General features: G+C 39.8%; 5 protein-coding genes and 1 long non-coding RNA gene across 11 annotated transcripts in view; 2 read left to right on the forward strand and 4 right to left on the reverse strand.

Annotated features, from left to right (window-relative positions):
• The first annotated feature begins 7512 nt into the window (after positions 1-7512).
• Positions 7513-86608, forward strand: tpk1 (thiamin pyrophosphokinase 1). Of its 5 annotated transcripts, none has more exons than XM_086065939.1 (10): positions 7513-7577; positions 11442-11525; positions 14994-15068; positions 34523-34589; positions 46794-46866; positions 49194-49289; positions 58614-58760; positions 62589-62697; positions 70102-70298; positions 86339-86608. In XM_086065939.1, exons 2-10 carry the CDS (start codon positions 11483-11485, stop codon positions 86366-86368), a joined length of 837 nt encoding a protein of 278 aa, XP_085922065.1. In that variant the 5' UTR covers positions 7513-7577; positions 11442-11482; the 3' UTR covers positions 86369-86608. The 5 variants fall into 5 exon arrangements, with proteins under 5 accessions (XP_085922065.1, XP_085922067.1, XP_085922066.1 ...); XM_086065941.1 differs by lacking the exon at positions 70102-70298 and adding an exon at positions 63423-63556 and having other exon boundaries at positions 86339-86487; XM_086065940.1 differs by lacking the exon at positions 70102-70298.
• A 2434-nt stretch (positions 86609-89042) lies between these two features.
• sec61g (SEC61 translocon subunit gamma) lies at positions 89043-92395 on the reverse strand. 2 transcript variants are annotated; one of them, XM_086065944.1, is made up of 4 exons: positions 92228-92394; positions 91804-91902; positions 91617-91719; positions 89043-89317 (listed from the first exon to the last, which is right to left on the reverse strand). In XM_086065944.1, exons 2-4 carry the CDS (start codon positions 91895-91897, stop codon positions 89308-89310), a joined length of 207 nt encoding a protein of 68 aa, XP_085922070.1. In that variant the 5' UTR covers positions 91898-91902; positions 92228-92394; the 3' UTR covers positions 89043-89307. The 2 variants fall into 2 exon arrangements, with proteins under 2 accessions (XP_085922070.1, XP_085922071.1); XM_086065945.1 differs by lacking the exon at positions 89043-89317 and having other exon boundaries at positions 91613-91719; positions 92228-92395.
• Positions 92396-93718: 1323 nt separating this feature from the next.
• Positions 93719-101144, reverse strand: LOC147155583 (retinol dehydrogenase 12-like). The gene is made up of 7 exons (XM_086065785.1): positions 100931-101144; positions 100476-100591; positions 97113-97268; positions 96588-96692; positions 95047-95256; positions 94669-94861; positions 93719-94583 (listed from the first exon to the last, which is right to left on the reverse strand). The coding sequence occupies exons 1-7, from the start codon at positions 101089-101091 to the stop codon at positions 94481-94483; spliced, it is 1044 nt and encodes a 347-aa protein (XP_085921911.1). The 5' UTR covers positions 101092-101144; the 3' UTR covers positions 93719-94480.
• Positions 101145-103701: 2557 nt separating this feature from the next.
• On the reverse strand, positions 103702-106975 carry LOC147155584 (retinol dehydrogenase 12-like). Its single transcript, XM_086065786.1, has 7 exons — positions 106880-106975; positions 106385-106500; positions 106112-106267; positions 105939-106043; positions 104671-104880; positions 104011-104203; positions 103702-103935 (listed from the first exon to the last, which is right to left on the reverse strand). The coding sequence occupies exons 1-7, from the start codon at positions 106891-106893 to the stop codon at positions 103833-103835; spliced, it is 897 nt and encodes a 298-aa protein (XP_085921912.1). The 5' UTR covers positions 106894-106975; the 3' UTR covers positions 103702-103832.
• Positions 106976-109602: 2627 nt separating this feature from the next.
• The window catches only part of tnfrsf11a (tumor necrosis factor receptor superfamily, member 11a, NFKB activator), a 25516-nt gene continuing 16125 nt past the window's right edge, over positions 109603-118993 (reverse strand). Inside the window, exons 6-10 of the mRNA XM_086065784.1 lie at positions 115154-115230; positions 114961-115068; positions 114829-114878; positions 113871-114753; positions 109603-110467 (exon numbers count right to left, since the gene is read on the reverse strand). Of these exons, the coding sequence (XP_085921910.1) occupies positions 110202-110467; positions 113871-114753; positions 114829-114878; positions 114961-115068; positions 115154-115230 (1384 nt within the window). The 3' untranslated portion in view covers positions 109603-110201. The remainder of the gene's footprint in view (positions 110468-113870; positions 114754-114828; positions 114879-114960; positions 115069-115153; positions 115231-118993) is intronic.
• Positions 118511-118993, forward strand: part of LOC147155586 (uncharacterized) — an 8574-nt gene continuing 8091 nt past the window's right edge. Inside the window, exon 1 of the long non-coding RNA XR_015092146.1 lies at positions 118511-118840. This is a non-coding gene — a long non-coding RNA (uncharacterized LOC147155586). The remainder of the gene's footprint in view (positions 118841-118993) is intronic.

Raw genomic sequence — 118993 nt, forward strand, 5'->3', positions numbered from 1 at the left:
TTGAATCCTTTCATACTAACTATGTCGAGCAAAAAAAGAAAGTGGTCGGCCGAATATGTGCATGAATATGAATTCATATTTGTAACAGAACGTATGGTGTTCCACAGGGAATAATTCTGGGGCCTCGGCTGTTTTCATTGTATCTGCTGCCCTCGGGTTCCATCTTAAGAAAACAGTAAGCGGTTGTTTTAAAAGTGCTTTATTCATATAATTGAATTGAATTGAATTGAATGGAATGTAATTGAATTGAATTGAATTGAATTGGAGTTAATAGCAGTTAATAGCAGTCAGTGTCCGACTCGTTTTTTATTTTATTTGTATTTATTTTTCTTTGAGAGAGCTCAGTATTGTTCATTCGGTAATTTTACCGATTCGACATGTCATCATAATTATTCTCTATTTTTTATTTTTTTTATTTTGTATGTGCGTACACATGTGCGTGTGTATTTGTGTGTGCATGTGTGCGTGTGTGTGAGTGTGTACTCATTAGTTCACCTAAAACCTATTAAAAATCCCATACCGTTCACCTAAACCGAATACTTCAGAATCCAGCTAGAGTCGTGAGGTTGTCAGGAGACCTGACGAAGGAACAAAGAAAAGACAGGAAAGTGAAATCCAGCACCGACCAGACATCACCTACTACCTACCGGGTTACCAACCAGAGTCTTTCACCAACCCCAGAAACATCAAAATTCCAACAAATTAGGGAGACTGAAATGAATGAATGAATGAGGAAAGGAAGGAAGGATAGATGAAGCAGAGTGAGATCCACAGACATCAGCTTCCACCGATTCAACGACCAGAGGAAGAAGCAGATTGTGTTTAAATTTCAATAGATGCTTGTGTGGTGGATCTGGCATGCATGAAAACCTCTATCAAAGAGGGGAGCCGTCGACCCCAGCCAGGACAGAGCTAGCACAACCCATCAGGCCTCCCCAGGCCACTTGTGTGGGGACAACCCCCGGGCCACCGGCCGGAGAGCAAACACAGGAGCCAGGAGTGCCCCCCAACCCAGCACGGCCCGCGCCCCCAACCCAACGCAGCAAAACGGGGCTAGGCAAAACTAAAGGAACATTTCATAAAGCTGCATGGAGAATACAAGAACATAACACTTTCTAAATTCAAGGTGAAGATAGCCAGATTTGATGAAAAGGCTTTGTTCACCAGTAAATCCTATACCTATGCCTCGAATTTGAAAAAACTATTTTTATTTATTTATTTATTGTATTTTATTTATCTGATAATAGTGGTATGGGAGGCTCTCAAAATGTTCTGAAGACCTGTTTTGAAGCCAGTGGTTTATTGAACAAAATAACAATGCCTGGAGGAGTTGTACCATTGTGGGCGTCTTTGTGGGTGTCGCTCAACTTCCCATAGCAGCCATCATATTATTCGTCTTTAGACTGTAAACACAAACAGCGACTGCTCCTTTGCTGATTGCAATCATGTAGTAGACTCCAGCTTGCCTCAATCGCTTCAAGACATGATCAATTAACAATCAATTCCACACAACTAACGAGATTCTTCTAAATCAATGTATCCATTAATATGCTAATCTAGAATTTTTCTAAATTTCATTTTCTGCTGCTTTCTGAAATGCAACAGACACCTTCTCTCCTGTGATCTGGCCCACTTTATCTCACCCCCAAGAAACTTCCCAGCGGCCTCTTGGAAGTCAGCCGTCTCCAGATCAGTCCAGATCTCCAAGATAGTACTGACCTTCACTGATACTTCCCCTCAGGTTGTAATGCAAAGTGCCATTCATTTTCTGCATTACCTTCTCTTGCCTCACCCCATTCATGCACCTTGGCCTATATTACATCATTTTCTAATATGCATCTCAGTTAGTGCTAGACCCTTGTTACGGAACCAGAAGCCTTGGTGATTAATAAATATATATACCCTGAGATTACAGTCCAGCAGTCAGATGGCAGGCTCACTCTATTGGGACACTGTTGGCCTCATCAAGGTCACACTGCACCCCTGCTGCTGGACAAATGAGGGACACCAGCCAGGTAATTTTTTTGTGAACCTGTAGAAATCACCTGGATGTACGACAGGAATCCTAGTGGGGAGTTACATGGAATACTGTATGTATATTATCACCCCCTTGCCCTTGTCGTGGAGTTAAAAGGCCTGCCACATCCACAACATCCCGTATACAATCACATGTAATGTGCTCTCATTGTTCTTGCGTCTACTTTCAAAGTCCTCAGGTATACCCAGAGTAATTTTGCTTCTGTCTTTTCTCACTGTGGACTATTTGTTGGATTTGAGACAGAAATTGCCTTCCAAACGGCACACTGTGCACAGGGGGCTGAAAACAACTCCTCCGTTCAGCCTCTGTCTTGTTCAAGCCAAACTCAAATGGGTCATCACTACTGGAAAATGGAAAAGAAAAATGGCCTACTTATTCCCCCAAGTTCAACTGCACATGCCCTCTTAAAACCCAGTAATGGGTAAAGGAGCTTACACCAAACAGTGTAGAGACACGGGGATGCTTTGACAAGATGATCTTTTTAAGCTGAAGTCCAGTTTTTGTTAGAGGAAATAAATGTGGTAGAAAAAGTGAAATTGCAGCAATAAAAACCCCAAAGCAAGCATATGAGATTAAAACATCCAAAATATTTAAGAACAGTTGAATGAAACAATTAAATGGATTGGTTGGAAAAATCTATATCTTCGTTTCCACTGAAGAGGGATTTTGCAGTGTAAAAAATTGCTAACAAGATTTTAATGTAGATTCTCTTCACTTACCCCCAAAGTCTGTGACCATAGCCACGCCCCTCACTAATGACCACAAGTATGATTCTCAAACACATCCATTCATAACGGTATGCATTTACGAGTGTGTAGTCGTGAATATAAGTGGCTAGGCATATGCAGCTACAGAGCTAGCAATACAGTAGCCTACAGAGCTAGCAATATAAACAAGCCAAAATTAGCCATGGCTGCTGCGTTGGTAGCCTAGCTTATTCGAGTGTTACTTTAAGACTGCAGGCTCTATTTTTGGAGATGGTGCAATTGTCTACCTATCCTCTTTTTTGTGCAATTGGCTCCCTGTGCGTGTTCATCAAGCTGGGCATCCTGGTACAAGTGAAAGTGTATTCTTGAAGATGCTCAGTTTGGTGGCAGAAAGTCAATCTGAAGTTACATTTGTTCAGACTATGTCTGAATACTGGCACAGCTGGTCTAATGTGACGTGAGGGGCACAGGCAGACAGATTCGGAGCTCTGCAGATATGTGTGGTAGATTTCAGACGTAATTTATGTGAACAACTGGTGTGAAACCCTCTGAATCATTGTATAAATTACTTAACCCAATATTATTGTTATTACGTGCCATTTATTTATTATAATTATTGCCAAACCATGTCAAGAGCAGTGGCAAGCAAGTGATAGGGTCAGCTCCAGTCACACACAGATTGATACCCTCTTCTGCGCAGGTAACGAGGCCATGTCTGCGTCGAGACTGTCATTTCCACCACATTTAAAGGGAATGAGAGGAGTCGTTTCAATTTAATGGCAGCGACTCGTGTTCACAACCACAGTGGCACAGACCTACATGTACGTTGGCTTGCCCTTGCCCTCGTCTGCAAAATTGACAGCACCCTAGTCTTATGCGCTCGCTACTTTGGTTTGCTAGTCTTATTGCATTTGTTAGCAAATGAGAGATGGTGACTTTTTAAAATTTTCCAGATGTGGCTATTCGGCCACAATTTTAGCAAAGCTCCTGAAATCCAAGGTAACAGTTTGAGACAAGCCCGCATGGGTGTGCTCACTTTGAGTGTTTCCGTAAGTGAATGGCAAATGATTGACACCTCATCAATCACAATTTATGTCTCTAATTTGTTGTTTTTTCTCAAGCATGATGGTTTCGTGTATACCAAATTACAAGGACAAGATGGGGCCAGAGAGAGTTTTTTTCTTTTCGTTTTCACAGATGAATTGACTCATGTTGCTTCTGCTGTCAAGTCATACTGAAATTTGAAAAGTCCCCCTCACAATAACAGATACTTTGCTCAGTCTAGCGGGTTAATAGTGTATCCCTTTTACTCACTGATCGAGGACATTAAAATGAAACACTCCACTGCGACCATCATGCGGGGGGAAAAAAAGAGTTTATAACACGACGTGGCAGTTTTAGGACTCAGACGCAGAGATAGGGGTTTGAGGCCAAGGCAAATATTTATTAAACAAAAAAAACTCCTCGTTTAGAGGGAAAAAAACAAAGGCTATTAAAAGTTAACTAAAGGCGCTCAAAAAAGGGAGGATGTCTAAACTACAAACAAAACAATATAATTCCTAAACAAAACCATACTGTGGCTATACAAATATACAAACCAAAGTTATGACAAGATACAGGACAACAAGGCTGAGGACTATGACTGGCTCTGACGAAAACACTTAGGCACAAGACAGGGGAGACGCAGACCATTTAACACATGAGGGTAATGGGAAACAGGTGGACACAATCAGGAATCAGGGTTGACACTGACACCACACGAGGAAGGGCAAGTGACCTGAAACGAAAGGAGTCAGAATTTTCAAAATAAAACAGGAAATGACAAGACAACCTCACCACGGTGTGACAGTTTAGAAGTATTTAAGGGGGATTTATTAGGAAAAGATGACTACTTGGATCTATATTTGGTGTGCTTGAGCTTTACAGTGTTTTATTTTGCCTGCCTTGGTTCGTTGAATTGCCACAGTACCTTTTGAGATACCAGCTGTTGAGTGTCTTTTTTTGTTACAAGCAATTGTGACTATAGCAAAGCATGCTGGCAAACCCCTCTTTGGCTGATTTCATTTAAGGCTGATGTCGTGAGGGAAGACATGTTAGAAGGGAGAATGCAGAAAATACAGCTGCTTGAAAAATTCACAGTTTGCCATCCTACAACAACAAATGTCAATGTTTTTTTTCCTTTCTAGATTTTATATTGTCTACCAACACAACGTAGCAACAACTGTGTGGCAGACCCATCAATAGAGCCCAGGCTTAAGGGGGGCATATGAAATGTGTGTGTGGGGGGGCAATTATTATGAATATCCTACAGACAGCATTAACTTGCCCCATATATTTAGATAAATTCCTCGTTCACTTTCTCCTTGGAGATGTATCATCAAACCACAACTCATTGGATTAATAAGGAACCATTACCTTTGATTGTATTATCCCATTCTAACTCAATCTTACTAATTATTTGCCGATTTAAGGCCGAATACAATTGCCACGTCCAATATGGCTGATGCGCTGACATATTGCTTCGAACGGGCCACCCGTTTGAACGGTGTCACTCTGCAGCAGAATTTAAAACAAAAAAGTTTCTTCATATTTTTTTCAAGTCTTAGTGAAAAACAACATGAGTATTTTAAAACACAAACTTAGCTACCATGAAAAATATGATAATATTTATATATATATATATATATATATATATATATATATATAAAATAATTTATATATTTTTAGGGATCCATGCCTCCAATGGGGAGGGGCACAGTCATCTTGGTGGGCGGGCACGGAGCCCTATGGCCCGCCCATGGTAACGGGTGTGCTGTGTGTGTGCATAAAAAAGGAGAAAATTCTTTGATATACCTAGTGTTATATAAATATTTAAATATGTATCATATAGACTACATGGAGATTTGTATTGAATGTGAACATTTTAAGAATGTTATGAGTAACACTATCATTACTGGTAAGTGATGGGCATAAAATGTCAGGGAGGAGCAGGAGTTCTGATCTAATATCCACAGAGGGTAAACTTGGATAAAAATAAACATTCCTCCCAATGACTAATCCAGTCAGATGGGAATTTATTCATAGATGTATCTATAATGCATGGCTAAAGGATGAATAACTTCTTGTGCATCTGTGAGTGTGTGTGACGTGTGTGTACGTGTGATCCCTCACTCCCCCTATGTGCAGTGTGTCAGGAAGCCCGGAGAACCGCTGATTGATGAGATAGAGTTTGTTTTAACGAGCCCCCATAGTGGATTCACCTTGAGAGGGATTTGGTTCCACACTTTGCGTGTCTTCTACCGCTGTCCCAACTTATTTAAGGTGTGCACCATCACTACTGTGTACTGTAGGTGTATGCGTGTGCCCCTGCTGTTTGTTTACACGTGTGAGTATAATTTTGCTCAGTAGGGAAGTTCTTGGATACTGCAAGGGAGTGTGTGAGTACCCATGTCTGAGGTGTCTGGATTTTATGTGTATTTTTTAAAATGCATTATTGGCATTAATGTTTCATTTCTGCATTCAATGTCTAAAACTATGCATTCATCTGAATGATTAATTATTACTTTTCAATTACAACATTTCCCATTTGTGAAACATGTATGGATTGCCTCTCAAGGTAAAATAGTCATTATTGCTTTGGAAAGCCGATTTTATTAATTTAAAAAAAGTATTTAAAAAAAGAGAGTAAGAGAGAGACTGGGTTTTTAATTTGTATCTCATTTCAGTTATGTTAAAAATATTTCCACTGTTATCACACAATCATTCCACTTATGGGAGACCGTGTCATGATGCCACCCAGGAAGTTTTGTTACGATCAAATGTTACATTTCAAAATGAAAGTCCTTTGATAACTGTATGCATTTTGGCAGAATTGTCACTTCTCAAAAATCACAACTTTTTAGCAACACACACGCACACAAAAATAATGTTTGTTTAGTCATTCATATAAATCCTCTGTGGACTGTTTTTAGCATTTTAACATGCCATTACAGCAGCCCCATTTACGTTGAGCGAAGAATGTTGGATCAGTTCAATTGTCTGCTCTCAATGGGATGGCTGCGAGAAGATGCTATCAACGAGGATATTTGTTTTGCCCTCCAACATGGAGCTGAATGTGTCCCTGAGGAGATGTTGTATGGAGAGGGACAGGAGAATTGATCTTTCTGTATGTGTTACTCACGTTGACTGTCAGAGAACTACAGTTTCTTGTTTACTTTCAAACTCTGCTTGCAGCAAAAGTCTTGAGTGCATGAGTAATGTCATGCATACTGTGAGCATGACATCCTACTAACAGCTTCAAACAACATGTGCAACGAGATGGAAAGAAATCTGCACCTCCAGTATGCAAAATGCCAATGTGAGCGATGGTGTATGGGATTATTATTATTATTATTATTATTGTTATTATTGTGTACTGCACTTTGTTACATCTGCAGCTGTTGTAAAAGTTAAAAAGTAATAAGAAAAATTTAGTGGTTGAGAGAAGATTTGGAGAAGCAACAGAGTCTTTTTACCTTCATCTAAGTGTAGGAGAGTTTAATTTGTATTTTAATTGTTACCAGTCTTTATTTTAATTACCCCCCCCCCCCCCCCCACACACACACACACACACCCTTCCCCCTACATGATCATTTAAAAGTTTAGCAGTTTAAAAGACCCTAGGTGGCAATGATTGAATTATGGTACGTTGCAGGAGCAGGTAAAAGTACTTCCATATTTGGCCTCTAGATGTCCCTAAACCACAATTCCACCACTTTTCTTTCAGCTGAGAAGCTTCCTTGCTTGTCCTTGTTGACTGTTTACGTCGGCAATGGCGGAAGGAGTGCTCTCCTGTAAGTTTCTTTCTTGCCAAATAATAATACTATTCACATTTAAACTCTGTTCTCAGTTTGTTTCAAGGGATATGTCATATGTGGGTTTAATTTGGGTGAATTACCGGTTGTTTTGTTTTTAATTAAAAAGATTACATGTCGGCATACACGTGTGTCTTGTAGTAAACACAGCAGTGCACTCCACTAGGTTTGGGCAAAGTCCACATTACTGGCCATATGCTGCCTGGTTAAATTGTGAATCTTGCCTGGTTAAGCAGTCTCTTAACAAAGCATGTTTTACTGCCTGGTTAAACAATTACTATTCACGTATGGGTGAAGTATGAGCAACAAAACAACACAGTGCTACCGTTCACAAAATCATGATTGGGTTGAAACTTGAATGATTCTTGGAGTGAAATTTAAGAAACACTAGTGCAGTAATAAGTAACAAAAATGGTTAATGATTAATTATGGTCAAGTCCGTGGCATGTCTAAAGTGTGGTTGATGAAGGAAGGACGAATTCAGAAATATATTGAGAACACTCACCACACTACCTTTTCTCTGCAAGCTGGAGAAAATTGGAAATAAATTACTTTATGTGAGTATTTTTTTGTTGTATTTTTTTTTTTTTACAGCAACATTGGGTTAACGAGAAATACAGAACCAGGCATTTGAAAACTCAGCAAACACATCTTTATATTAAATTTAACTTCATTTAAGATGACTTCCCTAATCTTTCCACACCTCTCATCATCCCTCAGACTCTCTGCCTTCCTTGAATTTCTTGTGCCACTCAAAAAACGATGATTGACCCATGTAAGATGGTCCACAAGCAGTCTGAAGGACTGACTTTTCAAAAAATATCAGCCGTGACAAGCGGAGTTTAGTAGGGAGTGTTTAAAGTCCTGCTGCAGCTGTTGTCCCTTTCAACGTAGAAAAATAAAACTGGGTCAGTCATCTGATCAGTTATAACATACTACAATTTCAACAGTCTACGATAATCATAAATGCCTCTACAAAAAAGTCCGGAAGGCACCTCGTACTACATCTGGCATATTAAGGTTGAAATTTTTACCACTTTTGCCTAGATGTGATTCAAATTTATTTGAATTTCACCTCACTGCTGCTGTTGTATTTGCTTCTATATTATGAATATGGCTGATGTGACATGTTAATTTTCCTCATGGTAATACTGTCTGTCTGGCCGTCGGTCGTATATATATATATATTTAATCATGGAACATTTTGTAACCAATCAGTAGATATTTATATAAGCTTGATACAGTAGTATTATTGATGTGATGCAGAAATATTTAGAACAATAGTAGGCTATATATGTGGATTTGGGGTGGGGCTCTTGTCCCCTAAATATATTATTTGTTTCAATTACTTATTGTCAATCTAGGTTGCACAATTAGTAGAATTTTACTCATTATGAGGATTTTGGCTGCCACAATTAAGCCTGTTGTTGGCGATATTTACATTTTATATGGGCTCTGCTGCGTTGCTAATCAGGCATTTTCTCAACCAGTAGCTAGCCAACCAACAGGGGCCCAATAGATTGTTAGAGCTGCCTAAATAACAAGCAAGCACACTGTGTTAAGTTAGGGTTAGGGTAAGGGGAAACAATTTATAAATCACATTGTCACATTTGCCAACACATGTTTGTCATTGGAAAAAGCAAATAGTGCTTTTTAAGTTGTGTAGTTTCAATTTTTTTGGGTAAAAAAAAGCAACTTACTATAATGGTTGTACAGTCTGGTCAACCTGTCAACTTTACAACTCCACAATGACGTTTACAATTTGATATCGTCAAGTAGCTTATCACGTGCTTTTGCCTTCTTGAGGCCGAGCGAGCCACTTGCAGCAACAGATGTGTGCAGTGACTGAAATGAGTCTGTCACTTTAATTGATTGAAATTGTCTTTCATTTCTGAATGTGCAGTGAGGGAGAGCTGTGGAAGGGGGAAAAAAACAGGCTCCAGCTGGCTTTTCAAAAAATGTTCGGCCCACGTGATTTTCTTCTCTGGCTGGAAATAATATCATGCAACAGTAGGCTTCACCCAGCCTACATTCATGTCTATGTAAATTCAGTATTTGAGTTGTCCATTGTCAGTGCATATATCCTCTGATTGTTTTCATCCTGTTTTAGTAATTTTGTAATAATAGTATTGTCCTGAAAAAATATCATCAGCAATGAGTCGACGTTGACTCGAGTTTCATTACATTATATTAAGTCCTACAACCTCTACAACAGGCTTCCACAGTCCTCGAGGGTCAGCGTTCTGCAGGTTTTAGGGCCCGTCCACACGAAAGCCAGTTTCAATGTATCCTCACACGTATCTTACCGTTTAGGCCGTTCGTCTCCACGATGGCGCGGTTTGGAGCTTGAAACTGATTACCTTTGAAACCGGGCTCCAGAGTGGAAAGATTTCAAAACACGCCCTGTACGCGTCCGTCTGGATACTATATGCAGGATACTCCTCCAGTGATGACGTAATGGTCGCAGCTCGATGACGACGAATTGTCGCAGATTGATGACGTATGCGCCAATTCTCGCGTGATTGTGCGCGAACCGTCAGTCTGTCAACAACAATGCCGGATATCAATCGTTAAACGTCTTTAGCATCGTCTTTTAGACACACGCAAGTCATGAAATGCTTCTATGTGTACGAGATTTGTTTGAGGAACAAAACCGGCTTTGCTTCCGTCTGGATGGGGCCTAAGATGTTTTTGTCCTCGAACACATCTGATTCATATAATCAGCTCATCAGCAAGCTCTTCAAGAGCCTGATATGGATCCTGATCTTTACAATTAGGTGTGTTGGAAGATGGGAGTCTGAAGGACTCTGATCCTCGAAGACCAGGACTGTGGAAGCACACACAATATGGGTGGGTACATACATCAATAAAGAGCAACTAGCTTGATTTATTGCAACTACTGTATTGAATTTGCCAAGAGGTCTGCAAAGCATGCTGGGGAAGATGTCAGTCAATCGAGAAGTCACCAAATGCCCTTCTGTTAAGTCTTGCAATAATCCACATAACTCACAATACACTACTGCAAAGCATTTCCTCCTCCTGTGTTTTCATATTAACTATAGTATCATTATATACCACATTTAATCAGCGTCATTCTGTAATGAGTCGCAACCCAGCAGTTGTGTCATTTGAGTTGAAGTTAAAATTGGGCAAAGCATCCATGTTGTTGCACAAAACCTGTGTTTGCTGATTAAAGCTACAGTCAGTGATCACTAGCTCTAGTGGTGAACTAATAATTCATTCATTTAAAAAAACGACTATGTCAATAGTATCCAAACAAATGTTGTATCGCATAAATGTTCTATTAATTTTAGGTCTATTAATCACAGGTTATTTTAGATGGCTGTAGTCTCACTTTACTAGAGGCTGCCATGTTTCGCCACCATCTTCTTGCTACGGATGCTCAAAGGATGACTTTGCGAATGTAGTTAGCCGTGGTGGTGCTTGATCGTTGAGTTTCACCGTCTGCTTTGCTCTCGCAAGCTTTTAGTTTTTTTACTAGCTTCTCCTGCTAGCCGCTCTTGTTAGCTGCTGCAGATTTAAATATGTATTCGAGATGTATGTATATACTGTAAAATATTACCAATATTATATGTGATATGATATAGCAAGCCCTATCACTTACACTACAGTACTGTACTGTTGACAAGTGTTTGACAGGCACTGCAATTCTGTTGCACTTATTTTCCCAGCAGAATGATGTTATTAATTTATTTATTGTAAGTGTATTCATGTTATTTAAAAGCTAGGGATGTGATACAATTTCAAAGACAAGGAGGAAAAAGTCATGCAACAAAAAGCATAAAAGGCAAGGTGATAAAGTAACTCTACTCCTCTCCTCAGGTCCTGGCAAGTTGCCTGATTGAAGACGTGCTCCCGCGGTCATGGACGAAGAGTTGTCACCTTTGGAGTGCCTGCTGCCCTCAGGTGCTTCCTCTCAAACCTTCATCTCGTTGGTGCAAACACACATGCACACAGTCAATTCAAACACATTGAAAAAGCAGCCTGCCTTTTGCGACCTAACAAGTTGGTTGGTGTGATGTATGCAACTGAGCAAAACACCTGTTTATTCACTTTGCTGTCACAATTGTATTCCTTCCTGTTCTTCTCCCAGTCTCATTGGTACATGCTGTCCTGGGGAAATTAAAACTCCCAAAACAGAAAGTATGAGATGCACTTGGATTTGTTTGACTTGTGTATATTATGACTTTACTTAAAGTAGACTTTACCTTGATGATGCATTTGAGACAAGAGATTTCTTAAGAAATTTCAGAAGAAACAGGCGTATTGCTATTGCGTGATCCTCCAGTGTCATTCCAGGCATGCTTTAGGGTTGCTTCTGAAGCATGCTCAGTACAACATGCCTAAGTACTTTCAAATTGTTATTTTAAACTAGTGTACACTGTTGAGGAAAGTTGTGAAAATGGAGAACAAAAGAAAGATGAAAAGAGAATTCTGGCAGCCCCCCAGATTTATAAAACACTAGAGGAAATCCTGCATCCATCATTATCCAATATAACATTTTATGTTAACAGCGTAACTAATTGAAGTTCCATATTTTAAAGTAGTTCTTCGTCTTGAATTGTAATTTGGGTATCACAAATATTATTGTTCATGTGCACAGTATATTCTGTGTGTAAAAATATTCTTATTTCATATATCAGCCGTTGTATTGGATATATATCAGTTATCGGTGGATGTATCGGATATCGACTTTTTTAGCTCCCAAAATCGATCAGTTTCGGCACCATATTTGGCAGGCTCTATGATTTCAATCCCCATCTCCAATACAAACGCACACACGAGCGCCATTTGTACATCATTCGTGTTTTATGTAGCATCTATTGAAAAATCCATTCATAGAAGTCTACAAATTATGTAATGAACCAAGTATTTTACTCAAATATGAGATATTCTTTTTAGTAAAATCTGTGTTGATTGAAGTGTTAATTCACTTTGTGTGCAAATAATCCCTCAAATGATGCAGAAAACAGCATCCAGCCTTCTCACAAACATGGAAAGTTTGTTATTTGTTGTCACATGCGATTATCTTGTGCCTAAAAAATTTAATCCTTGGACTCTCTCTCCTTTCTCCCCTCTCTCACCCCACTCTCTGTCTCTGGATTGAGACATTCATCTATATAGAATACAATTCTGTTGCTTTCTTAGTTTAATCTCTCAGAGGAAATCCTTATTGAGACTCCTGGCAGAGAAAATATAAAAGAAGCCCCTGAATGAATTTTTAAATCCCGGGTGTATAGCGTTAGACTTTTAAATTCCAAAATGTAGTTATAAATGCCAATTCCTGGAGTATAGGCTCCAGCTGTGAGTTTAGGCATGTGCGTTTGTGGTGTTTATGCTGTCTAGTGCTTCCCAAGGTGACATTTCTTTTAACAGTGCAAGAAAGGGATAGGCTTCTATTCGTGCATGTGTGTTTACAAAAGGTTATTAGAACAGTCATGGCTGATTGAGTTTTTTTTTTCCCTTGGTGGACCCCTAGCTAATTAAGAGATGAGACTGACAAAATCCTCTCCTCCGTTCCACTCTTTCATTTTTACTCCTTACTTTTTTTTCTCTTGCTTATCCTCCTTCCATGTTTCATTTCTGTTATGCCAAACACTCAGTTTTTTTTTTTTGTGAATTACCTTTTGTATAGTAAACATCAAGCCTGACACAGAAACCCAGAAGTTTCCTCTTTACAATGCCAAACTACAGTACTATGGCTATCATAAAACATGTATTAATGCTAAAGGCATTAATAAAAAATGAAAGGTAAAATGTTGATCTATGGAGTAGCTACACATCAATTAAGTGTGAAATTACACACTGAAGTACTGTACTTTGAAAATGTTAATATACGTGACACTGATCCTACGTCACGTTTCTCTATCGATGACTTGGCAGCTTGGCTGGGCGATGGCTAGACTACACAGGAACACCAAAATCTCAAAGCTAAAGCTATCCCAGGTTAGGATGCACAGATCAGCATTAGCTAACAGCGTTATTTATTAGCTTCTGATAAGCGGAACATAATTGTTTTTGCAAATTTGTTGATGACCATAAAAAGTGGCTTGAGTACATTTGTTGTTAGTTGCTTTTTTGTTGGAAAAGGGGTCTTGAATAATCTCAACATTTTGCAAATTTGCAATTGAACCAGACTTGCTTTTAACATTGTGGACTTCAGCACACTCCACAATAGAAAGGGGCGAGGTGAGGAGTGAGAGGAAAGCCCCCTCAAAACAATTAGAGGGGGATAAGTGCTGTATTTTTTTTTTTTTATCCATTACAGAAGTAACATGTCACAGGTCTTTTATTAAGACACCTGGGAACTATTTAAACATGCGTAATATCTCCATTAAACAGATGTAAAACACAGTAAAGTGAAATCACAGTATGCACTTTTAACTATCCTTGCACATTGCAAATGATGCCACACAAGTTAGTGTGACCTGCTTAACTTTTGAGGCAGATTTTTCCCCTGACTTTTATGTAAAATTCTAAATTATACAACTTCAGGCCATTCAATTTATTCCAAAATGCTGCAAGGATCCAGTTGAACTAAAACCAGATACATGTATTCAGTAGAAAAAATAGCATAACAATCATCAAGTGTTAAACAATTATTATTATTTTTTGGACACAAAAAGTAACATTAAAAATGCATGGAAAATGATTTATAAAGGCAAACACAAAAGTGTAAGATAAATGGAATACAGTGTGAAGGTGAGATAGGGGAGAGAGCTGGTGCTGTAATCTTTGGCCCATTAATGCTTTTGGAGCATCTCTAGTTTTACATTGTCAAGGATGCAGACTTTCCCATTATTTCTTTGCTCCCCTGCAGATAAAAAAATGGCAATTGCAAAGTAGCAGTCAGAAGATCTGCATTAGGCATTAGCAGTGGAGCAAAAGAAGGAGAGGGGGAAAAACACAATTGGAGGCAAGATGGATGGCGTTTTGAGGGAGGAGGCGAACTAGATTTGTGAAACAATTTATCCCAGGACAGGGACTTTGACAATGAAGCATGGACATTCTTAGACAGGAAGGAGAAAAGCGACATGCTGACATGTTTTTTTGTTGTTGTTTTTGTGCTGCTTTTAAAGGGCCTTGTTGCCATGTAGTTGCAGATGGTGCGCCACCCAAAGTCACAGTATTACAACTTCTTACTGTCAGGCCATTGGGGTCATACACATTGTACAACGCTGCAGAGTTTGGGCACGCATATCAAAGCTAGTGTCAGCAATATTGACTCCTTCAGTTTAATTCCCCCTTTTCTTTTTTTGTGTTGGTGAAGACTGAAGAGGACAGGAGGAAAATAAACACCACCACTGTGTTCTTAAAAGTCTGGTTAATCATGCCCACATTTATATTCATGCTGTTCGCTTTGTCTGACTGCAGGCAAACAGAGGATCGGTCTGATCATCCTGAACCAGCCTTTGAATAAGGACTACCTTCACATACTATGGAGTAAAGGTATAGTCTGTCTATGCATTCGTTACACTTTGTTAGAACATGATTGGATACCTTTTACATGTGTATGCAATTTTTCAATGAGCCTCTTATCTGTACTCTGTGTTCTTTTTATCTGTATGTGGAAAATGGAGCAAACTTTAATTTCTCATAGTGTTAATACAAATGAAAATATCACTATGGATATGCCTTTATGTGTTTCTTCATGATTTCTACTTCTTAATTAGAAAATTATTAATACCTATTCCACAACCACCTTGTTAATTTTCAAACACTTTAATTAAACCAAATATTGACAAATAATCTTTATATTTGGTAATTTATGCCAGAGTGGCACCCTCAGGCAGAAACAGGCTAGAATAGCTGATGGTTTGTAAAAAGCAGTGGAGACAACAACACATAAAAGCTAGTCGGTAAAATATTTAGGACGTGACTTAAAAGATGTCACCAATTTTGTGTGCCTTATCTCTTTGGTCAGGCAGGCTATTTCAAAAGTCGAGACATGCAATGAAGATTCCCATATCACCTTAAACGTTAAGCCTCGACTTTGGGACAACCAGAAGGCCGCCACTCGAGAATCTAAGGCTGCAGACTGGTGGTTAAAAATCTAATTAGGTAGCTCAAAGCCAGACCATGCTTTAAAATTAATATCGGATCCCCGATATTCGATAATAACAAACAGCACATTTTCTTGAACATTTGACGCTTCCCTTTAAAGGACAGTGTGTTGGATTTTGTGCCATCTTGTGGTGAACTAATAGAATACAACAATTTTGAATCACGCACACTATGGTGCCTCAAGAGAGACCACACTTCGTCAGTCTACCACCAATTATTACATTCGCCACGTTCTTCTCCTTCGGGTATCCGTAGCAGGAAGACGGCAGTGAAACATGTGCGCCCGCCTACGACATTATGTACAGTGATCTGATAGAACTTATATATTTTTTTATATTATTGAAATTAATAATGGGTTTTTAAATGACTTCATTATTAGTTCACCATTAGATAGCACTACATCCTACAGATTGTCCGTTTAAGTGATAATTCCCTATATTCATACATAAATATACCATAAACATACCACAATCTATGTTGTTGCGATTTTCAGCTTGTACATGAAAATGATGATGATGATGAAGATGATGATGAATAACTACAGTAGCCGTGCAGTCTGTTGTAAAACAATGTAGATTTGACCTCACAGCGAAGCAGAAGTGTTATGTTCAAGGTGTAGTTGTAATTGTTCGGTGTAGATCAAAATATTTTATTCCACTACATCACAAGGCACATAGAAATTTGATTGAGATCTGATGAGTGTAGATAACATTTGAGTACAGTTAACTCTTTGTCATAAATTAGATTTTTTTTTCAGCTTTGTGATGATGTGCTATCCTGCTCTAATTAGCCAGTAGAAATGTGGTCATAGAGGCATTAACATGGTCACCAGCACTACCCAAGTTCTTCTTGGCCTTTACATTTTACAAGGTCCAAAGTATCATTAAAATGTATATAAAACTTTACAACCCATGCAGAAGAGACTGGAAGTTCATTTCTTTCTTTGCTGTTTTTTTTTAAGATACTAGTAGATATGTTGTAGTCCTCTGCAATTTGGACTAAAGAAATGTAGCCCCCATTGATATCTTGTTCCGTAGAGAAAAACAATTCCCTAGAGCTACAGTTGCTGCACATTCAAAGTCAAAGTAAAATTCACTTCTTCTTTTCTCTGAAGCTCGGTTTTAACTTAATTTGCTTTTTTTGCACAACACCTCACTTAGATCCTCTCGACATTCATTAGCGCTGAGGTTGTGTTCCCCTGTTGCTTTTGCTCAGAAGTGCTATGAAGCCTTTGTAACCTCTGCTGTGCCAAATGTACTACCTTGTCACTGAACATGACCCTTTCCCTGCCCTCTGATCACATTCCCTGTGCGATGCCTTTTAATTATATATTCATCATAAATAACCTACCTTTCTGCATGGTAAACTTTTTTCAATACTCCTGTGTCTCCTCAACTGCAACAATTATTATTCAAATTATAATTATTTATACATATTCAAAGCAGTGCTAATTTGATACAATACAAAGTCCCCCTGCACTGCCACAGGCTGAATATTCAGCATGACTGTCTTGCCTTGAGACATAGATCTACTGTGTCTTTCTTGAAAAAGGAAGCAAATTGTAAATCAAAAAATGTACACACTGTATATATATTATTTGATCTTTAAGTATTTTGCAAGGTCTTAATGCACACTGCATTCATTGGAATGTGCATATGTTCATACCAGATGCAGCTCCTGGTTGTTGAATTATGCAACCACAAGTGTGCACACCTCTCTGCTGGTGTGTGCCATACTCGATAAATACATTACCTAAGAGAAAGCTAGACCTCCACATTCAAACCATTTGCATCTACGCCTGTCAGACCTTTTTCACTTATTAATATTTTTTACTTTTTTCACCTATTAATATATTTTTTTAAGTTGACTGTGGGGAAAAATCAATTTCTGCCCTGGAAGCATGATAATAATAATTCTCATCTTAATGACTTGCTAAATTGTTGCGCTGTTCGTATGCATACGTGCACGTTAGCAGCTTAAACTGAATGGCCCCAATATAGCAATTTTCAAGCGCCAGTTCTGTTGGAGGGCATTTGGATCATTATAAAGATTAGAAAAACTGTGACCTTGCTGCAGTCTCAAACATTGCAGCACCCTTGATATCTGAAAGTACCACTTCTCTAGAAAAAGCTAAACATTTGTTTTGCTGTGTGTCTAATAAATAACCCAAGGCACTTAGTCAGAGTACATAACAAACAAAGCCTCACGCAATACTGTACATACATGCGCACTCTTAAAATGGGGAACATTTTGTTTTTGTTTTTTCTTCATTCATTTAAAAAAATAAAAAAATAATGCCTCACTTTGTAATTACACCAATATACATATAGAACATGTCTATTTTGTGATGTTTGTATATGATTTAATTTTAGATTATTGTAACGTCATGCTTGCTACCACATATAGCTCTGTATACATACTGTACACTTTTTTTTTTACAAATAAGCTATATAAAAAATTGTGAAATTGTTACAGGCTCAACTTGTCGCCATAAAGTATAAAGAGATGTTACCAACTTATACTTATAATTAAACGCATCTATTCCCCTTTTGAATAGGATATGGCTGGAATTAACAGTGACGTGCATGGTAACCGTATTTCTGTTTGCCTAGTTAATGTGTGTATGTAATGGACATTTAATTAATCTCACACGATGCATTGATGGATTACTTTAAAGACAATTTCTTTCAGGAACGTTTGCTACAACTTTAAATTGTGGGACATTTGAAGCTTCAGGTTTGAATGCTTCACTGGAACCTTTATGGGAATGTGAAAGTAAAACTCGCAACAATGTGAATTTTAAATAGTGGTGATGTTTTTATCAACTGCCTAAGTCCCCCATGAGGCAACTGAGCTCTTTCCATTGTCAGTCACACTGAGAGACTGTTGGCTTAAAATAATGTAATTACATGGGAGAAAGCAATTTTCTTATCTGGTTTGCCACAAAAATTACAGTACACTGCTTTCTCAGGATATCTTTGGATGGGGAGAGTATATCAAGGACAATCAACAATGAAACAAACACTTCGGCAATATATTTAAATCATAAAAATTGAGATACTAATTTAAATATGCAAAAACCTGTCTTGTGAGGTGCAGAATTAGGACGCAAACGCAGACACGGCATGGGAGTTGGGAAACAGAGTCTTTATATACAAATATATAAAGTAACAACAGTGAGCAGGCTGGATTCAGAACACGGAGAAACCTTGACTGAGAAACCTTGATTGAGAGAGCAGGGCTGGATGCATGGAAAGCAACCTTAAACACGCACGCACGCACGCACGCACGCACGCACGCACCCCCCCCCCCCCCCCACACACACACACACATATTGAGTACATTTCAGCCTTGTGATGTGCTGCCCCTTGGCTCCCCTCATAACCCCTGGGAGAGGTTGAGCAGCAGGGAGCCAAAAAGCTACGGGAAGGTAGAGTGCAGAATACCGATCAAAGGGGAACTCAAACAGGTGCCGGGTGTGATGTTGTAAAGTGGACACAAGCTGCTTATCTCACTCACACACTTTCTCACCCACATGTAGTCTATCAGTCACCCACTTTACCTTCAATCACTCACCCATCGACTTGCTTGTGCTCAGACACGGTGCAACAGCTTAATGAGGCAATCAGGGCAGGTGACACTGTATTAGAAAATTGTGCATGCATTTACCCCCCCCCCCATTGTTAGATATATATATATATATAGATATAGATATAGATATATATAGATATATATATAAAGTATATAAAAAAAGAGCAATTTTGCAATCGGCATGCCAATTTTAGTTTCAATCAACATAAAAATCTAACTCTAATTGTTTCCCAGTGTGATGACTCATTTACATTCCAGTCATTACTGGACACAGTCCAGTCCAAGCCTGTGCACTAAGGATAATTCTCATAATAAATTGTAATGGATTTATGATGCAGTCAATAGGAGCCTGCACATCATCCAGGAACACCTCAAAAGCAAAGGGGCCTATGCTTAGATCTTTTTCATGGACATTAACTCTGCATTCAACACCTTCATCATCTCCTCTCCTTCAAGCTCCTCCAGCTCAGCGTCTCTTCTGCCATCTGCCAGTGGATTTACAGCGTCCTTCATATTGACAGGTAGTGGAAACACTGGTGCTCTGGTGCTGCAGAACCTGGAGCTGAAAACACTCTTAACCGTAGAGGTGAATTTGGACTTGAGGAAACATACTTCGCCACAGCTTCCCCTCACACTGTCAAGACATTTATGTTCCTGGGAATTGCAGTATCTTAGGACCAGAAGCGGGAGGCCAACTCAATTCTATACGTCTAGATGAGGACTTATATATTTCCTGTGGCTGCTGAGGAAGCATGGCCTGCCACAGCTGCTGTTGAGATAGTTCTATACAGCAGTCATTGAATCAGTTCCTTGTTCTGCTGTAGTGCTGCTACAAGAAAGGCAAAATCTGACTGCAATGGAGAGTTAGGACTGCTGAGAGGATCCTTGGTACCTGTCTAACCACTCTGGAAGACTTGCACACTGCATGAAGTAAGACAAGGGCTGGCAAAAATCTCTTGGACTCACCCCACCCTGGACAGTACACCGCCTTGCTGGAAAGAAAGCTCTTTCTCTTTTCGATGCTATTGAGCAATTCTCATTAAAGCCAGCAGACTTAAACAGGTGACTCATAATTTTATATTGACACCTTACCATTTTGCCCATCTGTGATGTTACTGCTGTAGTCCTTGTTGTAGATGCATCACAGACTTCTGAACAATTTATATTATGATGGCTTCATACTTTTGTTTATGTCCAAAGTGTCACGTTTTTGTTTTGTATGGGTTAGGGTTTTATTTTATTTTGGTGTGTTTGTCTTGTGGTCCTGTGTGTTTCCCCTGTCTTGTTATGTCTGATTACGTCCACCTGTGTGCCTGTTCCCTTCCCAGTGTGTTTGACCAATCAGTGCCCTCTTCCTATAGTGTTCCCCAGGTGTGTCTCATTAGTGTTGGTGTATTAAGTCCCGGCTTTAAAGGTAGAAGAGCGCTAAAGCGCCCCTGGCTCTAGTGGTAGAAACGTGGTAATGCGCTCCCGGCCTTAATGGGTTAAATGACACTGAGATGACTTGAAACTAATAAGACTTCGTCAAAATGTATATTCCCAAGCCCCAAAGATTCTGGACCAATGTTTTTTGGACAGATGAAACAACTGGGTCATTGGCAAGTGAATCATAGAGGATGCTTGTTCATGACCTGATGTTGTTTTGCTGCATCCACAATCTGATGTCTTCAATCTCTGCCGGGTATCTGCTGCCCAATGTTTCTGCTGCTGGTAATGGGTCATCCCAACAGAATATGAGGCTAAAGCACACAACAACAAAATCCAACAAAACATCAAAAATCAAAACATAGGACTGTTCCCAAAGTGTAGTTAGAGACATCTCATTGAGAGATAAAGAAATGTATCCATCCATTTTGTAAACCACTTTGTTTGATGAAAAATGATGCCAAATTTATTTTTTAATAAATGTTCATTATTATTGTGGGGTGTTTTTCTTGAACAAAAGAGTGTTACCAAAAATATTATCAGTATAGCCCTGTTGTAAATGTGCTCCTACTTCCAGACAGACATGGTAATGGACAAAGAAAAGTATGAGATTAAGCAGACGTACAAGTGTTCACCCTCTCTTTGGTGCACACCACAGTTACTTGCACAAGGTACAAGTAGAAAAAGCAGTGCTAGACCTTTGAAGTCTTTCCCTTGTGTGCACCCTAACAGCCCCAAACATAAAAGGGCTCTTAAAAAAATGTCTGCCTGTTCAGTTTGAATTAAATAGGAGCCATGAAAGAGAATACATTTGCAAATAGCTTGCATCTCATTTTTAGGGACTGCATATCATTCATTAAAAAAACAAACAAACAGCAAACATCCTCATTTGTCTGTTTTTAAAATCAGAACAGGTAATAACCAGAAGTTAGTTATCCTATCCTAAATTGGCTTCATAAAATGAGTCATTGTGTTGTCTTTTTGAAGCGTCTAACCAGCAAGAGAATGAACATTTACACTCTGTTATAATGTAAAGTTCAACAATTTAAATAAGTAGGATTCAAATTATCACATACATTACACTGTAACAAATTGACTGTAGAATTTACAATAAATAACTGGCAAAAAAGTTGCCAGCTAATTATTGTCAAATATAATTTAATTACTATGAAAATCTATTACAGTATATCACTATATGTATTTATTTTTACAAGTATTTACTGTATATAAATTACATGTAATTACTGTATTTATTTATTTATTTATTTATTTTAAAGAAAACTGCAATTCACTAATCTAGTTTACAACTGTTTTTTGTATTCTAATTTACAGGAATTTACTGGCAACTAAAATTGTCAGTAAATTCCTGTAAATAAATAATACAGTATTTCGTAAATAAAATCCATCCATCCATTTTATGAACCGCTTATTCCTCCAAAGGGTTGCTGGGGTGTTGGAGCCAACACAGCTGGCTTGGGGCAGTAGGTGGGGTACACCCTGAACTGGTTGCAAGCCAGCCAATCGCAGGGCACACAGAGACGAACAACCATCCAGACCCACAATCAAACCTAGGGATAAGCGCCCAATTAACTCTTTTACTGCCAAAAACGTTAAATAACGTTTAGTAAAAACCTACGGAGGGGCGCCAAAGACGTTAAAAGACGTTCACTATGTTTTTTTTTTTTTTTTTTTGGAAACGGGTGGAGGAAAGCCTTGACCAGCTGTGCTGAAAGTATCAAGCAGATCTAGTTAGTACAATGACTCATTTTGGCCCCTAGATGGCAGCGATGACTCTCTTTGGACAAGATTGGGTGGGCGTCAGTAGAAGACGTGAGGCGGAGCTAGAGTGTTGAGGGGACAATGGCTGATGAAGCAACAATGGCGACCGGTTGCAAGCAGCTCACGCTTGAGCATTTTTTTCAAAGACGGAAAGCATCGATCAATACTAAAAAGCGCATTGATGTCGACGATGATGATGATGGTGACTCCGAGCTTGACGCCGAAGTTGGAAGCGTTGACGCGCGACTATGATCACGCCATAAAGCCTCACCGGCTAGCGATGCTAACGCCGGAAAACGCGGAGCACAACCGAGCACTTCTGCACAGGCGGACATTCAATCGGACGATGAAGAGTAGTCGAAAAGCATCGACCAATGCACATTGATGATGATGATGATGGTGACTCTCAAGGTTGACGCCGAAGTTGGAAGCGTTGACGCGCGACGATGATCACGTCATAAAGCCTCACCGGCTAGCGATGCTAACGCCGGAAAACGCTGAGCACAACCGAGCACTTCTGCACAAGCGGACATTCAATCGGACGATGAAGAGTACCCCGAGTCCAATGCATATTCATCGGAGGAGCGGGTACAGTCTGATCACGGAGAAGACACTGGTTCTGGACTACGATGCCACCATGAATGGAGTGGATAAGATGGATCAGAACATCTACCACCCGGTATAGGAACTGAAGGACATGAGGAAGCCAGATGTAACACCACCGTAACGTAACCGTAGCATGATCCTGATAGTAGACTTGATGGCAACACACACTGCAGTATATACTTGCTTATCCCCGGAAAAAACGGCCGGCAAGAAAGTGTAGCGTCTGCACGCGAAGAGGCAATCGCAGTGAAACTAATCTGTTGTGCAAATCCTGTTGCGTCTCCTTGCACGCAGGGGAGTGTTACACAAAAAGAAAAACTGTAGTTGAAACATCCACATAATTGTAAATAGTACCACAGTTGCACACATTTGTAAATAGTTTGCCAAATTGTTGTCAAATTGTTACACTGTTGAATGTAAATAAACGTATTTTGCTATCAAAAAACACTTTTTCATTCTTGGTGGTAATGTTTTATAGAAGTAAAGCACTATTTAGGTGTTTGTGGCATCATTCATGGACAAAAAAAAGTGTAAAATTCACTAGAGTGCATGAAATTACATTGTTTCACTAAAAGCTTGATTTCTCCGTATTTTGGTCCAAAACAAGCGCATTTGGGTGAAACTAACCATTTTCTATTGTTGTTTACTGAAGAACGGAATAAGGTAGAAACAAACGTATTTATTTATTTATTTATTTTATTTTTTTAAGAGCTCAGTATTGTTCATTCGGAAATGTCATCATCATTGCTCTTTTTTTTCTTTTCTTTTTTAATATATATATATATATATATATTTTTTTTTTTTTTTTTTTTTTGTGTGTGTGTGTGTGTGTGGGTGAGTATGTGTATGTGCGTGCGTGCGTGCGTGCGTGCGTGTATTTGTTAGCTCACCAGAAAACCTATTAGAAAAAATCTCATACCGTTCACCTAAACCGAACACCAGGAGACCCGAGGGGACCGAAGAAAACCAAGGAAGGCGAAATCCAGCACCGACCAGACACCCCCCACCAGAACTCCTCCCCAGCCCAAGAAACATCCAGACCCCAACAAATCCAAAAAACATAAAATCAGGGAGGCCTCAAGAGACCAAAGGAGAGACCGAGAAAAGGAAGGAAGGACAGATGAAGCCGCGTGAGATCCGCAGACACCAGCCTCCACCGATTCAATAACCTGAGGAGGAAACAGATTGTGTCTGAGTTTCGGTAGATGCTGGTGTGGTGGATCTGGCATGCATGAAAATCTCCACCAAAGAGGGGAGCCGACGACCCCCGCCGGAACAGAGCAAGCGCAACACCTCAGGGCCCCCCAGGCCGCGGCAGCGCCAAAGGACGACCCCCGGGCCCCGCCAGGGCCACCGGCCGGAGAGCAAACCCAGGAGCAGGAGCGCCCCCCGCCCCAACACGGCCCACGCCCCCGGCCCAACGCAGCGGGACGGGGCACTGCAGGCCCACCAGGCACCCCACCGGCCCCCAACCCCCGCCCCCCCCACGACCCCCCGCCCCCCATCCACCCCCGCCACCCACCCCAACCCAGCCCCAGCCGCCCCCAATCCCCCAGACACCCCCCCAGCACCCCCCCACCCCGCAACCCCCACCACCCCCCCCAACAAAGCCGCCGACCCCACCCCGACCAACCGGCAGCCGCGCCCATCCCACCCCCCGCCGTGTGGAAGGACGGAACACCGGGGGCAGAAGGGGGAGAGGGGGGCACCGGAGGGCGGCCGACACCCCCGAACCCCAGGCCCAGCTGGGGAAGGCCCCGGTCGTCACCCCAGCGTTCTTTGTGAAAATTAACCCCTGTTACTGAGTCCGCCAGCTCGCGGACTGGCGAACTCTACCCCTAAACCGTGAATGTGACCCCACCCAGTGTATATACAAGTGTGTGTGTATGGTGCATTAAAATTAGGAGCAGGTGAACCGGAGCCGATGGAAATGATATTCCCACGCTCCGATCCACCCGCCACCCAAGCATGTTGCTGAGTGTATGTGGTGCATTAAAAAAAATAGATAGGACGGGGGGGGGGGGGGGGGGGCGGCGACACGGACAGGGGACCGCAGCACTGCTCTATACTGCGGCCCCCAACCGATGGCACCTCCACAAGCCCCCCCCCCACCCACAAGTTGTGTGGTGTATTAAAATTGGAGGGGAGTTGTAGGGTGAAGACGGTGTTTCCACCCTACCCCACCCCCCAAAGTGAGTTATGTGCCCTATATGTCTATAAAAGTGTATTGTGCAAACCTAGTGTAGTGAGTTAAGAGGAGTGACCAGCGGGGCCCTCTCCAACCGGGCGGGGGCAGGAGGCGCACCGGCCCACCAAGCCCCCACCCACCCCACCAGGACCCCGGCGGGCATATGGGACCCGCCCGGCGGGGCGATAGGGCTCGCCCCCCGGATACTGGGTCCCGCCCGAGGTGTCAGGACGCCCACCGGAGCGGGGCGGGCACGACACCGAACCGCGTCGCCGGGCCCAGAGCGACGGACCGCGCCGGAACGGCGCCGCCCCCGACACCAGGGAAAGCCCCGCAACGCAGCACCCCCCAAGAGACCCAGGGAACGGCCAAGACGCAGCCGCCACCCAGCAGCCAACAGAGGGGCAGACCCGCCCACTCCCCGCCAGGGGGGACAGCACCCACAGAATTAACCCACTGGCATGCCGTGAATCCGAATATCAACCCCTGGTGCCCATCGGAGGTGAATCCGCTCGATCTCGCTGGCAGCAGCCTGGTTCCTGACTATAGAAACACAACCATTAGTTACAAATTGCCTAATACAGAAACATCAATGCAAGTTATAACGCTGCTGTGGCTCTCGCTAACAGGCAGAATTAAAATCCAAGTTTAGGTTAAAAAATTCTATATACGTAGACCATGTTTCTTTAAATTTTGACATTTGGTTCTTATTTGAGGCAGATATTTTTTCCATTAAAATATGATTTATGAGGAGGTTAGACCATTGGTCGATATTCAAAGTTTGTTTATTTTTCCAGTTAACAAGAATTGTTTTTTTTGCGATAGTAAGGGCTACAAGTATAGATTGAAATTGTTTATGTGGTAAGTCAATTGTTGTTAAGTCACCTACCAAACACAAGTTTGGAGAGAACGGTATCCTACAGTCCAAGACAGCGGAAAGTTTTTCTAAGACTTTAGTCCAGAAACACATAACCGGAGTACATAACCATAAAGCATGAAAATAAGTGTCTGTAGTGTTTTGTAAACACTGGAGACAAATGTCGGAGTCTGAGAGTCCCATTTTCTTCATCATATATTGAGTAATGTATGTTCTGTGAATAATTTTATATTGGATAAGTTGTAAATTTGTGTGTTTTGTCATTTTAAAAACATTTTCACAAACTTGAATCCAAAAGACAGATTCCGGAGCTATAGACAAGTCTGTTTCCCATTTTGAGATGGGTAAAGACGTTTTATCAGTATATGAAAGTAACTTATATATTTTTGAGAGTTTTTTTGTTGTTGTCGAAGAAAGCTTGGTAATATCTTTAGCTAAAACAGGCGGTTGGAGCGTACCCTGGAGTGTTGGAATTTGTTTCTTTATCATACTTTTAACTTGCAAATAATGTAAAAAGTTTCCGTTTTTTATTTTATATTTTTGGAGCAAGGATGTATATGATATAAACATATTATCTGAGAAGAGATGGTGGAGATGTGTAATTCCTTTCTGCTCCCACACATTCAAATAAAACGATTGGTTGTTAATTTGAAAGTCGGGGTTATGCCATAGGGGAGAAAGCCCGCTGGGCTCCACTTGGGCTTTTGTCATTTCTAGTGCCTTCCACCAGGCAGTCAGGGTGGCGGAAATCATTGGATTTTTAAAGCAGTTATGTCGCTTAATCGATGTTGTAATAAAGAGTAAATCTAGGAGTCTGAGGTTATTACAATCCTTCTGTTCTAGTTCCAGCCAACAGTTAGTATCTCTATTGGGTTGTGCCCATAAAATAATATATTGTAGCTGGTTGGCTATATAATAGTGCATAAAATTTGGTGCCTCTAGACCTCCTTTGGATTTATTTTTCTGAAGAGTAGATAGACTAATCTTTGCTTCTTTTTTTTTTCCAGTAAAATTTTGTAACGGCTGAGTCCAACAACTGGAACCAGTTAGCCGTAGGTTTAAATGGAATCATTGAGAAAAAATAGTTTATTTTGGGTAAAACTTTCATTTTAATAGTGGCTATTCGTCCTATTAGAGAAATAGGAAGATTATTCCAGCGCTCCAAGTCACTATAAATGCTATCCAGAAGTGGAGTGAAATTTAAATTAACTAAATCAGTTAATTTAGGTGAGATTTTTATGCCTAAGTATTTTAAATTACCTATAGGAAATGAGTAGTATGGGTCCTGGCTTGCAGGGTTCCATGAATTTTCTGTAATAGGTAGAAGTGTTGATTTTGTCCAGTTAATAGAATAGTCTGATAACTGTGAGAATTTAGTTATTAAGTTAAATACTTCCCCTAACGAAATAGCAGGCTTTTCTAAATAAAGTAAAATATCATCGGCATATAGATAAATTTTGTGTTCTGTTACCCCAGAGTGAATTCCTTGAATCATTCTTTCCTGGCGTATGGCTAATGCAAGCGGTTCAATAAATATTGCAAATAATAAAGGCGACAGTGGGCATCCCTGTCTTGTGCCTCTCTGTAGAGTAAAACTCTTAGATATAATCCCATTAGTAGTAACAGTAGCTTTATGAGAATCATATAATACTGACACCCAGTGAATAAATGACTTCCCAAAGCCAAATTTATTTAAAACAGCAAAGAGGAAGGACCAGTTAACTTTATCAAAAGCTTTTTCTGCATCCAATGATATAATAACTGCCTTTTTATCATGCCGCTGTGACATACTAATAAGGTTAAAGAGCCTTCTAATATTATTAGTAGAGTGACGCTCTTTAATAAAGCCTGTTTGGTCGCTATGAATGATTGTCGGGATTACTGTTTCTAATCTAGATGTAAAAGCCTTAGTGATAATTTTAATATCAGTGTTAATTAGTGAAATCGGACGGTAACTTGATGGAAGGGTGGGGTCTTTTTCTGGCTTTAATAAAAGTTTAATTGCTGCTGTATTCATGTGTGGGCGTATGTGACCATTAGTTTTAATTTCTGTTACTACTCTTAAGAATAGTGGAGCAAGCATTGACCAGAAGTGCTTTAAAAATATAGCCGGATAACCATCCGGGCCGGGTGCTTTGCCATTTGGCATACTATCTAGAGCACTGTACAACTCGTTTATAGTAAGTGGTGCATCTAACATATCTTTATATTCAGTAGTTACCTGAGGTATATTTAAGCTACTGAGGAATGCCTCAATATGCTCTGGGTTAGGTTTATTAGTTTCTGAGTAGAAATTGTGATAATAATTATAAAAAATTTGATTAATTTCTTCTGGTGATTGTGTACATTCACCAGTTGTACCTTTAATAGCCGTTATAAGCGATTTTTCCCGATTACGTTGAAGTTGGTTTGCAAGAAATTTACCTGATTTGTTATTATATTCAAAGTTGTTGTATCTCAATTGTTGTATTAAAAACTCTGTCTTTTTAGTTAACATATCGTCTAACTGTATTTTTGTATTTTGTAAGTCAGTCCATATTTGGTTATTTGGGTTTATTGCGTACTCATCCGTCAGTTGTTTAATTTTATCTTCCAAGTCTTTTTCTAATTTTTGATCCTGTTTCTTTTTATAAGATGAATATGATATAATTTTACCTCTAATTACTGCTTTCCCAGCTTCCCAGAGAAGAGCTGGAGATAGGTCTGGAGAGTCATTTATTTCCAAAAAGTCTGCCCATTCTTTTCTTATAATTTTGTCAAATTCTGCGTCGTTTAGTAGTGAGATGTTAAAACGCCATGTAGGTGGTGGTTTAAAGGTATAATAAACTTGTAGGGAAAGGGAGACTGGTGCATGGTCGCTAATAATAATAGGATGTATTTTTGTAACGGTTTTATCAGCAATAGAATTATTTGTAAGAAAAAAATCAATTCTTGAAAAGGACCGGTGCACAGCGGAAAAGAAGGTAAATTCCTTCTTATTTGGGTTTTTAAGTCTCCAGCTGTCAACGAGGCCAAAGTCATCCATATATTCCCCTATTACTTTTGTGGATTGTGATCGCCTTATACATGTTGTTTTATTAGAACGATCTATTAATGGATTTAAGGTTGTGTTAAAGTCTCCTCCAATAATAATAGTAGAGTTCGCTGCTAATTCAAACAGCTTAGAGAAAAATTCATGGAAAAAAGCCGGGTCATCATTATTAGGGGCATATAAATTACCGAATGTATATATTTTATTAAATATAGTCACCTGAATAATAATGTATCGGCCCTCTGGGTCTGTTATTGTATTATTTAGAGTAAAGAGTAAATTCTTATGTATGAGTATACAGACTCCCCTTTGTCTACTGTTATAAGGGGCAGAGTACGCTTGGCTAAAATTTTTATCAATAAGTAATTTTTCTTCAGATTTTTGTAGGTGGGTTTCTTGTAGGAGGCAAATATCTGCTTTTAATTTTAAGAGATGGTCTAAAGTTTTTATTCTTTTTGCCTGTGAGCGAGCGCCACAAACATTCCAGGAAACCAGAACTAATTTATGCATACAAATAATATAAACTCAGTCCTATGTATATATCTGTATAGGCCATTTGCCACCACTGGCATGTTATAGGATAGAATCAAAGTGGTTAGGTGATTTATATAGTTTGTATAAAATATGAGGTAACGTATAAGGTAACATGTAAGGTAATGTGTAAGGTAACGTGTAAGGTAACGTGTAAGGTAACGTGTAAGGTAACGTGTAAGTAAATAAAACAGTGCAAAAACGAGTAGGGCGGTGAAAGTGAAGGAAATTAACAGGGGATTAAACATAACAATACACCAGTAACCCCAGCGACAAACTTTTTTTTCTGATGAAAGATGAGAGTTCAATCTTTCATTTGGTAGTATGTGTGTTTCCATAGTCCAAACACAAAATTTTCTGTGGACCTTGAAAGATCAGTCAAAATGCTTAAATCGGCTGGCACCCACAGCATCCCTTTTCTGAAAACGTCTGGCAGTCAAAGAGTTCCTACCATGCATGTTTTTGGAATGTGGGAGGAGACCGGAGCACCCGGAAGAAACCCACGCAGGCATGGGGAGAACATGCAAACCCCACCCCGGAAGGCCAAAGCCCGGACTCGATCTCACACCCTCAGCACTGGGAGGCGGACGTGCTAACCCACATGTGCCTGAGTCCTGCATGTTTTTGAGGTTTCTCTACTCTAACCCACCTGATTCAATGATCAGGATAATTATCAGGCCCCTGCAGAGTTGGCTGAGGATCTTAAATATGATTCAGCTGTGTTGAACGTGGGAAACCTCTAAAACATGCAGGATTTAGGCCCTCGAGGACCGGACTTTGTCACCACTGTGCTAACCAGTCAGCCACCGTGCCGCTCTCGTTGTAAAATCAATCCCCGTTCTGCAGCCAAGTGCATAAATGAATGTTAGCTGTAACGTTGCGATGTGAAGACGCTGCAGACTGCCCTCGCGTTAAAATATTACTCACCAATTCGCTGAATTTTTGTCCTTGCTCCGGTGATAATACATCCAATACCAGATACCCGCCAAAATCCGACAATCTTGGCAGTATTTACATGTAATCCACATAGGCGGTGGAGACGTATCTGCTTTAGTTTTTGAGATCAATGATCCCTGGTGAGGTAAGACCTGGATCGTTTAGTTGTAGATTAAACGTGCAGACAACGCTGCAGACTACTATGTCAGTGAACCAATAGCACACAACGCTACATATCACGTGATGTTATTCCGCCAATCTCAATCGACATGCAACAGCTGTTGGTCACAACAACAGCTGAGCTGTGCGTGGTAACGCGACACGACGAAACATTACACAAAATAACGTGTGAAAGGCGCAGCTTCTACGTTTAAGTGAGTATACATATTTTGGGAAAACACTACTGATGCTATTTATATGTTGTATAAAGTTTGGTGTTGTAAATGACGAGTAAATGCGTCAAATGTTAGCATGTATGTTAGCATATATGTTGTTTACAAGTCTTGCTCAAGCACTTGTGAAGCTCGAGACCTGAAGCTATATTTCTTTGTCGCTGAATATTACGTTTTTCATCACAGATGGTGTGGAAGGAAAAACGTTATGGCCATGCAGCTTCAGTCATTGAAGGGCTTGATAAGCCACTCACTCACCGTGACAAGTTGACGTTACGATTTAGTTTAGTGAGGGTATTTTATTCATGTTACAGAAATGTAATTTGCCATAGAGGGAGAAATCATGGACGTAATGTAGGGTTAGGCAACAAATCAAATTAATTTGATACATCGTCATTTGAAAAATCGAATCGTTGAAAATTAGCTAAATCGTGAAATCGAATTTTGTCTTCAGGATTATTAAAAGCTGTTGTTTTTATGTTCTGTTACATCCAAATGTTTTTGTGAGTTGTAATTTTGCACAAGTGGCAGAAAGCTGGATGGGTGAGTTACAAAACACGTTTACAATAGCTGCCAACTACTTACTTGTGGCATTTAAGCATAAACTATGAGTGTTAGGTTTATGTTCAAACTGATTTAGAATCAGTATACATGATTGTTTGAACATTTTGCACAATAATTATTTTTTTAATAAATGAAACCTTTAAATGAATGTTTATTGGGTTTATTACATTAAAATTGATTACAATCGTAATCGTCCTGAATGACTAAAAATCAAGATTTCATTTTTTGGCCACATCGCCCACCCTACTACGGGGTCACTCAGCAAAATGAACCCCCTCCCCGAAGAAAATTACCATAGAAGTTTGTTGAACATAAACAATTGTCCAATTTAATTACACACCTTAGGGTTTGTATCTTATCCATCTTATTGGCATATCAATGAACTAACTATTAATTATATTAATTTAATGAACAACAACGACTTGAGTTAGTCATCTTCAAATGACCTATTGCCACAGATTGTGCAGGGAGCTCATTCAGTTTTCAGGTGCATCTCCCCATAACATAGTTTGTTTTCTTACAAGAGCAATGCACCAGCTCGAGTGTTGCCTCTGTTGCTGCGGGGAGTGTTCATCCAGTCCATTCATTCCACATCGCCGCAGACCTGTCCTGGACTACGAACACTGTGGCATTGGTGAAGAAGGCCCAGCAGCGGCGGCTCTACTTCCTGAGGGTTTTCAGGAAGGAGATCTTCAACAGTCAACACCCCTTCTACCGCTCATGCGTAGAGAGTCAGCTGACTTAAGCCATTACAGTGTGGTACCCCAGCTGTACTGAGGCGGAAAGGAAGAGGTTGCATAGAGTATGAAAGGACAGCAGAGAAGATCATTGGCTGCTGTCTGCTTTCACCTCGACATCTACCACTCCCGCTGCCTCAGTATAGCTCAGAACATTATTAAGGACTCTTTTCACCCAAGTCACCATCTCTTTGACCTGGTAGGCTCAGGCAAGCGTTACAGGTCAATAAAATCAAGAACAAACAGGTTCAAAAACAGTTTTTATCCAAGAGCTTTTGTAGCGCTGTTTTTATCTACCCTTTTAGTTACTTTTTAATCTGTATATACTATTATTCATTCCATTTTGTGTGTTTATAATTATTTAAATTTTGTACGAGGGAGTAACACAATCTCGTATCTTAATGTTACTATGACAATAAAAGCTATTCCATCCATCCATCCATCTTCTCAGGGGCAGGAACAGGCTTACATTCAAGGCAACCCCAGAAACATCTAAATTCCAACAAATTAGGGAGACCTCAAGAGACCAAAGGAGAGACTGAGGAAAGGAAGGAAGGATAGATGAAGCAGAGTGAGATCCACAGACGTCAGCCTCCACCGACCAAAGGAAGAAGCAGATTGAGTTTTAATTTCGATAGATGCTGGTGTGGTGGATCTGGCATGCATGAAAACCTCCAACCAAAGAGGGGAGCCGTCGACCCCTACCAGGACAGAGCAAGCGCAACACCTTGGGGCCCCCCAGGCCACGGCAGCGCCAAGGGACAACCCTCGGGCCCCGCAGGGGCCACCGGCCGGAGAGCAAACCCAGGAGCCAGGCGCGCCCCCCACCCCAACACGGCCTGCGCCCCCAACCCAACGCAGCAGGACGGGGCACGGCAGGCCCGCCAGGCACCCCACCGGCTCACAGCCCCCCCCCCCCCCCCATCCACCCCCGCCACCCACCACAACCCAGCCGCCCCCAAACCCCCAGACACACACACCCACCAGCACCCCCCCCCCCCCACCCAGCCACCCGTTGGCCTTTTCAGTTGAAAACATTTGTATTTGAAATCAAAATTACCTAGAAATAAAAGCCTACATATTGATCTATCTGATATTCATTGTTCAAAGTTAAACACAATGTTTTCAATCTACAATGTAATTAGCTGCATTGTTTCATTTGGAGTCTATCTGAGTCACCACACTGTAACTTACATTTAAAATGTAAATGTATGGCTTTGAAAGTGAGTCAATAAGCAGTATACTGTACAGAGTCCAGTAGTGCGGTGATACTGATACAGCAACAAATGTGCAAATTGATGCATAACTCTTAAAGCAATATAAAGTGTTTAGTAGTGCAGTAATACTGATCAACAACTGTTCTGCAAATGGTGCAGTGTGACACAGCTACAATGATGAATACAATAATAATGGCATTCAGTTGTGCTAAATTGGCAGTGTCACTATAACATTTGTAGTCAACTGGATGTTTAAAAAGTTAAGGACGAAGCGAAATAAGTTGGTTCTAGTGTGCATTATTCAATTACACCTACTAGAGACAAGGATATGTTAATGAAAGAAAACGCCACTGTGGTCACATAAATAAGTTGAATCTGACTAATGTAATAACACATTTTTAAAAAACATATACTTTTAAAAACCATATATATAAAAAAATATCATTGAGTTCATCTGAGATGACTGACGCAAAGTGGAAAAGTGTGATGTGTTTTAATGAGTCCACATTTCAAATAGTTTTTTGGAAATCATTTATGTCTTGTGGCCATAGAGGAAAAGGACATTCCAGATTGTCTTCAGCTCAAAGTAAAAAAAAAAAAAAACAGTATCTCTGACGATATGAGGGTGTTTTAGTTCCCATGGCAAGGGTAATTTGCACATCTGTGAAGGCACCATTAATGCTGAAAGGTACATAAAGGCTATGAAGCAAAATATGCAGCCATCCAAGCAACGTCTTTTTTAAGGATGTACCGGGTACCTGCTTATTTCAGTAAGACAGTGCTAAGCCACATTCTGCACATGTTGCAACAGTACCTTCCCAATACCATCACATGTATTTCATCATCCAGTGTAATGCATGTGACAGTAACTATGTGATATCATGACACACTGAGGTCCTGTTCACATCAATGTATCTATTTTTCATTTCCCTCATGTCTATCTTTATCTTGCTGTCTCTTTGTAGCTCTTTTGACGGCATGTGCTGATGGTGCTGCCAATCATCTGTATAACGTCACTGGAAAAAGTGACAGGTCAGTCTGCCAATTTTCATCATTTATATATAATAACTGTGTTGTGTTGTATTCATTGTGTAATTATGGGGTGATTTTATTTTATTTTTTTACAAGGAAGTGGGGCTGGACAATCTGGCTTTAAATACTTGAATTGTGGTTGCTTGTTTGTTTACTATGTGCCTATTGTAAAAAATAAAAATAAAAAAAGCACCCCTTTTGCCTTATTATCACATTCTGTACTATATGTGTACAGTATCTAAGAAAATCATACCAAGGCTGTTTTTTGCACATTTTGAACCCAAATGCTGTATGGGTATCTGTCTAATGGAAAACTGCTGTTAGCGCTGAGATGGATCTGGGGCCTCTTTGGTCCCCGAAGTGTTCAGGCTTTCACATTAACGCGTAGAGTGTGAACATGAGTGTGTGTTTTTTAAAGGCTGTTGATGAAAATGAGGGTTCGACCTCTCGTTTTCTCCAACCGTTAAGGGACATGAGCAAGTTTGGGGTTTATTTTAGTAGTCAAGGTCGGTTTGAAACTGAGTCCCACAAGATTTCATCCTTTATTCAATCATCTACATTATCATTCTTGTCCAAAAGACCTTGCTTTACTGATATTTCCATTGCATGAGTAAAATAGATTAAGTGGCAGTGATCTACTGCAACAGAGCCACCTCGGGTCCGGGCACCTCACATAATAACAAAGAAAGACACAAGAGAGGAAGATTGATTAGTTTGTGTGGCTGAAAACTCAAAGAACCTCCTTAATTTTGCAAACATTGGCACTTTGAAGATCAGGACTTAAATACGATGTCTGCAGAAGAATAATTGCAGAAAAGAGCTGGGATGATTCTGCCCGACAGCGATGTTACATAAAGTATGAGTAAATACTTCCACTTTATAGTGTAGTACATTCCTTTGTATGTTGCAAAGTTTGTCTCCAGTTGTGTCACTAACCTCACAGCAAACCATGGGTGTGTATCAATTTTGTAGATATATGTATATTATATAGCTATACGGGGTTACTTACTGATTGCTTCAAAGGGGATTGTTATAGAAAATGACTGACAGTTTTATTTTTTTGAGCAAAATATATAGAAAGAGAACTTCTTAGTGAAATTCAGGCCATTTGTATTTATATAGGTCCTACAATACCCCTAAGATTTATCCACCCTTGGCCAACAACATGGGTATAACAACCTTAAAGTATCAAATCTGGGTTATTTTTTTTGTCATATGCTTTCAGATCAGTGCACACCCTAATCTGCACTTTTGCTTGCACACAAACCATATCATAAAATGATTAGTCCACTGAAGCCCAGCAAGCAAGTAAATAGCTGACAAATGATGCTGCCTAAATACGGGGCAGCAAAGCAGAAAGAAGTGCTGCATTCATGTTGGGGAGGATAGAAGTTATGTCACATTTGTGTTGGAATTATTGCATTCCAATTGCCCACTGAGATGCTGCACCTGCAAGATTGCGTTCTGAAGGACAAACATAAATGGATATTTCTCTGAAATGCAAATGAAGGTAACTTATTCTGCAGAAGCAATGTCCTTAAAGAGTAGCAGGCGATCATTCGTGTGTACCAGTCTGCCTGCTTCAAGTGGAACTTATTTAGTGAAATAAAAGGTTTGCAGAGCTATACTTGGTTTGATGACCTCCAAAAGTTGAAGCAGTTTAGATTAAATAATACAAACACACACAATATTGATTTCTTTTTAAAAAATCTTATTTTTTGTCATCTTCTACTTTCATTCATATGGTTGTTTTCTTGCTCTTTCATATCATATCAGGTGATGTTATTCCTATTGACTTTTACTCATGTACCTGTCCTTTTTTTAACATTCAGAATATTGTGCATCATTATCATTATATATCGTGCACATGGAGCACATCAAGCAGTCATCAATTGCTTGGAAACCCACATCACTGTTTTGTTCCATTTTCAGCTGAATCTCAAGTACACTTGAAGCAGTATTTAATTCAACCTCCTATAATGATGTCTATGCAAGCATGCCTCATCTTCTGTAGCCTTACCTACCTACCTTACGGCAGTTCTGATCAGGTTTGTTGACAGGAAGATAAAGATTGCTCTTTTGTTGAACGCTACAAGGTTAAAGGTAAACATGTCTACGTCAATGAAAATCTCACAAAACGAAATGCAGACATTGCCAGAAGGGCGCGACAATTGAGAAATAATTGACTTAACGAGAACACATGGACAAAAAACAGTCGGATCATCATTCAAACAAAAGAAGACTCATCTTCTCAGAAGAAAATACAGATCTTGAAAACAGTGGAAGAATTGGCGTAGTTTCAGAGACAATAACTTCAATCAGTAACTCACATTATTAAATTGTAGATTATGTTTTACCCAAATGAAATTATTGTAATATATTACTAATTACTAATTAACCCAAAATTGGCGCTGTTATGATTTGAATAATGTGAATATAGCATATGATTACTGCCAAGGTTAACTTTTGTTTATTCACCTACATTGATAACATATATTGCTGCTCCTGTAAGAATGTAAACATTGGTTCTACAGTATTTCTGTTTGGACATTTGATGTAACATGCAAGGCTGTCGTGATTAGGTTGTATTGTGGCTGCAATGTATCTGCTGTAAATATTTACAATGGGTTGGTAAACATGGTTCCGGGATGGAGCCGGCGGGGCCTACTCAGCTGGTGGGTAACCTTGGTGGGAGTGTCAAGATCTAAGCATCATCTGGATGCTGGCAACAGTGGTGGATGGTGGCTGAGCTGACCAGAATCGAGTGAACATTGCTGTGGACGCAATGGGCAGAATGCAAGCCGATCTACTCTTCTGGAAGCCACAACATGTGTGAAAGCTGATCCAAGGTCAGCAAAGACGGTACTGGTGAACGAGCATGCGCTTGCCTTGGCTACTCGCCTGGTTGAGTGGGCCTGTTGGTGGCATCCGGGAACCGGTTTAACAATTCCAAATTATTGGTACTAGCTGCAACTTATACTCAAACATTACTCAACATAAACTGAGCGAGGAGTGTGTAGATTTAAGTCTGGGATTGATAACGATATGAATCAATGACTTTCAATATCTGACTGATGCGTATAGTAAGAATCGATGGGGACGGGTTACTAATAAGCCATGGCTTCTACCCGTCAGCCCTTCTTTCGGATGTCAATGTTGCAAATGATATGATGTGATCGATGTAACCTGTAATAATGTGTCTGAAAGGCAACAATTAATAAAACAAACAAACAAAAACCTTGACTCTCGGTTCTTGTTATTCAAAATCAGCCCATTCTCCACACTGTTATAGGGCATGTAAATATACCGTACATCTATTATGCCATTAGCTCAGTGTACCGAATCTGCCAAATGTGATTGAAATGTGACTATTTAGAGCTGCAAAGAGTGTGTTTTTCACTTCTCTGATCATCAGTCACGCAAGGCCAGTCTGTTATCATGGAGCGGCTCAAAATGTACCGTTATATCTTATTTAAAATGCACCCAACAGCCTGTTCAATGCCCTTGAATAGTTTAAGCTTGACTACAAGAGATGTAATAAACAATGGTAATCTTACCATTTTCCTCAGTATCATCAACTGTCTAATTGTTATGATATCTCTGTAATAAAACCGTTTTCATGGGGCCTCAGGTGTTTGTGGAGAAGTCCCTCCTTGATGCCCCTGATTCTCCTCTGACTCAAGCTTTGTATCCGGTCCTATTTCTAATTGCAAAATGACATTTGTCTAATTAGTGCATCTAATCAAATCCTCCGTGGGAGTATAAAAAGTCAAGAGATGATTGAAGAGGTAGAGGATCATGGCTGAATGTAATTGGACAGCTGTGTACATGTGTGTATGTGAACATCAATGCATGGTTGTTTCGTCCTCAGTATTGACTTTCAACCATCCATATACACCTGTGCCGACAGTGTCGTGGAACACGTTTTTGTCCTCTTCTAAATGTTTTTGCAGTTTCCAACTTTTATGCTTAATTAAGATCATCAAACAAATTAGATATGCGACAAAATAACCCAAGTAAACATACAATGCAGTTTTTAAATAATTTTATTTATTATGGTATATTATTATATATATATTCAAAGCTACATGTGTGCTAAATCAGGAATTAACTGTGCCCAATCATATTTTTTGAAAGCTCAGTTCATTTTCACTGACTACAGCCAAGCCTGATTATCTCCACACATATTCAAATGAAATCATTTAAATAGACCCTGTATTACAGAATGAAGTGAGTCATAACATCTCAAAAAGCTACAACAAAATTCCACAATCCAAAGAAATTCAAAAGCAGATGAGAGATAAATGTATTTACATATTTTGAACTGGAACCACAGTGAAAGCCATTATCCACAAATGAAGAAAACATGGTACAGTGGTGAACAGTCGTCCTACAGAAATAGCCCCAACCCAGGACAAACAACCCACAAGTGCTGGCCTCCCTCGCTTCAGTTAAGGTGTTTAGTGTTAATGACTCAACAATAGAGACACTGGGCAAAAAAGGCATCAGTGGCAGAGTTTCAAGGCAAAAAACAATGCTCCCCCCACCCCAAAAAACAAACAAAATCAGAATGATTCCCAAGACTTTTATAAGAGTATTTTTATTTTATGGACTGATGAGAGGAGAGCTGAAATTTTTGGAAGGTGTGTGTCTCGTTACCTTTACCATACATGTAGCACAGCATGTCAGAAAAAGAACATACTAACAGTAAATGCTGGTTTTAGTGTGATTATCTGGGGCTGTTTAGCTCCGCCAAGACCTGGGGTCTCATTCATAAAGCTTGTGTACCATCAAAATGAGGCCAATACTCTACGTACTAACATTTCTGCGCCAAAGGTGGTATTTATAGAAAACAAACTGAACGTGAAGCTTTACGCACCGCCACATCGGGTCTGCACCAACCGTACACAGTCTGCACATTCTGAAGTTATGGGAAACAGTGACACACACAGCTTTTTGGTGTATTTCGATTCCTCAAATGCCATGTATGCTGGATGTTGGGTCACATTACTTTTTGTTTTGCTCCAGATTTGTTCCGATGTCACAAGCACGCGCTGCAAAAAGCACAAGAATGAACTTGAACATTTTAAATGCCCTTCTTCTCTCATTGGTCACCTATTTTGTAAAAGCCTCATGCAGCAAATCAAATTAATGACAAAGAATGAGGACATATACTGCACGCTTTACATCATCGCGCCGCGCAACAATACGTGCCTACAGTAATTTCATCCGCCCGCCAGCACAAATGCCAATACAGTATCTTCTTCTTCTTCTTCTTTTTATTTCGGCTTTTCCCTTCAGGAGTCGCCACAGCGAATCAGTTGCCTCCATCTAACCCTGTCCTCTGCATCTTCTGCTCTCACACCAACTACCATCATGTCCTCTTTAACTACATCCATAAACCTCCTCTTTGGTCTTATAAAACTAATATGTTGAACCAAGACAATAAGGATAAAAATTTGCTAGAAAAATACAGTCTGGTACAAGCATCTTTGTTATGGAGCTTGATGTAATTTTAGACTTTTGTCCTGCAAATATATGAATAAAAGAAAGAAACGCGTCAATAAAGTCTGTCATAAATGTTCACAATGCAATCCACACAGCCGTGATGCTGGATGAAGATCCATAAGCAACACATTGGGAATAATAATAGATGTTAATAATAATAACAATAGGCAGAATATTGATCGCCTAATTTTTGCCTCTGCAGTGACAACTCAATTTCCCTAGTGCATTAGTAAAGTCTGAGTAAAGACAATAAAATTGGTGAATTTATTTTTTTTATGCTCACCTTTGTATCAGACCAAATTATTATTATTATTATGTTTTTGTGTTTTTGTTTTTTTTAATCTACCACTGTGCGCCCTGCGTCGCAACTCGGCCTGCTTGCTTTTATTGGCGATCCCCATGCTGTGTGCCATTAATCACGGCCTTCCGTGACTCAACCTCTTCAATGAGGATTTCAATGTACATCTTTTAAAAAAAAAAATGTATTCACACAAAAAATCTATGTACATCATGGTGAAGTTAGCCTTCTTTCTTGCCTTTCCCTGACCGTCCATTGTTTTGATTTGTTGTTCACTGACACAAGCTTCTTATGAATACGCAAATCCATTTATGAGTACATTTGCAATGCCTAATATGGGGGGAAATGGGTAGACTTTGTTGGAAAACGATCCTTTTAAGTTTTCCGCGTGTTCGTAAAATTATTTTCAGAATCAGAGTTGAGATCTGTGAATCAGGTTTCCTTCTAAACTGTTATAATTAAATTGAAACAGAAGATTGTTTTCAACTTAAAGCGGGGAATGACGTGGAATCAGCTGCGCACACTGGTTAGGATCGTGTGGCATTTATAAAGGGAAATTACGTACAGGTTTGCGTATGTGTGTCTGTCTACGCATGGTTTATAAATCTCTTTTTTTCAGCGTATGTGAGGTTTGAATTCCATTCATACGTACTTTTCTGCACAGGTTTTCACACAGATTTATAAATGAGGCCCCTAGACGACCTGCTGTGATTGATAGAACCTTGCTGCAGAAAATACTGAGGAAGAATATTTTGCCATCAATTTGTGACCTCAAGCTGAAGCGCACTTGGATTAGCAGCGGGACAACTGGCAAGTCAAGTTCTGAATGGCTTAAAAATAATAATAAAATTAAGGTTTACGAGTGGTGTAGTCAACGTCCAGACTTTAATCTGATTGTAATGAGGTGGCATGACTTTAAAAAGACTGTATATGCTCAAAGATCTTACAAAGGTCCCCCAGTGTTGCTGAATTAAAGCAATTCTGAGAGGAAGTACCAAAATATCTCAGCAGAGATGTGAAAGAATGTTTGCCAGTTGAAGAAAATGCTGGACTCATTGCTACTGAGGGTCGCCCAACCATTTATTAAATTTAGGTGGGAAGTACATTTTCCATACAGGGCCACTTAGCTTTGAATATTTTTCCCCTGAATGAATAAAGTCACCGCTGCCTTTTATTTTTACTTGGATTCTTTGTCTGATATTTACTGTGCATTTGTTTGAAGATCTTAAACATTAAAGTGGGGAAACAATGCAAAAAAATATATAATTTAAGAAGATGTTAAGTACTTTTTCACGGAACTGTAGGCCAGATCTACCATTGTATTTCCATTTTATTGTACTTTCATATATTGCACAGCCTGAGATCTTAAATTGCCTGGCAATCAAGAAATGGAAATGGGAGTGATAAAAATAGATTCATGTGCCTGCAATTAGACTTTTATAGCAAATTAAGATGGGCATTTGCAGGCCTTTCACTTCATATATGTAGTGCTAAGTTGCTAAGCAACACATACTGAGAACCTATAAGACAATGTGTCAAGTAGCAGGCCAATGTGTTGGAATAAACAATATTATTTCTCAACCAAGCATAATAATTTTACAATGCTGTCCTCTATGGTTTAAGTATTATTGTACGGTAATGTATAAAAAGGTTTGTGTTCTGCATTTATACTAACATATATATTACATATATTTATTTGCATTGTCATTTTGCGCACTTTTTCATTATGCACCATCGAAGCAATGAGTACCTCCTGACCATCTACCAGGGCATCACTTATGTCTGTTGCAGCCTGATAGATAATGACAGTTGCAAATATTCTAGAACTGTACGCTAAGGACTATGTCCCATTATCACTATGTGAAGAAGAGATGGACTAATATGCAAGAGAATAGGTCATTGACAGATGTTTTGTTTTCAAGTTTTTGTAATAACATTTCAGTCGGCAATGCTTCTTGAAATAATTAGCTCTCATCTCTGTAATGATAAACATCAGAAAACCAGACAACAAACCAGTTGAATTCAACCTATAGTGCTTCTGTGCACCCGTGAGTGGCACTTGACATCTCCTCTCTGATTTGAACAGGACGAATCAGAGCCACGTCTCCTCTATTGATGAAAAAAACAGGGAAAGGTAGCATAGTGGTATACTTATAGTCACAGGAGAGGGAGAGAAAGAGAGAGAGAGATAGTGGAGAGGGATGAACAGACTGACTTAGGGCCCTATATTTATTCCTAATGCAAAGTGCAGTCTAGCTATGCGCATTGGTGGAGTTTTCTTTCTTTTGGTATTTTCGTAGACTTTGTGCCAATAGAATTGGCCGTGATGGGGCTTTTGCGCTGTTGTGCACCTTTGTTTAATGAAACAAAGCATTTTCCCAGCCAATCGTAGCTGCATCCCTCATTTGCAATTCAATCAGAGTGCACCCGAGTATGCGGGCTTCACTTTGCAGAAACTGAAATGGACTCGCTAGGGTCCATGCATGACATTGGCAGCTGGTAAACTGCAAGATTTCCGCTTATGGATGATATAGTTGGCTGCATGTGTTTTGTGGATTTGGAGAAGGCGTGTGACCAGGTCCCTCGGGGAGTCCTGTGGGGGGTGCATTGGGAGTACGGGGTACCGAGCCCCCTGATATGGGCTGTTCGGTCCATTTACGATCGGTGTCAGAGTTTGGTCCGCATTGCCGGTAGTAAGTCGGATTCGTTTCCAGTGAGGGTTGGACTGGGCCAAAGCTGCCCTTTGTCACCGATTCTGTTCATAACTTTTATGGACAGAATTTCTAGGTGCAGCCGAGGCGTTGAGGGGGTCAGTTTTGGTGGCCTCAGCATTGCATCGCTACTTTTTGCAGATGATGTGGTGCTGTTGAGCCTTGATCTCCAACTCTCACTGGAGCGGTTTGCAGCCGAGTGTGAAGCAGTTGGGATGAAGATCAGCACCTCCAAATCTGAGACCATGGTTTTCAGTCGGAAAAGGGTGGCGTGCTCTCTCCGGGTCGGGGATGAGATCCTGCCCCAAGTGGAGGAATTCAAGTATTTTGGGGTATTGTTCACAAGCGAGAGCAGGGTGGAGCGGGAGATCAACAGGCGGATCGGTGCAGCGTCTGCAGTGATGCGGACTCTGTATCGGTCCGTTGTGGTGAAGAATTTACCAGTCGATCTACGTTCCTACCCTCACCTATGGTCGTGAGCTGTCTTCCGCGTTGGGAGGAACCAGCTGAGGTGGCTCGGGTATCTGGTTCGGATGCCTCCTGGACGCCACCCCGGAAAGGTGTTCCGGGCATGTTCCACCGGCGTGAGGCCCCGAGGACGACCCAGGACACGCTGGAGAGACTATGTCTCTCGGCTGGCCTTGGAGCTCTTTGGGATCCCGCCGGTGGAGCTGGTTGAAGTGGCTGGGGAGAATGAAGTCTGGGCTTCCCTCCTAAAGCTGCTACACCCCCACCCCCCGACTCGACCTCGGATAAGCGGCAGATGATGGATGGATGGATAGTTGGCTGCACATCGGATGTGGGCAATTGGAGACCCACGACCGTGCGTTTGTGTTAACCCCTTGCACTTCTCGACCTCCAACACTCAATAATTTTTTCAATGAATGGATTTTCATAATGATTCAGAGAGATTGTTCCAATTAAATCCACCATTCACGTCCACGGAGCGCTGAATCTGTCTGCCCGCGCCTTGATTAAATCCAGCAAAATCGCATTGCACCATCGGCACTACTCATTAGACCTGGTTTTAGCGAGTCTAAAACCTAGTCTCGTTTTTGTGACCAAATTAGCGATGGACGCAGCAGCTCAGTCGAAGTTAAAATAGACTTACCTCGGCATGAGAATGGAGATGTGCTTGTTTTCATGCCCAGTGCACGGGCTCCACTCTATTAATATAGAGTCCAGCGACGAAAGCATGCCTGCTCAAATCTACACAAAGATCACAGCCACCCCACTACAAAGCACTCTCAATCAAAATGGAGGCAAAATGCTCTATTTCCAATTCAAATTAAACTGTCAGTTGATATTAATGTGGAAGCAATGTCTTGTTAGATGCAAACACGAACCCATGGAGCCTTTTACATGGATCTGTGTGCAAGGACGTGTGAGATCAGTCTTCAGTCTATCTCGTCTCATCCCAGCTATCACATGAAGGTTATTGTGGATACCTTTATTGTTAAAAGAAAGCGTGCCCTTTTGTTATTTTGTTTGGCATACACATTTTGTCTGCATAGCGGCATGGTGGATGACTGGTTAGCCCAACCTCCTCACAATTTAGAGGTTGTGTGGGTATCTGGCCTTGGCCTTCCAGGTTGGAGTTTGCATGGGTTTTCTCTGGATAGTCCAGTTTCCTCCCACATTCCAAAAACATGCATTATGTTCACTGAAGACTCTAAATCAGGGGTCTGCAACTTTCCGCTCTAGAGGCATATGTGACACGTTCCTCCATCTACTAAGGTTCTCTTTGATTTGTCTATGTGTGTGTTTGTGTGTAAATACAGTGGGATAAATAAGTATTTAGTCGCCCCTGATTGTACAAGTTCTCTGACTTAAAAAGACGGAGGTCTGTAGTTTAAATCTTAGGTACATGTTAACTGTCACAGACGGAATTAAATTTTTAAAGAATTTATTTGTAAATTATAGTGGAAAATAAGTATTTGGTCGATAACAAAAATTCAAATCAATATTTGTAATACAATCTCTTACCAGTGACAAAGGTCGAACATTTACTGTAGGTCTTCACCAGATTTGCACACACTGGGGTATTTTGGCCCATTCCTCCATGCAGATGTCCTCTAAAGCAGTGATGTTGGAGCAGTGCGTTGGAGTCAATAATCCCTCTGACTCTCCTTTTCAGCCAACCAGATTGTCGTTCCTAATGCTTGCTGTTGTGTAATAAACACACATCCCTGCTTGTGCCTCTATTCTTGTTAGGACATCCACTGTCATCATGATTACTGAAACCTCAGTCATCACAACAAAATGTCCAATTGAATACATTTAGACCCAATTCTAGGTGATATCCGTCACTGAGGGTTTCTGAAAAAAGTTTTCCTCTCATCTCACATCTGAGTTTGAAGAAACTGAAACTGGTCCCCGGAAGAATACATGTACACACACGACTCAACCAGCCATGAAATCATGTTGTTTGTGCACACATCAAGATAGCAGCAATCATATTCCTGGGTGGACCTGCTTCTTACAAATAAACACACGTAAATGTAATGTACAGACATGTTATCTGTGTACGTATGACAAATGTTCCACTCTGAAATGGTTTACACAATGCTTGCGTGCTTTAAATGATATCTGCAACAAACCTTAGTAATTCCTATACTGTGAGAATGCATGTTGTCTAGAAACAATGTTACATTTGGTTGAGTGGAATTAATATTCAGAGCACACAACCAAACACCAAAGTAGACTCCCAAGCCTCCTGCCCTGTTTAATTATCAGTTTTAATCCTCTTTTATTGTATGTACTAACAAGGAAAGCTTTGTATAGTAAACATATATTACTTCCATTTGTAACCCTTCTCTCTATTTGGGAGGTAAATTTGTATTATCTGAAATTAAAGTGTAAGCTTGAATTACAGCTAGGTGCTCGGTGCATTAATGTTAAGGCAAGTTGATAGCATTTAAAAATGTTTTCTTTCAACTCAACCAGATACTGAAATCAAATGCTTCCACATTAGCATACCTAAATAGCATGCAACAAGTTAAAAGAGATAAAGGAGTTGAGGGTTTGTATCTTACTGTAATAAACAATATGTTTTATTCTTGCAAGAAGAGGAAAGGTTAGAGACTGTCAAAGGTCTTGTCAAGTTAAAATATAAGGTTAGGTTTCACAAACAATGACATAGTCGTGTTTTGAACTTTGACACCATCAAGAGAAAGAACATAAACTGTTGTCTTCTCTTTTTTGGGTTTGTTCGTCATGTGAGGTGCAGAGTTAGCACCCAAACAGAGATGGGACATGGAAGTTGGGAAATAGAGTAGAGTCCTTGGTTAAAATAGATTATAAGTCCTTGGAACATTACAACTTTATTCTTGCTTTTATGCAATGTTTTTTTACTTGTACTTTTCTTTCCATGTGACCCCAATGCTACTTTGAAATGTGTCGTATGTTGCTTTAAGTAGATGTCCATTACCTTACATGTACTCTGAAGGAAATGTATGAGAACCAAGCGCAGTGTCACAGAGCAGTCTGTCCTCATGTCTCTCTGTCTTCCCATGGCAAATCTTGCAGCTCATATCAAAGTACTGACACATGCCCTTATGACCTCTGTCTCTCTCTTCTACAATACTTTTCTCTCTGTTGAACACTCGTTCCCGCTCTGTTTTTCTTGTGATCCTTGCAACTTTTCGTTCTCTGTCATTCACACTCGTTTGCTATCCTTCCATCCAGCTTCCGCCCCGACTATATCAGTGGTGATTTCGACTCCATTACTGCAGAGGTCCGAGCCTTTTTTGCAGACAAGGTAAGTGAAATTTACCACAAATGCCCAGACTCGCACTAAACTGTATAGAAACAAGTATTGACATCCACCTTTTGATCAATAATCAATAAGGGATAGTGCTAGTGCTTTTCATCTTAACATTTTGGTATCTTGGTTGGATGAGTTTGGTGAGGAATTTGGGATGAATTAAGTTGGGGATGGTGAACCAGGCCATTGTACACTCCAGCATCTTTGCAAAAGTTTTTCTGGATAAATGTCTAAAAATTGATACAGACTACTCCAAAATAGTCAGAGTGGAAGAGTGGTAACTGTTAGATATGCAAAGAAGAGACCAACCACCATGTCATATTTTCGTTTTCGCTTTGTGTGGGTGTAATGGGAGTGTGTCTATACTTTTGTCCATATTACATACTTGTACATTAAAAGAAGTGCTTTAGACATGCATTAACATTAGATTTGTCCTCTTCCATACACTAGTATAATTTTGTCCCATCTGGTGCATCTGTTATGTACTGTAGTGTATCTAAAACGTTCACTTGGCACATTTTTGTTTGATGCCAGTTATACAAAGTGTTCAAAAGGCACTGCTGCCCAAAGGCTGTCCACTACATACACTAATAATATACCCTTTTGGTAAGTTGGAAATAATCAAATTATTGCAAATTTGGGCGTGGAAATTATTACATTTGCATTGTGCATTTCTATAGTGCTGTTGCTACAAGTGCTTCACTTTATTTCATTGCTGTACAGTTTCATCCACTGATCCACTTGCTGCCATGCATGTGACAGAAATGCAATCCTATGTGATCTTTGTGATTTGTGTCACATTGTTTATACTTCTGTTATCAAACCCAAACTGATGTGTACTATGTTTACGGTTTTGAATACAAAACATTCACTACACATTCCCAAAAACTCATTAACACATTTATCATCTTCTCACACCCAGTTCTGTACACCCAGTGGTAGTCATCATTTTTAATTCAGAAACACAGAGCACAAAAAGAACTGTAATGCTTTAGGAGCAGAACAATTGGGAGGTTTGAGATATTTCGTCAAATAAGTTGTTGGATAAGGTGAAAAATTATATTAAAATGGAAGAGAAAGAACAGACTGTCATCCACAAGAGTGAGCAAGAGACACAACAAGGCAAGGCTGAATGGATGAGATGAGGGAGGATGATTGGCAACCAGCAGGCATAATTGTGTCCATGTGTGTATGGGTGAACGATAACTTTCGTTATAAAGCACTTAAAAACAACCACTGATTCATATAAAGTGCCGTATAAGGAAAAAAAATCAATCATGCAAAGACAGGTAAAACAAAAATAAACCCAAAGTGAAGTAATCACTAAATACACAGTATAGTAAACAGCTTATAGCTAAGCAAGCACATAGACAGTCTACAGTACAAGTCAACAATTATGATGATGATGTTGACGATGAAGAAGACTTACTGTAGTAGTGCTGTCTGGTGTATAACAATGAAGGTTTGACTGCTTAAAAAAATCAGAGGAGTTACTGTCACCAACCCTTTTGCTGTGGTCTGGCTTGTGCTGGTAGGAAAGTCAGCTGCTATGTTGTCTGCTAGCTTCACTGCAATGGTCAGTGCTGCCATGTTTGTTGAGTCAAATATGCTGTGTCCACTCACACAAAACCTGAATTGGCGGTCATTGATGTTTAATAATATTGCACTGACCTGTTGTTATTGATTACACTTGTTAAAATGAAGTGTTTAGCTCTCGTTTGGCCAAAGTATAGTAAGCAGAGCAGTCGCAGTAGAAAAACTCTCCTCTCCCGCTGACAGTGAATCATAAATCTGACACAGCTGCTGTTAGATTTGTGATTGGGTAAGTGAGTCGGGGGCTGGAAAATGGGAGCTGAGAGGCGTAACTTCAGCCTACAACCATCTGCCTCCTGCTGTAGAGGTATGGTTGAGCATAAGCAACAAGTTCTATGTTTTCTTTGGCATGGTTATGGCCAACACTGACAGTTTATTGTCGCAATTAAAGAGACGCTACAATACAATAAATATCCCCCATGTTGTACAGAGTATTTTACTACGAAAATATCGTAATTTCAATAAGAATATAAATAATAAATAATAATAAATAATAATAATAATAAATATAAATAAAAATATCAAAAAGAAGAAGAATTTTCAGTCTTTTTCTGACATTTTACAGAAAAATTCAAATGGGTGAAAAAATCCACAAATGCGGAACTGCAAATATGCTGGTATTCACTGTATCATACAGCATTTTCATATATATTTTGCCTTGTCTCTTTCTGCATTTTTGTTTTGCTGTAATCCATGTCTCTCTATTTTTTTTTTTGTATTATATGTAGGGGTGCCGACTGATAGAAACAAGTGACCAGGATCTTACAGACTATACCAAGTGTCTTGTCATCATGGTGGAGGAGATTAAACAAAGGAATCTGCAGGTGACAGTTTCACTTATATCATTAACAACAACATGGTTTTTGAATGCAAAAAATTAAAAACAATTCATATCCAAGTGCAGATGTTTAGTTTTGCTGGATCCATGCCAAAGCTATTACCAAAAGCTTTCAACAGTCATATAAAATCAATCACAAAAACAGCCTAAAATCTGAAGAACATTTCCACAGTGAAGGGTTGCATGTTCTAAGCAGACCAGGAGAAACGCATCTATGTTTTTATCTTCAGTAGACTTTTAGGCTTCTAAACAGAACAAGAGATCAAAGCACATTACACCCTTTCTAAAGTATTTACATGGGCTCCCAGCCAGCTGTAAAATAGACTCTAAAGTTCTGCTACTGGTCTAAATCACTGAATGATTTAGGTCCTGAATACAAATGCTAATGGTATATGCAGTAAACCCAGTAGGGCTCTGAGGTCTGCAGTCTTGGGTCAAATAGTGGAGCCCAAAGTTCAAAGTAAACATGGTGATGCAGCATTTGCCTGTTTTGTTGTACAGACATGGAAGACGGAAGTTAATTCAGCCCCTTGTTTCTTTCTCATGCTTATAATTGAGTTATTTTAACCAAACATTATTTTAGTTATATTAGTAAGCTGTCTTGTATTTCTGTACTTTGTTTTTAAAATGTCTTTAGTTCTTTGTTTATAAATGTTTTTAAATGTTGTAGTTTTAATTTAGCACATTGAGTTACCTTGTGTGTGAAATGTGCTAGATGAATAAAGCTGCCTTGCATGTAGGGAGGAATGGCCATTACACCTACATGAACAATGAGAGCATACAGTTACCTCCAAAAGTATTGGAACAGCATGGTCAAGTCTTTTATTTTGTTGTATACTGAAGACATTTGGGTTGGGTATCAGATTCAAAGATAACTAGAGCTGCGGGCAGCTATAAAGGGCCCTCGCAGCCCGGGCCACTTTGGGGTACTTGCAAGTTGAGGTACTGGCACGTTGGGGTAGTGGCACATTGGAAGCAGAATTTCGTTGAAAATGGCATAATAAACCTTTACATATGGATTTTTTTTTGCCAGGTGTGATTAGTGTGTAAAGCTTTTTGGTCAATGATAAGACCCAATGAGTTTCCCCTATTGGCATTGTTTTCAAATTATATATATATATATATATATATATATATATATATATATATATATATATATATATATATATATATATATATATATATATATATAAAATACATGATAAAATACATGATAAAATACTGCTCATTTTGCCAGGCCAGATGTGTGTGCCAAGTTTCATGAGTTTCTGTGCATGTTAAAGCCCTCAAAATTTTTCTTGCCAAACAGTACCTTGCCACACGCAATTAGTGAAAACTCACAAAATTTGTGTTATGACATCATGAAAGCCTTAACACTCTTCTGAGCAAATATGAGGTAGATCCAGTTAACGTGGTTGGAGATAAAAGTAGAAGAAAAAATGTAAAACAATTAAATAAAAAAAATGCCAGTAGGTGGCGCTATCAGAACGACTAAATATAAGTTCGTAGATGTATTCATACCTGGACTCTCATCAAATGTGGGAAATTTTGAGAAGATAGGATCATCTGGGTCAAGTTAACAGCTTTTATTGTCACGGTGAATCATCAGACTTTGCGGCACCGTAACGGCCACGCCCTTTGGCGAAAAGTTACGATATTCGGTGTGGGGCATGATCAACATCTTAAGGCTTTTCTGACAAAATTTCAACTGGATCCCTCAAATGGGCTCTGCACAATAGATACAAATGTAAAGTATGATATTTCTTGTCACCACTAGGTGGCGCTACATGTATAACCGAATATTATCATATAAATGTTTTCAGGCCATGGCTATTAAGATGCATGAGAAGTTTGGGATTTTTTGGAGCTTGTACAGCGGAGTTATTAACTCTTTGACTGCAAAGCATTTTCAGAAAAGAGGATATGTGGGTGCCAGCTGATTTAAGCATTTTGACTGATCTTTCAAGTTCCACAGAAAATGTTGTGTTTGGACTATGGAAACACAGATACTACCAAATGAAAGATTGAACTCTCATCTTTCATCAGAATAAAAAAGTTTGTTTCTACCTTATTCCGTTTTTCAGTAATCAACAATAGGAAATAGCTTAGTTTCACCCAAATGCTCTGTTTTGGACCAAAATACCGAGAAATCAAGCTTTTTGTGAAACGATATTATTTCATGCACTCTAGTGAATTTGACACCTTTTTTTTTCCATGAATGATGCCACAAACACCTAAACAGTGCTTTACTTCTGTAAAACACTACCACCAACAATGAAAAAGTGTTTTTTGATAGCAAAATATGTTTATTTACATTCAACAGTGTAACTATTTGACAAAACAATTTGGCATTTACATTTACAAATGTGTGCAACTGTGGTACTATTTACAATTGTGTGGATGTTTCAACTACACAGTTTTTCTTTTTGTGAGGTATATTGTGTAAAACTCCCCTGCGTGCAAGGGGACGCAGCAGGATTTGCACCACAGATTAGTTTCACTGCGATTGCCCCTTCGCGTGCACTTTCTTGCCGGCCTTTTTTTCCGGGGAGTAGCAGGTATATACTGCAGTGTGTGTTTGGCCATGTTGTCATCAAGTCTACTCTCAAGATCATGATACCTGGTGTTACGTCTGGCTTCCTCATGTCCTTCAGTTCATATACCGGGTGGTAAGAGATGTTCTGATCCATCTTATCCACTCCATTCATGGTGGCATCGTAGTCCAGAACCAGTGTCTTCTCCGTGATCAGACTGTACCCACTCCTCCGATGAATATGCATTGGACTCGGGGTACTCTTCATCGTCCGATTGAACGTCCGCCTGTACAGAAGTGCTCGGTTGTGCACCACGTTTTCCGCCGTTAGCATCGCTAGCCGGTGAGGCTTTACGACGTGATCGAAGCCGCCGCATCAACGCTTCCAACTTCGGCGTCAACGCTTCCAACTTCGGCGTCAACCTCGGAGTCACCATCATCATCATCAATGTGCTCTTTAGCATTGGTCGATGCTTTTCGTCTTTGAAAAAAATGCTCAAGCGTGAGCTGCTTGCAACCGGTTGCCATTTTCGCCTCCTCAGCCATTCTCCCCTCAACACTCTAGCTCCGCCTCACGTCTTCTACTGACTCCTACCCGATCTTGTCCAAAGAGAGTCATCGCTGCCATCTTGTGCCCAAAAATAGTAATTATACTAACCCGATCTGCTTGATACTTTCACCACAGCTTGCCAAGGCTTTCCTCCACCCGTTTCCAAAACAAAAACAAAAAAAACTAAGTGAACATCTTTTAACGTCTTTGGCGGCACTCATTTGGATTTTACTAAACGTTATTAAACGTTTTTGGTGGTCAAAGAGTTAAGCATTTCCTCTTTTTTGATGAAGGAAATATTAAATATATTACATTTTTGTAATGTACAAATGTCAACTCAGCAGACTTTCTCAGAACAACTGCCCTCATGTCTTCCCTCACTGCATCCATCAACCTTCTCTTAGGTCTTTCTCTTGCTCTCTTTCCCAGCAGCTCCATCCTCATCAACCTACTCCTGAAATACTCTCTCTCTCTTTCTCTTCCAGATGTATCCAAACCATCTGTCGGCTGTCTCGAACTTTCTCCCCAAAACATTCAATCTTGGCTGTCCATCTGATGAGCTCTGCTTCCTGTCATTTCTTCAGTGACACTGTCTCTAATCCTTACATCATGGCCTCACCACTATCTTCTAAACTTTCCCCTTCATCCAAGCAAAGACTATTGAGTCACATCCTATTAACACACCTGCTTGGATCTCTTTCTTCACTTCCTTGCCAGACTCCTCCCTGTATCCTTGCTCTTCCTCCTCGAGCCGTCTAATTCACGCACATACAGTTGTGCTTGAAAGTTTACATACCCTTGGAGTATGTAAACTTTTGAAGTTGAACACAACAGCAGATGTACAACAGCTACGACTCATCACCAAAATTCACATGCCCATCTATACTCATATCAACTTCAACCTCTGAAAATATTAAAACAATTGTCATAGTATATTGGATTTTATTGTCATTTAACTTTTTTTTTCAACATACAGTGTACTCACTCATAAGCTTACATACCCCTTGGGCAGGGATCAGCAATCTTTCCTTTAAAAAGAGCCATTTTAGGCCAAATAAATCACCCAAAATGTATCTGGAGCCGCAAAACATTTGAAGATTGTAATAAAGGGAAAAAGGGCCCAAAGCATATTTAGAGCTGCACCATAACACAAAAATATGCAGCATCCAATATCTTTTATCCAATATCAAAATCTTTTTTTTTCTTTACAATTTTACACTTTGCTGCCTTTCTGTCAAATTTCTGATTTTTTTTACTTTCCTGCCTTTTCGTAAATCAATTTTCTGATCTTTCTGGCAATTTTGTCAACATTTTATGGTAACTTTGGGGGATTTCTTCTTTTGTTTTTGGACACTTTATAGTTACTTTTTGAACTTTTTCTGCCTTTAAAAAAATAAAAATAATTCAGCCTTTTTTGCCTATTCCCAATACATTTTATGGTGATTTTCTGCCTTTCTTCCTTCTTTAAGTTTCTGACGTTTTTGGCAAATTTATGGACATATGGTAATTTTCAGGATTTCTTTTTTTTATGGTTACTTTTGAACATTTTCTTTCCTGCCTTTTCATAAATCAACTTACTGACATATTTGGCAATTTTATGAAAATTTTATGGTAATTTTAGGGATTTCTTTTTTTGTTTTTGAACATTTTCTTGCTACTTTTTTAATGTTTTCTACCTTTTTATTCAATTCTCTGCCATTTTTGGCATTTCCAAAGACATGTTATGGTAATTGTCTGCTATTCCATTTCTAGGTCATTTTTCATTTTCTTTGATCTAAATCTTTAATTCATTTATAGAATATTTTATCAAAAAAATAAAAACATGTAAAGATATGTTTTATTTTCTGCATTTTTTTTTTTAAAGAGATCCACAGGGAACCACAGGAGAGGGGGAGAGGGACTAAAGAGCCCCATGTGGCTCCAGAGCCGCAGGTTGCAGACCCCTGCCCTTGGGTATAGGGTTGCCATACTAACCTCTTCTGTCAGCCTTTCCATCACTATTGTAAAGAAAACGAGGCTTAGAGAAGATCCCTGATGCAGTCCCACCTCCACCATCAACACTGTTTCACTGCTGTTCTGCTACCCTCATATTTATATTGTACTGTTCTTCATTTTTCTCTGCCACTCCAGAATTTCTCATGCAGTACCACAGTTCCTCTTTGAGTACCCTGTCATGGGCTTTCTCTAGATTGCCAAAAACAAAATGCAGGTCCTTCTGAATCTTCTCTGTACTTCTCTATTAACAACCTCAAGGCAAATAATGCATCTGTAGTACGCTTGCTTACTGTTGTTCACAAATAATCACTTCTGTCCTGAGTCTAGCCCTCGCTGCTATTTCCCATACAGTAACTTTTTTGTGCTCATCAACTTGATTCCTCGATGGATGGATGGATGGAGACTTTGAAATACCAACCCCAATTCCAATGAAGTTGGGATGTTGTGTAAAATTTAAATAAAAACTGAATACAATGATTCATTCAATTGAATACACTAAAAAAACAAGATAGTTTAATGTTTAAAGAGATTAATGTTATTATTTTTGGTTTTGCAAATATTCTCTCATTTTGAATTTGATTCCTGCAATACGTTCCAGCAAAAGCTTAGACAGAGCAACAAAAGTCTGCAAAAACTGAGGATTTCACGAGAAAGACTGAGTTGTTCACAAACAAGGATGGGGCGAGGTTCACCACATTGAATGTCGCTGACTTTCAATCCCTCAGGCGATACTGCATTTTTTTTGTTTTAAACGGTGTCATCGTGTAAAGGATACTGCCAATTGGGTTCAGGAACACTTCAGAAAACCAATGCCAGTTAACACTGTTGCTACATCTTCAAATGCAAGTTTAAACTCTACTATGAAAAGCAAAAGCCATATATCAGCAACACCCAGAAACTTCTCTGAGCCCAGACTCCTCTGAGATGGACTGATGCAAAGTGGAAAAGCGTGCTGTTTGATGAGTCCACATTTCAAATTGTTTTGGGAAATCATGTATGTTGATAGTGTTCTCCAAGCCCAAAAAGGACCATTGTGACTGTTATCAGCTCAAAGTTAAAAACAGCATCTGAAATGGCATGAGCGTGTCTTAGTGCCCATGGCAAGGCCAACAACATTTCTGAAGGCAATGCTGAAAGGTACAAACAGGTTTTGGAGCAACATACTATGCTGCTGTCCACCTGCTTAGTGGCCTAGTGGTAGAGTATCCGCCCTGAGACTGGGAATTTGTGGGTTCAATCCCCGGCCGGGTCATACCAAAGACTATAAAAATGGCCCAATGCCGCCCTGCTTGACACTCAGCATTAAGGGTTGGAATTGGGGTGTTCGATCACCAAATGTATACCGAGCGCGGCCCCAGCTGCTGCTCACCACCCCCTCAGGAGAACGAATTTTGCCCCACTTAGGTGGGTGTAACAATCAGTGGTACTTTAACTTTACGCAACAGCTCTTTCACGGATGTCCTTCCTTATTTCAGCAAGACAATGACAAGCCACATTCTGCACGTTACAACAGCATGTGGCTTTGTAGTAAGAGTGTGACTACTAGAATGGCCTGCCAGCAGTCCAGACCTGTCTTCCATTGAAAATGTGTGCTGCATTATTAAACGCAAAATACATCAACGGAAACCTTGGACTGTCGAGGAGGAGGAAATCATTTTACTTGCAAAGCTTCAACAATTAATGTCCTCAGTTTCCAAATGCTTGGGTGTTGGCTAAAGGAAATGTGATGTAGAAGGATAAACATGCCCAGGTCCCTGCTTTTTTGGAACGTGTTGCAGGCATCAAATTCAAAACAATAAAGTTTATCAGTTTGATCATTAAATATCTTGTCTTTGTTCAATTGAATGTTGGTTGAAAAGGATTTACAAATTATTGTACTCTGTTTTATTCATGTTTTACACAAAATCACAACTTCATTGGATGTGGGTTTTGTATATAACTGGAAAAAAATCTTACTTGCCCACTCAACTACACAAAAATGAAAAGTCGAAATCAAATGTAATTAGTGTCAAATGTAACATTTACAAGAAATCAAACAGCTTGTTTTCACAGTTTGATCAGAATATAGGAAAATATGTCAAAGTTATCATTGGAAAAAAAAGGTGAAATGTTACAATTACAGGAAGGCTACTTTGTATGTCTTCCCTCTGCCTCACTCTCCTCTTTTGTACTCATTCAATTACTCTATTCCTTCCATTTTCTTAGCAGCCTGTGTTGTGTGTGTGTTGTTCCAGTCAACGTTGAGTGCCACAATCACTTTTCCAAGATGATGAAAGATACTCAAAAATGCATGTGTCATCTCCTATGTATGCAGATTGCCATATATTATCTTCTGTTTGTTTTTTAGGTGTCAGGCTTTAATATAAGATACACTTCTGTTTTCCTTCTCACGGCTTTGCCCAGGATTTCTTCAATTTATCTGATATTGTGTTGGATTTGATATTAAGGGATGCAATTGGTGGATTATAGTGGATGGATGAAATTTAGTTTTTCATGCATCAGTATATGTTAACAAATACTTGTACTACAAATAATTGTACATGTGGCTGTGTGTTCACCTGTCCATCCATATACTGTACAGCATAGTGCCTTTGTCCCCATTCATTTTTTATGATAAACTTTGTTGTGTCTCCGTTAAAACACACTGTTTTCTTGGAAGAAAAACATGCCAAAAAGTCTGGAAAAACTGACTTTTTAAAAAATAATGCTTTCCTCATCCTGCATGCAATGTGCATAAACAAAGCAGATTTACATGGATTGCCTTTGCCTCTTACAACGCAAGACGTATCTCCCCTACTTTCAAAACTCACCACCCACACACCCCAAACGACCAAATTTGTGGTGCCTTCCTTGTGACAATATCTGCTTATAACGCAGACCATAAATAAATAGATAAATAAGAATATGTTTGCCTTTAATCTAGCTGGAGCTGTTTTAAAATATACTGTATATTTTCATTGTTTTTCTGAAGCTTCTGCTCCTCCCCGATAGTCTTCTGGCGACACCCAGGCAGGATCGGCCCAGAATTTCAAAACCACTAATCAACTAAGAATTTAGAACATTTGTTATGCCTTTATTGACAAACAATATGAAAATTTAATTTGAACTACGTTAAAATGTACAGTGGAACACAAACTCAATTCATTCTGAAACGCTTCGCTAATCTAAATGTTTTCCATTAACATGAATTTCCACACCACCCCAGCTAGCGAGAGCACATAAAATGCCACTGGAACTATGACACAGGCAAGGTTATTTTTGTTAACAAAAACTAAAATTAAAAAAACTATTTTGTTACCAAAATAAAATAAAAACGAAAATGTTTAAAAATAAAAAACGAAAATTAACTAAAACAAATTTTTCGGTTTACAAAACTATCATTGTAATAATAATTGTAGCAAAAATGTCCATTGTTTTAGTCTTTGGTAATTAATTTAATGCATTCACTAGCCTTTAAGGATGATTTTAAATGTGATTTTAAGTAGATGTATTTCAAAATTAACCGGAATAAGGACATTTGAAAGTGTGTCACACAGACGTGACGTCATCTAGCAGCACAAAACCTCAAAACGAAATAAAAACTTAACTAAAATGAAAATTCCAAAACTATAATAACCATGGACACAGGGATTAACAAAAAGAGGAAGAAAAAAAAGTTCACTTTCTTGTGAGTCACGCTGAGGGCTGATTATAAAGCAGATTGTAAATACATTTTTAAATTATCCCACGATATGAATAATTTTGCTCCTAATGCTAAATGGACACTGGAAATATCATGCATGCATACCTGTTACCTTTAGGAAGTTGAAGCAGACTCAAAATTTAACTGAACACACAATTATGTGTTATGCTTGACTTTTTGTATGGTCTGTGGTCAGTGTTTGGAGAGAAAACTTGGGAAATGAAGTCAATAACAAATCCTTGCAGTATTTGAGTAGAGTTTGTGTGCAGCTGTCAGCCTCTGACAGCGCCTCTGCCCTCTTAACTCTTTTGGGTTTTAAAGGCTGTCAGCACTATTGTGACCAAACTACGTGGGGACTTTGTATAAGGATGTAATTGCTGAGAGGTGTAAGAAATGCTTTAAGTCGAAATAATCTTCTTCTTTTTCTTTTTTTTTGCTGCCTGATTGAATTTTTGTCATTCAGCAACATTCAGCTTTTGTACATTTACATTGTGCTCATAAGCACAACTGTATTAACGAACCATGCTAATATTGAACGCTATATGTGCAGGTGGATGCCATTGTGACACTGGGTGGATTGGGGGGCAGATTTGACCAGACGATGGCTACTGTTGAGACCCTCCACCACGCTCTGTCTATGACACAGCTCCCACTCTTAGTCATCCAGGAGACAAACCTGGCCTATCTGCTCAGACCTGTGAGTCTATTACTTTTTTTTAAATACCCTTTTCATATCTGCATCTACACTAAAAAATTGTCTTTATGCCTAAATCAGATGTAATTTTCAATCATATTTAGTAACTGATAACAAGCAGCTTTGCAGGGAATAATAACTAGCTACAGACATGAAAATCTTTTCGGCGAAATTCGGCATTTTGAAACCAAAATAGGTCACCTACATGATTCGTACAGATCCGATGAGAAAATATTTCTGGGGGGTTGTAGATGACCAAAGATACAGTGTATCACTGAACTCCAGGTGAGATTGGTACAGATGACAGCACAATTCACGTTAAATCAGACGGTGCCATATTCCAAAGCACATCTTAAAGACCAAATGTGAGGTAATTTCATAAAATGCCAAAAAGGGTAACAAGTGAAGTAATTAAACATTGTCCAAAAAAAATAAAACATTAAAAAATAATTAATAGTTTGTATATTTGACAAAACAATTGTTTTTCCGAAGTTAGAGCCTGGCGACCGACAAACCCGGAAGTGATACATCACACCGGGGATAACAATGGCAGAGCTCAATACAGAAAGTATACAAAGCCAGTCAAAAATAGATTCAGAAAGCGATATGTTGAGCTTAAATGAGGAGGTCCAAGTCTTTGAAGAGTTGGAGGAAGAGAAGGAGGTTGGCATGTTATATTTTGGACCATATATGTACGAGCCAGATGCTGATCAGGACGCTGAAAATGTTGTGCCCACCCGGACGACCTGACATGGATTGGAGACGAAACGTACAGCTGGGCTACTTCTCCATCAAATGCCAGGTTCCCTCTCTCGTCATTGTAGTGACACATTGTAGTGTCAGAGTCAGTTTCGTTCCCGTGCGGCTCTCCAGAAATGATACCGCTTTTGTGAAAGCTCAAACATTAGTGCAAGCATACACGTTTAGCCCAAGCTTGCACATCCATGCAAATTGTGACGTAACTTGCTCTAGTCGAGCAGTTCCATTACATGAAGCCAAAGCAATGACACAATACGGCCTACTATACAGGAAACCCAGCCCTAATTGCAGACTGGCAGGCATGAGAACCCAATAGACACAGATCACGTGCCTGCAAGTCCTCAAGCAAGACGTCGGCACTGCTCCGCTGTCCGTCAGCAGAAATGCTCCCACACAGATGAAAACGGTCCATTTACGTGCCCTATTATCTTTTGGCCACTCGCACAACTTTTGTTTTGACTGAGAACAGTACACCGCCACACAGCGCCGTGTCATCTTACCGAATAACAATGCAAGGGGACAATCAACAATTCAGTACAATGGCTAACTGCCCTCACAACTCCCCTGTATGACGTAATTTTCGAAGATTCCAGATGATTGTCGAAGAAAAGCATTTTCGTTGTCAAGTACCTGGAAAGATTGTGTTTAAAAAAAAATAATGAAAATATGCTTAAAATGGTTTTAGTCATTGGTATTACTCAAAAACATGGTTGGCCAACCTTACTTCACATTTGGTCTTTAAGTTGTAACTGAGCAGGACTTAGATGTGTTGGTAATTTTCTATGGCGCTCTTGAACGCAGCAGTGCACGCACCACCAGTGTACTGACGTCACCCACTCGTGTTGGATTTCATTCACGCTACATTTCCGGGTTTGTGTGGAAGCAAGCGAGATTTGACCGCCGACAAGCCAAACAAGAGTGAAGCTTTGCGATTCGTGGCATGTTTTGGTTGAGCGTGGTGGCCCACCTGGTGAGTGGACTTCTTGGTGCTGAGGCCGAGCGGTAGCTGGGATGTTCCCGCCATCGGCTCGCCATTTGACTGCGGGGAAGCTAGACGCCTCTTCTTTTTACGGAGACAAGCCAGCCGCTCTTCATTTCAAATTCGCCCTTTTCTAGGATTTACGGTAGTGTGCTCGAAGGAACGACATCCGTTTTTCAAAATAAAAGATCGTTTTTCAAAATAAAATTGAGTGGAAAAGCAGTTTAAAATATGTTTTTACTATTGACAGTTTCACTATAACACAGCACCAATTCACGTTTCACTGTTTATGATCTCTTATGGGGTGAATAGGTTCCATGACCTGGTATTGATCAATAACATTGATATGTACAATATTAAGTTAATTTAAAATGAAGGAAAGGTTGAAATGGAGAAAAAAGAGGTTTGCATCATCTAGCAGACATGCCACTATGAGCCAGTACTAATTTTGGGTCAATAGATCACATGACCTCAAGGCTATTGAGCAAAAATGCTAATATTTGCTGAAAAAGATTCATTAAAAATAAGTCTCCACTTATTTTTGATGATTTTTTTTCAACAAATATTTGCATTTTAGCTCAATAGATTCCAGGTCATGTGACCTATTGACCCCAAATCAGTGCTGCATCGTAGTGGCATGGCATGGCATGTCTACAATTATTTATGTATTATTATTTTTATTTATTTATGGGTGGCACGGTGAATGACTGGTTAGCACGTCCGCCTCCCAGTGCAGAGGACGTGAGATCGAGTCCGGGCTTTGGCCTTCCTGGGTGGAGTTTGCATGTTCTCCCCGTGCTTGCGTGGGTTTTCTCCGGGTACTCCGGTTTCCTCCCACATTCTAAAGACATGCATGTCAGGTTATTTGAACACTCCAAATTGTCCATATTGTGGATGGTTGTTCGTCTCTACAATTGTCTGGCAACCAGTTCAGGGTAAACTCCGCATACTGCCCGAAGCCAGCTGGGATAGACTACATCCATCCATAGTCCAATAAATGTAGCAAAGATGTTCGCATTTTCAGTTTTTCTTGAGATCATAAAATTTTGATCATTTAAATTTGCCATCCCTTCGTCCACTGCATCACTCCCCCCCCACCCCAACCCGTTTGACGAGTGCCCGGCGAATATTAATGGCGAAAATCTTGGCCAAAGTGCTTCTCACCTTTTTCACCCCTGACCCGTTTTCATGCCTATAACTAGATAAATGACTCTCAAGTTGAAGACCACAGCATGTGTGTTTCCACATGAAACTTAACAGCACATGCACATGCAAGTTGACTGCATCCTTTTTGCCTCACTGCCAGCATCCGCCTTCCTCTCTCTCTTAAATAATCAAAAGCATTCACACTTGTGTGCTCTTATGATGCCCCACTTTGCTGTTCTGTATGAGATAAAGTGAGCCTTGTTTGATGCTCGGCGAATTGAATTTCCTCAATGCCAGGCACGTCCTCATGTCTCTCCGTTGATTGACTTCACAAGTAGGCCTAGCGGCCAACATTTGGGGGACACTTCCCTTTTGTTTGCCTCCATCCTTTCTCCATTTTCTCCGGTTTTGTTTATCTTTAAGATCTTCATGGAAGACTGCTACCCTTCCCGGTGAAACCGTATAGTAGTTGTCGCAATCGTCTCGCATGCACTCCCTCGCTATTTCTTGACATTATTCCAAAGGCGCGTTGTCATTTGCTGCTTTACACCTCGACACCTCCAATTAATCTTACTTCAGTGAGGGTAAATTAAGCTCATTTGTCAACACAGCGCCAATTTGCCACCAACTGATGAACGCAGATGACTGTACATGAAGGTGAGTGCGACCTTTGAAAAGCGTAGCGCTATTTGTTGAGTTTACATTTGTAATTGCAGTGGTTACAACTTGGAACTAAATATGCTCGTCAACCTACCATCGCAGCCTCATTACATGCTTCATTTTCCGATTATGTTTGGATTTAGTGTTCAGTAGCATGCCCACTTTGTGATTAGTGGCTAGTTTGACATCCAGACCTACAGTCCAGTTGCGATCTGACTTGTGTACATAAACACACACACGCACACAAACATAAACACACAAGTATGGTGTTTGTATTGTGTCTGCAGGGCAACCACACACTCCGGGTGAACACTGGCCTCGAGGGGGATTGGTGCAGTCTTATTCCAGTTGGGGGACCCTGCCAAACAACCACAACAGGACTCAAATGGAACCTGAGTGAGTCCAAAAAGTTTTTTTTTTTTTAATGTGTTGATAAACTCGGTAATCAATAGATCTTTTCGTTTTGAGGGTGTTCACATTGTTTATTTTATAGTTTTTTTTATTGATTAAAAAAAAATTGTTCCCCCTTACAGCTTCCTGTTATATTGTTTGCACTGAAGATACAGTTTCCTTAGTCAATTGGAATAGTTTAGGGTTCGCAGGGTCAGACAATGAGCAGCAAAGAGTCGATTGAGGTTGATTTTGTTGGAATATATTCTTATTCATGTTATCTTCCGTGAGAGTTTTATTGCTATATGTTAATCCTAAAGGGATTTGTTTTTGTTAATTTATTCATGTTCAATTGCTGAGTATTTAAATTAAATTATTAAAACGTATTAAGAGTTTACTTAAAGGGGTGACTTTCTCCAAAACCCCTTTTGCTTAATGGAGGAAAATCTATTGAAATAAGATTTTTGGGGGGTCGGCGTAACAGAGGTTTATTTTACCTCCATATCGCTCAGCGGTACTCTTTATGATTATTTGATGATGCATTAAATCTTTTTTGTCATACATATCCAAACAAAGTACAAACAATAAACGTATCTGCCATGAGAGGGTTCACCAACATTTTGCCCGTGGGCTCCAGGTAGTCCCCAAGGACTTTATAAATAGCCCACTGGCTATTTCTAAAGTCCTTTTCTTTTTTTTTCTTTTTTTCTTTTTTATTTGTTGGAATTTAGATGTTTCTGGGGTTGGGGAAGAATTCTGGAGGGTGGCCCGGTGGGTGGTGTCTGGTCGGTGCTGGATTTCACCTTCCTTGGTTTTCTTTGGTCCCCTCGGGTCTCCTGACGGCGGTGTTCGGCTTAGGTGAACGGTATGGGATTTTTTCTAATAGGTTTTTGGTGAGCTAACAAATACACGCACGCACGCACGCACATACACATACTCACCCACATACAAAAATGTATATATATATATATTAAAAAAAAAAAAAAAAAGAGCAATGATGATGACATTACCGAATGAACAATACAAATCTTTTAAGAAAAAGAAAAAATAAATAGCCCACTGGCCTTTTCTAAAAATAGCGCTGTAATGACGTGATCATTTGAAATGTTAATATTTGCAGAAATTTATAGAAATAAAGTGTTGCATATTGATATTTTCTGTACCATGTTATTGTACTTTATAATTCATAGTTATAATAATACCATAGTTAAAATTAGGAACATGATCAATGTTTACACATATTGTATATGAATATCATTATCAAATAGTTCAAGGTAGTTTTAGCAAATTTTCTCATTTCAGAGGTGTGTATGAAACTAGTTGCCTTTCGCATCAATCACTCACCAAGAAGGAGCTCTCACTTTCAAAAAAGTTGGTGACCCCTGCTCCACGAGGTCCTGTGCAAGTTTGAATTGTTGTTTTTAGTGACATCTAGTGGGGTGCATTGCTTAATGCAACCTCTTCCATTACTTAAAGGAGTTAACGAATCTTGAAGTAAACAAGCAACAAAGCTTTCAAACGAACATTTCAGTCATTATTAATTCTATGGTTTGATTTTGATTTTGATTTTTTACTGGGACGAGTATCGGTCAATATAATGGATCCTTTATTTTACCGAGCATAATATGCATTCGGCTTGGGCATTGTGGAAAGGCATTCTAATCTAGTTAAATACAAAAACACTTACATACAATTATAAAAAATATATTGCATCTCTGCTACAGAGGCCTGGGTGCTTGTGTCCCAATTATTGGCTGCATGTCAGTAATATCCTATGTTAAGTGCAAACAAGGGCATGCATTCATTTCCTTCCTGACTGTTGGCAACCAATCTGTTCGTCCACCTTCCTTCCGTAGCATTTAATTGCCATGCTAAGTCTACAAACAAAAAAATGTATTTCTGTACCTGCATGCATACCATAGTTTGTTTGTTTTTTTAAGTGTTTTTGTATGTTTAAACCAAATGAAAGATGTGCATGTATAAAAGGTTGCATGCGCTAACCATGCCACGAATTTTTGAAGACTGAAAATCCAGTCAGATGTTTATCTGAGGAGCCCCGTGGTCTTATCCGCAAACCTAGCCTCATAACCAGCTGGGTTCTTAATGAGTTGGCACCAACGAAACATACTCCCGCCCGAGGGGAACCTGGACCGTCTGTTGGGGACTTGTGTGTCTGCTTCTTGTTGGGCATCCATTCAGACTGTTTGCACGTTTCTGAGCGTCAACTTGAGCAAGCGTGCTGTCAGTGTCCTTGAACATGTTTGTACAGTATGCATGTTTGGATTGGAGAGCGTGTGTGCTGCTTCTATTCTTGTTCATTAATGTTTGTGGTTTCACCAGCCCCAATCCCGTGTACGACCTCTGAATTTTTTGGGAGAGTTTGTTGTTCATTTGAGAGTCCATAATAGATGTGCCAGTGATGACAAGACACATAAATGACATGCATACTGTATTTAGAAAATCTTTCGCTGGGATAAGGAGGAATTTCAAACGTGAAAAAAATGTGACTTTAACTATTGAAGTTATTCACAGTATTTCCCTAACTGCATGCCGGGCAACTTAGCCATTAAACATACATTGATATACAATAACAAAAGCACACAATATTAAGACATAAATATAATGTTACGAAATTCTGTTTTAATGCCAATGTCAGAACAATGCTACCTGTAGGAGTTGCAATATCGTGTTGATGTAGCTCAACTTGCCATGGTGAGACTGACTCAACACCTTTGCAACAAACATGTGATTCACTCAATTCTTTTTTTACTCAATAGCTCCACAAAAAGTCTTAAAAGGCATTGTATTCATGAATCAACACTTTAAAAACAGTTGTGTCAAAAATAGCCCAATTAGGGGGTAAAAATTGACCGATCCACTACTTGGGCCAATTTGATCCAATTTTCTGCGTTTTTTTGCACAAAGCAACCCAAACAATTTGGTTGCTTTGTGCAAAACAAGCTGGGGTCATTTTATTTTAAGTGGAGTTCTATTTCATCCCTCCCGACCGCCAGGTGGCGGTGCTGAAACAGTACGGAAATCCCCCACGCGCATGCGTCACTTGAGAAGGAATTCATAAAAGGATATTTCCAGGGTTCCGGCTGACGTGATCCTCATGTAAAAAAGAGAATCGCAACCGGAACCAGTCTCCTTTACCTTCTCGCGCGCTTCACTCACGGTGTTTACCGCTGTTCTTAGCAGTCGCTGGTGGCCTGTGATCTTGTTCGTCGGGACAGCGGGGTTCCCCGCCCCACGGCTTGGTGTATTTTTTAGCTTTTGGAATATATGTACGGACATTAGAGATCCCCTACCATCTTTCCATGTTTTCCGCGCCTTATCGTTGAGTGCAGCATCAAGTACGTGAGAACGTAGGGTGTAAGTCAGCAACTGTTGCCGTCTTGCCTACGGTTGCTTTGACTTGTTTTGAATACAATTAGTTTAGTGATGGTATGGTTATTTCGTATCCTTTCCTAGCTTCCTCTCAACTTATGCGGCTCCGTCCGTGGGGTGGGTCGCCAGCCACTTGGATGTTGTATGATAGCTTTGATATTGTCTGTCATGACTTCTGCTAGTTTATGACGACACAAACTGCCACTTACGTTGTTGCTATGAGTACGTTGTGGATGTGTTTGTTCCGTTGCTGAAGGGGCTGGTTCTCGACTTCTCTCCCACACGAAGATAGCAGCCTATTGACTTGTGCACACTCATTACGCGTCGATCGGCGGCTGCTATGGAGGACTCCTCTCGCTGTAAGAACTGTGGCGGCTCCTTCTTGCCGGAAGAAGGACGCACTGACTGCTGTCTTGACTTGTGCAGTGGCAACCGCTGCTGCGACAGTCCATACTCATGTGAACACAACCAATGTTGCGCCTCACCAGGACGCAGCAGCTGCCCAGGGGCGGTCATCGTCGGTAGTGGCAATGCCCCCTCGGGCAAAACACAGGTCTGCTTCTCCTGCTGCCCCTGAACATCGGAGTAAGAAGAGTCGGGCTGACTCTCAGATTGCCTTGCAGTTGACCCTTTTGGAGGCCACCCAAGATGACGGCGTCGCCGAGGATGCCGTCTCCATCCAGGATTCTGAGGCATATTCAGGGATAGACTCTGTTTCCACTGCCCCGTCCTCTCCTCCTTCTAAACGTTTTTCAGCTGGAGCGGAATTGGTGCGCACTGTTATACTTAGCGCTTTCCAACATTTAAAGTTGGACATGTCTGGCTTTTTTCAGCCTCCGACTGAGTGTGGCTTCTCTCCGATGAACTGCTCAACTTAGTCTTTTTGGATCCCGGAATCCCGTCTTTTTTTGACAGACCTTCATTCCTGCTGTTACAATTCTAATGTTTATCCTCGGCTCCCTGCGGCCGGCCGGGCCCTGGCAAACATGCGGCTTCTTAATCCTGTTGGATTGGACCATATGCCTAATGTGGAGTATTCGGTGGCTTCTCTCATCGTCTCCCCTGAGGAAGCTCTTGGAGAGGCTGTGAGATGCCCTAGCCCTCAGTGGCGCTTGATGGACAAACTGGTCACTAAGTCGTACAACGCGGCGGCGGTGGTACCACACCTGGCCAACGCTCAAGCGCATCTCCTACTTGCTCGCTCCGCAACTTTGAGAGACAACAAAGTGGATGAGGCTACGTCGTACTCTAACATGGCGTTGAAGGACTTATCCCGCCTTTCTAGGTAGCATGGTTGTAGTATGTCTTTTCTCATCCAGGCGCGCCGTCAGGTCTGGTTGGCTCAATCTCCCTTGCGAGAGCCCTCCGAGAAGGAACTTCATCACCTCCATGTGGTTCCAGGTCACGTTTTCGGTTCGGCTGTGACAGGAGCGCTGGAACGTGCAGTGCGTGCTAATGTCGCGAGGCGTAAGTTTGCTATACTTGCCAGGCCCTGTGCTCCGTACTCTGGGGGAGCTGCTCTCCCAGCCGCCCCTCTGTCACGTGCTGCTGTGCAGACTTTTCGGCCTATGGGGGGATATGGACTTCGTCGTCCCTCACGGGGACATGTCACGGACTTCCGTGAGGCTCGTCCCGCTGGCCGAGGGCGCCATGGTCAACCCCGAGCTACACACACCACGCCTCGTCCCTGCCGGACCCCTAAATCCGGGAGTGCCAGGGATTAAGCCCGAGGGGCCGGCAGTCGGTTACTTTTCCTGTCGCCAGCTCAACTACTGGGCTGCCCTCGCTTCGGACCCATGGGTGCTTTCAACCTTGTCTCATGGGTACAGGATTGAGTTCCCACGCCGGCCCCCCTCTCTCCAACCGGGTCAGAGATTCTGTCATCAGCGACCCGGAACTAGTTCGAGATCAAGAGCTAGCGACCCTCTTCACTAAGTCCGCTATCGAAGCAGTGGATCCCTTGGCTCATCCAGGGGGATTCTACTCCCCCTACTTCCTCATTCCATAAAAGACAGGCGGATTACGCCCTATCCTGGATCGGAAAGGTCTCAACCGTTACCTCAGGATGTTGCCCTTCCGCATGCTGACTACGTTGAGGACGATCACCCGAGGGCAATGGTTCACGTCAATTGATCTGAAGGACGCTTACTTCCACGTCCCTATTGCTCCTCAGCACAGTTTCTCTGCTTTGCCTACAGAGGTCCCCAATGGCAATTCAGAGTACTCCCACTCCCGGGCTGTCACTCTCTGCCAGTGTGTTTACACGTGTCATGTGGTGTTCCCTTACTTGGATGACTAGCTGATATGCGCACCGTCCTGGGATCAGGCACTCCGAGACACGTCTACGCTTCTTCAGCATGTCCGGCAGGACCCGCTGCTGGACCGTCTGAGGTGTCTCAGAGTGTCCAGTCGGTTTATGGTTGCTCTTGCACCTTGGGGTTGTTGGTCTGTTCTATCAGCGGCAGTCCCGTTCTGTGTGGTACCTACATGTCACAAAGTTGTTACCACTGATGCCAGCCTGCATGGATGGGGTGCAGGTTGGCAACACAGGGCCACGCCGGTGCTCTGCAGGGGACAGGTCGCACATCAATGTGCTGGAGCTGCGGGCTGTGTGTCTGGCCCTCATTCATTTTCTGCCCTTCGTGGCAGGCCGACATGTCCTGGTACAATCGGACAACACCTCCACTGTGTATCACATCAATCATCAGGGCGGGACGAGATCCGCCCAGTTGCTATGAGCCTCACGCAGGCTTCTCAGATGGGCCGCCCCCCGTCTTGCTAGCCTGAAAGCCATGTTTTTCCCGGGTATTGTCAACCAGTCAGCGGATTCCCTCTCCCGCCATCGTCCACCTCAGGAGGATTGGCATCTCCACCCGGTGAGCACCATTTGGCGTTGTTTCGGGAAAGCGACGGTAGCTCTTTTTGCCTCCGAGGAGTCCACTCACTGTCCCCTCTGGTTTTCCCTGAGGGTGCAGAGCAGCCCGTTGGGCCGGGAAACTCTGGCACACACCTGGCCAAGGGGCCTGCTATATGGTTTCCCACCTCTCCCCCTCATTCATCTTACCCTTCGGAGGGTCCTTCTGGAGGGTCACACGTTGTTGCTGGTGGCCCCTCTTTGGCCAGCCCAGTTTTGGTTCGCTCTCCTCCGCAGTCTCTGCTCCTCCGAACCGTGGATCCTGCCCAGTCGGTTGGAGCTACTGTTCCAACAGTGGGGTTGGATTTGGCATCCTGATCCCTGTCGATTCCATCTGGGTGTCTGACCACCGAGGCCCGAGACACATTGCTGACTGAGTGCTCGTCTTCGATTAATCGATTAATGCCAGGGCTCGATCCACTCGTTCGTTGTATGCTAACAGGTGGAAGTTGTTTGCGGAGTGGTGTGCAAGCTGCAGGGGGGGTCCCGTGACGTGCCCTAGTCCCACTGTTTTGGAATTCCTCCAATCTATTTCCGATAAGGGGCATTTCCCTTCTACGATTAAAGTCTACGTGGCGGCCATTTCGGCCGGCCATATTGCTGTGGATGGCAAGTCTGTGGGTTGCCATAGCCTAGTGGCCTCCTTCCTCAAGGGTGCCCTTCGCCTTCATTCTATAACTCGCCTTGAGTCCCCGCCTGGGACTTTCGATTGGTGCTCGACGCACTGTGCATGTCCCCTTTCAAGCCGTTGAACGAAGGGGAACTTCGCTAGGTGTCTTGTAAGACGGCGTTTCTACTCACGATAGCATCTGCTAAGCAGGTGGGGGAGCTCCACGCCCTATCTGTTAGCCCCAAGTGCCTTCGTTGGCACCCCGACGGGGTAGGGGTTACATTGTGGCCAAATGCTGCTTTTGTCCCCAAAGTTTTGTCTGGCTCTCAAGCCAACCACCCTATCCATCTCGCTCGTTTTACTCCGCAGTCGACGGATAGGGATGACGCTACAAGTCTTTGTTGTTCTGTGAGGGCGCTCCGCTCTTATTTGGATGCTACGGCATGTTTCCGTACATCCACCCAGCTTATTGTGTCTTACGACTGCCCGAATAAAGGAGCTGCTGTTTCCAAGCAACGCCTCTCCCATTGGATCGGGGATGTGATTCGGCAGTCGTACCGGGTCTCTTGGAGGACGTCTGTGCGGCTGCTTCCTGGTCATCGCCTTGCACGTTCTCCGGATTCTACAGTTTGGATGTCACCTCTCCTCATCCACTGGATTTGGTTTGCAGTCCTGCAGAGGCCCCTCTGTGAGGTACATTTTCCAAGGTCTTCGTGACACCACTGGTATTCGGCGTTCCATGCTGTTTCAGCATCGCCACCTGGCGGTCGGGAGGGACAAAATGGAACAACAGTAGTACAACTACGGTTCTTTGAGTCCCGAACGACCGCCAGCATTGCTTGTCACTTGGAGCCCTCGTGTTGGTTAGCGTGAGAAGGTTCTGAGAGACTGGTTCCGGTTGCGATTCTCTTTTTTACATGAGGATCACGTCAGCCGGAACCCTGTAAATATCCTTTTATTAATTATTTATCTGGTGACGCATGCATGTGGGGGATTTCCCTGCTGTTTCAGCACCGCCACCTGGCGATCGGGAGGGACTCATAGAACTGTAGTTACATACGTAACTGTCGATTTGTTATTTTGTTGTCGTTAATTGTATCCATATTACAACAAGCTATACCAGGGCTACACAAGTGGCAATACAATATACTTCTTTATATAGAAAATAAGATATCAAAGTCATATTTAACACATTTAAGTTAGCATGTTGCGTGGGTGGCCCTCAGCAACCGCTTTAGTTTATCACATGGCAGCGTCAAAGCATTATTTGCCCACCATTTTGTGAAACTGCTAGCTGATTTTCCATAGTTTTTAGGGCAGAGTAATTACATATTTGACCGTCAAAGCGATAACCCTAAAGTCTAGCAGCTGTTTGCGTGAGAGCCAGCAAACTGACCGCCGTAATGGTTGTTTATACTATACAACGTGCTGCAATGCCAACTTCAAAATAAAAGCCTCTTAAGTAATAATGTACATAGACTGCACTGAGGCAATCAAATCCGGCCCACACGTGACTATTTTTAGTATGAATGCGCATCTGCGTACTGCGTATGTGCAACCCTGCTTATATATATATTCTTAGTTATTTATGGTCTTGTGCAACTTTAAAAAATCTTGATTTAATTTTCCTTAAGCTCCAAGATGCAGCCAATCACATCTTCATGACTGATTGAATTGTAAACTATATCAATTAATCGATTATTATGCGCATCCCTATTTACTTGGTCGGGGAGCTCTCTGACATGCTTGCGTGACACAAAGATGTTAAATCTGCATTGAAAATATCCCTCAAACATTGGTTCAAAGCCCAACTAATTAAAAATACATGATGAGTTTTGGGTTGCTCATCACAGCCTTGCTGGGCCCATTGAGACGTTATGATCGGTTATTTCAAGAGCTCATTAAAATGTTTGCTTTAAGAATATAAAGTTCAGCATTAGATCATGTTGTTTTGAGTCAAAGTTTCAATTTAAGTTCAGTCTTCAGTTAGCAAGATCCCCTTTTTTGAGTTGTTGCCACCCCAGGGTAAAGTGCATGAGGAGCTGAAATACTCTTCGCCCAGAGTGATTTTATCATGTGTTCGCATTTTGATGTATTTCTTTAATAATTCATACCGTTGCAGAGTTAGATTAGACATGGAACGATGATGGAACTAAGCTTGGCTTGCAGTTGGAGGATGCAAAACATCAACTCTGATATTCGTCAAAGGTGCTCTTTACTTTCTCTTCTGTAGATTTGCTTTTTAAGATATGCTTTTTGTATTTCAACATTTAAATGAAGTGAAATTGTAAAAAACTTGAATTTTCTTGAAACTTTCTGGATTATTGTACTGTATTGAAACCAGCGTTTTACTGTCATAAAGTGGAACTTTTGGAAAGTGTCAGTTTACCTACCTGTATGTAAACTTATGAGCACAACTGTATTTGCGTACAGTAAAATCTTAATTTAATCTTTAATTTAATTCTGAGACTGTTCAGGAACCAAAGCAAGTTTTGACTTCAATATATGTCCATCCATCCACTAATTGAAAACAAAATGATTTGTGAAATACGAGCTGTCCAGAGCAAACGATTTTCACGCTGTGTAAACAACTGTGCAAATGGAGCAACAATTGTACATTCGAAGACTAATCATAAACCAATTTGCTCTTGAACTATTTGACGAAAAACAAAAAAATATCATGCACAGATTTTACTAGTTAATACATCTCACACTTTGGTACAGCAACCCAAATCATTCACTTCTCGTGAGTAACTTTTGTTGAGAGAGAGAAAGAGAACTCAGTATTGTTCATTCGGTAATTTTACCGATTCAACATGTCATCATCATTGCTCTCTCTCTTTGTGCGTGTGCGTTTGTGCTCATTACTTCACCTAAAACCTATTAAAAATCACATACCCTGGACCTAAACCGAATATTTCAAAATCACGCTAGAGTCATGAAGTTACCAGGAGACTCGAGGAAGGATCAAAGAAAACAAAGAAAAGTGGAATCCAGCACCCACAGGGTTACAAACCAGAATCTTTCACCAACCCCAGAAACATCTAAATTCCAACCAATTAGGGAGACCTGAAGAGACCAAATAAAAGACTGAAAGAAAGACTGAAGAAAGGAAAGAAGGATAGATGAAGCAGAGTGAGATCCACAAACATCAGCCTCCACCGATTCAGTGACCAGAGAAAGAAGCAGATTGTGTTTGAATTTTGGTAGATGCTGGTTTGGTGGATCTGGCATGCATGAAAACCTCCACCAAAAAGGGGAGCCGTCGACCCCGGCCAGGACAGGGCAAGCACTACCTCCCAAGGCCCCCCAGGCCGCGGCAGCGCCAGAGCACAACCCCCAAGCCCCGCGGGGGCCACCGGCCGGAGAGCAAACCCAGGAGCCCGGAACGCCCCCCACCCCGACATGGCCCGCGCCTCAAGCCCAACGCAGCAGAACGGGGCACGGCAGGCCCACCAGGGACCCCACCGGCCCACAGCCCCCGCTCTCCCCACGACACCCCGACCCACACCCACCCCCCAGCCAGCCCCCACCCCCAGCACCCCCCACCCAGCCACCCGTACCCCAAACACCCACCCACCTATCAAGCCCCCCTTCACAAATCCCGGGGATCCCACGTACTCAGGAATCAGTGCCGGAGAGGGGCCGGACAGTGGAGTTGCGAGGGCACCCGCGCCAACCCCAGCTCCAGCCGCGTGGTGGGGCGAAATACTGGGGACACGGAAGGGGAGAAGGGAGCACCGGGAGACGGGCGGCACCCCCGAACCCCAGGCCCGGCGGGAAAAGGTCCCGGTCGTCACACTTTTATACAGCAACACAAATCATTCACTTCTCATGAGTATCTATTTTTGGAACAAAAGATCTTGTCTCATTCCATTTCACGTCATATCCTATCAGTGTTTTTCATAACAAAATGTAGTTTGGAAACCAGACAGTTACAAAGTCACATCATGTAATGTCAACATCCCAGATGCATCTCAGTGGTGGAGTGAGACAAACATAAAGATGACATGACAAGATGGGTTTTTTTCCCCTTTATTTTAGTTTCCAAACGTCATATTCAGTTTTAATGAGCAAAAATGATGTCCCCCTTTTACCTTTAAGGCCTGGCTTCATAATAGAGCAATAGTGTATATATGGCTTGTTGAATCAAGCCTGATGTGCAATGAGGAGAGAGGAAGAGCAGAGCAGATATTTAAAGAGGTTGTAGAGGGCCATGGCTCAAAGGGATTTTTGTCGAGACCGCTATCTAATAAAAGGCTGAACTGCAGTAATGATACTAAGGAGGAAATGTACTACTAAATAATGAAGACACTGCGGTGTGGTAAAGGTAACAATGTAAGAAGCAAACGTAGACGTTTAAAATGAAATGCAGTAAACCTTATGTGTAAAATGGGTGAATGGAAATCACAGTTTAATCAATGGCATACACATTTGCAGTGATTCACACTTTTCCACTCTTCTTCCCCTTTACATTTTTAATTTGTTGTCATTGTAAAATGAATCCTGCAAATTCAGCAATTTTGCAGAAGTGGGAATTCCGTCAGTACTGACGGAATCAGTCAATCTGTTCATCAGTCTGTAACTGACGGATGCCTATTTTGCTGACAAATGACAAGAAACAAAAAAAATAAGCACTAGTGGTGCAATGGATCATCATTGATCCGTGGTCAGTTTAGATCAGGCCCCACGGTTCGGATCGCGCTTAATCCGCGAATTGGTTGGTGAGAAAAAAAGAAAAAGTACACATTCACACACAAGCAACATGATCAGTCCACATTAACTATAATATCAGCAGAGGAAGTTGTCCCACCGGCGGGAGGCCCCGGGGACGACCCAGGACACGCTGGAGAGACTATGTCTCTCGACTGGCCTGGGAACGCCTTGGAATCTCGCTGGAGGAGCTGGTTGAAGTGGCTAGGGAGAGGGAAGTCTGGGCTTCCCTGGTAAAGCTGCTGCCCCTGCGACCCGACCTCGGATAAGTGGCAGAAGATGGATGGATGGACACTGTTGGATTAAAAAAGAAAATATTTATAAAGCGCTCACTCCAGTCACCAGAGAATCTTAATTTAAAAATGTTCCCACATTGAATATTAATATTTCAGGTCTTAATAGCAGACACTGACTTAATTCAATTATTTTGCAACTCAAACTTGGTTGCTAATGCCAATGATTATGCAAACTCTGGCTGAGTTTTCTGCACTCTTGATTAGTCGAGACCACGGCCATGAACCCACACGAAATTCTCCAGGCCTCTCTCAGCGTGTTTAATTGGCCCTGCCTACAGTAACGCTTTTAGACCTCTGCCAATTTATTTGCAAAATAAGCCTTTCCCTGCCTCATTTTCCTTCTCATTGTGAATTCCATTGCCCTTTATCTACCCCACAACCAAAGTGTCGTTGCAATCATGCACTATCTCGTGAATATGACATTGGATGCCATTGAGTCTCTGAATGACCCTCAGTAAACCTTTACTGTGCTTTCCAGTAACTGTCTTGTCAAACTGTTTGAAATGCATTCACAACCAAAATCATTATGTCATTAATAATATCCATATGTCATAACACACTGAGGTTACAGTATATCTAAGGGACAAAATACTGTTGTCACACTCGAGATTACATTTTGAAGGTATTGGTCTTGTCGCCGACTCGACTCCCAAAAGTCTTGGCCTTATCTTGGACTAGCTGCACTCTGGATTTTCCATAAAGACCAGTACTGATCTGCTATTCTTCAACTTAAATAATGTGATAGTGTGTTTTTTGCAAGAATTTGTTTTGAGTAAAAAAAAACATTGTTCATATTGGAGATTTTTGTATGTTGTGCTTTGAAAGACTTGCAGTGGCTGTGTTTTTGGTTGTCAAATGTATTTTGAAGAAAATTCTAATTAGAGAGACAACGCTCTACAAAGGTTCAGCCTTGTCATGTTTTTTTTTTTTTTTTTTTTTTTTTTTTTAATGGTCTTGGTCTCGTCACAGTCTCGACTTGTCTCAGTATTGGTCTTGACTCAGTCTCGACTCCCAAAAGTGTTGGTTTTGCCTTGGTCTCGAGTAAGTCTTGGTCTTAGATGGTATAGTCTTGAGCACAACACTAGGAGAAACTGAGGGGGCAAAAAATGTTTCGATACAGTTCATGACTTTTTGGGATTCATAATGTCCTGATGTGAAAAAACGCCAAGCTTATTGTTTTATTTGTTTATTTTTCCCATAAGTTACATTAGAAATGGCAAAGGCAATTTCTTCTGGCTATCATTAAAACGATTTGTAAGATGAAAGGGGATGTTTATCGTTTATTGCTTAAAATATGTGAATGGAGCCTTGGAGACACTAATTGTTGTGTGCTAAATAGAGTGCATAAAACATTTTTTTGTGATTTTTTTTATTTTTTATTATTGAATTGAATGCAGTCTTCCATTGTTGTAAAAAAACTGACATGTTAAATGTAAATTATGTTATTGTCATGTTGCAATCTAATATTGCAATCTCTGAGTCTGTAATATATATGAGTGTGTTATTCTCTGAGCATCAGGATTTCCAAATAGGTAAAAAGCTAATAGATTAATTTTTTCCAATACTACATGTGCTTTAAATGTACACTATTAGCTTTGATTGCCTGGATGGCGCCAGTGGTGACAAGTGTCTGCTCTTGAATACAGTCTTTCTTAATAGACGTTTTTATGACTGACAAAAAAGTGCAATCACGACATCCAAATGAATTTGCACAATTTTCCGGTGGCGTCAGAACATAATGTGGAGCTCCATCAAAACTGTGGCAGCTGCAGTTGAAACGGCCAACATGTGCCTCAAGGTTGTTTTTTCCCCCACATTTGCCGTTTTGATTCTCACCAGCTGCCATCTATTATTCTCGTGATGGGTGTATTGAATTAACGGGCCATTATGGACCTTACAAAAGTCTTCCAATTGATTACATTAAGTATTTATTTATTTTTTCATACATATTAACCGAGACCAAGACATTATGAGGGTTTTTTGGGAAGTGACTTTGTGACATTGCTGTATTATCTTAACCTGGAAATAGCCAGATTGATACTTGAAATTCAATCAAGGGAGTTCTCCACAATATCAATCTGGGACTTCTCCACGGTGATTTGCTCAGGAAAGGTAGGACATTATGTACAATACTTCGAGCTGATTGGACAATGCGGCATCTTGTGCACATTTGTTTTGACCAGTCATGGCCATGGATGAAAGTGTCGTTTCCGTTCTCGTTGTAGGGGAGAAAAAAAGCACAAACATTTTTACCAGCTAAAAATGCATGAAGCGCCTCTCGCTGTTTAACATTCATCAAGGAAACGTGAGTAATTCTGTGAGAACAGAATTAATTGCAGCGTCCATTCATCTATGTTAGGTTAGTTTGTTTCCCACGGTGTCGGCGCTTCCTGGTTTCGTCACAGCTGCATATCCCGCCCCCAAACACAATGTTGCTCTGGATCGGTGAAAATCAAGATGTATTGTGAGGAGATTGTGAACTCACAAATACCGCGAGAATTCAGCTTGCAGAGCAAGATAGTATTATCTAGGTATTTTTCTGATGTATTTGTAGTCTTCCAAGCATATTGTCAATGCATTTTGGTGGGAGTTAAATATTTATTAAATAAATTGAATTCATAAACGTCTTGTGCACAGTCAGAGATTTTTATTTTTATTTTGAAATGGTGATTTTATTTATTAAGGGAAAAGAATATTCAAAGCTACTTGGCCCTGTGTGGAAAGGGTACTTCACCTACTAGTACTAAATTTAAATGGTTGGGCCACACTCTGCAGCAACAACTGAAATTAAGTATTTTCTATTACTGGCAATGATTCTTTGACATCTCTGGGGAGATATTTTAATCTACTCTTTCTTGCAGAATTGCTTATTTTAATCTACTCTTTCTTGCAGAATTGCTTTAATTCAGCAACACTGGAGGACCTATGCAAGGTCGTGCCACAGCATTTCAATCAGATTCAAGTGCAGACTTTGACTAAACCACTCCAGAATCTTCATTTTGTATGCCATTCAGAGTTGATTTACCAGACAGAGAGAAAAAAAACGGATTTTATTGTCATACCTGTGATTGTTTTTTAATATTGCCAAACTAGATGTACAATTATCAGTGATTAATGGATTTTGGATTATGGAGGCAACCATCCTCCTCCGCGCATTGGTTCACATCTTCACATTGTCCTTTAATCCCTGATAATTGTACACCTTGTCGGGCATTAATCCTGACGCATACACGTCCGATGTTGTATGGTTGTTGGCATAACTCATAATGGGTTGATGTAAATTCTCTGACAATTGGTTCATTAAAGAATCAGAATGATATATTTTTTTTAATGTCACAAATTATTTCTTCTTTTTTTTTACAGAGAAGTCTGGATATTATGGTATACAAACAGTATGGAATTTTGAAATGTCAAATGTGTAGGAACCAAAAGTATGTTAACAATTAAATTTGAAATTATTTTACCTTTGTAACGTTATTTTGAACAACTTCTATATCCATCAAGAATTAGCGGCTTGTTCGTCTATGCATTTCTCTTTGAGCTGGACTCGCTCCTAAAATAGTCATTTGCTAAGACAAGGGATGAGCGAGTACAGCACTATCGGTATCTGTATCTGTTCGACCATCTAAATTGTCTATATCTGTTGCTGTATTTGGAATGGGTGTGGCATAAACTGGAAGTGGGTGTGGTTCAACAAAATGGGTGGAGCTTACATCAATACGTTACTGTATTTTTTTTGTATGAAATTGAAAAACAAAACAAAAATTTAGGTTTAAATTGATAGGGATTGATCAAAAGTTTCTTTCTTTTTTTTTTACTTTTGACAAAACAGCCTAATAAAGATTCAAATCAATGCTTTTGAACACAAAACTATTTTTCAAATAAGTTTTTGGAAACTCAGAAAATGCATGTGTATGAATAAATATTTACAGAACAGTCTGAGAATTGAGGTTCACTTTTTTTTTTTATCACAATACTAAGGGAACTATTTAGAACGCTGCCTGTGTGCCGCGCTCCATGGAGATGAGAGAGGGGCCAGCTTTCCTTCAGCACGGATATTAAGGAAGTCTATCCGTGTTATATACGTATCCGGGAAAAATCTATTATCCGTACCGGATACTCGTGTTGTACGAATATCAGGCTCACCCCTAATGTCGACGTCAGCGAACTAATTCTGGTTGGATTCGTAATTTAGTGACGTATTTCCTGGAAAATAAATTAAAATTTAACCTAAATAGTAATGGTGAAGACTTATATAGTGCTTTATCAACACTATACAGTGACCATAGCATTTTACAATGCCCAACATTAAATTATTTGAAACGTATTCCGATAAACTGCTGCTGCATTATTCTATGGAAAAGTTGTTCTTTTAAATTTCAAATGTCTTAATTTAAGTAGAATCTTGCGTTGCCTTGTGGCCGATGTTAATAATCTGGGTAAATTATTGCCCACTTGTTGTAAAACTGTAATTAGTTCTCATGGCAAACATCCTAAATGCTGTATGGGTTAGCATGCATGCTGCTTCGTACAGTAGTTAGCAGCGGAAACCATAGATATATTAGCAACAGAGCAAGCCGCGTATTTGACTCCAATAAATTCATTAAAATTAATTGAATTATTTAGCGATTTTGACGCAGATTGGTTTGTTACAAACAACAGGCATGCAGCTATAGTACAAGCCACATGTGTCATTCCATAATGGAGGCTTTAAGACCATTGCAGAACTTGCTCTAGGCGGCAGCCACTCAGAAGGAAAGATCTATTTATTGATATCTATGCAGACGCTTTCTTAAAAATATGCGTGTTTTGCTTCCTTTTTCTAAACGATCACGAAGCATTTCATGATTTCATGTGTATGGACTCTGTACACATTCTAGTTTAAGATGTGTCAATTGGCGTTTCCACTTGTCTAAATGCGTAACTGTCAAACTGTCAAAAGTGAACTCGAGCTTAATAGTTACCATGTACACAAAACGCCAGTTCTGGTGACATCACACCATTTGACCCACAAGTTATGATTCGATTATTAATTTGCCACGCCCACTCAAACAAATGAACAAATTACTACAATAACTTATTTGTGCACAACTCTAGAAAAATGTATGTTGGAAGCTGTAACGTCATACCATTTTTAATCTAGATCAGCTCTAATGGGGCAACGTTGAAAATTACCATGGAAAGCACTATTTTGTTTAACATTTGGAGGCACTCCGATTTTTGTCATTTCTCAAGTTTAGGTTTGAATTCAGGTGGATGTCACGTTTTCAGTTTGTTCTGAGGAAAATCCAACAAATAGTCTGATGATGAAACCTGAAAAATGTCAATACATGCAGAGAAATCTTGGTTAGTGACTCATAGTTGTTTAAAGAAAGTTAGACTGAAGATTATAGGAAAATTCCCTCTCTAAATGTATATTGTATTAAAAAAAATAAATACAGAAATCTGGGTGGGTTTTTTCACCTACTAAAATTGCCACATATCCTCCAAATGCAGTCTTCAGTTTGTTAAAAGGCCTCTGTGAACGCAGGTGGACTTTGACAGCATTGTCTCCTGGTGAGGCAACGCAATCGACAAAATCTTAATTAAAAGTAAACTTCTGGGAAAGATTAGAAAGCTAAGCGTTGTTGTTAATTGGAAGCGGGTTGTTTATGAAACTTAAAGACACCGGTGTACAGCTGAGACCATTTTAATGAGAACTGCATGACATGATCCATTTTTGTGTTCAAACCCAGTAACCAGAAAGTAGCAGTTTGACAACTTGGAATCAAAGAGCAAACGAAGCATACACATTTGGAAGCATACCTAATAGATTTAAACACTTAATGAGCATTTTACTATTATGGGGGGGTTGCAGTTAGAGCAATAAATCGGACTTTTTTCTCATATAAGGCGTCACCTTGAAATGTTGCACTGCTGCTGAGGTGTTGTGTTCAGTATTCAGTTGTATTTTGTAATATGTGTAATTTTTTGTATCTCTTTTGTCAAATAGATAGATGCATCTGTTATACTTGGTTCAGTGAGGTTTTAACCAGTAATCCAGCCGGATGTAGACATTTCATGATAATTTTTTTTGTAAAATGCAAACCCAGATCCTGACCTTTCTGTTCCTTTTTGTATTTTATTTAAAAAATATATTTGTCTATCTTGTTCTTGACCACCTCTCTCCTCAACATGATGCTATATGCTCCACTGCTGCCCTCCTTTTCATTCCCTTGTAATCACAAGGTTTGAAAATGGGATGGGGATATTCTTGCAGCTTCTAGTTACAGTAGTGCACTCATGTATGCACACATTTTGAACGCCCATTAGCTGTGACCTTGTCTTCATGCTTGCACAGTTGTCCATGTTGAAACCCCTTCATTATGTCCAACACAAGGACACTGTCTTTTTGCCCACAATCACCACAACCACCTCCCCAAGTCGCTATCAACACAACACATAATTTGCAGCTATAACGGACTACCCCACCCCACTCATGCCACCAACTTTTCCTGTCTTGAAGGTCAACTTAACTCGCAAACTCTTTTCCACTTGACGCTCTTAGACAAATCCAGTGGCAGCATCATAAACATTTAATAGAAGCGGATATCCTGGCGAAGCAGATGGTGCTGACAGTGCAAATGCGAGCATTGGCGTATGTCATGGCCAATAAATAACAGTGCATAAAGGGAGGAAGTATTGGCGTCACACTGATGATGTGATATTCACCACCTTACTTTATATATAGCTGCAGTCACTTGTGTCTGTGATGTTGTAAATTGGGTCGTGGGTACCTATAAAAATGGTAAAAAATGAATATAAATTAAAGACTGGGTCTTGAGTTTCAACATATTGCATTTAAAGGGTTCTAAATGTGCGTTGACACAGCATGTCATATTTTTCCTTTTTATCTTAAAATGCCACACTGTAACTGCCAGGATTCCCTGCCTTACCCTGGCCACAGCTGGTGATTATGGGGTAAAAAAATTTTTTATCACAATTATATTGATTAATATTGAAATCATGATTAATAAAAATGGTTATTTGATTTCAAAGCTTTTTTTTTTTTCAAATACCGAAAAGGAACTACTCAAAACTAAAAATGAGTGTGCACATCTTATATTTAGGGATGTTCGATACCACTTTTTTCAGAACGATACTCACCAATACCGATACCACTGGTACTTTTCATACAAAAAATATAATAAAAAAACAATGACAGGTAATTTTGAAGAAAGACCCATATATCCCAATATAGCATTCTACCTTAAATTTGCATGAAATTAATGGCAATTTTCTAATCTTCTAATTTCTAGTCCCTGATTGTAAAACAGTCATAAAGGGTGCAGCCAATACTAGTATTGGCCACTGTCGTGAGTAACCATACCTCAAAATATGGCTCGTATCGGCACCGATACCAATAGCTGGTATCGGTACTCGCCCATCCCTAATTATATTAGTATATTTCAAATGATTATAGCTCTAAATAATTATGTTATTGTATTGTATTGTATTGTATTGATTATATTGCATAAATTGACACAGCACTATAGCAGTGGCAGACAATGTTTACAATGTTACAGTATTACAGTATGGAAGCCCCAGCCAAACTCCCCAAACTAACCGAAGGTTGCTGCTAGGAAAAGAAGGAAATGCAAACCAGATTTGCCAGTGTCCTCATTCAATCTGATTTGACTTGTTTGAATAATTTGAAGCGTAGCATTTACATAAACTTTTGCTTCCCCACCATCTGCAAACTGCATACAAATGCGAGCTTACCATTTTTTCATTTAAGAGATCCGAGGGATGAATATCTTTTCATAATGAAAATATTATGTTACTTCAGGAAGATTTGTTGGGGTTGAAGTGAACCGGTCTTACACTTTGTAAACTTTCAGGATTGTTTCTGTGCCCCTCGGTAAGCATCCTAATCATTTTGAATAATTTGATTCTCAAAATGTCCTAGGTACTGAGATAAAACGTGTACGTTTTCTGCCAGGTTTTCTTTTTTGGCAAACTTTCGGGGGATTTTCTCTAAAGCCTGTTATTGATGTTGAACGCGATTGTGAATTGTGAGTGAATTCCCGGGTGATATTTTTAACTGATGACATTCAAACTTTCAAATCATGTTGATTTTGAGTGATGTATTGCTTGTAATCAAGTAAGACTAAGCACAAATTCAAAGAGTGTTTTCTGCTGATACTTTCAATCTTAAGGTGGTATCTCACTGAAGAGCGTAGGCCTTGTGAGTGTTTGTCAACATAACGAATGTTAGTTTTTCACCTGGGTTCGTTAAATGTTGCAAACAGTTTTTCTTGTTGCCAAGAAATTGTGTTCAAAATTGCCGACAAGTACGAACATTTGCGCAGATTATAGTTACAGTACAAATATTCAAAATTGTGTTCAAAATTTCTTGGTGACAAGAAAAAGTTGCCACATAGTTGTCAATGATTCTAATCATCTCTTCTTACTAGTCTTACTACAGCTAATCAGTGGAATTTTGCTTATCTCAAGGGTGAGCTGTAGAGAAAAAAAAAACTTTACGTGCTAGAAAATAGTTGACTGCAATTTTGGAATCAGCATGCCATTTATAGTTTTAATCAGCATAAAAATCTAACTCAACCATTTTTTAAAAATGTATTTATTTGTATTGTTCCCCAGTGTTATATAGCTGTATTGACTTCTGAGAATATACAACAGCAATAGTCCCTCCCCATCTACCCCCCCCCCCCCCCCCCAAATTCCCTTGTCTACATTTTCACGACATTTGGAGTGTCTGCGAGTCGGTCGTCCTCTCCTCTGGGTAATTTGTTGTGTAAATACGCACTCTCCCCGTACAGCTTGCGAGCCCTTTCAGCTGTGGCACGCTGGAAATGCAATTACAGGCAGCAAACATTCCCATTGTTATCACTGGGGGGGGGGTTACGCTCATTCTCAGCCCCCCGTGCACTCGTGCAGCAGGGGTGCCTATTGATCGGAATCAGCTTTGATGGGGGGATTACTAATAAATTAATTTGAAAACCACGTGCGGTCAGTAAAGACTTTGCGCAAAAGTTTCTGCAAAGTGTATGTGTGGTTTTTATGTAACAAAAAGCCTGTACAGAAAAGGAGAAACCAATCTGTCATTCTTTCGTGGTCTTATGCTGCCCCTGGTTTTCATTGTGAGTATTACACCTGTAACTATAATCTCTATTTCCCTGCAGATGGCTCCCTTCACAGCAGCAGTTTAATATTTCTCCTCATACTCTTTGTGGTTCAGGCACTGTGCTCACTCAATTATTAAGCAACTCCCCGAGCAGTTTTTTTTTCTTTGTGTCAATCCGCTCCAATACAATGCTTGTTTTGCAGCCTTTGAAGCAGAAGAGGCTGTTTTTAACGCCCGTTTGATGGGTGTGCAATCGCCTCTGGACAGGCGATTGCCTTTGTTGTTTGCTGACTGTTCTCACGTGTTCTTTTTCCTTTGCACTGTAAGAGCCGCACCAGTGTAACTGTTTCATTATCTACAACTTGTGTATCTTAATGCATTCATGAATGGACAAATAATGCAATTATCAAGCTTTGCTTTTGACTAATCGTGCTACACTTATGCTAAGTTCTCGTGTATGATGATTGGTTTGCATAATTTTCTTAAAATGGGTCCTCTGGTTGCAGTGGCAAACTTCTTTTTTTTTTTTTTTTTTTTTTTTAAATATGGAAAATGTGCTTTTTAATGGCTTGTTAAAAATAGCTGGGTCTCCAAAGTGCCTTTCAAGCCATCAAGTGTGACATTTCTTTTATTATCCTTATTGGTGCTTGGTTTTTCCGCACACACACTATCTCTGGGCTCTGGTCCTGTAAGTAAAAGTCACTCAAATTGCAAGGCTCAGGTTCCGCCCACAGTGGTCATTGTAACAAAAGCAGACTTGTGATTAGCCCAGCAGTATCTGGGGGAAAATATACGGTGCACATTTTATTATTTTGCTATGTTACAGCCTTATTCCAAAATTGAATCAAAATAATTTTCCTCTCAAATTTACACGACACCCCATGATAAAAAAATGTGTTGTTTGTTTTAACCCAATGTCAACTGTTGGGCCTACTGTATGTGTGTACCTTTCCAATTCATGTCTGATCACTAATCAGCTGAATTCATCACAAGTAGTGTAAATTATAGAAACAGGATACACCTGAGCTTAATTCTGAAATTCATGTCAGAGGCTGTCAAATCTAGGTTTTTATTTATTTATTTACTTTTAATGAATGCTGAATGTGTGTGCTGATAGAAAAAATAATTCCGTATTCCATTTTGGAATAGGGCTGTAAACGAAATAAAATAAATAACTAATTAACTCAATAAATAAAATGTGGGAAAATTGAAGCATTTGAAGCTTGGCTCAGGCCTTCGTGTGTTATGGCTGTTTTGGGTAGAGTCATGGGGTCCTTGAATTGTTATGGTCCCTTATGATGATGAGGTATTTGCCGTCTTATTTTCTCGTCCTTTTTATTTTAAAGTTGCTATACAGCTACTATGTCCCTTATGATGATAATGTTTGATGATGACGTGCTAGCCACTCTTAATTTGTCTAGTCTTTAGCAAATGTCCATTATGATGAGAATATTGCCAGTTGTGATGCTATTAGTCACTTTTAGTTTGTCTATGCACTCTTATTTTGTGATATAGGCTTTTATTCTGTCAAATTGAATTTTGTTTTGCCCTCGCTGGTGTTTCTGAGTGACACTTTTGTCAGTATACTTCCATGCATTTTTTTCCTCAGCGATCTGCTCACATAACAATCTGGGCCGACAATCATGATGAATGGATTTCTTTATTAATGTTATAAATATATCGTTGACTGTTTTTAAATTGGCCTCACAGGGCCAGCAAGCTGGCAAGCAAAGAATTGTCTGTAGCAATCTGCACACATGATTTGAAGTTTTTATGCCCTCTGTAATAAGAAATTGACTTGAAAATCCGTTTTCAAGGTGGTCTTTTCCAGAAAAGCTAGACATTGCAGTTTTGTCAAGTATTGATGGTTTTATAATTGCGACGTGATAACGGTAGTATTAAGAGGTGGATTAAGTTGGGTAAGCTCGCATGGACCGTCACTGGTAAGACTGCACTGCACTGAATCATCTGGACCACTAAACCTAAGCACCTTCTGATCCCAACATTTAAATTTGACTCAATCGCAGAACTGTCGGGCCAAAAATTGCTTCTACATTATTTATTTGACATCTAATTTGCCGCAGACCACGGGAACATGCAAGAGCAGTCCCCCGTGTTAAAAAGTAAATGAAAGTGATTGTCTTACGTCTGCCTCCCGAGCTTTGCCCTTGTTCTATTAGACACAGTCCAACACATCCACTCTCAGGGCGCTTTTCTGCTCAACTTGCTCACGGCAAATGATGTGTGAACAAATGTAATACTAAATGGAATGGTGACATGCAAAGTCATATTTCACTATTTACTGGCACGCTGAAGGGCAGTCTCTGTTATTTCCGATGAAACATTATTTTGAAGAATACATTATCACCGTAAAGCAGGCTGAAGTGGTCTTTGGTTTTCCTCAGGTTTGTTTGAAATACTTACTTTAACCACATGAGGTCACTGTTGGGACACGTTTTACTTTTGCCTGTGAACATACAGGGTGTCCAAAAAGTCACTTTATTAGAAAATTAGGACGATATATTTTTTTGCATATGTAAGTCTATGTGCCTAATGTAATCAATAACAATATTTATGTATTTATTTTCTGACTCCAGATAACCAGGTTCTGCAGTTCGGGAAGCTAGTGAGCACCTCCAACACCTACGAGTCGGTTTCGCCGGGACAACCCAGGAAATGCGTAACTGTCAGCACAGACCAGCCTCTGCTTTGGAGCATGGGCATCCTGAAAGGACTGCAATGATCCGTTTTTTAATCTGACTTGTCGTCATAAGCGTTGCGGTTGAACTGTAACGTCAATTTCAAACTAGCTTTATTTAAGTTAGAGATTTTGCTACCGAAAGTAAAAAAAGGGCTTTGTAAATTCATGGCTGATTGTGTTGTTTTTTTCTATCATGGTCTGTCAAAAACAATTTTTCCTCTTTTCATGTCTACTATCAATGGAAACGGCATTTAACCAACCATCCATTCATTATCTATACCGCTAATCCTCATTGTGGTCACAGGTGAGCTAGAGCCCAGCTGTGAGCGTGCACCCTTGCACCCAGCTAACCGCATTGTCCATACACCCATTCACACTCACTCAGAAATTACGCATTTATGTTAAGTTCTTTTTTTGTTGTTGAAAGATATTTTGGTTTGACAATTACAGAATTGTCAGTTTGTTTTTGAGTACCCCTGCTAAATTGTCCTTAGGTGTAAAATCTAAGTGTGGATTTGCTGGCAACCAATTAGGGATGTACCAAAAAAATAATAATATTCCCATAAGTATCGTGATTGTCATTTACTACGATTAAGAATCAATATAAAATGTCCTCAAGTCGATTATTTTTATGGTAAACTGTCTTGCCCTTGTTTGTGTGTACCAAGGTTATTTTAGTTAACTAAAACTAACGAAAAAACTAAAATTCAAAAAACAATTTCGTTAACGAAATAAAATAAAAACAAAAATGCTTTTAAAAAACAAAAACTTACTGAAACTACATTTTATGTTTACAAAACTAATAAAATTAACTATAATTATAGCAAAAATGTCCTTCATTTTAGTCTTTGTTAATCAATTTAATGCATGAGCCTTTGGGGATGATTTATTTTGATATTAACCGGAATAAGGACATTTGAAAGTGTGTCACACAAAAATGTCATCTAGCAGCAGCAAATAGAAAAGCACCTTCAGATGACGTTGCTCCCATGGCGGTTTTTAAATATTGCAATATTTGGCCACTTAGGGAAAGTGTGGTTCCGCGCATTCTGATACACTGTTAAGTTATAGTTAAGAGATATAGGAGAGTAGAAGAAAGCAGTCACGATCAAGATATGCCAATGGACTATATGCCACGGAGAAGGCGGGACTTCCGGGTTTTCACCCATCAACTTTGTTTCCGTTTCCGGTTTGCGAGGTGTGGGCCGCGTCCCAGTACTTGCGCTTCCGCCTTTGTGCCCCTCGGTTGTGCATTCCCGTCGACGGGTGCGAGGCTGCGATCGCGTAGTGTCTGTCTCAGTGTTTGAAGCATTTCAGATAGCCGAGACGCCCTCCCGCCAATGAGCGGGAGCGCGCGGTTCAGGGGCGCAGGGGTGGGGGTGCGAGTATTGGAACGCGGCCAGCAGTGGCCGGAAACGGCGCTAATGTGTAAAACCCGGAAGTCCGTGGCATCTACCCTATAAAAGTTGAAAAGAGCATATGTTAATTAGCGTTAGCGAGGCAATGGTGCTTTCCATTGTGCGTTAGCCTTGAGCTAGCTACGTTCGGGACACAAGCTAAACAAAGTGTGTATGTATTTGAGTGTGCACCTTGTGTAATTTTTAGTTTTGTGTTTAAATCAGAATTGAATCAAATCGTGAGACAGTCAAAGATTCCCACCCCTACAACCAATGTTATGGTTAGCTGTGCTAGTGATAAATGTACTTTACTATACCCAAAGTAATTTATTTTAACTGATTGTTAAAATTGTAAACAGTTACCTCCAACTTTTCATAAGGACGTTGGATTGACGTTGGAATAAAAAAGGACAAATCAATGAGTTCCCATTGTTTGTTTTTAGGGATGTACAATAACTATCGGACCTATAATAGGCGGGTGGGATTGGCCAACTCTGTTAAGTCACAAAATGTGTTGCCTCCAAACGGGGTGGGATAATTTTCCAAGTAATTGATGGAATAATCGATAGGATAATCCATTCCAAAAAGATTTGTTAGTTAATTTTGAGACAGAAATACTAATATGCAACAATATTTCTATTCAGCTCTTGTATTGTTTATATTTTCAAATCACTTGTACAACATTCCTATTAAATCACGATGCCTTATGACTAGGGAGCTATTTTTTGAACAAGCTCATAGGTGACACGTGTAGTCCTTGGAGGCAGCACGTTGGTGACCCTGAATCTATGCCAGTAGTGTCCAAACTCAGTCGTCAAGGGCCAGAGTCCTGCATGTTTTCGATGTTTCCCTGTTCCAATGAACAGATCGTTATCAGGTTTATGCAGAGCTTGCTGATGAGCTTCAGGACCAAGTTTGGACAACTGATCTAGGCTGTGAATGAATATGGGCTTACTAGCGCTTCAGCACGCTATAGGTGAGACTGTGCTGAACCAAAGTTGCATATGGTATTTCCCACCCGGTATTTTAGTAGGTGATACACTTTGTGACTTTTGTTAGAAAAAAGATGGGAATTTCTGTGTATGGAAACAAAAATACACACATGTATATTATACAGTGCTAGAGTTGGTTGTATTAAAACAACTATTTGAATCAAACTGAATGAATCGTTCCACTTTAAAATGAATTGAGATGCGTGTTGAATCGTCTTTCAAAAATTCAGTTTATCCACATATATGTAAAATGACAAGAAAGTGATTTCATCATACACTCTGAGCCATTTGGTATGGTTGAATTTAACTGTAATCAAATCTTGTCCCACCCCATGTATTGATCTATTTGGCAATCGTTATCGTGCATCCCTATGCATATTATTTACAAAGTGAGAGAGAAATGTCAACAGAATGTAAAAATGTCATCCTTCAGTCCACCCATCACAACTGCACAGCTGTCTTCTGGTCCTGGATGTTTAACCACCACTGCAAGACAAAATGAGAACAATGCCATTACGATTTGCACATACAGTTGGATATGGAAGCTATAAGCTTTGTGGATTTGCTGGCTTTTGTATTCTGTAGCAAAAAGACTCAACTTTAATGTAAGATGACTCAAAAATGTACTGAAAAGTTAGTTACATACAAAGAGCTGGTGATGACAACAGCGTGTTGCAAAATGACTTCCAACCACGGTGCTGAAATTATCCAATGTTGCTTAACTGGTCCAATTTTTTTTTATTTACTACAAATATGATATCTACCTTTTCCAGTAACATCTAGTGCAGGGGTCGGCAACATGCAGCTCTCTTTAGTTTTTAGCGCCACTCAAGTGGCTCACAGGAACTTTTTTTAAATGGAAAAAGATGGAGGGAGATTTGTATTTTCTTGTTTTAATATCGTTTCTGTAAGAGGACAAACATGACACAAAAATACTTTAACGTATTATTGTGCTGTAAAATGTATAGATTAAATATAAAATTTCAACATTTCTGTCAACGAAGATTTGTACCATAGCTTTCGAGACACGTTTCTATCAGCTCGGCGTGATGCCAGGCAGGAAAGGGCCAAAAAAATGGCAGGCAACGTCACCAATCAGAAATTAATTCTGCAATTAATAAAAGTAAACAGCAAGCCCATTCTCGATGGAAAAAGCGTACACGTGGCTGTCAGGATTAGGGATAGACCGAAAAATCAGCCTGGCCGATATTGGGCATTTTGACGAATATCGGCATTAGCCTTTTTTCAAAATCTGGCGGCCAATAAAAGGTAAAACAAACACCATTTTAATCTCGGCGGAACTATTTATTTAAAATTTCACTTAACTTTATAATAGATGCTGCAATGCTGACCCTGGCAACCTTCTGAACCTTTTGTTTTTTGTATGACATTCAAACAAAGAAATGCGAAAGTTTAAGATTTCTTTTTGGGTGGGGGGGGGGGGGGGTCTATGGTATTTGCTTCTTTAAGTTTCCATTTAACCTTGGGAGTTCCCTGAAATTTTTTTTTGGGGGGGGGGGGGAATTTAAAATGAAGTATATTGTATATTATTATTTTTAAAAAATCTATATAAATGTATATTATTTGAAAAAAAATTCTACATTTTTGAAAAGTAGGAAAAATTGTTCAATAAGCATTAATGCTTTAAGACATTACAACAAAGTCAAGATTGGCATTTGTATTTTAAAACATTTTGTCGCCAATATTTTTTCCCTTTTTACTGAAAATAAATATCGACTTTAAACATCGTTATCGGCCATATTGACTGCTAATGATCAGTATCGGCCCTGAAAAAAAATCAGTCTATCTCTAACAATATGTTATGAATGATGCTACCACGCTCTAATTAGACTAATATGACGTCATCTCACAGTGCAGTCTGCTCTCCGTTAATATTCGCAAAATAATAAATGGAATCGGGGATGAGTCACATGGTTGTTTTGAGCATTGTCACTAAATCAGCTTTAAAAATTGAAAATATTTGGATAGAAACCCCATAGAACATGCAGCGCTTTTATGCAGGTATGTGAACTCTGACGGGCCGAAAGAAGAAATGATCAAATTAATATAATTGAAAGGCCAAACACGAGGTGGAGGCCGGGCTGAAGTGTTTAAATGGGACGCTTTATTTCCATGAGGAGGTTTGAAATCACAGGATGACTTAGTTTTTTTGTTTTTTTCAAATCCTCAAAATAAAAATATCAAAATCTGATTTCTTTATTGTATTTCTATCATTTCATCAATGCAACGAAACATAATACTGTAATATTGTAATGGAAGATAAACTTAAAGCACCAACGTGGATGCGTGCAGGGAAAATAACTAATCATGAATGCTCAGTCATTTTGATTATAGATCGATATAGCTAATACAGGCACTTAGAGCATGTGTTGCTTTCATTATAAGGTTTATATACGGCTTTTTATTTTTTGCGGCTCCTGACTGATTTAATTTGGGGTTGTTGTTTTTTCCAATATAGCTTTTTCAACATTTTGAGTTGCCGACCCCGAGTCTAGTGAGAGGCTGAACAATTAAATATCCGTCCACTAGATGACAGAAGGTACATATTTAACTTGTGTATCCAATTTTTGTTTGACATTGACCCTTGACATTTTTTAAGGAGAAAAACTATTGTAGCATAATTGTTTTTGATCATGCAGGAGGGACACAGCATAAATAATCACACCAAATGTTTTTTTTTGGGGGGGGGGGTTGTTTTTACATCCCAATCGAGGCGATTTAACTACATGGAAGCCTTAAACACTGATTTGTTGCAGTATCTTACACAATGATGTTGTTGATGGGGATGTGGATCAGTTTAACGAAGAATCCAATGAAACCCATGATGGCGAACCCAATCGCTGTGGCCATTGCAATTTTCTGGAATTCTGAAAAGGTAAGCATAAATATTCACAATTAAATCTACTAGTGGTCTCACCACGATACAGTAATGATCCAACTCCTGTACAAACCTTTCCTGTCTGGTTTTGTGCATCTCTTTACCAGCCTTATGGAGTCTTTGACGAACTGCCGGCTGGGTTCCACAAACTGCATTACTTGATCCATTTTAGCTGAAGACGAGAAGCATCTGTCTGTTAGCTGCAAGCTAACTCATCGCTATCGACTGCTGACGTTGACATTAGCCTCACACTTTTAACACAAAGTTGTGAACCCATCACTAAATAAAATACTTTTTTCAAGTTATTTATTGACTCGATTACAGAAAAGATGTAGATTATAAACATGTGTTCGCTTGCCGCGAACGGCAAATACAAGCTACGATGTCGAAGTAATGTAAAATTAAATTAAAATTAAATACATCCAATAAAACATTTTGTTGCTTGCACCTGTTTTTTTTTTTTTTTAACTAGAGTATTTGCGTGCTGCAGTTCTTACCTTGTCGTGGTCGTATTTGATGAGATGAGAGAGGAGTGAACAGAAGCCACGTAGCTCTAAAGTGGATATGTTAGAAGAGCTGACGTAGACTTTGCACGCGCATGCGCTCAAATTCTTTCTCGTTTCTTCTTTAGTGTCGTGTTGTTCATAATGCCATCTAGCGGCTGGGGGCGGTTTTTAGAAACGCTAGGGTAGGGCGAGATCTGTGGACAGAAATACCTCTTACCACTTAGTTCATGTACTTTCCCCCATTCTTTGATTCAGTTCTTTTGAGCATTATTTTCTTACTGAGTTGTATTTTTATTATATTTGTATGTGCTGGCAGTGTGGTGCTATAGTTGTAAATGTTTATTTGCGTATTTGCACCTTTCAAATGACTGGTGAAGGATATGGAGGTAAATTTGGTGCAAAACTAACTTGTGCAAAAAATGTGTACCTGTAGAAAAAAGTCTAAATTTGTATCTGTAAAAGTCGTGATTTGTATCTGTAAAAAAAATGTGTGCCTGTAAAAAAAATATTTGTGTCTGTAAAAGAAATGTGTACCTGTAAAAAAAAAAAATTGTGTCTGTAAAATAAATTTGTACCTGTAAAAAAAAAAATGTGTATGTGTAAAACAAATTTGTATCTGTAAAAACAAATTTGTACCTGTAAAAGTCATGATTTGTATCTGTACAAAAAAAATTTTGTACCTGTACAAAAACTATAAATTTGTATCTGTAAAAGTTGTGATTTGTACCTGTAGAAATGACAACTTGTAGTCAAAGAAGTCGCCACTAGGAGTCACAAGTGGGTTTTCTGCTGCTGTCCAGTGACGTGAGTTTTGCCCCATTTATCTCGCTACAAAAGGTGCAAAACTGATTCGTACTTGTAGAGCGCCGTGATTTGTACTTGTAAAGAAGGGGGCGGGCTCTGGTGTAATGAAGGGTTGTTTTGACCAATCAAGTGAGAAGGATTTGAGCGGATTGGAGCGCAACCTCATTGGTTTAGCGAACGACGGTGGCGGGACTCGCGGAAGGATACAAGCAGGACACATCGTCGCCAACCAACATACATATTAAGAATACTTCAGTCGACTGAAGTATTCTTCCTCAACATACATATTAAGAATACTGAAGTATTCTTCCTCAACATATATATTAAGAAGTATTCTTAATATGTATGTTGGTTGGCGACGATGTGTCCTGCTTGTATCCTTCCGCGAGTCCCGCCACCGTCGTTCGCTAAACCAATGAGGTTGCGCTCCAATCCGCTCAAATCCTTCTCACTTGATTGGTCAAAACAACCCTTCATTACACCAGAGCCCGCCCCCTTCTTTACAAGTACAAATCACGGCGCTCTACAAGTACGAATCAGTTTTGCACCTTTTGTAGCGAGATAAATGGGGCAAAACTCACGTCACTGGACAGCAGCAGAAAACCCACTTGTGACTCCTAGTGGCGACTTCTTTGACTACAAGTTGTCATTTCTACAGGTACAAATCACAACTTTTACAGATACAAATTTATAGTTTTTGTACAGGTACAAATTTTTTTTTGTACAGATACAAATCATGACTTTTACAGGTACAAATTTGTTTTTACAGATACAAATTTGTTTTACACATACACATTTTTTTTTTTACAGGTACACATTTCTTTTACAGACACAAATATTTTTTTTACAGGCACACATTTTTTTTACAGATACAAATCACGACTTTTACAGATACAAATTTAGACTTTTTTCTACAGGTACACATTTTTTGCACAAGTTAGTTTTGCACCAAATTTACCTCCATAGAAGGATGTTAAGTGAGAGTAAGCGGTGTAGATTTTTTTTTTTTATCTTTTCAATCTCATATCATTTGATTTTATTAATGTATCTGGTATTGTAGTTGTAATCCAAATTTGGTTCATTTTAAATAACTTATGGCTCTTAACTTAGCCAACTCAATTCGCCAGTCGGCAACTACATTCCACGGGTGTTAATAATCTCTCATGTGATTTAGATTATAACTTTTTTTTCTTCTCCATCTATTGTTCACCCCAGTGATACATTTAAGTAAAGTGTATGTGTTGCATTCTACATCATGCTATTTAAAAAAGAAGTGGACACCATGTATAGATTGTTTATAAAATAAATTGGTGAAGACACAACTGTCCAGCAATGTTAATGCCCCTAACAAAAGTCCTTATTTAATAGTGCTATGATGCCTTTTTTTCCCACTTAACATGATACAAAGTCCTTCCGAGCATTGTTTATTGTATGCATTATTCACTGCCAGGTAATGCCAAGCATGTTGCAGCTGCTCTCCCACAGCTCCTGAGCCAAATCATCCTCTGAGGCACTTCTGGAGCACCTTGCAGGGGCACAGTCACTGAAACCACAAAGAAATGGACTTCTGAGATACGGTAAGGAGGCACGCAAAGACATTCTAACAAAAACGGATGAATGAAATGTACCTGAAGTAGGCTCCACTCTGGCTTTCCAAGCCAGACTGCACAGCGCAGTAGATGGTGGTCTGAGCCCCTTCCACCGTTGTCTTTGTGAAGATCCCGAAGATCTTCACAGCCACTTGGATACACTGGTGCTGGTGCCTCCACAGGTCCGACTGCACCACACCAGGGTGTAGAGAGAACACGCTTACACCTGTACCTGCAACATGCGTAAGAAAGTACAGAAGACACATTATGAAGTAGCAATAAATGTAACCCCCAGCTACAGTCAAGGCAATATTTGTTCCTGATTTCTGATCATACCAATGATACTGTACATAATTCATGTTTTTATAAGAATGTTACCCATCACATGCATGTACTGTACTTAAATGAGTATTCTACCTTTTAACTTTTTGGCAAGGGCTCGTGCAAAGAGGACGTTGGCCAGTTTGCTCTGTCCGTAGGCCTTCATGGTGTCATAGCTGCTCTCACTGTTCAGGTCATCCAGTCGAAGGCCGGTCCAGGTGTGAGCCACCGACGCCACCACAACGATCCGAGCCGGAGCGGAAAACTTGATCAGGTCCAGCAGCAGGTACGTCAACAGGAAGTGACCTGTTATTTCAGGACGGAAATATAACAAATTCAGCACAGAATTAACTTTTTTTTTTCTTCTGGAGAATTGACTCTTAACTGAATAACCCAAGCAAATACTGCCTTTAGGGGTAGTCAATAAAAAAAAAAAGTGGAATATGAACTAAGCAGAGGCGGCCCTTTTGTCACTTGCTGTCGACTAAAAATGGCATCACAGTTGCTCAGGACCAATGAGGGCTCACCTGTTTTTGAGTTTGGTCATGTGACTTTCACAAGCAGATCTGTGATTGGTTTACCTGAGCCTTAAGCAACTATGATGTCAGTTCTTGTTGACAGCAAGTGGCAAAATGGCTTCCCCCTGACATGGATAAAAACGAATGGATTTTGCTGCTTTATTCATATTCAACAAACGCAATATTGATCAGAAGTCTGTGTTTAGACTACTGGAGCTCCATTGAAAATTTGACTTCACCTTTAACAAAAATAGACAGTTGGAAAAAATACTAGAAGCAAATGCGCTTTTGAGGTGCACGATTGTCATCTGTTTTATCAAGTTCAAGGCTACTGCAGAATTTTTCACGTTTCTAAATGAAACACTTTTAGGTCTTTGAGCATTGTGGTTTATTTTCATCTGTTTCATCAGGTCTGGGGCTCTCACAAAATGTAAATTTATTTTTTAGGGTTGCTTAAAAAAACAAAGCCACACCTCAGGATTTTTTTTTCTCTCTACCATTGTTCTTGATTTCCTATCTTATTGTTTCCAAAGGAAGTGCAGGCAGGAAAAGGAAGTGGTTGTACATGTTATATACAGTGAAGTGTAGTGCTGCCAAATTATAAAATCATGTTTCTAAGCCATTTAATTGTTCTTAAGTGTGAATGGTTGTTTCACTATACGCGCCCTGTGGTTAACTGGCAATCAGAGACTCTTGTCCAAAGTCAGCTGCATTAGGCTCCAGCTCACTCACAAATTACTGTGGCTAAGCGGTACTGTCTAGAAAATGGATGGACGTGTGTGTGTGTGTCTTTGCATTTGCATATGTGTGTGGGCAGTCTTGTGGAGCACAGCGTGTTCTAGCTTCCATCAGCTCGGGTTAAAAATACCAACCATTATCATGATAGAGGGGTGCCATGGTACACGGTATGATGTATGGCTAGTCTATGCGCACAAACATAACTATAGAATCATCCTGGTTATGACTCATGAGTTCTTTACATATTCATAACAAATAAATTACTTCAATTGGTTTCCTATCAGACAACAACCTTAAGTAGTGAGAATGAGAGAAAATATACTATGTGGATTTTTCTGCATGTTCTGCATGATCTAATTCTTGACAAACTTGCAGACTCACCTAAATGATTGACTCCAAATTGCATTTCAAAGCCATCAGCGGTCTTGGAGTACGGACACATCATGATGCCTGCGTTGTTTATCAAAATGTTGACTTGTTTCTCCTCTAAAAATAAACACAAGCACATTATGATGAAAAGTTGCAGTTACACAATAAGGCTCCCTCTTTTGTAATCCTTCTGCATTATGGTTCAAAAATGTTATTGCATGGTTTATACTTGGTGTGCCAAAAACTGTTTAAATTAATTTACTATGGAAAAAAAGGAAACAAGGGAGGGACAGAGGAGTGGAAGGAAGGAAGGAAGGAATGATGAGGCTAACCGCCACTAGACACAAGACTTGAAACCCATATTTGAAACCGTCACCCCAGTTTAAAACACTGACCCTGACATTTTTTTCAAACTATATTTGGGGAAAATTATTTTCACTTGAGAGTTTAGCTCATGAAAATTTAGAGCAAAAATAAAAATGTTGCCTTTATATTTTTGTTCAATATATAACACCACAGAGAGTCAACTCAACCTACCTTTGTTGATGAGCTCGGCAAAGGCTCGAATGGACCTGCTGTCAGAAAGATCCAGTTTCCGGACAAGCACATTCTCATTACCAGTGTCTTCCAAAATCTCCGATCTTGCCTCCTCTGCTCTTTCCAAGTCCCTGCATGCCATGATGATGCGGGCACCTAAAAAAAGAAAAGATAATGCAATCATACAATACATTATGAACCTTCCAGCAATACTTTTGGTCACAAGTATGAATGTAACGAAAGTACAATAAAACTAACACTGCAAAAAGTGATAGTAAAATAAACTTTTTTTCTCTCCTCATTAGCAAAGAGGAAAAGGGAATGGTGAGTTATGAGCCTCTTCCTCCAAAATGGCCTTTTTACTCTGTTAATGTGCATTGTCCTTAAGAAAAATAAATAAATGGTGCAAGCGTGTACAAGTGAGCTCCAATGACAATATAAGTCGCCCACAGGTCTGTTCTAAGAAAAGGCTCACCAGTGATGGGACACTGTGACTTTCAAAAAAATAATTCAAACAGAAGAAGAATGTCAACATGAATTAATTTTTAATTTTTAATTTTTAATTTTTAATTTTTAATTTTAAATTTTAAATTTTAAATTTTAAATTTTAAATTTTAAATTTTAAATTTTAAATTTTAAATTTTAAATTTTAAATTTTTCATTTTTCATTTTTAATTTTTCATTTTTAATTTTTAATTTTTAATTTTTAATTTTTAATTTTTAATTTTTAATTTTTTATAGTTTTTCTTCTTCATCAAATATTCTATATTTTGTTTAAAAAAATTGTGTTCAACAGGGGGGAAATGTTGTTTTTATTTAACAAAATATATATTTTACTTTTAGAGCTGTAATTTTAATACCATGATACCGCAATATTTTAGCTCAAGGTTATCAAACTGTCAGAATGTAATATCCGCCCATGCTTACTCAGCATTCTATTCAACATCCCATAATAGTTTTGAACTTGCTGGACACAAAATCCACTTGATTGCTATTCATGTGGGACACAAATGATGGTGCCTTTTCATTAATGAGCTGTTTGGAGAATACACACACACAGTCACACACACGAACATAGCAGCGATGGCCAGCAATTATGGAAGAGGAGAGTGATTACTCAGTGGCTGTCTTTGTTTTTCTGCTGTTGGTCCCATGTGGGAAAACTCAGTTACTCCCACATTGCCTCCAAGGCCAAGTTCACTTCATTAAAATAAAGCAGACAACAAGCTGTTGTCAATGTGCTAAATGCACCAAAGGCTCAATATTCAAAATCTAATGAGTCGGTGTGATTTTCCTGTTGCATTTTAAGAAATGGCGCACCAAAAAAAAGGATGCTGAATCAACCTCACATGCACATCATGGCTTTTTTATTTATCCCAGTTTATGAAAGGGATACTTAAAAACAAAATACAACTACTGGAATGCTTCTTACTGTCATGCATCATATTGTGTTGTTAGTCATTTATCAAGTACATGTAACCAAAACACTGCATGGAACATTTTTGGATGTGTGAAAACAAACTTTGCATAAATAAACCTTGTTTAGGGAAAAAAAGGGAGGGCAAAGGTTCACTGAGCCTTTCAAGATGGGTGAACAAAATGTGTGTGTGTGTGTGTTGGGCTCATTCTCCCATCTTTCTTTTGTTTCCCGTCTGGCTCCGGAAGAGAGCAGCACCTCACAATGCTCCCTCTGTCCCCCTTTTTGACACATCATCTGTCTTCCGTCACTTGACTGGCGGAGTGTTAAGTCGCATGCTCATTTTGGTTAGACATCACCTCACGTTCGGTGCAAAAGGACAAAGAGAATAAATCATGCATACATGTTCATGAAAAGCAATTTAGTGTGGTGCGGGGGAAGGATTAAATGCATTTGGTGGAGGTTTTAACATGAGGGTCATGCTTTAGCTTTAAATCTGCTTATGTTTTGCAGCTCTTGATTCATGACTGGAATGTAGAAGTCACACAGAAAATGTCGGGTAAGTTCAGGTTCTTGAAAAACAAAACAAAACAAAACAAAATCCAGATTGGCTTGTAAATAAGTGCATGTAGATGATCATGGTTTATTATGTAGCATTTGTATATGTCATCAAATTGAATATGTAGCTTGTTGCTGATGAATATGTACTATCTATATGGTTTTGCTTACTAAATAAAGTTATTGGTAAACATGTCACATTGTCACAAATTTGCACTCGGGGAGAAAAAAATGGATGCAATGTTTTTAAATGTATTTTTCAGAAGAATTATTACCTAAATTTAGGTAAATAGCTACTGATAATGCACATTCAGAAAATGTTTTGATATCTTCCCCTTTAAGTGTAGTAGTGTTAGCAATGGTTGCAGTTTTGGGGAGTTTTACCGGTTTAAATATATACCGGTTTAATTCAGAAAAATCCGTTTTGATTTAAAAGATGTAAATGCATCAAATCACACCAAATTAAAGCCTTTGGCTTTTAAAGCAACTAACTAATTTTCAGTTTTCGTTGATTATGGCAGCACCAAAGGCTGTAGTGTTATGAGTGAAAGCCAGGTAAATGTTGATCCTTGACTGTCCTTTTATCCGGGTAGCTTCCCTTATTTATTTATTTCCTTATTTACTTATCTGTTTGTTTGTATCGACAAACGTTTTGCAGCTTCTGGCAGGACAGCAGTAATGTTGCTTAGTGCCAATAAAAGCGATCAATACCCCCTCATTCCATCATAAAGAAAGGTATCATTCAACTAGTTTTAAGTCGATGATCAGAAGAGTTATGAAAATAGTTTATGAATGAAAAGTTATTTTATATATATATATATATATATATATATAAATACATAGTGCTGTCAAAGTTAAAGTGTTTACTCATTGATTAATCACAAAAAATTATTGCATTAATCATATATAAATTATCCGATTATCCTTTAGTTTGACAGCGGATAGTTACGTTAAATGTAGCACAAGGTGTGTTTGAGCAATAAACATGCATTAAAGTAAAGCATTATTAAATGTTTGCGTATGACATTCAGAATATGTGTTCATGTCAAAAATATTGGGTCTTTTTTTTTCATTTTAAATTATGCAAGTAATTAACTGATTAGAAAAAGAGGATGAGAGTATGCCGTGAATCCCCAAAAAATGTTGAAGACGTCTTCATAACATTAAATGTAGAAAGAATTGACACATAACAGGTGCTCTTCAAATTTGCCAGGCATTTTTTTTTAAATAAAAAGCCTTTTTATTTAAGTGATTTATCATGATTAATCAAAATTCTAAGATGTGATTAATCTTTTTTTTTTTTTTTAATTAATCGTTTGACAGCTCTAATACAAGTTGATGATGCAATGGTTGGGGGGGGGGGGACAAAAGAAAAGCAATTCTCGTACCTCTTGCTGCCAGGTCTCGAGCTGTTTCCTTGCCTATGCCAGTGTTAGCTCCAGTGATGATGACTGTTTTGTTATCCAGCCTCTCCTCAGATGACCAGCGGTTACAGCATACAGATCTGGACCACAAACAAGCAAAATCTCTTTATCGAGTCTATTTGGAAATAGGAATAATTATTATGTATATTTAAGAAATTTAAGTTATGATAATACACTTTTTTAAGAGGTATTACACAAAAGTTTACAATAATTAAATGAGTGCCCTAATTATTTATTGAAGTTACCCCCACTGCTAACTTTATTTTTTTGCCATACATACTACTTAATGTATGAGTCACTTGACAGAAGCATACAGTCACTTTCAAGTCTTGGCAAGAACACAAGCATAGAGCGGGGGTTAGTCACTTTTTTCCCCCTTTTGTATCTGCACTCGCCTCGTTGTCAACATGTCGTCCTACCTGCAGTTCATCTTTGCTCCACTGCTACGAATTCCCACCTGACGAAACACCGGTTGGCGCCACTTGAAGAAGAAATGAACAATCGGTCTTCTAGCATTTTGCATCATCATTATCATCACCACCATCATCATCATCATCGCTCCTGATAGCCCCGCCCGCATTGCCCCGACATCATCAGCGCTGAGCCACTCAGAAGCGAGCTGGCACGTAATTGATCTTATTCGCAAATTCCAGATTGTGAAGCAGACGCTCGACGTTCAGCCTAGTTCCCACCGCCCCCAACCCCTGTGGCTCGCATCCTGCTGCCAGGCACATTGGACGCGTCAACCCAAGAGAGGGTGTAAATTTATATTGTGCATTAAAATTAAATGTAATGCTACAATCGGCGGTTTTAATTCAAAAGTTTTAAACCCTCAAAATCTGGACCTATCGCCGACGACAGGAAATAACCTATGTTTTTTAAATCACCGTAACTCAAACCGTTTGTGCTAGCAACGTAATTCCAATGGATTTTGAAAGTGGAAGAGCGGAGCTTTACCGTACATTACGGTACCTGGTCAGGTTTTTGCATGTGAGCAACTGATCTGATCTGTATATATAACAGTAACTTTTTAATATATACAGAATCAGATCAGTGCGTGTGAGGGAGGGGGAAGCGGGCATAACATTAGACAGGAATTGACGCATGTTTTTCAAACCACCGTAACTCCTGCACCGTTTGCGTTAGCAACGTAATTTCAACGGATTCTGAAAGCAGAATAGCAGAGCTTTGCGTTTATACCATACATTACAAATAGGATGAGCTTCACGTGTGGCGAAAGAGAAAGTGGTGCTTTCACGTTGGAGGGAGTGTGGAGAGTTTCGCGGAGTTTACATCGAGGTTTTTTTTTTTAGTGTAAGCGGTGAGTCAGTGTAAATAATATTTTGGTGTTGTAAATATATATTTATTTTTTACAGTTTTTAAATGTTTTTAGTACTGTGTTTTCGCCGTCTTTTTTGCGTCGTCTATCGTTCAGCTTTTTTATCGTTTGACATTTTATTGTAAAAATTGTGTGAATACTGGAGAAGAAAATGCTGAGCAAATCCGCCAGAAAGAGGAAACTCTCGTAGAAATCCGTACAGGAGGACTCTATTTCAAACACAGTAAATAATACAGCGTGTGTGCACTGCATATTTATTCAATACACACATAAGCCGGTCCACACTGGTTTCTCCAGCAGGCCACTTTTCTTATTGTTACTCTGTTGAATTTGTTTTATTAGGGACCGAGCAGCGACTGTGTGAGCCATCACCTAACATTTGCTTATGAGTGATCCAGAGGAAGATGTGAGGAATGAGAAGAGGAGGGTGACAGAGGACTACAACTCCCTGCAGAAGGTCACACCTCTCTTGGACATTAGCCGAACCCTCTGCAACACCATATATCATCTAAAGCAGCACATCTCTCTGGATGAGAGGATAAAGCTGGTAAACAAGAACTTTCTGGGCAGTGGCTACATTATTTACTGTGAAATTTTTTACACCAGCTCTCTCCTGTTCCATCACCTTAGCAAGCAGGGGTTTGGGGCCTGCGGGACTTATCGACAGGGTGGAGTTGGTTTCCCAAAAACTCTGCAAAATGCCCTGGACCAATAATACAAAATAGGCTCCATCAGGTGGATCAGAGATGGTAACATTCTGTTTGTGAAATGGATGGACAACCAGAGAGGTCTGCATCGCTACAACTATCCACCCTGTATACAAAAGGGAAACTGTCCTGTGGAGACAGAAAACAAATGATGGCCACAATCAGAGGGTCCCCATCCCCAGAGCCACAGTTATCACTAAGTACAATAAGTACATGGGGGAGTGGACACCTCAGATCAAATGCTGGGCACACACTCGGTGCACAGAAAAATGATGAGGTGGCCAATCACGTTTTTTCAACACCTTTCAGCACCAGAGGCCACTTGCACGTCAGGCCTTCCAGGAGAAGCTGTGTGCATGGTGTGGATGGCCCCCATAAACCCCATGATCAAGGCCACTTTTCTGTCCCGACCAACACATCAGTGGTCACTGTCAGAAGCCAGATAACCGATATGGTGAGGAAGCAGTGTACGCTCTGCAAAAAAAATAAAATAAAAATAAGCACACCTTGGATGTGTAAAGAGTGCAAAGTTGGGCTGTGTCTTCAGTTGACTAGAAACTGCTTCAGTATCTACCACGGCTCCAGTTAAAAACAAAAACTCCTGGGCATGTACACATGCCTGTAGTATGGACACTACCATTTTTGCAGTTGTAAAACAGTTTGAATTCCATTTTTGTTCATATACATTTACACCTGATAATTTAAAAAAAAATCAGTTGAGAATCCTTCTTTCTTCTTCTTTTTTTCTGATATTGCACAGTTTTAAAGTTAAAGTACCACTGATAGTCACACCCACCTAAGTGGGGCGAAATTCGAACCAGTTATAACCTATAATATTGACAAATACTCACCAGATTTTGAAACTTGCATTTGTCCTGAATTTTTTTTTAAAAAATGGGGTATTTTTTGAGACAATTATCGACATAGTGAAAGACAACAACAACAAAAACAGGGGGACTACTATATTAGTATCTAAGCATGTCATTGCTAAAGGACAGTCTGATGCAGTTTCAGTACTGCTTTATGGCCGCTTGAGGTCCTCCTCAGCCAAAAAACAACTGTCTCTTAAAGATAGATAGATAGACAGACAGACAGATAGATAGAATTCCCACATTACAATAATAGACAAACACAAACAAAAAAATCAGATTGTTGATATATTTTAATATTTTAATTTCACCTACAATGTCAGCTTTTGTCAGCAATTATCCATCACAGACCTACATGTATTTTGCACTGAGCTTCAGCATGATATAAACATATCACTCTTGGTGTTCATCTCCAGCGGATGCCCAGCAAGTGGCAGCTGGCAGCCCACAGCTTTAAAGCGGTTCCATCATCTCGACCGGCCCTGCAGCCCTTGGAATAGGCACAGTCCCTGCAAGGAGAAATACAAAAGTGAAGCATTGATGTGATCCAGATGAAAAGAAACACGAGGCCCCCCCAAACTCACTTGTAGTGCCCTCCGTTGAGCAGCTCATTGTCAGGAGTGACCACGCAGTAGATGGTGGTGTAAGCCCCCTGTGCTGAAGTCTTGATCAGACTGGAAAATGTTTGGATGACGTCTGCCATGGGCCTCCTGATGTGCCTGCCTATCTCGGTGTTGACAGCGCCAGGGTCCACTGAGTAAGCCGTCACTCCTAATGCTGGAAGCAAAATATCTTTTGTTCAGACCACATTGGAAAAAGTTGTGTATTTCTTTCATTTTTATCACCTGTGGTGCCTAAACTATGGCCAGGTTAATATACTAAAAATAGCAATTAAAAATGGACACCTCAATTAAGACAGAATGTTCCCAATAAAGAACCACTAAATGTTTATCTAGAGAGATTCTTGAATGATATTTCTCTCTATCACTCCATCAATCGCACTCCTTTGCTTTCAGAGTATATCAAAGAAACAAACCCTTTGCTTCACATAATTAGCTTAAAGGTACAGTTCCACCAGTCAAAGGCAAACATTGTATCCTCAAAGCCTGCTTAATTCCTTCTCATTCCCTCGCCAAAAGCACTTGTGGTGAAGGCATGAGACTCTCACATTGGAAAACCTTTTTATTTTTTGCACAGTGGCGAACGGGGCCAACAGGAGAGAGAATTCAAAAAAAACATCATACCCTCGGTCCTCTTGGCTAGCTCTCTGGTAAATAGAATGTTGGCCAGCTTGCTCTGTGCGTAAGCCCGCACAGGGTGGTAGTTGTTCTCACCACCCAGGTCATCAAACTGGATCCTCCCCATGGTGTGCGCGATTGAGGACAGGGTGATGACCCGGGAAGGGGCGGAATGCTTAAGCAAATCCAGCAGCAGGAAAGTGAGGAAAAAATGACCTAGAATGGTGCAAATAATAAACATTTGGGCCTGTTAGTTAGAGCAGGGGACAACAACCTTTACTGCCAAAAGAGACATTTTAGGCCAAATACTGTGTTAGTCTAATGTACTGAGAATTAATTAGTTAATTGCTAATACGACGTGTCCAATCCTTTGAGATTCATTTTCTTCTACCTGCGTCTTCCATTTTTGGTATTAATAATATTTTTAACAATTTTTATACTTTGTTTTACCTGTATATTCATTTTAGACTTTTCTGTCTTTCTGTCAAATTTCTGAAATAATTTTATGGACATATTACATTTTATGGCTACTTTTTGACATTTTTTCAGCCTTTTTTTTCTATAAATATTTTTGATATTTTTGGCAATTTTGTGGACATCTTTTGTTTTTGTACAATTTAGTTTTACTTTCTGAACATTCTGTTTCCTGTTTTTTCCTTTATCAATTTTCTGGCTTTTTTGGCCAATTTTGTGGACATTTTATGGTAATTTTCGGGATTTATTTTTTTGTTTTTGGACACTTTATGATTACTTTTTTTTTTTTTACCTTTTAGTTCCTGTTTTATTAAAAAACTTTGTTGGCAATTTTGCGGCCATTTTATGGTAATTTTCAGAATTTCTTCTATTATTTTGGGGCATTTTATAGTTATTTTTTGAATGTTTTCATTTCTGCCATTAACATTCAATTCTCCGATTTTTGGCAATTTCATGGACATTTTATGGTAATGTTCTACATTTCCTCTTCCTTTTTTGGACATTTCATGGTAAATTTTGGGACATTTTTAGGCAATTTAAAAAACGTTATAATCAACCAAACCAACTAAATCAAGTCTGGCATTTTTAAAATATTATTCCATTTAAATTAATTTAAATATTATTTTATCGAAACAAAATTAATATGTAAAAAATATTCATTTCTTCTAATTTTGTTATAGATCCACAGGGAGCCACAGGCAAGGGACTAAAGAGCCACATGTGACTGAGTTAGAGGGACAAAAAGTGACGGCTTTGATTTCTGACAAACATCATCATCAAAGAGAGCCCAGTTTACCTACCCAGGTGATTGACTCCAAACTGTGTCTCAAATCCATCCACAGTGGTGGCGTAAGCGCAAATAGCCACACCGGCATTGTTGATCAGGTAGTGCAGACCCTTCTCAGCTACAATCGAAATGTATTTCATCAACATTCACACCTTCTTACAATATGCAAACATGTGTACCACCCACTGTTGTAGACATTCTCTGCAAATTGGCAGATGGATTTGGTGTCGGCCAGATCCAAATGCCTGGCGACGACTTTGGCGCATGACACGTCCCGCATGATGTCTCGGGCTGCCTGCTCTCCCTTCTCCATGTCCCTGCAAGCCAGAATCACCCTTGCGCCTGGGAAGGTTAGATGATGAATTGCACATTGAAATCTGAGTAAGCTAGTCATTGATAGCTACATTGCGAAGGCCTAAAACCTTCAATCAGATCACTCAAGTGATTTGTATATCTTGCCTCTGGCAGCCAGATCTTTTGCCGTCTCTTTGCCTATTCCTGTGTTGGCACCCGTTATGACAGCTGTCTTCCCGTCCAGACGCGTGTCGGACGACCACTTGGGGATTAACAGAGACCTGGAGAGTAAAAAACACAATTTTTATATGCAATGTAGTATTGAAGTATTGTCTACTTTTAAACTTTTTGGCCAAGAAACGTTTGCCCAATTGAAGGTCACTAAAGTTGTGGACATTATTTTACTCTTGACAATCACTGACTCATTACCAATTGAGCTCAGACTCTTCTTGGGTTGGACTCCCTTATCGACATGAAGGTTTTTCTGTCTCATTTGTTAAGGCCAAAAGACGGTATGTTCCTGACTACAATCATGTCAAGGGTTAGGGAACCTAAAAGCAACTCATAACCCTTCAAGGATAACAAATGCACCTCTAATGGTACAATTATTGTGCCCCTAAAGTATTTTTGTTTTTTGTGCTAGTTTGTAAAATGTCTTACCTTATTGCTTGCATCCTGGTGTTCTTGATGTGCAATGATGAAGTAATTGATAGTTCTGAAGCAAGGATGCAGAAGGAGGGCAGACAGAAATGAGAGTATGCCGCTGTTTTAAGCTACTCTGTTGTGATTGGAACAAATCAATTAAATCGGCATATCAAGACGGATCATCACATGAGCAGCACTTTTTCATGAAAAGCCCAACAAACACAGGACTATTCATACTTTGTACATTCCAAGCTTGAGAATATGTTATATCACAAAAAAAGGTAGACAAGTTGATGGACCAAATACAGAGAGACCAGGCGAGTTCACGGAACTTGATGATGAACAGAACAGATCTTGTGGTGTTGGACGGGGTTTTGCTCAAGACCCCAAAAATGTCAGAACTGTATTGAAATGCTTCCATCGAGTTCCAGGAAGGGGATTCAATGCCGGGACACATTAATCAGCAGCCTCATTGAGACACTGGATGTTCATGTTCTATCTGCATGTTATATAACACATTCTTGTAATGAAATTGCTATTAAAAAATATATATATTTATGTCAAAGCTCATAAAATTTACAATACTGACCCTTGGAATTCATCATTTAAAAAAATAATTAAACTACAATTATAATAATAATAATAACAATTAGGGCTGTTTAATACCACTTTTTCCAGACCGATACCGATACTCAACTCTTGAGTAGTCACCGATACCAGATACCACTAGTACATACCACCCCCCACACACACACACAAAAGACAGATAATTTTAAAGAAAAATCCCAATATAGTATTTTCCTTAAAATTGCATGAATATAATGGCAATTTTCTATTCCTCTAATTTCTAGTTTCTGATTGTAAAACAACCACGTCACGTCATGACTACGATACCTTAAAATAAGCCTATATCGTCACCGATACCTGGTATCAGTACTCGCCCATCCCTAATAACAATAATACTAGCATTTAATTAATACCGTACAATCCCATGTATAACGGCAGCCATGTATAAAACGTTCCCCCTAAAATCACCCATAAATTATTATTTTTTCTCTGTACTTGTGTATAACACAGTCCCCCGATTTGCAGGTATCTCTTATTATCAGAGTAAATAATATGAATGAATAAAGATTCAAAACAACTCTTAGGTACTGCCTAGGTACTGGTAAACATCTAAACAGTCTGAAAGTGTGTTGTTTCTTTTTAAGCTTCCTTTATAATTCCCCCACCTCTTGATTTGGGATGTTTTTTTGTTTAAAAAAAAAGTGGTCATGGCAGGATTTTACTGTAATTATGATAAATTCATATAAATATAAAACATGTTTTGTAATTCATTTCATTATTATTATTATTCATAAATTATCTTAATTGTCGTCTAAATTACTATGACGATGACATCATACTAAGCTTAGCAGGTCTATTTTGAAACCTTTCTGTATGACTACACTAGACAAAACATCTTGCAGATACAGTATATATACACACATTAGTATTTAATTTCCTTTGCTATTTCAGATCAATCGGATCTCACTACTATGCAAAACTTCCACTTCCTGCTGTATGTGAGACTCCCTGCACAATGAAGTCAAAGCGGAACAGGGAAATTTAAACCCTTATATCCACAGGTGACACTGCTGTAATTTAAGTGCTGCACTAATGTGGATTTTCAGGTGCTTTCCACTGCAGGAAGGCCCGTCTGACAGTTTACATAATCCTGTAAAGTGATGTACAATTCATGAGTATTAAAATTGATACTTTTTAATCTACCCATTTGTCATTGTGAATACAATGTGAGTACAGCATTATAGTGTGAAAATGAAAAGTTGATGAGAAGGCTGCTCACAACGATATGTTTTAAAGCCATAAACTAAAATGAGACGATGTGCTTATTTATGAAGACACAGCCAATAAGAATAACAGAAAAAAAAAAACCCGATGTTCAGCCAGCGCTTCTCTCATGTGGTCCCCTCTGCGACTCCGGCCAACAAGATGGTGGCTTACCAAATTCTTGCAGCTGCTCGAAAATCCTCCTCCGCCTGATGAAAGCCTGCCCGGCTGCTGACAGCTAGCACAACAGCATAAATGTGTAATTAACTGCGCCTCAAAAAGAATCGGCATCATAAACTGATCTTTCGTTGTAATTTGCCCATCCAAGAATAGAACATTTCACAGAGAGGCCACAAGACACAGGATGGGCGTCAGCCATCTTTGGAGGGATGAGATGCAAAACATTTTAATTTCAATCAAAATATTCATTTCGTCACCCGTAGCAATTATCATGATTGTCCCTGTCGCTAACAGAAATGGCTGGAATATTCATTCTTCACATATACAGTATGCTTTTTGTAAAAAACAAAGAATGAATACATAAAAAATGCAACTTTGTGAATTTGTTTCAAACAAATTAATTTATAAACAGATAGTCCTTTTCTTCAATAAAGCCTGCATGTTAAAACATACTCAAAATAAAAATATCGTATCAAATGCATAGCATTTTCCCAAGAGAAACTGCACCAATGGTGCAGTATGAAAAAAATCTTCATACAGAAAAAAAAACCCAGATTCGTACCAAAACTGGATGTGTCTCTTTATTTTATATATATATATATATATATATATATATATATATATATATATATATATATATATATATATATATATATATATATATATATATATATAAAATTCAATGTAAGTTACATTGAGAAACGCGAGTTCATGTTTTTCTTCAACAACTTTAAACATCTCTCGTCTAATCGATCTGGCAGATTAAATTTCCCGCCATAAAAATCATTGCTTTCATGGTATGATTTTATAAGTATTCAAACATCTTCCACATTGTGAACGATTGGAGCATTTCCAAAGTGTCAAACGATCCCTTTTAATGGTACAACTGAAATGTACTTACTGCCAATCTACCAGTCTGAACTCTAGTTACCCCAATGCAATTAACTTGATGATTGGCTGGCAACCAGTCCAGCATGGGATAGGCTCCAGCTCACCCCTGACCCTAGACATTGGACATGAACATTGGGCTGAGTTGTTAAAAAGCGTGTAAAGGATAAATGGCTATACAGCATAGGTGTCAAACTCTGGTCCTCGAGGGCCGGAGTACTGCAGGTTTTGGATGTTTCCCTTCTCCAACACAGCTGATATATGATCAGCTCATCAGCAAGCTCTGCATAAGCCTGATAACGATCCTGCTGATTGGAATCAGCTTGTGTTGGAAGAGGGAAACCTCCAAAACCTGCAGGACTGCGGCCCTCGAGGACCGGAGCTTGACACCTATGCTATAAAGCATAATTTCTCTCCTGCTTTGTTTCCATTGTGACACTTATGCAGTTATTTTTTGCGCCTGCGCAGTGTCGTCCCGCAATGGCTTCTGGGTAACAGAGTCCCCCGCTGACCTCAGGCCACTCTGGAAAAACAAAGCGGTCTCATTGGCCTGCTCTTGGACAGGACTGGAAAAGTCGTCTTCCAGCGGCGCCCCGTCACTTCCCAGAGACGTCTGACCCACGTACACAACAATGACATCGCCGCTGAAGTTCACCACCTGACCACTGGAGATGAAGGTGGTGTTGTGATTCCCCGACACTTGACCTAGTAGAGACAAGAAGACACTGAGCAGATGAAGAATACGCAATATAAGACTTGTGTCAAAAAGTCGGCCTTCACAAGAATAATGATTATCAGTTTTGATTGACAGTAAGAAATCTTGCACAATATGTTTATTATTGAAGTTGTAGTTTGCAGCAGTGGCGAAGAACTGCACTTGCTCATATTGAGATTTTATATATATTTTTTTACCTCTTGTTTAGTCCTAGCACAAATTGAGTTAGCAAAATTGGACGCTGGAGAGACGAACCCTCCTACATTAGCTTAGCGCTAGCTAGCTGGTATAACAGACACAACATGGTTGGATGACACGGATGGATTTAAAAGTTTACTAAAACATGGAAAAAAATATATATATATACATATACGCACGCACGCACGCACGCGCGCACACACACACACACACACATATACACAGTATATTGTATCTGGAAAAATTGTTGTGAAAGATTAAATAGTATTTACAAACACACATGCTTTAATGGCCAAAGAAAGGCTTGCAACTACATAATATAATTTATATCCTTGGCGCTCGTCATTTACTTTTACTAATCTGTCTGTTTTAGTTTGGGAAACCCAAGATCACCATCAGGAAAAACATTTGCCAAAGTTTTGTACTTTGCAAATGAGCTTCCGGAGATGTAGAAAAACGGTTGCTAAATACTTTCATTTGGTTCAACTTCAGTCCAAACCATATTTTTACACACCGCCGGCTGCATCTAGGCAGACCCAATAAACAAAACAAGTGTATTTTCATTTGGGAGCCCTTTTCTCACTTCACACAGGCCTCTGCTTTCCATTTGATCCAACCCTCTGTCTGACTTTCCCACCTACGCAAGGAGACGACCTGTTGTGAGTCTCACGCACACACACCAGAACAGCATCACATACAAGCAAACAAGCAGACGCATTGACAGAAAACACTGAAAAACACACAAAGGAAGCTGCAGCAGAGGCAGGCAAACAACGTCTTTTTCCTGGAATAACAGCGTGAGAGGTCCAACTTGAAAATATGTCCTTCCCACCACAAGTTTGAAAACAAAGCTCTCTGGAATCTACTTCTCTTCATCGCTTCCAATATCTGACTGATTTCTCTGGATGCCCAACAACAGCAACATACTGTAATTTTAAACCGAAGCTGAGCTGACAGAACTTCTCTGCAATGTGTACTCTTTGTTGTTTTAAAGGATAATTCCTTAATGGAAAGGCACCATCTATTAAAGTATATATGGAGCAGACAGGTGACCTTGACTTAAAACTTAACTTAAAATAGTATTTGCGGGAAGCCCATCTAATGCACGCGTGATGGGAAATGGTGTTCGTTTCAAGTGTGTAATTATGGAGTCCCGTCATCAGTGAGAGTCTCACAGATTTCTGTGTGTGTGTGTTGGGTGGATGGGGTTATACAAGTATTACTCAAGCTGTGCACATCTTGCTACAATTAAAGCTGCGGTCACTTTACGCAACCCTATAAAGGTCTGGGTAAACAGGAACACTGTTGATGGCACGGCTCAAACTGACGCACACTCACGCACGCATACTCACACACAACGTTGTGTGTCTGAGTGTAGGTTCTGGTGGTCCACTATATTTAAAAAAAAATACACACAAGTATCATACTCCTCTTTTTACTCTGTGTGGTCCAATAACGTATGTACTGCATAGAAAGGCTACTTAACTCTAGTCTAACCAGTCCTCTATGTGTGTTTTATTACCTGTGGGGACGTGATATTATCCCAGTAGGAGCCGAATTTTAAACAAACACAATGTAGTTTTCCCTTAGAATAATAGCCTACAAATATCTGGAATGGTAACCCTCTTTCAAAAAGAAAATCAATACCATACTTACTTTTGTGGTTCAATTTATTGTTGGAACTGACTCGAAACACATTTCCTGCTGTGCTAGCTTTAGCATTATCGCTAGTAGTGTGAGTTGTGCACTTGAACAACCAAACTTTAATGCATTCTAAATGTGTTAATTTTAATATAGCGACTCAGAAGTAGTAAGCTTTATCACAAGGGCCGATAACGATTATTAGTAGTCAGGAGGCCGATAAACAATATTTCAAGCCGATATTCATTAATATTAGCGCCAAAATAAAAATAAAAATCTCTGTTGAAATGTCATTCAGTATGCTTGTTAAAACAACCTTTAAAGTTTGAAAGTTTTATTTTTAAATATATAAAGAATAGACAACTTTGTTTAAAAATTATTTTTAAAAAAAATTGCAGGAAACTTCACATCACCATGTGTTGAACTAAATGAAAAATTAAGCAAGTAAAAGACTACTTAAAGTTTTCTAATGTAGATAATGTTTTCCAAAAAGTCAACGTAATTTCTTAATTTTAACAAAATGTGTAATTTTTAAGAACAAAAAGTGTAGGGAGTTTCCAGTGTCAACATAATCTTTTATAAAGTGGAAATGTAAATAACTACATAAATGAAAAGTTCCCTGTATCTCACTGAGCGACAAATGTATGCGAATGTAGCTAATTTGGGGTTTTCCTCAGGGTTTGTAAAAGGTTTCAAAAGATCTTCACAGATAGTGAAAATTTGTCTGAACATCAAGATTTCTTTGCAACAAATAAAAACTGTCTGTGAACATCTTACAAATCCTGATGAAAACCCCAAATTTGCATATTATATATTATATTATATATTATATTTGCAATATCGGCACATTTAATCGGCACGGCCGATAGTCGGTCTATCCCTAGTGTCAATACATGATATGTCTAGATATGCTAAGTAGATATAAATTTTTGTATCTCTAGAACTAGCCATTTTTATGACCTTCCCCTCCCGCAAAAAAAAAAATCTCAAATTTATTGAGCCATTACAGTGCCTTGTCAAAGAGAACAAGTACTTTTTAAACACTTTGGGTTAATCAATAAAAACCTACTACAGCCATTCTGTGTCTGTTTAAGCGTGATGTGTGATTCGTGGAGGTCTGTCTTTTTGGCTTCTGTGAGAAATATTCAACAGATGAGCCATGTGACGCTGCAACTTTCCAGTAAAACCCAACATACATTTCAGGTCTGTTATTGTTGTTGGACTGTTCCAACTTATCTGCGGAAACCCAAAACTGTGAGTGTATCAAATAGTGTACGAGCACGACTGCGTGGCAGAACAGTGAGGCGGCCTACACAAACAGCGAGGCGTTACAACCGGGCAAACACAAGCGTGCACACTCACTACCCACATGCGTTCAGTTAAAAAAAAATAATCAATTGTGAGTGTCTTACATCATTAAACTGATTGTCTTGGAACAACTAGTGACTGATATGTTTTACCCTAAACAGTGTGATACTAGTGCCATTAATGGTACATGGACGCCCTCTCACATAATTAAGGGTTTAAACTGTTTTGTTTTGTTTTGAAACATACCTGAGGTAAGAGTTGGTTCTGCAAGCTGACTCTGTAGACTTCCTGGTGGGCACTCAAGCTCTGTGTCCGCTGACAGGAGTGTTTTTCCTCTGCTGTCCTCCCAAGAGGCTCCATGGCTTTGCTCCTGATTTGAGGCCTCCTGAGGCCTTTCTGAATAGAGATCTCCAATGGATGACGAGGTCTTTAAAGGGCTAACTGAGGTCATCACGGAGGGTCCGCTGTTGTCTGGCGATGAGGAGTCTGTGCTTTCCAGTCTGTAATATCCCATTTGCTTAACTGCTGACATGTCTTTCAGGTGACATTTGAACTCCGGTCTTGCCCTAGCCTTGCTCAAAGGCACGCAAAGTTCAGGAACCGAACTGGACGGAGGACTGACTGAGGAAGAGCGGAGGAGAGGAGGCGAAAAGGAGACAAGCGAGGCAATGCTCGCTTCGCTCTTGGCCACGTGTGCGTCTCGGACTCTTACGCTCGTCTCGTCCTCTGGCGTCCTCTCAGCATGTAGACCACCACAGGAGCAAGTCCAGGAGGTCCCTGGGCTGACAGCTTGACTACAGTCCTCATTCTCCCCGACTTCCAGAGGCTCCTGGACCTGAACGCTGCACACGCACGAACCCGGCAACAGGGGTGATACGCTGCTGAGCTCCTCTTCTTCAGACACCTCCTCTGGACCACCAGAACTTTCGCTCCGTTCCTTTGTTATCGCCTCCTTCTGCTGGCCTTCGTTCACGACCATTTCCTGGGTCTGAGGGAGGGAGATGGCAACAGCGGGAGTGCAATCACCATCGTTCATGTGAGGCGTTTGGCAGAAGAGTTTGGTGGTCTCACATGGGATATATTTGAGACCGCCTGATGCCCCGCTGTGGTAAAGGGGGGCCAAAGTCTCCTAAACCAGCAACAAATAAAACATACTTTATCTTGCCTTTGACAATCAATTTGTTTGCCTGAAATTTCATCTCACCTGCTGTATCCTTGTCCTTTTCAGATTCTGAACACATGATCGCAAATTGACTAAAGATGAGAACAACAACAAAACATCCAGTTACATTTCACACAGGCTGGTGGATCTTAAAACTAAAAAGTTGCAACTTACAAGAGAGTAACTTGAGCTTGTCTTTATAGCAAAACAAGAACAGGATGAGGAGACAGAGGACGGTGATAGCTGACAGCACTGACACGATCACCCAGGAGGGGGCAGCACCTACAGGTGGGATGACGTCAGACTGTTTTGAATGACTATTTTATTTACTCTTTTTTCCCCAATGAATTGATGTGATTTTCCTTACTGGAGAGAGGTGGTCCACAAACAGCGTCTGCCTGAGCGCTGCCTGGTCGTGTCTCACTCCTGCCCTCTGCCTTACAACTGTGAAAAATTTAAATAATTAAATGAAGTGAGTTACATTAATTAATTAATTCATTCATTAAAATCTTGGTCCGCAACAACAAGAATTTTGTAGAAAATGCTACAAAAATACAGGCTTATAATGTATCAACTTTGAAGTGAGTTGTGTGCAAAAACCACAGCAGCCATATTGACAAATGAAATGGCAAGTGTTGCAATAACACTGTGTTGATGTGCTGTGCTATAAACACAATCCTTTGTCATGGAATCCCCCCCCCCCCCCCCCCCACAAAAAAAAGTTACATTTGCCAGAAAACTGCAAAAAATTTCCACAAATCCCAAAAAGAACTCTTTTATATCACAAAAATGCTATATTAAGTCACTTTAAGCAGGCTATGTACTGTATAGCTAATAAGAAAACCAATATATTATGTCGCAAAAGTGCTATTAGCGACGGATATGCTAGCTTTGCCACAAAACAGTATTATTAAGCTATTAAAATGATATGTATAATCACAAAATTGCCAGTTTTGCCTCAAAATGTTATATTATGTCAAAAGATATTAGAAACAAAGAACTAGTTTTGCCACAAAGGCTGTGTAGCTATGTGAAAATGCTATATTTCATTATTTTAAAAATACAATATTACATCAAAACCATTTAAGCCATGTAAACTCCAGTTTTACAACAACAATTGTCAACACTAAACAGTACTAAAATAACAGAGCAGTAAAATAAGACAACAAAATCACCTAACGAGTTTAAAAAAATAAGTCAAGATGAGTTTTAAAGTTATCATGACAAGATTTAAAGTCATGACGAGATTTAAAGTCAACTGGTCACGTCGAGCTCAGTTGTGACACCAGCATACACACAAACATGAAGTCACAAATCAACATACTGCGATTAATGAGTGGGAAGTTGCACTCGTTTGGGTAAATTGCAATTTTGCTGTTATTCAACTTTTTTTTTTACGTTAGGAAGTATGGAACCGCCAATGTGGAGTAGACACTTTTGACCAGGTTATGTTGCTTGAATGTCCTGCAAAGTATTTCGAACGTATTGGCAAAGTTGTTCAAATGTATTGGTAAAATCATAATGTAGGACAAATTCTAAACCCATATTCCCATAATGCCAGTGTAATGGCACAGCATGTGCAACTGTGCAAGTCAATACCCCGTAGCATTATGGGAAGAAATATGTTTTTAGCATTTAGCCTGTATTTTACCAATACAGTCAAACAACTTTTTTGGGGGGGTAATGAATTTTGTTTACTCCACTCTTGAACTGCTTCCCTGCATTTGGCTGCCAACTCATAACAATTCTTTCTTTCCTAGCTGGGTGACACTAATACACCATGGTCCTAAAATGTTAATGTGAGCCACAAAAATGCCGGTTGGCCACATTTTAGTGACCAAATAATGACTCACTGAAAGCTATGCATAGACACAAAAATGCTAGCTTTGCTCCCACAATGCTATGCGAAGTCGCTAAAATACTGTATTTTGCCATAAAGGAATTATATTTTGTTACATTGTGCCACAGAAATCTGATATTTACATAAGTTGGTTGTGGGTGTTCATATGATTTTCATTACTTGGATCACATTTTATATTGGGACATTAATCTTAAGGTACAACAATGAAATGAATTGAAATGCTAGCATAAAACAGTGTGGGCAGTTAATTGAATCCTACTAGTAGTCCATGTGTCACCATGTAGCTAGCCAGCTGTGCGAAGATTAATGGAGGGAAAACCATCACGTCTCTCCCTCTACTACTTTTGGATGAGAGCACAAGTGGAAAGTGATGTGTCTGATCCAGGGTTGCAGAGGAAGCAGTGTGTGTGTGTGTGTGTGTGTGTGTGTGTGTGTGTGTGTGTGTGTGTGTGTGTGTGTGTGTGTGTGTGTGTGTGTGTGTGTTTGCCTTTGTGTATTATGAGGACATGTCACCTGAATACACGCAACACTGCGAGGACATTTTGAATTATGAGGACACAGCCCATGTCCTCATAATTCATTCAATGCAGAAGTGCTTCTAGGGCTGTAGAAGGCTTAAATCCAAAGTTTTAGCCAATGTCCTTGTAAACCATAATTACATGAATTTGTGTATTTTTGTGTATTTGATGACGCCCCCTGTAGGAAGGTCCTCGTAATGCACCACTTCATGAATTATTCACACCAGTGTATATTTCACAGCATTTGATTGGCTGACCGTCACCTGTCCCCACAATTACGCACATGTCCCCATAATTCAGTTTTTTCTCAAAATGCTGTGTATTGTGAATGTTTGTCTGTAGACGCAGAGCCTTTTTTTTTTTTGCAGCCACCAATTCCTAAGTAGATAAATTAAATAATGAAATACACTATGACATTTAATTATATATTTCAGCATTTAATTCTTGCAGTGGTTGTTTATTTGAAAATATACAATGGTTAACAGCTGTTTATCACATCACTTTGAACAGCTGGAGGCAGAGACAGAGAAACTGTCAGTGCCGTATATTGATTCATCATTTAACATCCCACCCTGCCTTTACAATGTAACATCTTTCTGTACACCAGTGGCCAAATGTTTTGAGAATGACATTGATTTTCTAAAAATCTCCAGTGCTGACTTATTATTATTGTTTTTTTATGATGGCAATTTGCATGTACTCCAGAATGTTATAGTGATTAGATGAATTGCAAAGTCCCTATTTACCATGAAAATTAAAGTAATTTCCTTTAGTGACCTTACAAACTTTAAGTGAAGAAGGCTTCAGGGCACCCAAGAAAATCCAGCAAATGCCAGGACTATCTCCCAAAGTTGATTCAGCTGCGGGATAAGGACATCACCACCAGTGTAGAGCTTGCTCAGGAATGGCAGTAAGCAGGTATGAGTGCATCTACACCCATGGTGAGGGAGTAAGACTTTTGGAGGATGGCCTGGTGTGACCAGTGAAAAGGGGATTCCATAAATACAGACCAAAATAAGAAAAAAAGAGTTGAAGTTATTTTCTCTGATTAACCCCCTTTCCAAATGTTTGGGGCATCCGGAAAAATGCTTGTCTGGAGAAGAAAAGGTGAGCGCTACCATCAGTCCTGCTTCATGCCAAAGGGAAAGCATCATGTGACCATTCATTTGCAGGGTTGCTTCTCAGCCAAGGAATTGGGCTCGCTCACAATTTTGCCAAAAAACACATGCATCCATTACTAAAGTAATCGGACAGCAACTGTATGACAGCAGCAAGGTTATTTTATTTACTAAAGCAAAAAAACATTTTCGTTAATGAAAAAAAAAACCTTTTTAAAAAACTGAAACTGAAATCACATTTTATGATTACAAAATGATCTATAATTCTAGCAATAATATCCTTTGTTTTCGTCTGTGGTAATTCATTTAATATATGAGCCTTTGGGGTTCATTTTAAATGTGATCTATTTTTTTTATTGACACTGTAAATCATAGAACAATAGCCACTCTTATCAACAAAGTTCATAATCCAACGACTGAACCAATTTGTTGATTTGAACGGGATTTATTATATTGCCCTGAGTACGGAAGTGACGTCATCTAGCAGCCCCGATAGAGAACCGCCCCCGGCTCTATTTACTTCACGAGATGTGATGGCGTGTAGCTGTGCTAATGAGGTAGGTTTGAAGCTCGAATTTTTCCTGTTGTTGTTGGTCGCTTGTGTACATTGCTCCCTCTTTCGCGAAAATGATTTATAATGCAAGTCCAGTGTAAGTGCAGCTAAGCTTACGTTAGCATACCTAACCATCTGTTGTATATGATGGATGCAG

This window comes from Leptonotus elevatus, chromosome 21 (assembly GCF_054856555.1).
Source record: "Leptonotus elevatus isolate MCC_2025b chromosome 21, RoL_Lele_1.0, whole genome shotgun sequence".
In the NCBI taxonomy this organism is placed as follows: Eukaryota; Metazoa; Chordata; class Actinopteri; order Syngnathiformes; family Syngnathidae; genus Leptonotus; species Leptonotus elevatus.

Coding starts and splice junctions, on each gene's coding strand:
- tpk1 (XM_086065939.1), top strand. CDS start 11,483: ATGGACGAAGAGTTGTCACCTTTGGAGTGCCTGCTGCCCTCAG. Junction 15,069..34,522: donor TCACATACTATGGAGTAAAG/GTATAGTCTGTC, acceptor GTCTCTTTGTAG/CTCTTTTGACGGCATGTGCT. Junction 70,299..86,338: donor TGCAGAGGCCCCTCTGTGAG/GTACATTTTCCA, acceptor TTCTGACTCCAG/ATAACCAGGTTCTGCAGTTC.
- sec61g (XM_086065944.1), bottom strand. CDS start 91,897: ATGGATCAAGTAATGCAGTTTGTGGAACCCAGCCGGCAGTTCGTCAAA. Junction 91,720..91,803: donor CACAAAACCAGACAGGAAAG/GTTTGTACAGGA, acceptor TTACCTTTTCAG/AATTCCAGAAAATTGCAATG.
- LOC147155583 (XM_086065785.1), bottom strand. CDS start 101,091: ATGCGGGCGGGGCTATCAGGAGCGATGATGATGATGATGGTGGTGATG. Junction 97,269..100,475: donor TCGAGACCTGGCAGCAAGAG/GTACGAGAATTG, acceptor TTCTTTTTTTAG/GTGCCCGCATCATCATGGCA. Junction 96,693..97,112: donor TGCCGAGCTCATCAACAAAG/GTAGGTTGAGTT, acceptor GTTTATTTTTAG/AGGAGAAACAAGTCAACATT.
- LOC147155584 (XM_086065786.1), bottom strand. Junction 106,268..106,384: donor AAAAGATCTGGCTGCCAGAG/GCAAGATATACA, acceptor TAACCTTCCCAG/GCGCAAGGGTGATTCTGGCT. Junction 103,936..104,010: donor CTCAACGGAGGGCACTACAA/GTGAGTTTGGGG, acceptor TTCTCCTTGCAG/GGACTGTGCCTATTCCAAGG.